The 121,070-nt window shown below is 45.4% G+C and overlaps 4 protein-coding genes across 5 annotated transcripts; all 4 read right to left on the reverse strand.

The window, feature by feature from the left end:
* Positions 1 to 27,201: 27,201 nt before the first annotated feature.
* LOC100923802 (galectin-1) lies at positions 27,202 to 31,901 on the reverse strand. The gene is made up of 4 exons (XM_003772612.3): positions 31,774 to 31,901; positions 29,981 to 30,060; positions 27,918 to 28,089; positions 27,202 to 27,431 (listed from the first exon to the last, which is right to left on the reverse strand). Exons 1-4 carry the CDS (start codon positions 31,780 to 31,782, stop codon positions 27,285 to 27,287), a joined length of 408 nt encoding a protein of 135 aa, XP_003772660.1. The 5' UTR covers positions 31,783 to 31,901; the 3' UTR covers positions 27,202 to 27,284.
* Positions 31,902 to 40,060: 8,159 nt separating this feature from the next.
* Positions 40,061 to 52,091, reverse strand: PDXP (pyridoxal phosphatase). The gene is made up of 2 exons (XM_031940881.1): positions 51,465 to 52,091; positions 40,061 to 42,211 (listed from the first exon to the last, which is right to left on the reverse strand). Exons 1-2 carry the CDS (start codon positions 52,015 to 52,017, stop codon positions 41,895 to 41,897), a joined length of 870 nt encoding a protein of 289 aa, XP_031796741.1. The 5' UTR covers positions 52,018 to 52,091; the 3' UTR covers positions 40,061 to 41,894.
* Positions 52,092 to 54,119: 2,028 nt separating this feature from the next.
* SH3BP1 (SH3 domain binding protein 1) lies at positions 54,120 to 74,329 on the reverse strand. 2 transcript variants are annotated; one of them, XM_031940879.1, is made up of 18 exons: positions 74,056 to 74,329; positions 71,186 to 71,228; positions 70,641 to 70,745; positions 68,323 to 68,399; positions 67,976 to 68,087; positions 66,082 to 66,158; positions 64,211 to 64,346; positions 62,930 to 62,998; positions 62,463 to 62,568; positions 61,400 to 61,545; positions 60,266 to 60,377; positions 59,545 to 59,626; positions 59,202 to 59,282; positions 58,915 to 59,031; positions 58,394 to 58,491; positions 57,285 to 57,417; positions 55,812 to 55,909; positions 54,120 to 55,135 (listed from the first exon to the last, which is right to left on the reverse strand). In XM_031940879.1, exons 1-18 carry the CDS (start codon positions 74,115 to 74,117, stop codon positions 54,639 to 54,641), a joined length of 2,151 nt encoding a protein of 716 aa, XP_031796739.1. In that variant the 5' UTR covers positions 74,118 to 74,329; the 3' UTR covers positions 54,120 to 54,638. The 2 variants fall into 2 exon arrangements, with proteins under 2 accessions (XP_031796739.1, XP_031796740.1); XM_031940880.1 differs by having other exon boundaries at positions 62,478 to 62,568; positions 74,056 to 74,328.
* A 13,142-nt stretch (positions 74,330 to 87,471) lies between these two features.
* GGA1 (golgi associated, gamma adaptin ear containing, ARF binding protein 1) lies at positions 87,472 to 98,282 on the reverse strand. Its single transcript, XM_031941183.1, has 18 exons — positions 98,162 to 98,282; positions 97,514 to 97,790; positions 95,873 to 95,957; positions 95,680 to 95,755; positions 95,214 to 95,312; positions 94,682 to 94,805; positions 94,484 to 94,584; positions 94,126 to 94,206; positions 93,657 to 93,794; positions 93,488 to 93,569; positions 92,874 to 92,981; positions 92,484 to 92,633; positions 90,421 to 90,485; positions 90,057 to 90,217; positions 89,621 to 89,790; positions 89,132 to 89,301; positions 88,798 to 88,908; positions 87,472 to 88,611 (listed from the first exon to the last, which is right to left on the reverse strand). Exons 2-18 carry the CDS (start codon positions 97,542 to 97,544, stop codon positions 88,501 to 88,503), a joined length of 1,863 nt encoding a protein of 620 aa, XP_031797043.1. The 5' UTR covers positions 97,545 to 97,790; positions 98,162 to 98,282; the 3' UTR covers positions 87,472 to 88,500.
* Positions 98,283 to 121,070: the final 22,788 nt, after the last annotated feature.

Here is a 121,070-nt window from a genome sequence, read left to right on the forward strand (position 1 = left end):
GATGAAAAAGACTAGATGGGTATGTTGGATTTGGGCACCTGACTCTCACCTGCAAATACAGAGAGGCTGACCGACAGGAAAGGCTTTAACCTGAATCCTGCTCAGTCCTAGAGGCTGACCTAGGAGGAATTTGGGAAAACTGCAGAGAACTGTCCAATCAATCCAATGGTGGGAGCTGTCCAAAAATGGAACCAACTGATCCCTTAGGAAGTGAATTTCTCATTCTTGGAGGTCGTCAAAGGGAGTCTAGATGACCATCTGGGAAAAAGTTTAAGAGAAGGATTTTATTAAATAGACATAAGGTTCCTTCCAAGTGGAGATTTGAGGATTCTATCAGGAGATAGAAAACGACACCCAATCTGTGATGACAGTGTATATATATGGAACTTCTACCCTTCCCCCCCATACTGTCTACTTAGTATTACAGCAGAAGATAAATGCCTCAATTATAACTGATTTGTGCTACAGTGTTTCTTTCTTTTTTTTTTTTTTTTTTTTTTTTTTTTTGCTGAGGCAATTGGGGTTAAGTGACTTGCCCGGGGTCACACAGCTAGGAAGTGTTAAGTATCTGAGGCCAGATTTGAACTTAGATCCTCCTGACTTCAAGGCTGGTGCTCTATCCACTGCACCAATTAGCTGCCCCCATGCCATAGATCCTCTAGGCACTATGGTGAAGCTATTCTGAGAAAACTGTCATTTTTTAAGTAGTAGAAAGAAATAGTACATTTCAGTTCAAGTTCAGTGAAAATAAAGTAAAAAAAATTCCTTTTTTCCTCTCCAAATTCACAAATCCTCTGGAATCTATGCATGGACCCCAGAGACATCTATGAATGCCAGCATTAGAACGCTTCTCTTAGAGCATTACCTCAAGTGCTGAGAAGTTAGGGAAGATGGGAGGTGGAATTTGAAATCAGATCTTTTTATCTTTGAGGGAATGGATCTAGATCTACTTTGATGCCCTACTTTTAATTCTCTTGGGATCTCAATTTACAGATGAGGAAACTGAAGGTCAGAGAATGGAAGTGACTTGCAATGGCAGGTCCTGACCTTCAGGTTCCCCTCAAGAGAGAAATAAGAGCTAATGGTAAAACAGGAGGCAAGAGGGGGAAAATAAGATACCTTCTTTTCCCTCAGTGTCTAAAGGGAGAGCACGTCACAGACTTTTCTGGGGCCCCTAATCTCCAGAATGATCGGATCAGTTCACAACTCCATTAGCAATGTATTAGTGTCCCAGTTTTTCCACATCCCCTCCAACATTCGTCATTATCTCTACCTATCATTTTAGCCAATCTGAGAGGTGTAAGGCAACCCATTCTCTGGCTGTACTTGGAAGTTCACTGGGGACCCTGCCTCTCCCTCCCTCTATATCCCAACAGATCCTTCCCCTGATGATGAGACACAATGAAAACAGAAGTATAAGGCGATTCCATTAAACCAGAGCCGGTAGAGGGTGCCAGAGTGCCACATTACCCTGGATTTGGAGTCAGGATAAAGTTTTTAACTTCTACCTATCTCAGTTTCCTCCATCTATATAATGGGTTTAATAATATCCCAGAGTTGTTGTGAGGATAAATTAGGTAATATTTGTAAAGTATTATGCAAACCTTGTTGAGTTATAGATCAATATTATTATTGGTTCTTACAACAACCATATAAAGGAGGCTTGGTTAAGATGTCTATTTAAAAATAAGTAAAGGGATTCACCTAAGCTGCCCCCCAACCCCCTCCAAATACCTTTAAATAATAACTCTAAACAAAGTAGTACATGCCCATCTCCCAGGTGAAGGACCAGCCTATTAAAGAGGGCTCCGGCAAGAATCTTCTTTGCAGTGACAAAGATTGTCATAGGATAACTTACTTCCTTTACCTTTATAAAAATGGATAGTGGAGAAATCCATGACCTCATGAGAGATAATATCGTCCTGCCATATAACCTGGAAATTTTCAGCAAGCTTTTGTATGAGCATTGAACCCCCTGCTTTGTAAATCAGTTGGAGTAGAATCAACATCAGGAATTTTGGCACTCAAGAAGAATCCTTTTTTTATAAAACTATTTATTTTCAAAACATGCACGGATAATTTGACAACACTGACTCTTGCACAGCCTTGCGTTTCAGATTTTCTTCTCCTTTCACCCACCCCCTCTCCTAGATGGCAAGCAATTCAATATATGTTAAACATGTTAAAATACATGTTAAATCCAATATATGTTAACATAGTTATACCATCCTTTTGCTGTACAAGAGAAATCAGATCAAAAAAAGAAAGTAAATGAGAAAGAAAACAAAATGCAAGTGAACAACAATAAAAAGAGTGAGAATATTACGTTGTGATCCACATTCAGTTCCCACACTCCTCTCTGTGTGTAGATGGCTCTCTTCATCACAAGATCATTGGAACTGGCATCATTCATCTCATTGTTGGAGATCAGATTTGGTCATTGTATAGTCGTCTTGTTGCCGTGTATAATGAAACTGTATAATGTGACTGATGATGAGGATCTTTAGATCTTTATAAAATTTTTCTTTAGAAAGTTTAGAGTTTGGCACTGATAATGATGGTGTGCTAACTTTCCTGCAAGTGGCAATCCCATTATCATGAGTCTGTCATTCACTCATTTTGGTAGGTATAGAAGCTTATTGACCAGATTCGTTTGTATTACAAAACCTATACCAACTTCATTGTGCTCTACTTCACTGCTGAACCTCCAGGAGAAAAAATGGGTATCCATCACTTATTTCAGTAAGCTGGATTTAATTTTCTAGCTTTGTTTCACTCAGGGGCTATTTTGATATGAAACTTTTAGAGTTCTATCCGAACAAGAACTTTGTTTTTCAAGTCTACCAGAATTTTTATTCATCAAAAGTGTAGACACATTTCATGTACCAATAATGAGTGGAATCATCTTTGTAAAATATATATATATATATGTGTGTGTGTGTGTGTGTGTGTGTGTGTATGTATATATATATATATATATATATATATATATATATATATATATGTATTTGTATTTTGACCACAGGCTATGATCCCAGCCTGTGAAGTTAGGTAAAGCAGACAATTTTAATATCAACTTTTCAAAACCCTTCCTCATATCATCTTAAAAAGTCTGTTCAGACATCCAGAGGGCTGTCAAATGACTGCTGCTTTGACTCAGAGAAATGACCACAAGGTCTGGGCCAACTGTATGCAGAATTGCAACTACAGTTCCCATGTGTATTCACTCCTGCTGCTTATCACTTGTTGGTTCAAAGGTTTGAGATAGGTAAAAATGATAAAATGGTACAAGTGATGTCTTTTGAATAATACACAAGTTGAATTTGAGTAAGGCGATGTTGTGGCAAGTCATCAGCTTCAATTTCTCTTCCAGAATCACTGGAATTCAATTGCAAGACAAAAATCAAGAAGACTGGCAACGGCTTCAGCAGAGAACTTGAGTACATTTCATGTCTGACCAAACTCTAAGTGCCCAAGCTATCTTTGTGACCATTAGATCAAATTGTTCAGATCTATACCCATTCCACCAGGGAAATTCTTCCCAGGCTTATGATAGACACCTCTTCTAACTTACCAACACGGTTGATACCTGGCAGTTGGGGTCAATCTTGATTAGACTGTCTGTTAAAACTGTTTACTGGAATTTGGACACTGGGTATTCTACAGCTTTTTGAAGCTGAAGATGAAGGTTGGTGGCAGCTGGACACCAAAGGTGGATGTGCAACCCTCACTCCAGAGGTGCCAGGCCTCCCTGAACATCCTACATAGTCTGCAAAGGTGAATGAACAGTCATCACACTAGAGGGACAAGTATTCCCTGATCACCTACATACTCCCTATGGTCACAGCATTTTAAGTGTCTAAGGCAGGATCTGAGCCTAAAGGTTCTCTCCTTTAGGGTACAAAGTGCTTAGCAGATGACACAAACACTGTAACCAAATACTTAACCCAAATTTTATAATAAGGTACTATAAACACAGAAAAGAAAAAGAAAAAAATCAAACTTCTTAACTGGTACAAATAGAAGGCCACAATATTCAGTCAATTTCTTCATATTACTGAACTTCTAACCCACTGGATGTGGAACAGATAACTGTGTTAGCAGGCAGATGATAAATCCAAATATTAATTTACTTAGTTTGAGGGGATAAAGAATCAGATTGTTAACAATTAGATCTTACATACTTCTATCATTCTGATGTCTTCAACTTGCTCTGATTCTAGAAATTTGCTAAAGAAGAAAAGGCAGGGACAAGATTATAAAAGCAAAATGGTCCATCAGACCTTGACCTAAGGCCACAAAAAGACTCAACATGTATGGTAAGATAAGGTATCCTTAATTGATTGACATCAGGTAAGAATCATAATTTGTCAAGCAAGCATACAGTAACGATCGTACCTCATACCCAGCTTCAAGAATAACCAGGTGGAAAACTGCTGATCAGTGAGGGGAATTTGAGTCAAAATAATTCTATCTTTGGCTATACCCAAGTCATCTTCTTGGTTTTTCCCAGATACAGACCTCCTCCACCCATAATATCTACTTTCAATAAGCTTATGGTATTTCTCTTGAATGGAGGATAATTAACTTAGTGGTCTATCAGAAAACTATATCTAAAAAAACTTTAAAACAATATTAATTACAGAACCAGGAGCTTTTATCTCAAATGGGAATTTTCACTACATATAGTTTAATGCTAGATAGTTATTTTTAATAAGCAAGAAAAGTTTATCAAAGAATTGGACACTAAGGAAATGGTCATCAACTGGGAAATGGCTAAACAAGCTGTAGACCCCCACCATTAAGGATGTTCAAGCAATAGGCTTATGATAGATATTATAAAGAACATTGTTGCCCTAGGAGGGATCTCTGCAGGCAGTAAAGGGCAGAGCCAGGATTTGAATTCAGCTCTTCTGACTTTGTAGAGGGCCAGTATCTCAACAGAAAGGATAATAATATCACCAATGTGACATAGTTTCAAATAAAGAACAGAATAAATGGAGCTATTTATAATTCCAAGCTCACTTGGGATATATCTGAATTATCTGCCTTGGCAGAAAACATGGCAAAAAGTACTTTTCCTGGAATTGATGCTGATAGCAGGGCAAACCAAATATTTGAGTGGTTAAAAAAGATAAATCCTGTAAATAATCTGACTTCTATGCTTTTGCATTTTGTTCCTCTTGCATGTGTTGTTATTCTTATACTCATTGGCTTAGCCCCTTGTGCTTTCTGGTATGTCTTTTAAAAAAGGGGGGGAGATGTAGAGGGCCAGTAAGTCCATGCCCATATTGGTTCACTATCTCTTGAGATGTAGAAATCAGTAATTTCATGCCCATGTTGGATCACCATCTCTTCTAACAATCTTTTAAAGACATACTTGGGGTAAATGTAGGAGAATGCATGTCACAGGAACAAGGCATTTCAACTACACTATTTACCCCTTAACAATGAAGTAAGGACAAACTTAAAGTAAATACACATTAGTATGGCAATTTCTGCTATTTACTACTGTTTCAACAAGTACTTTAATAATGATAAAACATCACAACTCTATAATTCTGTTGATGTTGATGAGCATCACAACTAAGCTATTTACACTTCTGTTTTGATGAGTATCTTGGTATTGATAGTTAAGATAGATACTGAAATGTCAAAGTATGGAATATGCATTAACCCTGGAGGAATATGATGTCAACTAAAGGTAGCAAGTAATGTTGTAACACTAGCCTAAAAGGTCTATAAACACTGGTGCTCAGATTAATAAGTGAAGACTGCCTGGCCTCGGTATTTCACTGAAGCTGGACTCCAACATGATTTCAATCATAAGAGTTCTCCTTGCTCTTTCTATATCGCTTTCATCATAACAACCTTAATATGGTAGATGGACAGAAAGTACCATTATATCATTTATTCAGATGAGGAAATTGAACATCTGAAAAGTGGATTGAATTGCCTTGGCCATGCAGCTACATCGTTGGGAAGTGGGATTGATAAACCACTTTTTCTGATTCATAGCGAACAGGCTGCTGGGCTTGGAGTCAGATGGGTCTGGGTTAAAATCCCATTTCAGGCACTTGCTAAGTGGATAAATCACTTCCTTCCTGGAAGTGCAGTTTCCTCAGTGATCAAATGAGGGACATAGAATGGACTTTGGAAGTTCACTTCCATCTTAATTATAGAGTCTGGTGTTTGAAGGGATCAAAGTGTATAAAGGTTATGGCGCTGAGAGTTTAGGGCGGTGAAATACAAATGTATAGGACACACTGGGAGTTTATTGTACTTCAGAAGAGGAGCTCAGAGGCCATTGAGTCCAATTTCCTCATATTACAGAAGAAGAAAGTAAGACAGGGGATTGACTTGGGTTCATAGGAATACTGGAGTAGAGAGCCAGAAGCTCATGGGAGGCTAACCTCTTCATTTTACCCCTGAGGAAATAGGTGCAGGGACTTCTCCAAGATCATCTATGCAGTGAATGTCAGAGGCCAAAATCAAGCCAATAATTCTGACTCTAAAGCCAGGGAGTATCTTCCCACTCTGCTCCCATCTTGTCTGCAGATCTCTTTAAACTTCCTGAGACTGGTCCTCAAGGAGAAAGAAGACTTCTCTTGATTGTACTCAGCAACTTTCCAACAGGTGGGATTGCCCATTGGTCTGGGCCCCTCCCTTCCTTAATATACAGAGATTTCTCTGTAAGTAGTACTCTGGGAAATCCATTCCCCATTGGTAATCAGAGATTGTACAATTCTCCTCAGTGCTTGTCATCTTTTTTATGTTATAGTTTGGGCATCTGACAGTATGGGCAAGTTAAGGGACTCCTTCTCACAATAATGTGATGGTGTTGATGCTGTTTTTCATTTTCTGAACATTTCCTTTTAAATTTCCTTTTAAAATTCATTTTTAAAAAATGTGAGCTCCAAATTCTCTCTCTCCCTGTTATGCTTCCCCTATCCGTTTAAAAGGCAAGTAACATGATATATAGTAGAATAATGTTTTCAATGTATAAAAAATACAGAGTAATATTAGCCAAACTGGAAGTTAGTGACAGTAAAAATAGCATTTTTCCCATCTGAAGATTACCTAGGGATCCCAAGTGGAGAAGGCCCATTCAAGAAAATCACCAAAGGGTCATTGAGATGAATGACTTGTCCAGGCTCACTCAGCCATCCTCTCAATTCCAAACTCAGCCCTGTATCCCCCAGACTGGAGTACTACAAACAAAGTTAGCTGTTATCATGTGTGGCATTTTTATTAGTAATAAGGGAGCATCAAGGGTTCAGAAGGCTTTTCTGAAGCTGGATTAATTGGAGGGCTCAAATCAAAGTCAATGTTTTTGACACTGAAATCATTAGCAACTGACATGAAGTTTATGTTTTCTAACTCAAGACGATTGGGGAAAACAATCTCAGAGCCATCAGGAAGCTTCACTTTAAACTCCTTTGCTTCAAAAATTATAAAGACCTGAATGGAGGGAGGGCAGAAGATGATCATAGAACCCTGGGCTTGCAGGCAAGAAGGTTTGGATTCAAATGCCACCTCAAGACACTCACTACAGCACACTGTGTGACCTTGGTCAGATCACTGGACTCCATTCTGACCCTCAGTTTCCTCTCCAGCTCCAATTCTATGGTCCTGCTATGTTCCTGGTATACCCCAGAGTCTTTTCTTCATTCCATTGACACCACTGCCCTTCACAACTGCCTTCCATTCTCCCCAAACTCTCCTCAGTTCAAGGGATGCTGGGATTCTTGCCACTGACCTTTGCAAACCCACTGACCCCTTTTCTCCTCCAGCACTTCACCTTTGCCCTATCAGAGATTGCTTCCAAGTCTCTTCCATCAAATGGTTGAGAACATCTCTTGGGTCATTCCTAAACATTCTTGGGTCCTTCTGACATTCCATGCTCTAAATCTAAGGGCTTACCTCTACCGTTGTCCCTGCCTTGTAAGGGAACTTAGACTCCCTTTGTTCTTCTTCCCATTGGCCATTCTGCTTCGCATTTAAGACAATGGTATTGTTGTCAGTAAGATAGGTGAACCGTGGATTGAAGTGTAGGCCGATGTTATCTTCATCCTGGCCCAGGTTAATTTGAAATCTGGGAAAGTGGAACACATAGCTATCATTAGCATGGAACCTCTAAACCTTGGAAATCCTCATCTAGAATATTCCTAGGCTAGAAGAACCCCAAAGGGACTCTCACCTCAAGTCCTGACCTGAAGCACTAAGGATGCTCTTCTCCTGTATCCCTCCTCCCCCCATCCTGACTAAGTGATTATGGTACATGGTACTCTGGCTAGAGACAGGTAGCTCTCTCCCTATCTAAACTGTCCATTCCATCTACTGGGAAGCTCTTGTTGGCAAGTTTTTTCTGGTGCTGAGTCCTAGCTCTGCCATCTAATGCTAAGGGAAAACCAGCTTGGTGGGACCAATTAATGGTCAAGTGCAAGCAGGTGTGAAAGAATTCACCTCTCACCCATCATTAAATTTTGTCTCATCCTTCCCATCTTTCACTTACTGCTGGGGATTAGGTAGTATATCTCCCGTTACTTTTACACCCAATCCAGGTCGGAGCTTCATATTCGTAACAATGAGGTTCTGAAAAGACCAAATACAATAAAGTTACATCTGGCTGAGGGAAGAGAGGATCCAGAGGTTCTAGATGGGGAGGAGTCACCCCCCAGAAAGATTCTAGGAAAGCAGACTCTCCCCAGAGTAGTTACCAAATTTGTTTTTTTGGTTTGTTTTTGCAGGTAACTGATGTTAAGTGACTTGCCCAGGCTCATACCCCTAGGAAGTTTTAAGTATGCAGCCTAAATTTGAATTCAGGTCCTCCTGACTTTTGGACGAGGGCATTATCCACTGAGCCATCTAGCTACCTCTCCAGACTAGTTAGTGCTGAAGTGAGAATTAGTCAAAGCTCTGGGACCCTCTTCATATCTCTAAACCTCATTTTCCCCCTCTGTTAAATGAGGACATAACCTAGTTGATTGATCCAGTCCATTCCTCATTTCATATATTAGGAAACTGAGGCTCAAAGAAGCCAGAAATAACTTCTCTCAGGGCACACAAGTAACAGAATAAGAACTGGAATGTACTTAACTAGAATACACATTTTGTCTAGATTCCAGGTCCATGCTCTATCTTACTAGGTGCCCTGGTACCATTTCTGGCTGGCATCATATATATCCTAGCACTTGGGTGAGGATGAAGGAGGAAAGATAGACTGTGGTTCTACCCAACGGCAAGATAGACTATAGCTCAATGGAGAAATTCTCTGGCAGCTAGGTTGGCCTTCCCTTCCCTTCTCCATAGGCCCAGCCATTGTCCAGCCCCCTCCTCATTTTTCTAGGGCTACCCTCATCCCAATAAGAAGGGAAGGAAATGCTCCCTGGAAAAATTTTCAAGAAGAGCTTTCCCCATTCTCCAAATCTAAGTCTTGGTCCCAAGAGCAAGAACCAGTTTGGCCCAGGATAATGAGAATTAGCAAGGAAGGAGGGAGAGCAGAAAGACAGAGCAATCAAAGGCGATTTTTGCCAGAAACATTAAGGTGAAGGAACTTAGTTCTCCTGATCCCCATCCTTTTGGGAGATGGGTAAGGAAACTCATGCAGTCCAGATGTGGGTTTCTTCCTGTTCTAAATCCATAGAAAAGTAATAGGGTCTGTGTGAGAAAAGGTGGATAATCTTATGGTTTCCTAGAGAAGAGGCAAGAAGTGTATTTGTGACGTAATAAGTCTTATTTTTAAAGAGGGGGAGTTAGAATTTGGAGCGACCTGAGGAATTCCTTCCCACCCTTTTTGCCTTCTTCAATTCCCTCGTTTTCCAATGAATTCTGTTCAGCCTGGACTTTTTCTGTATCATCAGGCTGGAATGGAGTTAGCTCTGTAAGACAATCACTCATTTCAGAAAGTCGGATCCTAAGGGAAAAAACTCATCTCTGCAGACATCGAATTTTCCCCCTCCTTTTCAACTCAAAAAATGGAAATTCCCCATCCCCTACCTCCCCTCATGCAGATGTAGCCCCCCCTTATTGCCAAGGGACACACTAAATCTCACCCATGTCAACTCCCACTTCCCCCACCTCCCCTCTCCTCGGGATCTCTCCGGACTTACCTGCTTGTCCAGACCGTGGAGCAGTAGCCAGGGAGAGCGGATGGCTTCAAAATAAAGGTGTGTGAGGGGGTGTAAAAGGAGGGGTAGCCTTTGCAAGGGCTGGGAAGATCAGGGTGAGGCAACAGAGAAGGAGAAGAGATAGATGCCCTAGCTCTAAAAGAAAGGAAATGAAGAACATCTCCTCCATCTCCAGAGCAGACCTCTCGCCATTATCCGGGATCCTTTCCAAGCATCAGTACCAGAGGATTCCTCACGCCTGGCCCCTAAGTCTATACCGTGGGCAAGGACACCCGCAGCCCGGACCCTAGCACACTCACCTGGGGCATTATGGAAGATGAGAAATGCTCCTGCGAGTCTCCTGGCTGCGCTGGGTCTCGGTAGGATAACGTTCAAATCCAAGCCTGAGAAGGTAACTCACGGAGGTGAATAGATGGTGTGGCTCCGGGCTTTCGCCGAGTACTGAGCACCTCCACTGTTTCACTTTTCGCCCAACCCAGTACAAAAAGGGAGGGGACGTACCTGAGGGGCGGGGCCGACGGAACTTTTGAAGTCTTTTTAAGAGGCTCAGCCAGTGAAGGAGGAGATTACTCTTTGGTCACACCTTCTCCATATTAAGCTGTGTCCTCTAATCTTTCCCCCTCAACCCCAACAGAACCCTAAACCTGTTCTTTAGGGGATGCAGTTGGAATGACTGGTAGATGGGGGAAGGCAAGGGAAATTTACTTTTAGAATGAACAAGAAACTGACATTGCCAGGAAGGGGTTAGGGACCGTACTCTGGCCGTCCCTTGATTTGAGTGAGAATCATTCCCCTGGACTTCAAAGAGTCCATCTGAAGGAGAAATTCTAATCAGAGGATGGCAGAGCATAGAAAGCCCTAAGCAACCTTCTGGTTTCTTATGGAAACCAAGCAGAACTGAGTCAGGAGCCTCTGACCCCATGTACAGTGTTTTTTTTCCACTAGGTTCAAGGATGGGCCCCAGGAAGTCTGTGACACAGCTTCTCCTTAGACACCCCATACCCTTCCACTGCCAATGACATCCCTCTCATTAAAAACAGAGGTGCAAAGGAAAAAAAAAGAAAGAAAGCAGAGGTACATTTTTATTAGTGATAAGAGAGCACCAAGGGTTCAGAAGCTGCTTCTGAAGCTGGATTGATTGGAGGGCTCAAATCAAAGTCAATCTTTTTGACATCGAAATCATCAGAAATTGACATGAAGTTTATGTTTTCTAATTCAAGGCGATTGGGGAAAACAATCTCAGAGCCATCAGGAAGCTTCACTTTAAACTCCTTTGCTTCAAAAATTATAAAGACCTGAATGGAGGGAGGGTAGAAGATGATCACAGAACCCTGGGCTTGGAGGCAGGAAGGTTTGGATTCAAATTCCACCTCAAGACACTCACTACAGCACACTGTGTGACCTTGGTCAGATCATTGGACTCCATTCTGACCCTCAGTTTCCCCTCCAGCTCCAATTCTACGGTTCTGTTATGTCCCTGGTATATGTGAGAGTCTTCTCTCATTCCATTGACACCACTGCCCTTCACAACTGCCTTCCATTCTCCCCAAACTCTCCTCAGTTCAAGGGATGCTGGAATTCTTGCCACTGACCTTTGCAAACCCACTGACCCCTTTCTCCTCCAGCACTTCATCTTTCCCCCATCAGAGTTTGCTTCCAAGTCTCTTCCATCAAATGTAAGGGATGGTTTAGAATATCTCTTGGGTCATTCCTAAACATTCTTGGGTCCTTCTGACATTCCATGCTCTAAATCTAAGGGCTTACCTCTACCGTTGTCCCTGGCATGTAGGGGAACCTAGAATCTCTCTATTCTTCTCCCCATTTGCCATTCTTCCTCGTATTTAAGACGATGGTATTTTTGTCAGTAAGATAGTTGAAACGTGGGTTGAAGTGTAGGCCGATGTTATCTTCATCCGGGCCCAGGTTAATTCGAAATCTAGGAATGGAGAACACATCACTATTGTTGACATAGGCCCTCTAAGCCTTGGAAATCCCCACCCAGAATATTCCTGAGCTAGAAAAACCCTCAAAGGACTCTCATCTTATTCTGACCTGAAGCACCAAGGATGCTCTTCTGTTGTATCCCTTCTCTCCACCCCCCACCCCCATCCTGACTAATAAATGTACCATAGGTAGGTACTGCATGGAATGGAGAGATAAGGTGAAGAACTTACAGGAATGTGTGAATTCTTTTTCCATATTTTATTTTCATTATTTCTGTGTCTCCCTATAATCTGCATAAATACAATATGTGCAGGCCTATATTTACTTAACCCAAGTCGGTGACATTTATCAGTGTTTGACATTTATCAATATTTAGTCTATTAGCTTGACCACTGTCGGTTCAATTATCTAAAGCCTGAAGGCCTAAGCCAGAAATCTTCCATTCCAATCTCTCCAGATAGCAACAACCAATTAGATGAGCCCTTCCCTCAATGCTCTCTTACTTGTGATGTAATCTCTTGTAACAAAATCTATAAAAGCTGTGTATCTTTACTAATTCTTTAGCCCTCCTAGCGTGAGCTTATCTCATGGTGGGACTGCTCATTCTCATGACAATTTAATAAACAATCTCTCTGCTTTCTACTTTGAGTGATCTCTGAGTAGTCATTCTGGATAGTGGTCTTGCACATCCCACACAGTACTCTGGCTAGAGACAGGTAGTTCTCTCCCTATCTAAACTGTCTATTCCAGCTACTGAGAAGCTCCTGTTGACAAGTTTTTCCTGGTGCTGAGTCCTAGCTCTCCCATCTAATGCTAAGGGAAAACCAGCTTGGTGGGACTAATTAATGGTCAAGTGCAAGCAGGTGTGAAAGAATTCACTTCTCACCCATTATTAAATTTTGTCTCATCCTTCCCATCTTTCACTTACCGCTGGGGATTAGGTAGTATATCTCCCTTTACTTTTACACCCATTCCAGGTTGGAAGTTCATATTCATAACATTAATGTTCTGAAGAGACCAAATACAACAAAGTTAGGTCTGGCTGAGAACTGAGGGGATTCAGACTGCCAGGTAAGGAGGGACCACCCAGCAGAAAGGTTCTAGGAAAACAGACTCTCCCCAGACTAGTTAGCAAGTTTTTTGTTTCTTGTTTGTTTGTTTTTGCAGGCAAATGGTGTTAAGTGACTTAACCCAGGCTCATACAGCTAGGAAGTTTTAAATGGGTGAGGCTGAATTTGAACTCAGGTCCTCCTGACTTTTGAGCATGAGCATCTAGTCCCCCAAAAAAACCAGTTAGTGCTAAAATGGGGAGTCAGTCCCAGCTCTATGGCTTTGAGGAAGCCTCTTCATATCTCTAAATCTCATTTGCTCCCTTTGTTAAATGAGGACATAACCTAGGTGATTAATCCAGTCCATTGCTCATTTTATACATTAGGAAACTGAGGCTCAAAGAAACAAGAAGTAATCATTCCCAGAACATACAAGGGAGCAACAAAATCAGAACATGGAATGCATGTAACTGGAATACACGTTTTGTCTAGGTTCCAGGTCCATGCTTTGTCTCACTGGCTGCCTCAGTACCATCTCTGGCTGGCATCATATATTTCCTAGCCACTTGGGTGAGGATGAAGGAGGAAAGACAGACTGTGGTTCTACCCAAGGGTAAGATAGACCCTAGCTCAATGGGGAAACTCCCTGGCAGCTAGTTTGACCTTCCCTTGTTTTCCCCATAAGCCCAGCCATTGTCCAGTCTCCCTCTTCATCCCAATAAGCAAGGAAGGAAATGCTCCCCAGGAAAATTTTCAGGAAGAGCTTCCCCTGTTCTCCAGATCCAAGTCTTGGTCTCAAGGGCAAGAACTAGTTATACCCCAGAGAACTGGAGTTGGCAAGGAAGAACTGGAGTTCAGAAATAATGGAAAATCAAGGGTGGTCTTGGCAGAAACATTAAGATGAAGGAAATTCGCTTCTCCTGCCCCATCCTTCTGGGAGATGGGTAAGGAAACTCAGAAAGCCCAGATGTGAGGTCCCTTTCTGTTCTAAATCAATAGAAACATAAAAGGGACTGAGTGGGAAGAGGTGAATAGTTTTATGAACTGATTTCCTAGAGAACAGGCAAGAAATGTATTTGTGATGTAATAAGTCTTATTTTTAAAGAGGGGGGGGCTAGAATTTGAAGCGACCTGAGGAATTCCTCCCCACCCTTTTTGCCTTCTTCAGCTCCCTCGTTTTCCAATGAATTCTGTTCAGCCTGGACTTTATCTATATCATCAGGCTGGAATGGAGTTAGCTCTGTAAGAGAATCACTCATTTCAGAAAGTCGGATCCTAAGGGAAAAGACTCATCTCTGCAGACCTCGAAATGTTCCCTTCCTTTTCCACTCAAAAAAGGGAAATTCCCCATACCCTACCCCGCCTCCGCTATGAAGAAATAGCTCCTTATTGTCAAGGGACACCCTAACTCTCACCCATGCCAAGTTCAACTTCCCCCAAATCCCCTCCCCACAGGATCTCTCCAGACTTACCTTCTTGTCAAGACCTTGGACCAGTAGCCACGGATAGTGGACAGTTTCAAGATGGAGATGGAGGTGGTAACAGGAGGGGTAGACCTTGCAAGGGCTGGGGAGATCAGGGTGAGGCAATAGAGAAGGAGAAGAGATAGGTGCCCTAGCTCTAAAAGAAAGGAAATGAAGAACATCTCCATCTCCAGAGCAGACCTCTCGCCATTATCCAGGATTCTTTCCAAGCATCAATACCAGAGGATTCCTCACGCCTGGCCCCTAAGTCTATACCGTGGGCAAGGACACCCGCAGCCTGGACCCTAGCACACTCACTTGGGGCATTATGGAAGATGAGAAATGCTCCTGCGATTCTCCTGGCTGCGCTGGGTCTCGGTAGGATAACGTTCAAATCCAAGCCTGAGAAGGTAACTCACGGAGGTATCGGACCCTTCGAATGGATGGTGTGGCTCCAGGCTTCCGCCGAGTACTGAGCAACTTCCCAGCCCTCCACTGTTGCACTTTTCGCCCAACCCAGTACAAAAAGGAGGGGACGTATCTGAGGGGCGGGGCCGACGGAACTTTTGAGAAGTCTTTTTAGGAGGATCAGCCAATGAAGGAGGAGATATCTCTGATCGCATCTCCTTCATATCAAGCTATGTTCTTCTCTAAACTTTTCCCTTCAACCCCGACAGAATACTAAATCTTTTCTTTAGAGGATGACGTTGGAGCGAAGAGAGTTGGTAGAGAAATGGGGAAGGCAATGTAAGCCTACTATTAGAAGGAACAAGAATCTGACATTGGCAGGAAAGGGCTAGGGATCATATCCTGGAAGGAAAGCAATCTCTTGATCTGGATGAAAATCACTCCCCTGGACTACAAAGAGTCAATTTGAAGGGGAAATCCTAACCAGAGCATGGCATAGCATGGAGAGACCTAAGCAATCATCTGGTTTCTTTATGGAAACTGTGGCTCTAGGTTCACTTGGCCTGTGCAGAAAGGGGCCAGAAACAAGAAATAGAGGAAGAAAAGGGATTCTATTGGAACAAGAAGAAAATGAAGTTAAAATGGTGGTAAATTACATCTCAAGAAGAGGCAAAAAAGACTTATTACAAATGAGGGAAAGAAGGAAGGGGGAAGGGGCATTGTGTGAATCTTACTCTCATCAGATTTGGCTCAAAGAGGGAATATCAGACATATTTAGCTTCACAGAAAAACTTCTCACCCCATATGGAAATAGAAAGGGAAAGGGGAAAAGAAAGGGGGAAGTTAATAGAATGGAGAAGAGAAATAGAAGGGGAAAGGTATTAGAAAGGGAAAGGGGCTATAAAAGGGGAGGGCTGTTTGAGGGAGGTGGTAGAAGCAAAATCTAGGGAGGAGGGAAAGAAGAAAGAAAAGAGAAAAATGTAACTTGGGGAAAACAAGATGGCAAGAAATAGTCATTTTAACTGTGAATGTGAATGGGATGAACTCTCCCATAAAATGCAAGTGGATAGCAGACTGAATTAAAAGCCAGAATCTTACAGTAAGTTATTTACAAGAAACACGTTTAAAGCAGAGTGATGCATTCAGAGTAAAGTTAAAAGGCTGGAGCAGAATCTATTATGCTTTAACTGAAGTAAAAAAAAAATCAGGAGTAGTGATCCTGATCTCATATCAAGCAAAAGAAAAAATAGACCTAATTAAAAGAGATAAGGAAGGAAACTACATCTTGCTCATAGTTAATGAAGTAAATCAATCCAAAACACATATGCACCAAATGGTATAGCGTCCAAATCCCTAGAGGAGAAATTGAGAGCTGCAAGAATTAGACAGCAAAACTATGGGGGATCTCAACCTTGTTCTATCAGAACTAGGTAAATTAAAACACAAAATAAAACTCAAAATCAAATGCATAAATATCTGGCTTTCCCCATCCTCCCTCCTCTTCCCCCCTTGCTTTTTGTCCATCTCTTGAGGGGGACCTGAAGACCAGGACCTACAGCTGCAAGACACTTTTGTCCTCAGATCCTCATCTGGGACTGAGCAGGACTAGACTAAATCCTCTCCTGTTGGACAGTTCTTCTGTAATTGCAGGTAAGGCTCAGGTACCCAACATCCGGACTCTTCCTTCTCCTACCATTTTTGTGAAGGGTAAGAGAATCACTCCACAAACCTTCGAGAGTTTAGAGAAACAAAAACCATGATGACCAGGTAGAGAGAGCTGTAATCAGTGAATGGGGCAGAATAAACACAATTCCTCTCTCCCGAATCTCCTCATTAATCCCAGGTACCTCATATCCACAGCCTGATTCCAATCTCTTCATCTTCCCCTCAGTCCTGGCACTCACTTTCCCCCTGGACTGCCAGTTGTGTGACTCATGACCCATTTATACTCCACTATGAATATCAGTTCCCCTCACTATAAAACATCAAATCCCTTCCTGGTTGTTATGAGTGATTGATTAAATGACTGAGGACATAAATGCTCAGTTTTCCAAGCTTATCAAAATATTAAGCCATGCCTGGCAATGCTTCAACAAAACAGTCTTAGCAGGCCCCTTCCTCATCATGGACTGCACCCCAAATACAGGCAAAGAGAAATTCTTATATGTGAAAAGAAATTTATCAAATGAGGTCAGTTAGTTAAAAGGAAACAATATAAACTTAGGCAATCTGAGTTCTAATTGGAGGAAATATTAGGAACCTTCCAGTTTGAGAGGGAGAAAGGTGCAATTTCCTGAATTCAGAAAGACAGATATTCCCACCCCCTCCCCTCCACAAGTATTTTTATCCCTTTAAAAGAATGTAGAAACATCAGATTGATCAGTACAGGACCACTTTCCAGATAAGATATATAGATTGCATGAGGGATGTAATTGTGAGAAGAAAACTTACATCAATCTTGATTGATGTGGTCAGTTTCCAGGTCAGCATAACTTAGGTCCTTAGGTAAGGGTCTAAAAGCAGCAGGGAGAGGTGGTCCAGCTTGTCAACCATCCCCTTGTCCCCTGTCCCCTGGCTTCTGTCTCAACTTTACTCATTTTCTACTGGATCCTTTTCTCTTTCTGTACCATAAGACTGGGGTGGAGTTGACTGTGTAAGCCCCTCATTCATTCCAAAAAGTCTGATCCTCTGACAGAAGATTCACTTCTGTCTCCATTCTCCTTGCATTCCATTTTGTCTCTTTCCCTCCCTTCTTAATACAAGGAAAGGATTTCTCCATATCTTACTTCCCCACCCCCACACAAATGGAGCTCCTCACAACCAGGACATACCCTAACCTTAATCCATTCCACAGATCTGGTACATTGGTCCTCTCTTTAGACTTACCAGTTTGTCAAAGACAACTTGCAAAGGGGAGGACATGGAAGGGAAAGCCCTTGAAGGGCTGGGGAGGTCATGGTTGGGATTAGAGAAGGAGAGGAGAAAGCTGGCATAGACTGTAGGAATGGGGTAGGGAGATTTAGAGTATCCCCCTCTCCTCTGGAACACATCTTCTCCAGTCTATGGGATCGCTTCCAAGCCTCAGCCCCAGAGGATGCCCCATTTATGGATGCTCAATCTATTTCCAAGACAAGGACCTCCTGGCACACTCATTTGGGCCATGACAGAGGATGAGAAATGCTCCTATGATTCTCCTGGCTGCTCTGGGACCCTGAAGAATACTGTGTAACTCCAACCCCCAGATGATAACTTAGGGAGGTGTCGGACCTTTCAAATAGCTGGCAGGTCTTGGTGTTTTCTTGGAAGGTCAGCGAAAACATGCAGACATAGCCGTTTGATCACATCCTCTCCACAACTGTTCTTTTCTAGCCTTTCTCCCTACAACCAAATTCCCAACTGTTCTCTGGAGGATGGGTTTGGGGCAAATGATAGAGAGACTTGGGGAGTCAATGAAAAACTTTTTTTAGAATGAACAGGAATCTGATCTTCTTGGAAAGGGATGTGAGAGTGAGTCTCCTGGCCTCCAAAGAATCCATTTGAAGGGGGAAATCCTAATCAGAGGATAGCTTAGAGTGGAGGGACTAAGCAACTATTTGATTTCTTAACAAATGGGGAAACCGAGGCCACGTAGTCCCTTGGGCAGTGAGGAGCTGAACAATGGCTCTGATCCAAAGTCCAGTGCTCTTTCCACTATATCCCAGGAGGCTTTGTTGTTCTGGCTTGCTGTCTGTCAGAAAGCATTCTGCCTTATCTGTATCAGGAGGCTGCAGGGGGCAGGCTAAAGTTTCTGAGAAAATGATGTCTTAACTTCTGACCTTTTATCTCTTCTTTCATTGGATCTCACTGTCATGGAATGTTTCTGTGGTTGTCTAAGGGGAGGATGTGTCATATGAAGAACCTACTCTGTATCTCATTCTCTGGCAGCACCAGTGTGCTCACTCCTTCCCTGTCACTCAGTTCCTTTTATTGATGTTGTTGTTGTTTTTTGCTAAGGCCATTAAGGTTAAGTGACTTTCCCAGGGTCACACAGCTAGGAAGAGTTAAGTGTCTGAGGCTGAACTTGAAATGAGGTCTTCCTGACTTCAGGGCTGGGGCTCTATCCACTGTGCCATATAGCTGCCTCCATCACTCAGTTCCTTGAGCTGAAATGGCAGGACTTTCTGTCTCCCTCCAGCCTCATAATGCAAACTGGGCAAAGAGTACAGATCAGAAAATCAGCCTTGGGAATCTTTCTCTCCTTCTAAGTAAGGGCATGGGGGACCTCCACAGGATTCAGTAAGGCTGAAGATACCCACAAACAGGAGATGATGGAGGTGAACAACTTGACTTGGAAGGTCCTTTCTCATCTCAATTTTCTAATCCTGTGCCTTCTTCTCAGGTCCCAGCCAGATCCAATTCTATGATCCTATGTGGGACAGAATCTCCTGGAGTCTTATTGACTGGCAGAATGGACGTTGTTGGGAACATGCTAGTAGAAGAAGAAGATTCCCACTTTCCCATTATGTTATTTATAGCAAGTGATAATATAATGGAAAGTTGGCTCTTGATAAGAGATTGCTGTGACACGTGGGAGAGTTGGCTGTTTTGACCTGTGTGCTGCTGGGAGCGCCCTCTGCCTGCTGATCAGGGTTTTGTTTTGTTTTGTTTCCTTTCTTTTTCTATTTCTTTTTTTCTTTGTGTTTCTCTAACCTCTCCCAAATTTATGGAGTGTTCTTCTTATTCTTGAAATAGATCATAGGAGAAGGAATAGATGGGTGTGTTAGGCTTGGGCATCTGAGTCTCGCCTGCAAACACAGAGAAGATTTAGCCCAATCCTGCTCAGCTCCAGAGGCAGAATTAGCAGGAATTTGGGAAAGGTGCAGAGGGAACTGTCCATTCAATTTAACGGTGGGAGCTGTCCAAAAGTGGAACCAACTGATCCCTTAGGAAGTGAATTTCCCATTCTTGGTAGCTTAGATGCCCACTTTGGGAGAAAGTTCAGATGAAGATTTTATTTAAATAAATGTATGAGGTCCCTTTCAAGTGGAGATTTGAGTATTCTGTCAGGGGATAGGGACAGGGACAATCTGTAATATATACATAGAGGATTTCTACCCACCCCCATATTAAATCTACCTAGTATTAGAGTAGAGGTTTTTGAACTAATTTGTGTGGGAGATCCCTAAGCACTCTGGTGAAGCTCTTCTTTTTTTTTTTTAAATGTGGTTCTTTTTCAAGTAGAAAAAAATAGTACATTTAATGTCATTTCTATTTTTCCTCTCCAAATTCATATATCCCTTTGAATCTATCCATGAACCCTAGGGGGAATCTGTGAACCCCTATCTTAAAGAATTATCTCAATCACTGAGAAATTAGGGGATTTAGGAGGTAAGATGTGAAGTTAGGTTTTCTTGACATTCAGGGAGTGGATCTTTATCCACTATATTGCCCTGTTTTTAATTCTCTTAGAATCCCAATTTACAGATCGGAACCACGGACTAGAGAATGGAAGTAGACTTGCAGCTGTAGCTCCTGACCTTCAGGTCCTCCTCCAGAAAGGAACAAGAGCTAAAGGTGAAAAAGGAAACAAAATGGTGATCCTCTCTGACTGTACCTGGAGTCCCCATTAGGGTCACTGCCACTCTCTCCCTTTACATCTTGTCAGGTCCTTCCCCTTATGACAAGAAAGCAAAAGTACAAGCTTATTCCATTAAATCACAGCCACTAGGGGGTGCCACAGTGCACATTACCATGGATTTGGAATCAGGAAAAGTCCAAGATGCTTTTCTAGCTTTCTGACCTTGGACAAGATTTTTAAGTTCTGTCTGCCTCAGTTTCCTGAGACATTTATATAATATGTTTGACAATGGTCTAGAATTGTGAAGATCAAAGGAGATCATCTTTGGAAAGTACTTAGCAAACTTTACAGAGTTAAATACTAATATTATTTTGATCCTCACAACTACATAAAGGAAGCTTGAATAGCATGCCCACTTAAATAATTGGGAAGGGACTCACCTGAGCTCTCCCTGAAACCCTTCCTAATATTTTAAAATAATGACCCTAAAAGAATCTTAGAGAAGTAGAATCCACAAAAAAAAAAAAAGTCAGAATGAAACAATTTTCTAGCCAAAGAAAATTTAGCAGAATGGCAGGAAAGGTTTATTGCAATCCAGCACAGACCGTACCAGCCTGTATGTAGCTTTAGCAAACCAAGGGCAGGCCTTGGGAGCCACTAAATCAGCAGAGGCTGCTTCCAGAGCTCTCAGTCCACAGACAATAGGTGGGGGCAAATAGCTGGACAGGAGATTACAGGGGTCTCTTTGCTAGCTCCAAGGCAGGACCTTTAACTAGATACAGGTTGCATTCCTTGATGGCACGCCCAAGGAGATGAAAAGCACTAGCACACCAGAGCTTCCAGTCATAGCAAAGCAGAGCCATTCTTCATAGTTCTGGGGCCAAAAAAAAGTGCTTGTGTCACAAACCAGAGCACAGGGTAATACAGTAATTAACATTTCTCCTTAGATAACATCACATAGAAAGAACCAAAAACTTTCAGCTCCTTTCTGAAAACAGCTACACAAAATCCCTAAAGCTTAGGACAGTTCTCCCTCTATCCTGAGAGCAGAGTCTATTTCAAAACTAAGAGTTAAAATCACTTGTCATAGATTAGGAAAATGAGTAAATAAGAGAAAAAAATTCTTATCATAGAAAGTTATTATGGAAACATATCAAAACACACGTTTTGAAGAAGAATAGCAAAGTCAAAACTCTTTCATCTAAAGCCTCCAAAAAAAATATGAATTGGTCCAAAGTCATGGAAGAGCTCAAGAAGAATTTTGAAAATCAAGCCATAGAGTTAGAGGAAAAGCTGGGAAGAGAAATGAGAGTGATGAGAGAAAATTATGAAAAATAAGTTCAACCACTTGATAAAGGAGATATACAAAAAATACTAAAGAAAATAGCATCTTAAAAAACAGACTAGGAAAATTGGTAAAGGAGGTACAAAAATTCAATGACGAGATTGGTCAAATGGAAGGAGAGTCAAAATTTCATTGAAGACAAGATTTCTTAAAAAGTAAAATTGGTCAAATAGAAAAGGAGGTATAAAAGCTCATTGAAGAAAGTTACTCCTTAAAAATTAGAATTGACCAAAAAGAAGGCAATGATATTATGACAAATCAAGAAACAATTAAAAAACCCAGAAGAAGGAAAAAAGAAGACAATGTGAAATATCTCATTGGAAAAACAACTGACTTGGAAAAAAGATCCAGGAAAGATAATTTAGAAATTATTGGACTACCTGAAAGTCATGATCAAAAAGAGCCTAAACATCATCTTTCAGGAAATTATCAAGGAAAACTGCCCTGATATTTCAGAACTAGAAGACAAAATAGAAATTCAAAGAATCCACCAATCATCTCCTGAGATTTCAAAATGAGAACTCCCAGGAATACTATAAAGAAAGTTGAGAAATCACAGGTCAAAGATTAAATATTGCAACCAGCTAGAAAGAAGCAATTCAAGTATAGTGGGGCCACAGTCAGGTAACAACCTCTGCATTGAAGGATCAGAGAGTTATAATGGGTCAATGTTGAAAAATTGTGTGTGCATATGTTTTAAAAATAAAAAGCTTTAAAAAAGAAAGAACGGTCTAAAAGTTAAAAAAGAATGGTTTGTGTTTGTACCATATTAATAACTCAGTGGTTGTTTTTATTTTTCAAGTTTATAGCTTTGGGCAAAGACGGGACAGTCCTCTTCCATGTCATTTTTGTCTGTGTTCTGTGTTTGTATCTTTGTGCAGAATGTCTTTGTCATGTTTGTTCTGTGAATTACATTTTGGTACCTGGAAAGCTTTCTGAACATCCTTGACTCCCACCTTAAAAGGGGAAAAAGTTTTTCCTGTGGACTCCAGCTCTGGAGTTAAATTTAACTGCTAAAATAACATCTTAGCAGATTCTCGAGGTTGAGAGAAGTGATTAAGAAATTTGGAAATCAGTCATCCTAGAGAGAAAAAAAACAAAACCATCAACACCAACAACAACTAGGTAAATAGCAACTTTTTGCTCACCTTTCTTTGACTTCTATCTTATCTGGAATCTCCTTCTGCTCCATTGGCAAAGCACTGAAGAAAGTACTAAGGGACCCTCTCCACGATCCTGATCACTCAGCATGCTCCACTCCCCGGAGTCCTGAGAGGATATCAATTGTAAGGATTGCTAACTAGCCCAAATCCCTCTATTTGCTAACCCCTCTCATCTCAGATAAGATTAAGAAAAGATGTTGGGACAGCTAGGTGGCTCAGTGGATAGAGCACACCAGCCCTGAAGTCAGGAGGACCCAAGTTCAAATGTGACCTCAGACATTTAACACTTCCTAGCTGTGTGACCCTGGGCAAGTCAACCCCAATTGCCTCAGCCCCCCAAAGTAAAATAAAATGAATAAAATTCCTGGCTGAAGAATGGTAGTGAAACTCAAATTCTGCCCCCCTGTAGAAATGGAGTAAGCAGTAACAGCCATGGGCACCTTGTCCAAACACCTCCCCAACCCAGCTTGGAGAGTGGGGATGGAGTAGGGGTCAGGCCCCCATGGTCAGCATTCCCTAAGCCCAGGCACCTGAAATTACCATCAAAGGGAGATTGTGGCACATTACCCCAGTCTTCAGCAGATTCTGTCCAACAACTGCCTGGGAAAAGCCCAAGTGCTTCTGTCAGCAACCAGCATGGCGTGTCAGGTGAGAAAGCCTGTGCTTTTGGTAAGCCCACCATTCTCTATATCAGTTACAGAAATGTATTAGCTATGTAATTTGTGGCAATTATTTTTATCTCTACCCAGTTTTGTAAAGAGAAATAATGACTGTTTTTGTGAAGATCACATGATTTTTTTTACAAAAGTGCTTAGCATAAACAAATGCTCAATGAATATTAAGTGCTTTATTAGATACGATTGTTTTCTATTTGATAACTTTATATGATTTTTACATGTGAGCAATATACAATGCCAATGTTGAGATAAATGATTTGTGTGTGTGTAAACTAAATTAAGCAAATTCAACTAAATTAAGGCCTCCTCAGGACTAGGAGAATAGTACATAGATGATCCTGGGAGAGTCTCTTTCTCTTTCTTCCCTCTTCCCTCATTCCCCGACTGCAGCAGGGATGTATGGACGAAGGAGTGAGAAGAAGAGAAAGATAATATACATAGTTCAGTGAAATTTGTCATTTGAGATATGATAGGAAAAGCAATTTTATTTATTCTTTTTTTTTTTCTTTTTTGCTGAGGCAATTGGGGTTAAGTGACTTGCCCAGAGTCACATAGCTAGGAAGCATTAAGTGTATGAGACTAGATTTGAACTCAGGTCCTCCTGACTGCAGGGGTGATGCTCCATCCACTGCACCATCTAGCTGCCCCGAAAAAGGGGCACTCTTTTTTAAAGGAACTCTAATCAAAGCTCACTAAAGGGATATATAAATTGTAATCTATTTGAATTGACTGTGTTAACAGAAGATTTAAGAGTTTGAGAACTTTAGAAAAACAGAAAAGCAGTTTACTGCTACTTTTAAAACTCTGGCAACAGACTTACCTAGAGTCAGACTTCTGGGGGTCCTCTGAGTAAAAAACAGGCACCTTAACCCTTTCCTGGCTCACAAAAGAGAAATGGTTTGTGTGAATTGAAAAATGACCAAATGGAAATTCACTTTGGAACATTTAATTGGAATTTTTAAGTTCAGTCAATTTTAAAATCTGTTCTATCTCAGTTTTTAAAATTGTCTTGTTTTCTCCCTAAAACAAAAGGAAAAAATATTTAAGGGAATAGAAATCCTCCCTGAGAACTTCCAGAGCTCAACAGCTTGGGGACAGAAAAACAAGAAAAATCTAAAATTATTAACTAAGTTATTGGGAGTTACTGTCATCGCGTTAAACCTAAAATTGGTCATAACCGTCTGTGGGACGTACGGGAAGACTGGATCTGCCTCAAAATAAGGAAGTTGTTCAAAATCAAAGCTGCCTGGTGATGCCTTCGAGATGCCCATCATTAATGATGCTTAAGCAATGGTTTGTCACAGGTATTATAGAGAATATTGCTGCCCAGTGTTACTACTGGGATTATATCCCAAAGAGATTATAAAGAAGGGAAAGGGACCTGTATGTGCACGAATGTTTGTGGCAGCCCTTTTTGTAGTGGCTAAAAACTGGAAACTGAATGGATGTCCATCAGTTGGAGAATGGCTGAATAAATTGTGGTATATGAATATTATGGAATATTACTGTTCTGTAAGAAATGACCAACAGGATGATTTCAGAAAGGCCTGGAGAGACTTACACGAACTGATGCTGAGTGAAATGAGCAGGACCAGGAGATCATTATATACTTCAACAACAATACTATATGATGACCAGTTCTGATGGACCTGGCCATCCTCAGCAACGAGATCAACCAAATCATTTCCAATGGAGCAGTAATGAACTGAACCAGCTATGCCCAGAGAAAGAACTCTGGGTGATGACTAAAAACCATTACATTGAATTCCCAACCTATATTTATGCCCACCTGCATTTTTGATTTCCTTCACAAGCTAATTGTACAATATTTCAGAGTCTGATTCTTTTTGTACAGCAAAATAACGTTTTGGTCAGGTATACTTATTGTGTATCTAATTTATATTTTAATATATTTAACATCTACTGGTCATCCTGCCATCTAGGGGAGGGGGTGGGGGGGTAAGAGGTGAAAAATTGGAACAAGAGGTTTGGCAATTGTTAATGCTGTAAAGTTACCCATGCATATATCCTGTAAATAAAAGGCTATTAAATAAAAAAAAACAAGAGAGAATATTGCTGCCCTGGGAAGGATCTTTACAGGCGGTAAAGGGCAAAGCTAGGATTTCAATCCAGTTCTCCTGACAATTATAAGAACTCCCCTTGCTCTTTTTAATCACCTTCATCATAATAACCTTGATTCAATAAATAGCCAGGAAGTACCGTTATACTCTTTGTGAGGAGGAAATTGAAGGCCAGAAAGGTTGAGTGAAGGGTCTATGGCCACCCAGCTACAATGTTTGGGAAGGGGGATCCACAGCCAGTTTTTCTGATTCACAGTAGATAGGCTGCAGAGCTTGGAGTCAGGAAGGTCTGGATTAAAATTCCATTTCAGGCATTTGCTAGGTAGGTGTTCCTTCCTTGGAACTGGACAATCAGCTCCATTTTGGTCCTAAATCGGGGATCTGGTGCTTTAAAGAGTCAAAGCATGTAAAAGGTCTGGGGCTCAGAGTTCAGTGTGTTGACACATGAATGTATGAGGGATTCAAGGAATTTATTGGACTTCAGGAGAGGAGAGCTGAGATCAGAGGCTCAGAGAAGGCCTTCCAGTCCAACTTCCTCATTTTACAGAGGAGGAAACTGAGGCTAGGGAATGACTTGGCCCAAAGAGTATACCAAGCTCTTATTTTACCCCTGAGAAAATTGAGGCCCAAGGGCTTCTTCAAAATCATCTAGAGAGTGAGGGTTAGAGGTCAAATTCAAATCCAATCCCTATGATTCCAGAACCAGGGAATATCTTCCCACTCTCCTCCCATCTGACCTGCAGACCTCTCTGAGCTTCCTTGGCTGGGACAAGGGGCTTCACTGGTTTAGATTCAGCAGCTTTCCAGCTGGTGGGCTTGCTCAATGGTTGTGGTCTGGTCCCTTCTCTCCCCTAATACACAGAAGTTCTCCTGCAGTTACTACTCTGAGAAATCCCTTCCCTGTTGCTAATCAGGGATTATGGAGGCTCCTAAATGCTTGTCACTTTTGTTGGAGGTATAGTCTGGGTACTTGATGGTCTGAGCAAACCCAGGGACTTCGTTTCACAATAATACAATAGTGTTTATGTTATTTTTTTTCATTTTGTGAAGGTTTTTTAAAATTTATTTTTAACATTCATTTTTTAAAATTGAGTTCCAAATTCTCTTACCTTATCCATTTAAAAGGGAAATAATGTGATAACAATTTGAATATTTTAAATATATTTTAAATGCATAATAATATTAGGAAAACCAAAAGTTAGTAATAACAAAGATTTTTTCCCCATCTAAAAATTACCCATGGACCCCAGGTGAAGAACCCCGCCCTAGAGATTCACCAAATGCCATCATAGTGAAAGGACATTTCCAGGATCACTCAGCCACCCTTCCCAACTCCAAACCGGGCCCTCTACTCCCCCAGACCAGAATAACAGACAATGTCAACTGTTATCATCATCAGCACTTTTATTGGTATTAGAGAGCCCCAAGAGTCAAGAATGGGGTCTGAAGCTGACTTGATTGGAGGATTCATTCGAAGGTCACTGATTTGAGCTTGAAGTCACCACTGACTTGCAAAAAGTTGATTGTTTCTAAGTTCAGCCGATTGGGGAAACTGATCTGAGAGCCATCAGGCATCTTCACAGTAAAGTGAGTCGTTTCAAAAAGCATGCAAACCTAAATGGGGAGAAGGCAGAAGAAATTGAACACAGAACCCTGAGTTCGGGTTCAAATTCCACTTCAAGATATTTACTACATGATACTCTGATTCTGGACAATTCATTTTTTTAAATTCTGTGCCTCAGTTTCCCCTTCTTTAAAATGAGAGTATCAGAATAGATTGCCCTGGAAGTTCCTTCCAGTTTTAAATCAAGGATCCTCATTTGGACCTTGAAACACCCTGGAGACTTCTGTAACCCTGTCGGGACCATAAGCCCTCACAACACTCTTCCTTTCCTCTCACCCTTCCCTCCCCAATTTAAGGGATGCTGGGTTTCTTGTCACTGACTTGTGAAGACCCATTGGCTCCTTTCTCTCCTCTAGCATTTCATCTTTTCCTCATCAGAGTTTGTTTTCAAGATTCTTCTAACACAAGGGGTTGATGACATCATCTCTTGGAGCCTTTCCAGGTGGAACATTCCCTGCTCTGATTCTGGGTCTTACCTCCGCCGTGGTTCCCGGCAGAAAGGGGAAGTTACTCTCCCTTTGTTCTGCGCCCCATGAGCCTTCCTGCCTGGAGTTGCAGACAACAGTGTTGGTATCATCACAGGCGTTGAAGCGTGGATTGAAGTGCAAGGCAAGGTTAAGTTCATCCTTGCCCAGGTTCAACCTAAAGCTGGGAATCAAGAACACATTGCCATCAGGAGCATCAGGACCAAGGGCCTTGGAAACCCCCATTCGGAGAATCCTTGAGCTAGAAGAACTCCAAAGGGACTTTCGGGCAACCTGAACCCAAAGGACCACAGCTGTTCTTCTGCAGGACCCCTTCCTGTCCAACAAGTCACCATTGCATACATTATACTAGCTCTAGAGATAGGAAGCTCACTGCCTATTTATTCCAACTACTAGGAAGTTTCGGTTAGAAAGATTTTCCTGATTCTGAGACATAGCCCCCGTCACCTGGAGCTGAGGTAAAAACAGTTTGTTGTTTCTAAACAAGGGTCAAGCGTATGCGCTGTGTAAGGGATGTCGTTTTCACCTCTGGTTGAATCAGGTATGAGCATTAACGTCTTGAAAATTGGCAGAGGCTACAAATCGGGATTTGAATTTATTGTTTTGTTCATTGATTGGATTTAAGAAAGTGATGGAGAAAAATGGTAAGAATGAACATTAAATGTAAAAGATTGTCTTGGGGAGGTGGTGGGGAGGAAGGTGAAAAAACTGGAACTCACAATCTTATAAAAATGAATGTCGAAAACGATCTTTGTATATTATTGGAAAAAATAAAATACTATTAAAATACCTAAGAATCTAAAAATAATGTAAACCTCTCTCACAAGCTTCTTACTAAACATTTACCAGCACATCCCTGGGGAAGTCTCAAAAGTCCCTCCTCAAACAGAGCAAGGCAGTCCTCTATTTAATGTTTGTCCGATTGTATTGTGCGTGTGTTGAGGGTAGTTAGAAGAGAAGCCTTCTCCGGATAGAACAGCTTTCCTTCTTTTTAGTGAAGCTTGAGCTCTGAGCCCCTCTTCTTCCAAGAAGCCTCCCTTGATTACTCAGCTCCCGGTAACCTTTCTCTCCTCCAAACTCCTACAGTATTCAATATAAGCTGCTGTCATAGCATCTCATCTGATGTCTGCTGAGGTTATGTGGCAGCAGAGTGGGCTGGGAGCCAGTGAAAATGAGTGGTTTAGAGGACAAATCGGCTATGCTACTGACTCATTCTCGTGTCACCTTGAATAAGTCACTTCTCCCTGAGGCTCAGTTTGCTTTCATTCCTCCCCCCCCCCCAAAAAAAAAGGTTGTATGAGATATCTTTCAAGGCCCCTCCAAGCTCAGATATTCTGTGATATATGATCACTCCAAGATCACTCATAAGGAAAAGATTTTGCAAACCTTAAAAAAAACCCTGCTAAATGAATTATTAATGATTATTCTTACAGATCTCTCTCAGTACCCCAATTAAATTGTCCATTTCTATAGGGTGAGCATCTTGCCTTATTTATCTCAAAATCCTTCACAATTCATAAAAGGAACAAGCAGGTCCCTGGGTAATATCACTCATGTCCCTGGATAATATTGCCCATGTCCCTAGGTTCGAGTCAGCTTTTCAGAAGCTCTTGCTAAGCAGTAGACTTCTCCCCTTCAAAAGAAGAAAGCTTATGGGGGGTTCTTAGCCAGAAGCAGGAACCCTCTTGATCCCTAGATGGTGCAACTCCAAATACCTTTCAAATCATCTTTGTAATTCACAGCATTATATTGCTTAACTTCTCAATGGCTGGGGAGAGGGACTGGAAAGAGGGAACCCGGGGGCCCTGCAAGGATTTGGCAGGAAGTGATTTATTCTAGAAGATGCTGCTTTCTATATTACCCCACCCTTTCCTACGGCAGCCCTCAAAGTCCCACCCAAGCACAAGTCCACTGCAGCTCCTAGACTGGCCAAACCACACCTCCTGCCTACCTAGCTCCTGCAGAGGGGGAGGAGGGTGATGGAACTAGACAGAGTTCAGGGACCCACGTTAGGACTTCATTACCTAGTCTCAGCCCTCCCATCTGCCACTTACCACTTGGCATCAGGCGGTATATCTCCCACTATTTTTACACAAGATCCAGGTTGGAGTTCCAAGTTACTGGCAACCATTCCCTGAAGAGACCAAGCACAGCAAGGTTAGGGCTGGCTGGGGCTGAGGGGACGAAGAGCTTCCAGTCAAGGTGGGACCACCCTTCAGGAAGGTTCTCGAAAACCATTGTCTCCCCAGGCTAGTTACTGCTGAAATGAGAGTCATCCCAGTTCTGAAACCTAGGGGAGGCCCTTTCATGTCTCTGGGCCTCAGTTTCTCCATCTGTTAAATGAAGAAGTAGCCTAGATGATTGATGCAGTCCATTCCTCATTTTATACATCAAGAACTGAGAATTAAAGAAGCAAGAAATGACCTTTTCCAATTCACTGGGAGCTTTGAGTAACAGAATCAGAACTGGAATCCATATTTTCCCAATTTTCCTATCCCAGTACCATCTTAGGTTGACATTAAATGTATCCTGACACTTGGGCAAGGGTGAAGAGGGAAGGGAGGACTGTCTTTTCCCCCACATCCAAACCCTCCCAAAATTTGTCCCACGGGGGATGGAGGTGGAGTAGTGTGGTGGGGAGATTGAGAGGAATAGAAAAATAGCTTCAGAATGAAGTGATATTGAGGAGAGGGGCTGGCGACCAGCTGCAGGGAAGGCCATATTTTGGTCTGGATGAGTCATCCCCATGGTTTCCAAAGAGTCCATCTGAAGGGGGAAATTCCTAGGGCAGGAAATAGACTCCACCGAAATGGGATGGCTACGTTAACCTTCCCTCGCCTTCCCCATATTCCCATTGTCCAGCCCTCAGTCTTCATTGTCATTCATTACTGCCCTCATCTCACTAAGCAGAGAAGGATATCCTCCCCAGCAAAGTTTTCAGGAAGTTTCCCCCATCCTCCAGAACCAAGTCTTGGTCCCAATCTACACCATGAATCAGTCCCATCAAGGAGAAGGTATTAAGTAAAGGAAGGGGAAATTCATCAAGAAAGAGGTGACCTTGGCAGAAAAAGGTAAAGGAACCCAGCTTCTCACCCCACCCCTTTAGAGAAGGGAAGCAGGGAAGGGATGTGTGGTCTCTTCCTGCTCCGAATGAATGGAGAAGCAATTTGGGGGCTCTCCTGCTCTGGTTTCCCAGATGAGAGGGAAGAAGTTTATCTGGGAACGCTAATTCGGTCTCATTTTTAAGAAAGTGGAAGGATTTGGGGAATCACTTGTCCCTTGCCCCACCCCTTTTGCCATCTGCTTTTCCAGAGGCTCTTCCTTAGCCCGGACCCTTTCGGAACCATCAGGCAGTTAGGGCCAACTCTGGAAGATGGTCATTCATTCCAGAAAGCCTGATTCTCTGGCAAAGGTTCGTCCCTGTCCCTTCGCCCCCTTCCACACCCCTTTCCCTTCAGTCTGCAGCCAAGAAAGGAGTTCCCCCCTCCCCACGCCCACACATGCAGATGTAGCTCCTCACAGCCAGGGGCCACTCTAACTCTAACCCACGCTGTCCCGCTCCCCCCATGCTCCCCTCTCTCCAGGATCTCTCTCGACTTGGCAGCTTGTCAAAGTTCTTGGGACCAGCAGCCAGGGAAAGCCGACAGCTGCAAGGGGGAGGGGAGGAAGGGGCAGCTCTCACAGCGGCTGGAGGGGTCAGGGTGGGAGGGCCCCAAACTGGCCAAAATCCCCTCCGAATATGACCTCCTCCAGCCTCCCCGCTTCTTTCCAAGCCCGGAGATCAGAGGACGCCCCGACTCCGGGACCCCTAACTATTCCCTGGGCAAGGCGCCCCTGACACACTCACATTGGCCATGACGGAAGATCAGAAACGCTGCGGCGTGACTCCGGGCTGCGATGGGATCCCCAGGGATAACGTCCGACTCCACGGATGAGAATGCAGGGCGTTGTCCGACCCTTTATACAGCAGGTCCTCAACTCCAGGGCTGGGCTGAGTTATCCTCCCTCCCCACCCAGCCCCGCCCCCTCGGACTTTCCCCCAATCCAGGGCCACAAAGCGGGAGGGGGCGTATCGCGGTTGTGGGACCAGAGGGCGGAGGGGCAGCCAATCAAAGTAATTCCATTTAGGACCACGCCCCCTCGACATCAAGCCACGCCCTTTCTAGCCTTTTCCCCCACATCCCAACCCAAAAAAACTGTCCTGTGGGGGCTGGGAGTGGAGTAGTGTGGTGGGGAGATTGAGAGAGGAATGGAAAAAATAGCTTCAGAAAGAACTGGAATCTGATATTGAGGAGAAGGGGCTGGAGGCCAGCTGGAGGGAAGGCCATTCTCTGGGCTGCATGAGAGTCATCCCCTTGGTTTCCAAAGAGAATTCTTAGCAGAGGATGAAATGGAATGGAGGGACTTAAGAAATCATCTAACCCCCAAGGGAAACTGAGGCCCCAGGGTCACTTGGGCAATGGGGAGCTGAGCTGGGACTTGCACCCGTCTCCGATGGCTCTCTGATACCAAGTGCTCTTTCCACTATATCACTCGGATAAATGACCATATTTATAAATAGGGAAACTCAGGCGCGGGGATGAGAGTACCTAATCCATTGGGGTCACGGATTCCCGAGTTTGTGGTGAATCACTGAAGAGTGAGGTGAGTAGGAAGAGGGAACAGAATGAGCTTGGTCTCCATTTGAGATGCGGGATCATGGAGTCTCTCCCACTGTCTTTGGACATCTCCCGTGGGGTCTGTGGGTATCTCCCTTACAAATCCCCAGGAGGTCCTCCAGGCCCCACCCTATCTGAGGATTGTCCTCCCTCCCCCACAACAAATGACTTCAGTCAGCAACCTCTGCTTTTAATTATAACCAGAGGAAGACTGGCAAGATGCCTGAGGCTGAGCCTGTGGTTTTCTGGCCGGCTGTCAGAAAGCTTTCTGCTCTGTCTGTATCACGAGGCTGGAGGGAGGCAGGCTGAGGCTCCTCAGAAATACCCGCCTTCCCAGCTCAAAGAAGGGCGTGGCAGGAACCCCAGTGGGGCCCTTGGGTGCTGCCAGAGAGTGGGACCCAGGCTGGGGACCTCAGTAGCCGGTGATAGTCTCCCTTTACACGAGTGAAAAAAGGGGGGGGGTCTTATTTTCCTAGTCTTCTCTCATTTCCTCCCTTGCCTCTGTGAGGGGGCCCTACAGCTTTGAGTCACTTCCATTCTCTGATCCTCAATTTCCTCAGCAGTAAATTGGGTCCTAGTAGAATTAGAAGCAAGGTATCTTCCTGGGTAGAGATCCACTCCGTCAAAGTCAAGATCTGGGTTCAAATGCAAATTCCCAAGTCTCCTCACTTCTTAGTGCTTGAGCTACCCTAACTCTAAATGCGTGCTCTCTAAAAAGGGGTTCTTTCAGCAGCTAGATGGTGCGGTAGATAGAGCCCCAGCCCTGAAGTCAGGAGGAACTGTGTTCAGATATGATCTCAGACACTTAACACTTCCTAGCTGTGTGACCCTGGGCGAATCACTTAACCCCCATTGCCTCAGAAAAAAGAAGAAAGAAAAGGGTTCTTTATTTGAGGTTTGCAGGCCAATGGATAGATTTCAAGTGATTTGTGAAATTTTAAAGGAAAAAATAAATTCCCTCTTTATTTTCACTGAGCTCTAACTGAAATGCATTGTTTCCTTCTCCTTTTTAAAATGGGGGGGGGGAGGGAGGAAGGGAGGGAGAGAGAGAAAGAGAGAGGAAAAGAGAGAGAGAGAGGGAAAGAGAGAGAGAGAAAGAGACAGACAAGAGAGAGAGACAGACAGACAGACAGAGAGACAGAGAGACAGAGACAGAGACAGAGAGAGAGAGAGAGACAGAGAGACAGAGAGACAGAGAGAGACAGAGACAGAGAGAGAGAGAAAGAGAGAGAGAGAGAGAGAGAGAGAGAGAGAGAGAGAGAGAGAGAGAGAGAGAGAGAGAGAGAGAGAGAGAGAGAGAGAGAGAGAGAGAGAGAGAGAGAGTTTTCTCTCAGACTTCCTGTGGGATCCAATGAAACAAACCAGTGTAAGGATCTTTGCTCTAGTTTCAGAAAAGGTGCCGGATTGTATTTGAAGGAGAAAGTTTGCTCACCTGGGAATTCCCTATACATACAGTGTCATCATAAATGGTGGTTTTGTTCTTATCCCCCAACAGAATCCTCAAATTTCCACTTGGAAGGGACCTCAACCATATATCTGAGTTAAATCTTCCTCTGAGACTTTCTCCCAAAGTGGATCATCTAGGCTTCCTTTGAAGACCTCCTACACGGGAACCTCACTTCCCATGGCACCAACTGTTTCCACTTTTGGACAGCTCCCATTATTGGATCTGAGTGGACAGGTCCTCTGCACCTTTCTCAGATTCCCCCTAGTTCAGCCTCTGGGGCTACATCCTCTCCTGTGGGATGGCCCCTCTGTATTTGCAAGCCCAACACCCCTGACTATTCCTTCTCCCACCATCTATCTTCCAATCAAGAGAAGCACTCCATAAACTCTGGAGAGGTTGGAGAAACAAAACCCATGATTACCAGGGAGAGGGAGCTTCCAGCAGTGAGTGGGAAAAAATAGACAAAGCTCCCCTCCTCCCAAGCCTCCCCCCAACCCCAAATGACTCACATTTTGAACATGATTCCAGCTCCTTCATCTCCCATAGTTCTGGCAAAGTTGAGTTCCCTTTTAGGGCCCCCTACTCCCCTGCCCCCAGGGATGCTGGAAGAAGATGAAAGAAGGAGGGAGCAGAGCTGGGCTCCAGCTGCAGACCCCTCAAGCTGTGGATGTGGCCTCCCTTCCCCCATCCAAAGACCACGTTGCCATAGGGGAGAATTAGGAGCAGAGTGGAAAGTTTCATTTTTTCCCCCTTACTCGGGACTCAGGAAATCCTAATTGTAGGGAAGAGAGGGTGAGGCCATATGTGGCACAGCTGGTGCCCAGCCCAGACTCTTTCCAGCTAGAGGGGCTGGGGATGAATTGCTAACTTTGAACACACACACATTTTCAAGAGCTAACTTTTCACTATAACATCATGTGTTAAACATGAATATTTTACATAATGGGAAACTGAGCTGTAGGAAAACTTCTCGCCCTCCTAGCTAGAATCTGATTGAGACAGTGTCTGTACTGGTCAATAACTCTGCTCCTAAAGTCCTTTGTTTGTTTGTTTCCCCCGCCTATAAGAGGCTAGAAAATTCTGTCCTACATAGGATCGTAGAATTTAGTTCTGGTTGGGACCATAAATTGGGGTCTGGAAAGGATCTTCCTGGTTGAGTGGGTCCATCTCCATCATCTCCTGGCAGGGCACTGCCAGCAGTCTGAGCCACAGATCACCTTCAAGTTCTTTGTAGATCTAAATCACAGTGGTTTCTAATTCATTCTGAATGGAGGAGAATATTCCTTCTCTTGACTCCAAGAGGCTTTTCATTCAAATAATTTAACCCATTCTCGACTTAACAACAACAAAGAATATATGTTGCCACATAAGCCCTTTGTTGGTTTTTTATTTGTGTCTCTCATACCTAGCACAACAGAGTAGAAGCTTAGGAGATTAATTGATTAAGTTCTGGGCCAGGTAGATCCTCAACCTTGACCTTAGTCCCATCTTCCAGTCTTCTCCAGATAGGCTTTTCACCAGTTAGAGGAGAATGTGGCTTTGGGAGTCCCAAGCCTTGGATTCTAACTCTTCCTGAATTATTATTTCCATTTTATAGAGAAAAATACTGAGGCGACATTCCTGTATCACACAACTAGTGGGGGCAAGTCTAAAATTTTAACCCAGTGTCTCCTACCTTCTCCTTCCTCATAGGTAGGACAGGGGAGCCATCTGGGAGGTCACCTATCCTCCTCTGGTTGATCCCCCTTCCCAGTATGAGGTCTTCGACTGGGCAACCACAGTAGGTCTGGAGGGTCACCTAGCCTCCTCTGGTTGAACCCCCTTCTCAATATGGAGTCTCTGACTAGTCCTAGTCATCCTTTCCATCCAACAAACGACTATAATCTACCTCCAGGACACCTTTCAGAAGTTCTGTTGTCCTACCTAGAGACCTACCTTCCTAGTCCTAATCATCCTTCGCCTCTAACATATGACCATAATTTCTCTCTGAAGAAGGCATGGGTCTACTACACACCTGTCAGATTGGCTAGAATGACAGGGAAAGATAACACGGAATGTTGGAGGGGATATGGGAAATCAGGGACATTGATGCATTGTTGGTGGAGTTGTGAACACATCCAGCCATTCTGGAGAGCAATTTGGAACTATGCCCCAAAAGTTATCAAACTGTGCATACCCTTTGATCCAGCAGTGTTACTACTGAGCTTATACCCCAAAGAGATACTAAAGAAGGGAAAGGGACCTGTATGTGCCAAAATGTCTGTGGCAGCCCTGTTTGTAGTGGCTAGAAGCTGGAAAATGAATGGATGCCTATCAATCGGAGAATGGTTGGGCAAATTGTGGTATATGAATGTTATGGAATATTATTGTTCTGTAAGAAATGACCAGCAGGATGAATACAGAGAGGACTGGAGAGACTTATATGAACTGATGCTGAGTGAAATGAGCAGAACCAGGAGATCATTATATACCTCAACAACGATACTGTATGAGGATATATTCTGATGGAAGTGGATTTCTTTGACAAAGAGAAAATCTAACTCGGTTTCAATTGATCCATGATGGACAGAAGCAGCTACACCCAGAGAAAGAACACTGGGAAATGAATGTAAACTGTTTACATTTTTGTTTTTCCTCCTGGGTTATTTATACCTTCTGAATCCAATTGTGCAGTTCTGCACACATATATTGTATCTAAGATATACTGTAACCTCTTTTACATGTATAGGACTGCTTACCATCTGGGGGAGGGGGTGGAGGGAGGGAGGGAGGGGAAAAATCGGAACAGAAGTGAGTGCAAGGGATAATGTAAAAATTATCCTGGCATGGGTTCTGGCAATAAAAAGTTATTTAAAAAAATAAATTAATTTTAAAAAAAGAAAAAAAAATAAACAATTGTATTGTAAGAATGATCTAATGTGAAATACTTAACTACTCTGTTCAAAACAGTGATCCAAGACTATTCCAAAAGACCCATGATGAAAAATACTATTCAAGCTCAGAGAGAGAACTAGTAAACTCTAATTGAAGACTGAAACTATATTTCTTAATTTTTAAATTTTAATTGTATTATTTTGTGTTTTGTTTTATAGCATAGCAAATGTAGTAGTATGTTTTGTACGATTCCACATGTATAATTGTTATTGCATTACTTTCCTTTTAGAGGAAGGGAAATGTGGGGAGTGGGAGGGAGAGAATTTGGAACTCAGAATTTAAAAAAAATTGTTAATTTTTTGAATGTAATTGGAAAATATATAATAAAATAAAAATAATTTTAAATGAAAAAAAAAGAAGGCATGGGTCTGTCTAGCTTACCCAGGATAACCTCTGGTGTCCCTCTCAGATCTAATCTACCTCCAGGACACTTTCAGAAGCTCTGGTGTCCCTGCCCAGAGACCCACCTTCACTTTGGGTTCTATCTCTCTCTGCTTCTCTCAAATCTCTCCCTCTCCTTGACTCCAATCTTTCTATTTTTCACCTCTCTTTCAGTCTCTAATTTTCCCCATCTCCCTGTGTCCCTGCTTTTGTCTCTTTAGAATACATTGTCCAGAGAACTCCCTTATTGCTCACTTTCCCTGTCCCTCATCTCTTTCCTTCCCCTGCTTTACATTTTTTTTTCATCTCTTTCTTTATATTTCATCTCTTCCTATTCATCTTTCTCATCTGGAGGACATTTCTCCACTCACTGGAAGAGTTTTCACTTGGTATTTAAGATTCTGGGATTCTCTTTCTCCCTACCTCTTCTATTATTCATCTCTTCCATTCTCTCATCTCTCCCTTCATCTTTCCTTTTCCATTATTCATTTCTTCCATTTTCTTTCATTTCTCCCTGGTTCTCCTTCGGTCACATCTTCTCTCACCTCTCCCTTCATCTTTCTCCCTTTCTATTCTTGTTTTTCATCTGGAGGACATTTGTTCATTGGGTAGAAAAGGCTGAACTAGATATTTACAATTCTGTGATTCTTCTTCTATCTCTTTTCTCTCCTCCATTATTTATCTTCTCATTCTCTCCTATCTCCTTTCATCTTTCCTTTTCCATTATTTATTCCTTTCACTCCCACTCATCTGACCCTTCATCTTTCATCACTCCCTTTCCTTTCTTGTCTCTCACCGACTTTCTGTTTCTCCTTTCCTTACCTGTTCCAGTCTCTCTCATCTCTTTCTGGCTCATTCTTCTACCCATTTTGTCGTCTCTCTCTTTGACTTTTTTTTATCCTCCCCCTATCACAGGAAGACCACATAGTATAGTGGAAAGAATGTTGTCTCTGGAGTCGGGAGACCTGAGTGAAAAACTTGACTCTGATGGTGTATTGATATAACTTTAGAAAATTTGCTCCTCGGTTTCCACATTTCTAAAACACAGGAGTGGTTTTTTTGAGTTCTAGAATTACAAACCTGCAATCTCTATTAATCATCCTGCTTTTTGCCTCTGCCTGTCTCATCTTTCCTGTGTTCTTCTCTCACTAAAAAGAGGGTTCTTCAGGAGTGGGGGTGGAGGGTGGTTGGGCCAGATGACCTTTGAAGAGTCTGAGCTTTTGTGCCTCTCTAGGGCCATCATGGGATTGAGGTTACGTGCACTCCAGAATTCCTCCACCCCCGTACTTGCTAGGTTTTGGCTGCCGCTCCTTGTGGGTTGAGCTCATATTCTTCCAAATGAAATTCCAGTTGCTCCCAGCCTCCACCAACCCCCTCTCTCCACCAACCCCCTCTCTCCAACACACACACCTAATATGTTACAGTTCCAGCTCCATCCTTGGGTACCAATACTACCCTGTTTGATGGTCAAAGATCTTCTCAAGGAAAGATGAAAGGAGATATGAGAGAATGATCTGAGTTCATCTATTCCTTCCCCACTTTTCCAGGGGCCTTCAAATGCCACTGGGTCTTCCCTTTTGGGGACAGAGAGGCAGAAGAGAATAATTATAATGAGATTTTTAGAACAAGAAACCTAAAAGAAGCTCCAAAAACATTGGTCTTGAGGTCCCAGAATTATAGGATCTTTCCATCTTTTTGAGGGAACTCAGGTTAGAAACTCAGACCATCTCATTCAATCTGTATTTGAGCAGGGGTCCCCTCTGTAACACCCCTTATAGAGAAAACAATCAGTCTCTCCTCAGATTGATACAGTGATATATAGTTTTTACATTTGGAATCCTTTGGTTTTTAGGAAGTCACTCCTCACTTCTCTGAAAATAGTTTAAAGTACAGTAGAAAACTTGGTGGGGATCTCAGTTCCAATCCTGGTTCTGGGCCAAGAGTCTGGGCTCCTGGAGGATTTAAGACTAGCAGATCTCTGGAACCATCCCTGGGCAGCAGTGGGCTAAGCCAATCAGGAGTCTGAGCTAAGAAAACACCAAGATGATGATTCCCAGTGGTGGGAGCCCAAAGCCAACAGGTTTCCTAAGAAATAGAGTAGGTCAGAGATTCCATGCTGATCAGACAGGGACCAGATCCATGAACAACACCTGCATTTTCAGCCTGCTTGAAATACGGTGACCCAGTTTTAAAACAAAGCAAAATAAAATAACAAATCCTGGCTCCCCGATTTAATTCTTCTGTAATCTTTGACAAATCGCTCAATTTTTCAACTGTAAAATAGTGAGATTGAGTTAAATAATTCTAGATCAAAGACTACGTTTGAAGCAATGGCTCTCCAATCCCACCCTCTGCCCCAAATGCTGTTCGTCCTGACCCTGAGAGCCAAGAACAAAGCAAACTTTCGGGTACTACAGAAACATGAGACTATTATTACTTTTTCTGTCCCAGGTCCAAGTACCAGATTAAAAAGCTCCTTCCATTCCATTCCTTGGAGGAACTAATCCAAAAACTTTCAGTTTCCCAGTCTACTTGGACAGCTGCTGGAGCACTAGATTTGGAAGAAGTCATTAGGTCAAATCCTGCCCTGATCACTTCAACCTTCTACTGGACTTTGGGTCTTACTCTTTATCTGTAAAATGAGGGGGTTGGACAGGGTCAGTGGTTCTCAAAATGTGGTCTAGAGAATCTTGGGAGTCTCTGAAACCCTAGGGTCACAAATTCAAAATTGTCTTTTATTTCTAATAAGGGAAATATAAATCACATTAACACAAAACCCTCAGACAGATCTGCAGTAAGTTTTAGCATAAAGATACTGAGAATAAAAGTTTGAGAACCACCGTACTAAGTGACTTGTATGGTTTCTTCTGGCTATAAATTTAACCCCATCTTCTCCAGGAAACTTCCTGGACCACTGGGATTCCTTCCACCTCAGGGTGGCAGTAACTACGAAGACCATGCATTTGGCCAATCTCTGGGAGGAGGACAAAAGGCCTTGTGCTCTGAGGATCTCTTCCTACAGGTCATTCCCCTAGCCATCTTTCACAAGACCAGCATCCTTCTGGCTCCTCTCCAATCCTTGCTCCTAAGCTCTTTCTCCAGGAAGTTCTCGTGGCGACTTCCATGTTTATTCAGTACCCATTAGATACAGTGTTGGGAGAGAGTCTGGGAGAGTTTGTGCCCTAGACACAAACACTAAGAATCCATACATAGGATCTCTATAGGACTTGGGATCTTGGGTGAGGGAGCAAGGATTCACTTTCCTTATGTCTAAGTAGACTAAGGGGCTCATGTGAGAGATTCTATTACAGATTGACTTTCCAACATTTAAGGGGAATGGAGTGACAGGTGTAGACCAGACACTGGACAGCCAAGAATAGGCAGGACAGCCCTGAGGAAGGCCTCTGTCCTCATGATTACTACACCCCAGAGACAGATACACAGGAATTCCAGGGCTAAATTTATTCGGTTTCAAGTTCCTGGGGGGAAGAGGGAAAAGGGGAGCTGGGTACATTTAGAGATGTCACGGTAACCCCTCCTGGTGCATCTGAAAATCTTCATAAATTGATAAATAAATAAATACCGGGGCAGGAGGGCAAGCACATCAACAATCTCAGGGAAAGGAATTTAGGGTCCCACCATGTCCGTCACAGCCTATGGGGAACAGGGTCCTCTTTTGACTTAAAATCAGGGCAGGAGCCACATGGCCCCTCAAGTTGGCACTCAAGGTACCCCCTCCCCTTGGTCCACTAGAACCTGAAATTTCAATGGATTCCAGCCCTGATTGGTCCTTTAGGAGACAGGTCTTAATGACCCATATTGGTTGATATGCCAGAACTTTAAACCAGACTGGCTGGCTCAGTTGGATCCAGGGCTCCAAGCTCAACCCATCAGAAAGCTGTGTGTGTGTGTGTGTGTGTGTGTGTGTGTGTGTGTGTGCACGTGCGCACACATGGGAGAGGGGAAGCCCCCAATTCAGGCAGAACAAAGGTTTGGGAATTACTGGCACAGTGTTTCAAGAAAGAACATGTTGGGATCACAGATTCAGAGCTGGAAGGGACCTCAGAGGCCAGTTAATCCAAAACCTCATTTTTACAAAGAAGGAAACTGAGGCACCCCTTGTTCCCAGAGTTGTGGGTCTAAAAGAGAGAAAGGGGGAGAAAGAGACATTAAGGCAGCATCAACCAAGTCGGAGCTGAGAGAAGGGAGCTGACAGGAGCTGGGATGCTGCCATTAGGAAAATTAAGAAAAAAGTTCCCAGTAAAGGGAAGCAGGAGATCATGGAGGGAGAGGACACCTAGGCCATCCTAAAGGGAGAAATCACTAGGTTCCTTGGGGGTCTGGGAGGCAGAAACTGATCCAAAGAGATGGAGAATGCGTGTGTGTGTCTCCTCTCAGGGCTGGGGGAAGGAAGCGTCCAAACTGATCAGGACCGGGGGACTGGGGAAGGAGTCCTCTCGTACCCATGGTGTCAGAGAACAGGGGACAGGACACAGGAATAAGGTGACAGCCGGGCCCCTTGGCGGCCCTGCCTCCAGTCAGGCTGCCTCAGTCCGCTAGTCCTGCTATCAAGTCTGCGATACTGTCCACGTAGTAGTGAGGCACCAGGTCAAGCTGGCCTGCAGCCAAATAGGCCTGGGCCTGATCCAGGCGGGACACGCCGGTGAGGGTGAGCACGGTGGTCAGGCCGCAACGGTGACCAAAAAGGATGTCCGTCTCCAGGCGGTCGCCCACCATCAGGGTGCGAGCCGGGTCCACACCAAAGTGCTCCGTGATGCACTCGAACATGTAGGTGCTGGGCTTGCCCACCACCACTGCCCGCCGCCCCGAAGCTGTCTCGACAGCCGCCGTCAGGCTCCCGGTCCCTGTGGCGGGGAGGGAAAAGAGGGGTTGCTGAGCCAGGAGGAGGGAAGCCTGAACCCCCCCCCACCCATAGCTCTGATTCCTTCTCATGACAATCTCAGATTTATCATCCTGGCCCGAGCCGCTCTTGAAGAAGCCCTGGATTCCAACCGCACTGCAGATACAGACTGGTCGTGCAAGCTGAAAGTTCTGGGTTCTAGGAGGTGTGAACCTGCATTGGCAGAGAGAGCTCTCCCATTGGGGAACTCCCAGGTCCAATCCCTGTGGCTAATACTCCTGAGAGGCAGTGTGGTGCAGCGGATAGCCATCTGGGGCTCCCGTCCTCCCTCTGGTCATGGCACAGGGATGCTAAGTCACTGACCCATCAGCACCCCGGTGACTCTTGGTAAAAGGAGGAAAGGTGCGTTTTTACAAAATTGTAATTAGCACTTTGTGCACACCCTATGTCCCCTAGACCATGATCTCCGGGAGTTTCTCTCCTAGTTGGACCCCTGAGCAACCTTCATGGCCTCTTGGCAGTTGCTGACCCACATTGGTAGAGGAAGGGGTTTTCTCATTCTGGAATTGCCCCCATCAAAATCCCACCGGCAGCTACTTTTGATTCTCTCCCAGTGCCAGGCTCTGCTCAGGCAAAGGGAGTCTGTGTTCTCCCAATCATAACTGAAAGCCATTTGACCCAAAAAACCAGGCTCAGAGAGGGAATGAGACTGCCCTCAGGCACATAGCCAATCCCCAGCCCTGACTCTCCTAGAATCTGGGTCTAACCTTTGGACATCCAGGCATCCAATGCTCTTGCCACCCAAGATCAGAGGCTCCGTCTCCTGCCTCTCTCCAGTATTGGACCTGGCCCAGATTAAGTGATCCCCAGTAGACTGACCACTCCCCTCCTGCTGTGGAGAGGCTTGATGTGGTGAGTCTAGCTAACAAGGGCCAGAGATCATTAATGGCCAAGTCCAGATCTGCTTCCCTTTGCCCTGCCCAGTTCCCAGAGAGGGGCCCAAGGGAGTGTTAAAACGAGGCTCTATTAGAAGAAAGGCTTTTTAGGATTTTCCATAGATGAGAGTGCTCCTTTCTCCCTAGCAGGGATATACCATCAGGTCAGACTTAATCGCAGCTGCTTTCCTCCTCATTTGTTATAAGGAACGGCTTTGGGCGGAGAGGGGTTTATATTTGGAAACTGTGATGCAGAAACAGCAAAAGACTTAAGAGAAGTGAAACTCCAATTCTGTAGGCAGGACTAATTTCAGCTAAAAGGTGTATAGTGCGGGGTAAGGACAGAGGGGTGGGAGTATCCAGGAAGGATGATAAAAGTACAGCACTTATCTGCGAGGCCTTAGGTTGTTACTTTCTGGGCCTCAGTTTCCCCCTCTGTAAAATGAGGGAGTTGGATTTGATGGGCCGAGGTCCCTTTCAGTTCTAGATTTAGGATGCTCTGTTCTGATCACCCTCGGGGTCCCCATAAGGCTTCTCTTACTTGCGTTAACATGTGGTCACATAAGGAAGAGCACTAGCAACTTCCTCAGTTACAGTCTTATGTATTTCTGTTACTAGGAGACCAGGGCAAAAAGTATACAATTAGGTTTCAGTCTGAGGCTCAGTTTCCTCAATTGTCAAATGGAAGAGAGTAACTCTGATCCTGGCTCCTCTTTGGTGAGACTGAGAAACTCCTATGTGTAAGAAAGGGGAGCCCAGCACCCAGAGGATGTTTAAACCAATGCTTGAAGTGTGAATCTGCTACCTCTTCCCCCTCTTTCACGGCAGGACCTAAAAAAGGGCCTAGATGTACAAAATGAGTAATTCATCAGTTGCTTTCCTCAAGCTGCGGAGGAGACAAACTCTACTCTGTAAATAATCGGCCCTGTCCGACATCTCTTTTCTATTATGATCTCCACGGGGGAGCATAAAGGCCCAGAGGGCAGCACATGGTCCGTAGCTTGGAACAGTTTCATGGCCAATTGGGTGCCTCATTCATTCATTCATTTTTTAAAAATGTATTTATTTCATTAAATATTTCCCAATTACTTGTAAAAAAAAAAAAAAAAGTCGCATCTTTTGTGAAATTCTGAACTCCTAATTCTCTCCCTCTCACTTTGACTCTTTAAGATGGATCATATTAACATGGATCAGAAAAGTCTGCAGCTTCCCTCGATTCACAGAACCATCACAAACCTTAGATCAAATCCAACCCCCTCATTCCGCAGATGAAAGGGGCAGAGTTAGGAGGAATGAAGAAGTCAGTGATCTAGAAATGGGAAAGAGCCTTAGGTCCAGGAAACAAAGAGCATGGATGGAGACCAAAAGCTCTGAAACCTAAAGCAGTGTGGTCCCACGAAACCCTTTAAGTTGGGAAATTGGGATCTTTCCTATAAGAGTTAATGCTTATTTTGTCTTTATTGGCAAGATCCATTGCTTCTTCTATTAGTCAAAGTCTCTAATGTTATAATAGTGAAAGTCAGCACCGCCTTCTCCTCTGGGGAATCCCAAGTCTTTCCAAAACTGTAGGACACAGGGCAAAGGAGAGCAAACATCAGCACCAGGTTCTAAACCATCCCCTTCATTCCTGCCTCTCTTGGTTGCAGTATTCTTTCATTCAATCATTCATAAAGTATTTATTAGCACTTGTGAATGGACTAGGTGGCAGAGAGATGGTGCAGGAAGACGAGTTCAAATCCAGCTACACACATTAGCAGCTGTGTGAGCCTGGGCAAGTCACTTTACTCTGCTTGCCTCAGTCCCTCATCTGTAAAATGGGCTGCAAGGAAATGGCAAACAAATCTAGTATCTTTGCTGGGAAGCCCCAAATGGGGTCACGAATAATCAGATGTGACTAAACAATAAAGATGGACCAGGCGCTGTTCTGGGTAGCGGGGGATACGGACAAAAAGTAGAGCTCTTGATCTCAAGAAACGGATGTTCTCCTGAAAGAAAACAACATGTGTGTGTGACATATCATGTGATATGATGTGAGGGGAAGCATCAGCAAGTTCAAGAAAGGCCTCCTAGAATGATACTCAAGCGGTACATGGGGAAGAACCTATTCAAAGCCATGGACATGGAAAATGAAATGAGACAAATTAAAAACAGCAATTAGGGAGAATGGAGAGGACTATCACTTCTGGACCTCAAACTGTATTAGGAAAGAGCAGGCACAAAACCAACTGGTATTGATAAATAAATAGAAAAATGGAGGAAAAAATGGAAGAATGGAAAAGACCAGATGAGGAAGATTTAGAACAATGGAATTTAATAAAGTGGGATTTGATAAAGTGAAAAACAGAAATTACTTAGGAAAGAACTCCTTAATGGATAAAAACTGCTAGGAAAACTAGAAAGAAGTATAGCAGAAATTAGGGTTAGACCAACACCTTACCCCACACTCCATGATATGTTGTAAATGGATAGAGGGCTGTATACAATAAAAGAATTGTCCAACAGATGTTGGATGTTACGTACAACAAATCTCTTTTACAAATGAGGAAAATATATGAAACTGCCATGAAACGAATATTAAACTATAAAAACTAAGGGCAACATCATATATTTTCATAATTAGAGATTAGTAGAAGATATATTCTTTTTTTTTTTTTCCTGAGGCAATTGGGGTCAAGTGATTTGCCCAGAGTCAGTCACACAGCTAGGAAGTGTTAAGGGTCTGAGGGCAGATTTGAACTCAGGTCCCCCTGACTTCAGGGATGGTGCTCTATCCACTGCACCACCTAGCTCCGCCAGAAGATATATTCTTAACCAAATGAGACCGACAATACAAAAGACAGAAAACTTTGATTACATGAAAGTGAAAAGTCACTGTACAGACAAAATGAAGGCATCTAGGACAAGAAAGGAAGTAGTGAAAGGGAAACGATCTTTGTGTTAAAATTTCCAGATAATAGCTTCATATCTAAGTCATCTAAGAGATATTAAAAAACCAAAAGCTATTCAATAAATTCTCAAAGGAATAGCTTTCAAAAGACTTGAAAACTATTAATAACCATAATAAAGAATATGTTAATAGTTTCTCACTAATAAAAAATGCAAATCAAAATATCTTAAGGCTTCTTCCACTCATCCAACAGACTGGCAATGATGACAACAAAAGACATTAAATGTTGGAGAGGCTGTGGGAAGAGAAGCACATTAATATAGAGCTGGTGAAGCTGTTCACTTTAAAAAACTTTTGGAATTAAGCAAATAAGGTGACTAAAAGGTCCATACTCTTTAACCCACAGATTAATCTACCAGGTTTACACCAATGCATTTCATTGGTAAGAAAATTTCTATGTACATCAAAATATTTATAACAGTACTTTTGTGTTTCCAGTTTCAAGAACTGGAAACAAAGTGGAAGATCATTAACTGGGGAATGGTAAACACATGGGTAAATAAATGTAATGGAGTATTATTGTGCTGTAGAATACAGTGAATAAGATGAATACAGAAAAGCCTGGGAAGATTTACATGACCTGATGCTGAATGATCAAATACTAATAATAACAATATAAATGGAACCAGCCACCACCACAAAATAATCCAAAGTGAATGTGTCACAATTATAAATAAATTATGACTCCAAAGAAGCAGAAGACACTTCTCTCAACTTCTTTGCAGAAGTGGGAGGTCCATGACTGTGAAACATTGCCTCCATTTTCAGAATTCTTAAATGTAATGAACTGTTTTTTGTTTTTTCATCTTATTTTGTCTCTTTAAAAAAAATATTCTATGGCAGGACTTCCTGGGAGAAAGAGAAATACTGAAAGAAATTTTGTTTTAAAAAATCTAAAATTTATTGGTGGATGCGTGCGTGTGTGTGTGTATAGTCTGGTTGTTGGCCTGAAAGCAAACTGCATTAAGGAAAGTTGAGCAGAAAAAGCTGGAGCCAGATGGTGAAGAATTTTCTTTAGGTATCAAGCAGGGGAGTTTAAATTTACTCCTAGAAATAATAGGAAATAATGGAGTTTATTAAGCAAGGGAAAGATCGATTTGGGAGTCATCAGCTTCGAGATAATGGTACCCATGAGCCCTTTCTGATTTTGTTTCCAGAAAAAGTCCTCCCATCCCCACTGAACTCCTCCATGGTAAGTCAACTCCCTTTCTTTAGAATTTCCCCATGACACCTTCCTGGATGCTCTGAATGGGAAGCAAGCCCCTCTCCTCAAAATTTTCAAATTTCGTATTATGTATGAATATGTAAAGTTGTTTCTAATCAAACATTTAATTGAGAAGTTTTTATCAAAAGGAAGCTATCATTTGCACTCTCTCTGTTGCTGTTTACTTGTATTTTTTTCTTCCCAGGTTATTTTTACCTTCTTTCTAAATCCGATTTTTTTGTGTGTGCAACAAGGTAACTGTATCAATATGTATACATATATTGTATTTAACATATACTTTAACATGTTTAACATGTATGGGACTGCCTGCCATCTAGTGGAGGGGGTGGAGGAAAGGAGGGAAAAAGTTGGGACAGAAGTTTTTGCAAGAGTCAATGTTAAAAAATTACCCATGCATATGTTTTGTCAATAAAAAGCTGTAATAATAATTTAAAAAAAAAAAAAAGGAAGCTATGGAACAATAGCCAAGAATTTGGCCCAGAAAGAGATGGGAAAAAATCCCCTTCTGTCTTTTCTTTCAAGAGGTAGAAGACTATGGGGATTGAGCTCTGAATATACTGTCAAATTCATGTGTGAGTTAGTACTACCTGTTATTCTTTGTTACAAAGATCAGTTTACTGGATGTAGAGTGAAGAATATAATCCTGAAATGAAGGTGATATAACGAGACACACATAAAAATAAAATTTCTTTTCCAGGATCTTTACAGACTGTGAAGACAGATCCTTTATCTCCTTTATCCAGCCCAATCCACTCAGGGTCATTTTCCTTCTAACCCTGACATCCCCCAGGTTCATTCAACACTCAACTCCCACGCAGCTCCCAAAGTAAGGATCTTTGGATCCTGCAGCTGCTCCAGAAAATACTATATACTGAGTTTCAGGCTGTTTCCCTTCAACCAAAATGTAAGCTTCCAGGGGGCAGGAACTGCTTTGTTTTTGTCTTGGGCCAGGACCCCAGATCACTGTCTAAATATTTGTTGAATGAAGCATCCACTGATTATTTCTTCCCACTCAGCCACTGACCCCCAGCAATTCCTTATTGCTCCAATTTCTCCCCACCTCTTGGACATTTCTCATCCTGTTTCTTGCTTAGCTTCATGTTTCTAAGATGATTCTGAGATATGGGTAGAGGCAGGGGAGCCAGAAGCTTCCTCCATTAAAGGACCAACAGTTGAATGGCCTGGGTGAATTGAATTTGTGTGGGTTTTTGTGGTTTTTTGCGGGGGGGGATCCCCGGTCTCTGCTATAAAACTAGATGCTTCCCAACTTGTTCTCTGTTGGCTCTCTCTTGCCCTCCCCCAACCATATGTGCAGGAATACTTTCCCATTCAGAGGGTTTCAGAGGGTTACGGAGGGAATCAGCTCAACTGGTGACCCCTGGCCCCCCTCCAGAGGCAGGCCACCCCACTCTGGGATGGCTTGACTTGTTGGGAATTTTTTCTTGCCCAAATCTGCCCGTTTCCACAGCTCTCCATGGCTCTGTTTGACCTCAGAGGGCAAGACCACAAGGGCCTACGAGTGTTTCAAATTCTTGAAGATAGACATCATGGGCTCTTTACCCTAAATCTCTTCTCCAGGCTAACCGTCCTTATTTCCCCTAACCCATCATTTCCAAGCCTTTTGTCACCCTGGCATTAAGCCTGTCTCTCCATTCAAAATGCACCAGGAAACTGAATTGGACAGCTCAGAAGTTACCTCATCCAACCCAGAGGCGGACAGAAACTGGGTGGAGGCAGGGGAGCCAGAAGCCTTCCTCCATTAAAGGACCAACAGTTGAATGGTCTGGGTGACCAAACCTCTGTAAAAGAAGGAGAGCTAGGGAGGAGGTAAATCTCCCGTCGGAGGCAATTAGATTGGAGTGGGAATTTCTTTTCCAATATAGATTGGCTTAGAAGTCCCTTGCAGATTCTGAGTTCTTATCTTCTGTCTTCTCAGAGCAGAGTCTGATAGAGACTTTCCTCTTTTCCTCATTCCCTCCTATGGCTAATATTCCAAGTTCCTATATTGGGTACTTCTTGGGAAGCCATCAAAATGGAAACTTCTCATCCTGGAAGCCACCAATGTCCCATTTCCACTCAAAATTCTCTCTGAATACCTCTCCTAGAACCTAGCTAGGATGATTCTAGAATCTAATAGATTCCTTAGAAGCTAATTCTTTTCCTGAGCTAGAATCAGAGATGCTAATGAGAGTCCAGGGAAACCTGAGCTCTAGCTTTGTTCTGACATTAACCATGTGACTTCTTAACCTCAGTTTCCCCAACTGTTAAAAAAAGGGGTAGGGGGTGGGGGGTAAAGATCATTCCTGATCATTTCAGAAAACTATGTGTTCATGCAAAAAACATCAGTGCCTGTCATGACACCATCTTATGCCAGGCACTATGATGGTAAATTAGTAACACAAAGCTACTATGTGTCTCTGGCCTAAAATGATCCTGTCAAAGCAGAGTATGGGGGCAGTTCCCTGGTATCAGAGGCAGAAGCTCTTACACGGTGACCCCGGGGCAAGTGGTTTACCTGCTCTGTACCCAACACCTCATCGGCAAAAATGGGACTGATAATTGCAATCCTCTAGAATCACAGGGTCATCCTGGAGAAGTGTTTTATAAACCTTAATATGGTAAAGAAACAGAGCTTTTGATCAAGGTCTAAGCCTTTCTGCTCATTTCTCTCAGGGGCTGGTAGTCATTCCCACCTCCCCGGCTTGGGGCCAACCTCACTTTAGGTTCTCTTAGCTCCCCGACTCGATGGGTCTTGCAAAGTTATACAGTGGATGCTGCCCTTCACCCCATCCTGGACCCGTGAAACCTAGGCAGTCATTCATCACTGAGAAGCTTGGGTTTTCTACTCCACACCCCTGACTTCATGCAAAGTTTCACCAGCCTTTGGCCACAGGTGCCTGCAGTGGGCCCAGCTCTGTTCTACCTCCCCGAAAGCCTTCAGAAATGATCAGAGGTAAGAGTTTTGCATCGCCCTCATCACATTGTCCTAATCCTCCCTGATCAAGGTTGCCCTCTATCCATGAGGTCCTGAAACAGAAACTGAACCTTGGCCCCATGATTGCAAGGTGCTACCCACACCCTCCTCCCCCTTCTAGCTGATATGCGCCTCCCTACAACTTTTTCTCCAGCAAATCTAGAGGATATGTCAAAATGGCCCCTGAGGCACAGTAGTCTATAAGCAAGTAACCCTGATACTAGATTCTCTCCTCCCCATCCTAGATTCCCTTCACCCTGGATTGGACGGTGCTCCAGCCAAGATTGTCTCCATCCCCTTATCCTCCCCAGAGATGCTGTGCTAGGGTTTCTGCCCCTCTCCTTCCCCCCCCATCCTGCTCCACCCCCAGGTCCAGCCTCTTCTCCCCTCTGCCAGAGAGTTTGCAATGGGAAGATAGACCATACTTGGGGGCTGACTCAGCAGATTCTGGAGTTCCACCTACTCCAGGCTGGACTCCGACCTTTGCTCTGTACTGCTCCCCCTGCTCCCCATCTGAAGTTCATTTTCCCCTCCCCCCAGGGATCATAAGCCAGAAAGATACCATCCCATCAGGGCTGATGGCCAACCCTGAGCACAAATGTTACGTTAGCACTCCCTTCCAGGGTCTCTGATTTCTTTCCATCCTAGATCCATCCTCCCTTCATTTTAGGAATTCTGTCCCTTTCTTTCCCCTCCAGAGTTTCCTCCTCCAAGGGTCCCGGGGTCTCTCCTTCCCCTTTTCCTCACAGGCTGAGAGCCCAGACCTTAGTCTGGCACCACTCCCCGCCCCCTGGCCTCCTCTAGATCCAATCTAGAGCCATCCTTTCCTTTCCTCTTGCCCTGGATCCTGCAGCTGGGGAGATCCCCCTCCCCCACTGTAAACAATCCCGGGGCTGAGCCCTGAACCTAGCCTCCCGGCCTCCTCTAGATCCAGTCTCTCTCCTCTGGCCCAGTGTCTTGCCGTTGGGGGGACAGCCCCCCGCCCCATAACTGTGCAGAATCCTGGCTACCTCCCTCCCGGGCTGAGCGGCGAACACGGCCCGGCGCCAGTCCCCAGCTCCGAGCTCTCTCTCGGACCTGGTGCGCCGCCCCTCCCCTCTCTGCTGGTGTTCCCGGGGCTGGGGTCGCGGGCTCGGTCCATCCCCCCGGCCGCGCCCCGCGCCCCTCTCCCCTCACCCGGGGTGGTGCGGCCGTCGCTGAGCGGGTGCCACGGGTCCACGTCGGTGGCCACCAGCAGGCAGTCGGGGTCGCGCAGGTGGGCGCAGGCCTCGCTCAGCTTGGCGAAGGAGAAGTGCTCGTCGTAGCCCACGAGGACGGCGCGCACGGGCCCCGGCTCCTCGCCGGCCAGGCGCAGCCCCGCGGCCCGCAGCTCGCCGCGCAGCCCGTCGCCCCCCAGGACGAAGACGGCGCCCGGCGGGCAGGGCCGCGGCAGGCGCTGGCTCAGCAGGCGCGCCGCGCACAGCGCCGAGCTGAAGAGCTGCTCGGCCGCCACGCCGCGGAAGCCGAGGCGCGCGAAGCGGGCCGCCAGCTCCGCCACCGAGCGCCGGCTGTTGTTGCTCACGAAGAGCGCCGCCTTGCCGCCGCGGCCCAGCCGCTCCAGCAGCTCCGGCGCGCCCGGCACGGCGCGCTCCCCGTTCCACAGCACCCCGTCGCAGTCGAACAGCACGCCCTGGGTGCGCGCCAGCAGCTCCCGGAGGGCGCCTCCGTCCAGCCGCTCGCAGGCCGCCATGCAGCCAGCCACCCGGCCCGGCCCGGCCCGGCCCGGCCCAGCCCAGCCAAGCCCAGGCCAGCCACGGGGCTTTCTCCCGCGGGAATGACGTCGTCGCCTCCGCCTCCCCGCCGCCCCGCCCAGCGCCCCGGAGCCAATGGGCACAAAGCATCGCTGCGGGGCGGGGTCCGGAGCGAGGATGGTGGCCAATGGGAGGAACGGCCAGGAAATTTACAACGGGCTCAAAATAGTGGGCCAATGGGGGAAGAGCTTCGCCTCCACCGCCCTCTCCCAGACGTCCTAGCCTCCACTTGAGTAGCTGCAGAGGCCTTAAGCGGCCTAAGGGGAAAGAAAAGAACCAATCGACCCAGGGGACTGAAAGAGCTAACCAATGGGCGAATAGTATTTCCCTAGAGGGCTCCAGAACGGCTACAATCTGGCCTCGATGAAGAAAGAGACCAATGGGCAGTGAGTGTCAGAAAGGGGCGGGGACACGGCTCGAAGTGACAGCCAAAGGGCGAACAAAGATGCGAGCTAGGAGAGGAAAGGTGGGTGGAGCCATAATCCTTACAATGGAAAAACGGGCCAACCGGCTGAAAGATGCACTTTCCCGAAGCCTACATCCTGAGGGGAGGCGGGACCGAAGCCAAAACTGATGGTAAAACGGACCAATGGACAGACCCGAGACCAGACTCTTCGGGAACGACAGCGTTCTTTAGCTTAGTTGTGGTCGCCCCTGGACGCTCCCTCTGGAAGCGAGCGCCGCGGTTTGGGAGAACTCAGGGCCACGGCGTGAGCCGAAATCCAAGGATGGCGGCGATGGGGGGGAAAAAAAAATAAATTGGGGGCGAGGCCAATTTGGATATTTACCAAAAACTCGGACCAATCCGTGACTAGCGAAGGAGAAATCAGAATTGAGGAAGGGGAGGCTCGAGATGGCAGGACTGGGACGGAGAGGTTGGAGGTGATGGCCCGGGTTTGGAACTTTAAGAGGTGAGGAGGAGGACGAACGATGGAGCCGACTAACCCCGGCGACTCGTGGGCTAGTCCTTAAGGCTGGACCTGAGTTGGGATTGACGTTAAACTTCCCCTATCAAAGGCCGGATTGGAAGGAGAAACTGTCCAATAAGAACCAGAAAGCCATCATACCCGAGAGCCGCGGATGCGGCGGCCAATGAGGAGCGAGCAGGAGGTAGTTGCTAGGCGAGGCTCTGATTTTCCCGGGAAAATGCCTTTGGGTGGGCAGCGCTGAGTGGCCGCCTCGGGAGGGGTTGGGGAAAGGAGGAGGCGCGTTCCTTCCTGCCCACGTGGCTCCTGGGACCGCCACGGGACCGGGCTCTCCTGGAAGAGGGACCCTAGAAAGTTTGTCGGATTCAGAGCCCATCATCAGTGGGAATCCGGAACTTCCCCGGCGGGGAGATGAAGGGGAAGGGAATGATGCGGCGTCTACAATGTGGCAGGCGCTGCCCGAAACCGTGAATGAAAAAGTAGTAAGTCAGGTAACATGCACATATATGCATATCACCCCCATCCTATATATTTAATGTATATACACATTACATAATATATATTATGTATACAGAGATTGTATTTGGATACATTATACATATTTGTATGTGTATACTTTGTATATCTATATAATATACATTGTATATACACATACCAAGAAAGGTAACAATTGTGTCTATAGAGAATAACGCTTACGTAATCTGCATCTTATTCTCCCTCCCTCCCCCTCCCACCCTCTTCTCCCCTCCCTCTTCCTCCCTCTCTGTTCCCTTCTCTCCCCTCTCCCTTCTCCCTCTCTCAAGACATGAGTTCAACTATGACCTCTGACACTAGTGATGGAGTAAAATTGCTTAACTGCTGCTGCCTCGGCCTCTTCAATATAACAGCATCTACCTCCCAGAGTCCTCCCGAGGATCAAATGAGATTATATTTGTAAAGTCCTTGGCCAGTTACTATGTTACTATGAGACAGTGAGTGAGTGAGCTCCCCGTCACCAGAAGTGTTCACACAGTCTGTGTAACGCGTAACTCTCAGCCAGGGATGCCGTGGAGCCGAAGGAATCCAGAGCAAACAAACCGGGACCTGACCCTCAGAGACAGAAGCTGCTGCCACTCTGGTTCTCAATAATCGCCTTTATTTGGAAGACAGGAGGGGCAGTGGACTGCACACTAAGTATGCTCCAGTTCAATCCAAAATAACTTACAAACCATAGCAAGACAAAAACAAAATCAAAAAACGTTTCTGGGAAAGGAAAAGAGTTGCTCTCCCAGTAAAGTCAAAGTAAGGGCCCTCCCCGTTACTCTTTTCTTTCCCTCCCTGACTGGACCCTGCCAGGCAACGGGGAGAGAGGCTCTGGACGCCCAGAACCAGGGGCGTCACGAGGGAGGACAAAGGCCAGGGCTCCTCCTCAGCTCCCAAGGCATGGGACCAGCCCAGCTGGGGCTAAGGGCCAGAGGCACTTGTGGCTGGGAGATTTCCATCCTCTTGGGCAGTTGAGGGCTGAGTCACCGGAGCTCCCAGATAGGATGGGGCCAGAGGGAAAAGGGACCCCAGAAAAATAGAAGAGGCAAGGGAATAGGGGAGAGGAGGAGCAGTGCACTGTGGTGGACGGAGGCGGTCGGGCCACCCCTGGCTCAGTCGGTGTCTGAGGCGAGAGTCCTAGGCCGAGGCTGGGGAGGAGTGGTGACCCCTCCTGGGGAGGCGCAGCTGTCCCCCTCAGGGCCTCTGGCCTCCCCAGGGACCTCAGTCTCAGTGCTGGGGGTGAGGAGGGGGCTGGGAGAAGCAGGAGAGGGTCGACTCAGCCGTCGAACAGGCTGGGGAGGTTGAGGAGGCAGTGGGGGCGGCACAGAGGGGGCCTTAATATTGCTGCCCACCTGACGTCGGGGGAGTGCCCTGGGAGTAGCCGGACTCCCTGGAGTAGAGGACTGAGGCTGTGACTGAGACTGGGACTGGGGCTGGGGCTGGGGCTGGGGCTGGGGCTGGGGCTGGGGCTGGGGCTGGGGCTGGGGCTGGGGCTGGGGCTGGGGCTGTGTTGGGGGAGAAGCTGTAGCGGAAACGATTGGGGGTGAAGTTCGAGAACTCAGGATCTGGGGTGGCGGCACCATGGGCCGGGCAGGGGCTGGGCGTTTGGCTGTAGAGAAAGTCAGAGGGAAAGAAATTTAGCTTGGAGATCCAAAGATGCCCATCCTGATCTCTGACCTTGGTCTTGCCATCACTCGAGATCTGGCTCCTATTCTGTTCTACTCTGGCCTCCCTGCCCCTGGCCCAGCACCAGTGGCCCCTCCAGCCTTGGACGATGGATGCAGGGGCAAGCGTCCACAATCCTGGCTCTGGTCCTGGCTCTGACAAAAGTCCAGCGTGACTTCGAGCACATCGTTTTCCATGGGCTTCTGGATGGTCATGTGGACTAGAAGCGCTTTAAGGGTTCCCCCTATTCTGCATGCTACGGCATGAGATATTTTACAGCCCCAAAGCTCCCTGATACAAAGGCCCTCCCCCAGCCTGACATCCTCTATTCCAATCAAGAAACATTGATTAAGAACCGACTGAATGCCACAGAAGTGCAACTGCCTTTAGGACCTCAGAACAGAGGCTCCTTGACAGCCAATCAGCCCAGACGTGCCATTATTCTTAAGAGTACTTGCTTCTCCCTCATTTTATATGCTCGTGTCGCTTGTCTCCATCTAGACTCAGCTTTAGCAGTCCCAACCCCATCTCTGACCAAGATCTCAGCTTCTAAAACTTTTAGTTCTCAGGGACATATTTCCCATGGTACCTCCCCAGTGTTTGGCCATAGGGACACTCACTCTTTCGGACCGTATCCTCAGCTGATGCAGGTGCTTCTGTGAGATTCTTGCTGACCTTTGGGGAGCCAGGCCTTGGGGGAGGTTCCAACTCTACCTTACTGAAGGATAAAGAGAGAGATGAGAACACAGGTCTCGGGCAAAGACAAGGACCCTAACGGCAGGTTTCCAAGAGTCTCCTGAATACCAAGAAACTCCCGGCTCTCAAGTTGAAGTCTTTCTCAGCAAGCAGTTGTGTGAAGGACTGCATTACTGCTTGGGTTGGGAGAAGAACCTTTGCCCAGCAACTAACAGGAGACCAGGAGGCCATTTGGTAACCCCAGTCAGAGTACTAAAAGCCAAGCAAGAAAGCCTGCTTAGGCTGAGTGGAACAGAGACAGTTGGAGGTACATCAATGTGGACAAGGTCCAGCTTGATTTAATAATCACAACTGAACAGAGTAGTGAGCTCCCCATCATTCTAAATGCTCAAACAGCTACATAGAAAATGATTGAGGAGATCACTATTCTCCATGGGAGGCTGTGGTGTCAAAATTAATAGGAATATAGGGTCATACATAAAACTGGAAGGGACCTCCGAGTATTTCAGTCTTCTCATTTTACAGATGAGGAAACTGAGGTTTCTAGAACTTAACCGAGACAGGACATCTCAATAGCTCTGGATTCATTAAATCAAAACAAGTTTTAAATGCCTGGGCTACTTATCCTGGATATTCCTGCCCAATTCCTCAAACCGTGGGGGCCTAAAGTTGGAGAGCAAGGGAATATGCAATTTTGGGGGTCCCCAAGTGGGACTGGAATCGGATTGAAAAGATTGAACTTAAATGGTCTCTGGAGTCCACTTCCAACCCCCAAATCCTCTGATTCTGTCGTTATGTCAGGATCTGTGACCTCCCAGACCCCGAGTCTCAACTGTTCTCCAACTAACTTTTAGGTAATATAAATTTCCCAGCAGCCTTGAAACAATTCAGAACAATGGGACGATAACATCTATCTACCACTGAGGCAGCTACAGTATGTAGTCTTCTAGCTTCAAAGTCAAGAAAACCTCTGGATTTAAATCCAGATTCAGACACTAGCTGTGTGAATTTGGGCGAGTCATTTCACTTCTGTTTCCTTAATTGTAGGACAGGGACAAAAACAGTATCTTTCAGGGTCATTCTGAGAATTAAATGAGATACTTGTAGAGCACTTAGCGTAGTACCTGGCATGTTGGCGGAGCTAGATAAATGCTAACTGTCACCATTATAATTATTATTATTATTATAAATACCGCCACCAATAAGAGAGGCTGGAGATGTTTGGAGACATCCCCAACGGCATAAAACAAAGGAAACCCACAAGGTCGTCTCTCCTACCTCCCTCCGTTCCCCAATAGATTCCCTTAGACTCGGAAGAGATAGAAGTTGCCTTTTGGTCCAAGCTGTCAAAGACCCAAGCTGGCCCCAAGGCCATTTTGAAGTCCAAATGTTCTTACCTTTCCTTAGCTACTGGAGAGGGCGAGGGAGTAGCTGAGAATTCTTCCGACTTGGGGCTGTCCTGTTCCTGGGGATGGGATTGATACAGGATAGCGGGGGAAGTAAACAAGCCTGAGACATTGAAATTGATATCTGCAAAAAGAAGAGGGGGGGATCAAAAGCCTTCCCAAGAGAGAGCCAATTGAACAGAATTCAACAAACACCTTTTTCTTCCCAACTTACTGTTTAACCCAGCTGCATTTGCTTTGTCAGTGCCAAAGTCTCCCAATTTCATGGGACTGAAATGACCGATTTTGTCTTTTGTGATCACTTCTCTCTCCTCTTTAAGAAGTCACTCCTTAAGTGAATCGAAACAGATAAAGCCCTGACACTGAAGTCAGGAGGATCTGATCGCAAACCCGGATGCAGACACTCAATGCTTTCTAGCCCCCAAACGCCTCAGCCAAAAATAAGAATTTATTTATTTATTTATTTTTGCTGAGGCAATTGGGATTAAGTGACTTGCCCAGAGTCAAACAGCTAGGAAGTGTTAAGTGAATGAGGCCACATTTGAACTCAGGTTCTCCCGACTTCAAGCTTGGTGCTCTATCCACTGGTCCACCCAGCTGCCCCAAGAATTCATTTCTTATGCATGTCTTTTTTACGTGACTTAAGTATTCACTCCTTAAGCATGTCTTTTTGCCTGACTCCATTCTCTTGCTTTAAAAATATGACAACTTTTATTACTAATTTCTATTTGAACCCAATTTTGAGGTTTGTCGTCAAAGGGATGGGTCTAAAGCTAATTTCTGCCAAATCGTTTTAGTCTTCCGATTCTTCAGAATCTCTCTACTATCAGGGACAGGTTCCACATCTGGAAGGCTAAGGAAGGAGCAAAGGTCCAGTAGAAACAAAAGGGGGAGCAGAGTAGTGTTTCCCCCACACACACCCCAGGAAATGGGTCATGTAAGGGCTGAAGGGCTGGTTCTTAGCACCACCCCTTCTCTACTTCCACCAAGGATATTCCTATTTCCCCAACTTTTCTGTTGAGTGAGCACACAAGCCCTGTGAGTGTACGAGCACACACACACACACACACACACACACACACACACACACACACACTCACCTCCTGGAAAGAGGACGTCTGAATTCTGGATCAGTGCCTCCACCACACCTACCACCTGGATAGAGGACACAGAAGCTGCATCCAGCTGAGCCTGGTCTCTGACAGTCAGAGGAGAGAGGAGGTTAGCATTAGCCAGGAAAGGCTCAGGGCGATGATGGCACCTGAGCACAGATACACTCTGAAGTGGCAGAGGGTGGGACTTCAAGTCTTTTCTTTAATCAAATATCTCTATTTCTAGCCTCCACTAAAGTCTTCCTCCCTCTGATACTATCCCATGATCTGTGTAACCCTGGGCAAGTCACTTAACCCCAATTGCTTCAGTCAAAAAAAAAAAAAAAAAAAAAAAGAAAGAAAAAGAAAGGCTCTATGTAGCAGGTACTGCCAAACTCAAGAACCTGACATCTCCTGTTCTAATGTCCCTCCCAGTTCTGACATTCTACATCCCAATATTCTTTGCTAAGGTCCCTCCCTGGTCAGGTTCTCCCTTCTAGGTCAAAGGTTCCTATGTTCTCAGCTCCTACCCATCTTTTATGGATGGCCATAACAGATTTGGCCCTAGGACGATGGCGATGTTGCTCGGAGTCATCTTGTTCACCTCCTGCTCCTTGGCCAGCCTGGCTAGAAACTTGATCAAGTACCTGGGTGGGAGAGAAGAGTAGGGGAAGGGAATCAGGAGTGGGTCACTCCTTCTCCTGACTCAAGCCCTTCTTCCTTATTTGAATGAGCTTTCCCTGAGCCCTGGTCTCCTCCTGCCCGCCCAGCCCAGCCCCTACTCAGCCTAATCACCGCATTACATTGTGGGACCCACCTCAGGTTGCAGAGATTTTCCTGGGGCAGTTTCCCACATACTTCTCGGAGGCCCTCAAGCCGGGCCACTGGATCCTTCAGACTGGCAATAGAGAAAGAAAGATCACACATTTAAAAAAAGACGGTGGGATTCTGGGTAGGGGCAAGCCACAGTGAAGGGAAGGCCTCCAACTTCCTCATTCGTTTTTATAAACTTATAGATTTGGAACTAGAATGCACTTCGATGCCATTGAGGTTAGTTCCTCTTTGCTGAGGCTCCCCAGCTAGGAAGCATCTGAGGGGAGACTGGAACGCCGACCTTCCTTCCCTAACTTTGTCTGGATTGCTTTTTTCCCCTCACTCACTTGGCAGCTCTCATCCAATCCTCATAGAGTTCAAATGTCATGATAGGTTCGGGAAGCTCACGGAGGTAAGACTTGAGGGCCCCTGAAGAGAGAAGGAAGGCAGAGAGGCAATGTCACTGCTGTGCCCAGAATCCTCAGCCCGGGATCTCCGGCTCAGGCCCACCCCTCCTCAAGCCTGCTCTACGGCAGCTTCTCACTGGCTCAAAAGCAGGGGAAATGTTTCATCCGAAGGATTGGAACTAACTGGTGGGATTAGCGACTGGAAAGTTAAATGTTTTCCAGGCCAGAGAACTCCCGAAATCAATACCAAAATTACTGAAGTGTTGTCTTTCCTCCACTGAAGGGATGCCCCAAATATAACATACACATCCTGTTGCATCTGCTTATTTTGTTGGTTAGTTTTTGCTAAACATTACTTCCTTCCCTCCTCCCCACACCCACTCTGCCTTTCTTTTTAATTTTTATAATAAGGGATGGTTTATAAGATGAGGGGAGGGAGGGGTAGCCTAGCTTAGGAAATGAAAGGGATGTAAAAGCTAAGAGGTAAAAAGAAAGAAGGGAGCAAGGGAGAGGGAAGGAGGGAAGGGAGGGGAGGGGAAAGGAAAGGAGAGAGCAGGGAAAGGGAAAGGAAGGAGAGGGCAGGAGAGGGGAAAGGAAAGGAGAAGGGAGAGCAGGGAAGCTAGGGTGATCTAATAGCCAGCCCAGCCTGGGGCTCTGGTACCAGCCACAGCGTGAGGGTCCGAGCAGAATTCTTCCAAGCTGCTGGGGTTGAGGGCCATGGCCTGCTTCAGTCTCTTGAGCACCGAGGCCCCTGCTGCCAGGCGGAAGAGGCCCTAGGGAAATGAAAAAGCATGGTTTCAAAGGGCTTCCCACTGAAGCAAAGAGGCAAAGGGGAAGGGAGCTAAAGGGCTGATAGAATCCCAAGGAGATCTGAGGAAGAGGAGAATAGATGGATGCTGGAAAGAAGCGAATCCAGTCGAGGAGCGAGACTGGCTGCCAAGGGGAATGGGGAGAAACAAAACACCCTCCCCAATCCTCCATGAAAGGCAGCTTCTCCCTGCACCCTCAAGCCTCTAAGGTTGGCAACATGTCTTCTATCTCTCCATATAAGATTGCACACTTAGAAAAAGATCTCACATGCTCACTCACACTAAGGTAGGAATGATTGATAATAGCTTAGCTTTTCTAAAACATTTGTATTAGCAAGAACTATGTTTTTAACCCGAGGATCTATATGATAAGATTCCCAACAATTGTGACCAGCCAGAAGGTGACTCATTTCAGTAGCAGGAAGGTACCAGAAGAGCCAGCTTTTAGTGACTATTCTGTCACTAATCTGCTGTGTGACCTTGGTCAGATCATCTGACCTTTCAGTAGAATAAGCCCCACTCTATTCTCTCAAAGAGTTACTGAGAGATGCATGTGAAAGCCCTTCATAAACACATCAGCTGGGTTTGATCTCATTCCTGCTGCTTGATCACAATCTGCAGCTTTGGGTAAGCCCCTTCCCTTCTCTGGGTCTCAGTTTCCCCATCTGTAAAATGACAGGGCTGGGTGGATCAATCTCTGTCTCTCTCTTTTTTTTGCCTGAGACAATTGGAGTTAAGTTTGCCCAGGATCACACAGCTTAGTGTTAAGTGTCTGAGAACAGATTTGAACTTGGGTCCTCCTGACTTCAGGACTGGTGCTCTATCCACTGTACCACCTTGCTGCCCCGGATCAATCTCTAAGAACTAATCCTTCTGCGATTCTCCATTGCCACTTGGGATAAGTGTCCTTACTTTGCCACCTAAAAGGTTTTCCCAGCCCCTCCCAGGTGTGAGGTGGTCTCTGTGGGTGCCCTTCTCCCATCTACCTCCTCCTTCATGCCTTCAGACAAAAGCATCAAGATGCAGGCCTCCAGGGGCAAGGCAATGTCCCGGCCCGTCTCCTGCAGATGGGTCCTCAGGGCCACCCCGTACACTTTGGTGGAGGGGCCATCTGACACCCGGGTGCTGCTCTCTGTAGGAGGAAGATGAGACAGGATGAAGGAAGGAGGTACCTCATCTTCCCCTCCTCTGAAAGAATAGCCTTAGAGGCAAGACATAAGACTGAACAACCACTGGGGAGCCCAACCCTTCCTTCCCTTAGTCAAGGGCCCATGTAAAGTTTCTGGAAATTTGAAAGCAACTGGGAGGGAGGAGAGGGTGTGCAGAATGGATGGCAAATTCAGGAAAAGAGGGCGTCCCAATAATTTCAAGTTTTAAGTAGACTTAAAATGAGAATATGATTTTTGTTTTTTTTCAGCATTTGTTATAAATCTGATGTCACTTGGTTGATTCAGAAACAAAATATATAATTCCTCCTCCAGTGTCTGTAGCATTTTCTTTACCATATTCTATGTATATGTTCTGTGTTGCCTTTCATTTATCCAGTAAATAACAGCTACCTGAGGGCAGAAACTGCTCTCATTTTATCTCCATCTTTCCAGAACCATGGACAGAGCTTGGTGTGCAAAGTGCTCAAGGGCAATTCAACAATCTGTTTGCATCCAATGAGAATTTATTAAGGGACTCTTTGGTGCCAGACAGCTTGCTGAGTGACAAAAGGCATGTTCTATGAGCTATTTGGAGCAGATATTACGATGATAGTTTTTTATAGCTCATCTGATGTCAAATTTGTTTGCTACGTTCATTAATTTTACTCAACTTCCCCTCCCTGCTGGATTTTATTCCTGGGTATAAAGGCTCTCAAGAAGCAGCATTTGAGGCCGGCTCGTGGGTCTCCAGTACCATTCCTGTCCTACTGTGCTATGAGTAAACTTAGATTAAGGATGGAAAGTGTCTTGGTTGAGTCACATATGCCTTAAAGGGAAGAAGTCAGAGTCGTGAACTCCCTATTATCTCCAGTACCTTGGACAGGGTCAGGAAGGGACTGACCTCTACCAGCAATACCTGTGTGGCCATGGCTCTCCTTCAGCTCAGCCAAGGCCGAGTCCAGTGAACTTAAGGATTTACGGTGGTAACTAGCCTGCAGCTCCAGAAGCTGTGTAAGAGAAGCAAGGTAAGGGTCTTGAGAGGAAGGCTATGAGGTGAATCTTAGAGGCCCAGGAGTTGGGGATTTCCCTGTCAGAGCTCCTCTCCCACCTCCTCTAACCCAATCCTGGGAGGTCCCAGAGTGGGAGGCCTCCAACAATGCAGAAAGAAGGTCATTGACCCCTGATGGGAAGATGGGAACTTTGTAGACTCTTTTCTCCTCCAACTGGGAGGCCTCTGGGTACCCTCTATGTCTTCCCTTCTCCAGGGCTCCTCTGCTAGGAAGCAGCTGCCTTTCCCACCTTACTCCCCCCATGACTCTCTCCACCATTCTGATAACACCCCCTGGGGCGGGGATGGGGGACTCTTACCGTGATGAAGTAATTTGCGTAGCTGTCTTCCTTTGTAGCAAAGTGGTACAGATCTGACAGATACTCATCCTAAGAGAGATGCAGCAGGGTTCCAAACAGCTCTAGGGTCAGTCCCTCTCTTCCTTCCCCTCCCCCAATCCCATCTTCCTGAACCTGCCCCTTGTTTGAGAGCCAAGATGGCCCCCATGATGACTACCCCAATTCAACAGAAGACTATAAGCTCTTTGAAAACAGTAACTACTTTGTTCTGATTTCTCTGTTCCCAAGATTTGGCACAAGACCCGGCATACAGTAGGCACTAAATAAATACAGGTTAAATTGAACTAACTCCCAGGATCATCACTTCCTTGCCATTCAACTTTGGACAAATCACTTTATGTCCATTCCAGTGTCTTGTATATAATAATACGCAAGTTTAATAAATGCTTAAGATGAGTTGAAAGACGTATCATTTTATCATTGTGGGTACTTTGAGAGGCATCAAGGTCTACTGAATAGTACACTGCACTTGAAGTTGGGAAGACCAGAGTCTTAAACTTAAGGCATTTAACGGTGTGACCCTGGCTACTTCTCCATGATTCGGGAAGCTCTTCAAGGATAGGAGCTATCTTTTGCCTGACTGAAAGTGATATAATCTTTCCAGACTTCAGTTTCCTCCTCTGTAAAATGGGAACAAGAATAGCACCTACTTCCCAAGATTATTGGGAGGATCAAACAGGAGAATGGAAAGAAAAAAATTAGCAAACCTTAAAGCCAATGTAAATATCAATTAGGTTTAATGGTTAAGAAAGGCTGTTCTGAAGAGAGACAACCAGGATTCAAATTATTCCTCTCATGGTTACTCCCTTGAGGGTAATGGTACATAGTAGAAAGGAGTTAGGATTTGGAGGCAAAGGGACTGGATTCAAATCCTGCCTCTGTCACTTGTTACCCATGAGACCACATCCCTTCGCAAGTCTCAGTTTCTTCACTTGTAAAATGGGAAGGTTGAATTAGATTAAATTTCTAAAGTTCCTTTTAGCTCTAGATTAAGAGTTCTTATTCAGAGACTCTAAACTTGTTTTAGTTTTTTAAAAATATTTTTATAATTGTATTTTAAAATGAGTTTCCTATGTATTCCTAGGTATCTTATACTATGCTTCATTTGGCTTCTAGTAAACGAAAAAAAAAAAAAAAGAGTTCTCTTGATTTTACATAGGAGGAAACAGGCTCAGAGATGGGTAGGACTAACTTCCTCTTAGATCTCTCCAACAAGAGTAATGGAACCTCCAAAGTCCTCACCTTGGACTGCTCTACCTTCTTCTTCAGTTCTTCTTCTTCTTCCTTCAAGGTCTCCAGCTTATTGGTTATGGGGTTGTGACCCCCAGGACCCCCGACACCGGGCCCGAGGCTTGAATTTTTGGCCATCTGACTGAGCCTGGAGAAGGGATCCAAGAGGAAAAAGACACAATGACCAATGTCCACCCCTCCTGCACCCTTCCTCAAGTCATCTGGGTTTCTGACAGCTTACAAGGAATCCTGGGTCCCAATGAGAATGAAGCCACTAGATATTGACTTAGCTAGGAAAGGGATGTGTGCATGGGTGCCCCATTGCGCTCTCTACACAGCCTCCTTAGAATCTTCCCCTTGGGGGACATAGGGCCAGATGCCCCCTTGTGAGCTCTGAGCACAGCCTAGTTAGAGCCTTCTCCCTAAGGGATACTTAGGGTCAGATGCCCTCATAGCCTCCAGGAAGCAAAATGGGGACCCAGAAGGTCTGGCTGACCAATCGACAAGCTCATCCTAGGCACCCAAACACAAATCCTGCAGGGATATAAGGTACAAGCATGAGAATATATGCTTGTTGTTACACACACGCAGGCAACTTTAATAGCATCCTCTCAGAGATTCTATATTTCAGGTGTAGTATGTCTGGAGAAGAAATCTCCCAGACTTCCTAGCTGTATGTACGACTGAGCGATTAATCAGCCTCTCTGAACCTCTTTCTTTAGATCAGGGGTCCTCAAACTATGGCCCATGGCCAAGATGCAGCAGCTGAGGACGTTTATCCCCTAGGGCTATGAAGTTTCTTTATTTAAAGGCCCACAAAACAAAGTTTTTGTTTTTACTATAGTCTGGCCCTCCAACAGTCTGAGGGACAGTGAACTGGCCCCCTATTTAAAAAGTTTGAGGACCCCTGCTTTAGACTATCCCCCCCATGCCTACCCAAGGCAGCAGCCAGACCTGCAAGGCTACACAAATGTCGGCCGCCGAGACAGACATCAGGAAGCTTAAAAAGCAATGTTCTGACTCCCCAGGAACGAGGGGTGAGCTGCCACGGTTATATCCACCTCCCAGGAGAATTGTGAAGCCTCCCCAAAGTGCCAGCTCAGTCTCCAAAGGCAACAGAGACGGGGGGGGCTGTCATAAATTTCATTATAACCATCATTTTTTTCAAGAGGAAAAAACAGACTTAGAGACTGGAAGTGATTTGCCGCAGAGCTTTTGCTAAGATGGTACTATGTATGGCTCAGTCATGTTCGTGTCACGGTGTGTACATGCTTCCACGTGGCATACAGAAACAGGTGTGTGCATGTGTTCACCTGGTGAGCACACCCATGCATATACTAGTCCACACAACTGTTGCACATGCTCTCGATTCTACAGTACATATGTAGTTGCATGTATAATCAATAACATGAGATGTTCTCACATGCACATATTTGCACAAAACTGACAAGTCTCTGTATGATTATATAACATACAAGTGCACACTCAGGAGTACAGCATGCTTGTACATCCATGTGCTCATGATTACACCTGCATTCACACACACATAAGCACACGTGTGCACAGAAGGATGTACACATACTTTTAAAATGCCTTGCCCTTTGTCTGGAAAGGTGGTCTACTGTCTTTTAGGACAATAGGAAGGACTTATCAGCAGAACAGACCCTTGTTGGAGGGTGGTCTCCCCTAGATCCCCTCCAGTCAGAGAAAGGAGGGTTGAGATGCCCAGGGTAGTATCAAGGATATGGCCTGTGGCTTGGAAATAGAACAGAATGAGCGGGGAAAGGGGTCCCCTGCTCTGATCCCAGAACCCACCAGATACAGAGTCCGACACGAGTCACCTAATTTATGGGTCCAAACCCAAGTCAACTCCACCCACTCACCTGCTTTTCAGGGCATTCCAGTCTAATACCAATTTCTGAAGATTTTTTTTGTGCTTGAGAATGGATGGAAGCTCCTCCTGGTGGATCAGATAAAAGGCATAGACTGTCAGGGTAAGGAAAGGGATTTTCGGTTGATTTTCACAGAAAACATCAGAGAACATCAGAGAAGGAAGTTATGGAATTGAGATTTGAATATGGGCTGACTCCTTGCTCCCGAGGTAGACAAAAGTAAATGACAACATTTAGCATATACTATAACATATTTAACATGTATAAGACTATCTGCCATCTAGGGGAAGAGGTAGAAGGAGGGAAGGGAAAAGTTGGAATAGAAGTGAGTGCAAGGGATAATGTTGTAAAAAAAAAAAATGCATGTGTTCTGTCAATAAAAAGTATAATAATAAAAAAAAAAGTAAATGACAACTTCACTAAAATTGATCCTATCTCAATTTGTTTATTTGCCGATTCTTTGGGGTTTTCCCCATTAGGTAAATCATCCACTTATCAGTAAACAAATAACTTTCTCTTCTTTACCAATGCTTTGTTTTTAAATCACTTTGACATCTGAATGTAAAAGATATGAAACCATCTCATCCTTCCATTACCCAGAGATTCTTTTTAACAAAGAGTTTTTTTAAAAAAGACAGAAATAATTGAACAAAACCAACTAATATGTCAACTAAATCAGACAGTATAGGAATAGTCCAGGCCCACAGTCCCTGACCTTGCAAAGAAGGGACCCATTATAATTGCACAATTCAGTTTGGGTCCCTTTTCTTCTTTCGTTTTACAGCATTTTGATCATCATACATATTGTTTTCATGAGTTTGCATCAGTTCATATAAATCAGGCTGAGGTTTTTATGCCCATCAATTCCTATGGCATGGCAGCATTTCATTAAAATCAAGTGTCACTGTTTTAGTCATATTTCAATATAAGTTAGGGAAGAAAAATCTCCTCAGATTCTAGTTCCTTGTTACTATAAAAAGTACAGTTATAAATATTTTAATATAGATGAAGCCTTACAATTTTTGACTTCTTGGAGGCTATAGTCTGGAAGTGTAACTTCTGAGTAAAAGTAAAAGCACTAACATTTATATAGAGCTTTAGGGTTTGCAAAGAACATTACAAATATTCTCAACCACCTGGGAAGTGCTATTATCACATCCATATTGCAAATGAAGAAATATTATGCAGACAGATGTTGAGCAACTCATCCAGGATCACACAGCTAGTAAAGTTCAAGTGTCTGAGCCCAGATGTGAAGTCAGGTCCTCTTGACTCCAGGGGCCAGTGTTCTATCCACAGAGCCACCTGGCTGCCCCTATGATGTTGTACTTGGTAGACATGTTGGATAATTTTTACCAAAACTAAATTTTTCCAATCTTTCTTCTTTGTTAACTGGCTCACATATTTAGAGCTGGAGGAATTTAAGAAGTCATCCCATCCCATCAGTTGACAAAGGAGGAAAAATGAAATGATGTTAAAGTTGGATCTCTGAGATAATGAAGATTTAGTGGAAAAGTATGTGATGAAAAAACCAAAGGTATTAATAACATTTTAAAAGAATTAAATGACAATTATAACATTAATGACATTAATTTACATTAATTAATATCATTAATTCAGGGGTTGCACTTAGCAATGAATTCATCACCTGGGGACCAGAATTCTGGGGAAAGCCTTCTAATAATTGACTAGGCAGGTCTTCAGAAAGGCTTCTCAAAGCCTTTCCAGCTTGATCAGATCTAGTAGCAGAGCCTTTTATAGCCAGGATCATTTCTAGGTTACCATGAAGCATGGGAGTATGACTTTGGTGGGTCTTATCGCCATAATACATGTAAAATCTTTAGCAAAACTGACAGTGTGTCTTGGTCAAGATGACAATGATTACCTCACTCAGCCTATTGAGGGGCTGAAGGACATCTCTCTCCAGGGCCATCTCAAACTCCGCCAAGACGCGAGCTAGCTGACTCTGGATGGAACAGCTCATCTCTAAAGCCTTCCTATGGGGACCAAGTGATCACATTCAGATCAAGACCCCTTCCTTCCTTTTGGGCATCCCCCCAACCCCAGTTCTCCATCCCATTGTGGGGGGGAGGGAGAAGGAAACAAACCAACCCCAGCCCTGCTCTTCTTCTCCACTAGAAGAGAATCCTCTCATCTTGGCCCATTCTCTGCCCGTCTGGAGGAGAGTAACTCTTGGGATTCCATAAATTAATCCCTCCCCAGTTCACTTACCCCATGCTAGACTCCGCATCCAACTCTTTGATACTCTCAGCCATCGTGTGGGATAGGGCCATGAGTGGCAATTTTTTCTGCAGAGCCAAAAAGGAGAGGCGAGGGGCTGAGGGGTCTCATCCACCAAAGACCACGTCCAGAGCTGGCCTAGGCTCTCCAAAGGATCCCAGACTTAGAGATCCATAGCTGGGAGGGATTCCAGAGGCCAACCCGACCAATCCCCTCACTTTACAGGTGGAGACCCGACTTGTTCAACGTCGCAGGGATGTTAAATGTAAGAGCAGGAATCTGCACCCAGGTTCTCCTGAGACAGTGTTCTTTCTACTGCTCCTAGCCCCCGGGGATGTCTCACACAAAATGAAGAATGGGATATATGTGAAAAAAAAAAAAGCCCAGAAACATATGTGCTAGAAATACATCTGTTCAACATTGAATAATGCATTTTTATTTTTCCAGTGCTTCTTACTTTCCAAAACAAGTCTGCATTCTCAGAGCCTTCACAATACCCTCTGAGGGAGGAGGAAAGGAACAGGAGGATAAAGTCAGAGATGAGATAGTATCTGAGGAAAAGTAAAGCGTCAGAGTGGGGGGGAAAGCGAGATGGGACAGCTCTTTTCAAGTAGCTGAGGGCTGTCATGGGGAAAAAGGCTTATCCTTGTCTGCTTGGCCCCTAAAGGCAGAAGCAGGATTGAGGGGGCAGGCCAATGGGGACTTGTGGCCGAGAGACTCAGATTTGGACTCCATATAAGGGAAAAAATTCCTAGGAATTAATCAAAGTGGAGTTGGCTGCCTCCAGGGGCAGGGAGTTAGTTCTCCATCCCTGGAGGTCTCCAGGAAGAGGCTGACTATCCCACTGGCTGGGGATTTGGGGATTGTGGCCATTATTACATTATCATAATCCTCATTTTACAGGCGAAAAACCTAGGATCAAGGAGCCCAAGTAGGTAGAGGTGAGACTGATACCCAAGTGTTTCGATTTCTCATGCAAGGCTTTTTCTATCAGGTCAGCCCACGGGAAAGGTGGAGGGAGGCTTGCAGGGCATGTTGGGAAGGAAACATGCTGGGATAGCAGGATCTGGGTGAGGTGGGACAGGGAATTAACAGCCATTTTTTTTGTTTGTTTGTTTGTTTTTGAGGCACTTAACTAGAATTAAGTGATTTTATCAGGGTCACACAGTTAAGTGTGAGATCCAATTTGAACTCAGGCCTTCCTAACTCCAGGAAAGGTGCTCAATCCACTGTACCACCTGGCTGCTCCTGTTTTTTATTTAGTCTAACCAACAACAGTCATCTCCAAAACATTTTGTAACATTTTGTAAACATTTTGAGGCTGGGTTGAGTTAGGTTTTTTTTTTTTTTTGTTATTGTTTTTACTTATTTTTTTGTTTGTTTATTTTTGCTTTACTTATCTCCCAGTACCTAGTAGGTGTTTGATAAATGCTTGTTAACATGGCACTCCAAGCCACTATCTACATACTAATACCCAATAATACATATTACTCTCCCACTCAAGAGAAAGCTTGCAGTAGCTCCCTTTTGCCTTAAACACAGACTCCTCCTTTGGGCCTTTCAAGCCATCCAGTCTGCCTTTAGTCTACCTTTCAGACTGAACACTAAAGTACTCCCTCCCTCCTTACACATGCTACTTTCCAGCCAGACTGGCTTTCCTTCTGACTCTCAGATTGCATCTCTCCCTACTATGCACAGGCTGGTCAGACATCCGAAGTACCCTCTCTTATCTCTACCTCTAAGAATCCCCCAAAGGGAGCCTTTTCTGATACCCTCACTTCTCAGCCTGGTACAGTAGGAAGGATCTCAGGATCACATATCCTGGAGCTAGAAAGGATCTCAGTCCAACCCCCTCATTCTACAGATAAGAAAACAAGCCCCTGGGCCTAGAAGCTTGCTTTGTTTGTCTTTGTAACCCCAACATTCTGTCTGTATGGTGCCCGGCACTTAGTAAGTGCTTGCTGAATATCACAGAACCCAATTTGGGTATTTGGAGTATGGTGGAACAGGGGAAAGAGAGTTCTTTTGCTGGAAGCAAAGAATGGGAGGAAGGTCCCAAAGAAAAGATCATAGGATCAAGTCTGAGGAACTTCTGACATTTCCTTTTTCTGTGACCTCAAAAGCAAGTCATCAGTTCCTTAAATCTCAGTTTCCTCATCTGTAAAATGAGGAGATTGGATTCCAAGGCCTCTTGTGGCTTGGGCTCTACCATCCCCTGACGTTAATTCCCATCGTTCTCCCCCTCTGGAGCCAGCTCTCTCCCCTACCCACCCACCCCAAACCAAGAAAGGGGTTCCATGCCTACTCACCACACGCTTCTCCATGTCTGCCCCACTCTGGCCCTGTAAGCAGGCCTGCAGCCTCTTGTGGACATTATGAGCAGCCCGCTTGGCTGGGTCTAGCCTCTGTTCTACCTGAAGGTGGCAGAAAGAGGCCGAGAAGGAGAAGTGCTCACAGAATGGGGCCTGTGTGTGTTCTCCCCTTACAGTTCTAGTTAGAGTGTAAACTTCTTGAGGGCAGGGGTATTTTCTATCTCTTTTTATATCTCCCAAATTTAACATAGCACCTGGCATACAGTAGGTGCTTAATAAATGTTTATCCATCCATTGACTGGTTTCCCTTTTCCTCCCCCTCCCCTGGTAATCTCCTGCCACATACCCAATACTTGGTCCTCCTTTAAGGACACTTCCCTTCCATTTACTCCCTATTTTCCCCAGGGTGACATCTTCCTTCGAAGGGAAATCCAGTCCAGGAGGTTCTGGTGACTCATAGCACCCACTTGGCCACCTCCCTTCTCCTTCCAACTCCTGTACGGGCCTGCCTCTCGCCACTTTGCTGGAGCCCACGTCCTTACCTGGAGCAGGTCCTCGCTCAGAAATTCAGCAGTCTCTTGGACACTGTGGGGGACAGAGACTGGTTGAGGTTGGAGGCCTCTCTACTCAACCTACTTTCTCGTGCTTCCCCAGAACTCCCTGATGGACATTGTGACATAAGGCACTCGGAATAAGGAAAATCTAGATTAAAGTCATAGGTCATGATATCTCTGATCCGGGTCAAGCCTCTGACTGTATCTGTGCCTCAGTTCCTGTACCTGAGCAATCAAGGTAGCTGTTCTCCGACACCCATCCAAGTTCTAAAATCAATGATCCCGCAACCAGTTGCCAAGTCTGGACTTGGGGGGGACCCTTCGGGGTGACTGACTCGGAGCTGAAGGGAGATTGGGCAGAGGTGGAGAGGACAGGAGCCCCAGCTGATGTGGCCTCCCAGGAAGGATCCCTGCCCGTCCACATCCAGCTATTCATTCCTCTCACCCATTTTACCCACACCCCTCCAGCCAGAGCACATTCCAAAGCAACTGGGAATCCAAAGTCAGCCGCTTCCTTCTCCACCCAGAGCTGCACCTGAGAGCATGGGGCAGGGCAGCAGGAAGAGCTCTCCAGGGGCCCAGACCAACCTGTGAGGGCTGCCATGATAGGGAACAACTGGAATAAAGTCCCGAGTAAAATAAAGAGGGAGATATGAGGGGGAGGGAGTTATCAGGGGGAAGGGGAGAGGGAGTCATCGGGGGAGGGGGAGACATCAGGGGAGAAGGAGAGAGGGAAACATCAGAGGGAGGGGGAGAGGGAAATATTAGAGGGAAAGAGGGAAATATCAGAGAGAGGGGAAGAGGGAACTATCAGAGGGAGGGGGAGGGAGAGGGGGAGACATCTAGGGAGAAAGATTCAAGGGGTTTCAGTTTGGGGATATAAGAAAAACAGGAAAAGCACGAGAACTGATTTGATTTGTCATCAGAGAAGCCGATTCTGAATGTTGCCCCTGTGCTCTTGGCCAACATGCCTATAGTCTCAATTGTCTGATCTGTAAAATGGCTTCTGAAGTGCCTTCTAGCTCCTATATCTATGCTCCTATAGTCATAAATCATTTCATTTTTTTTAAGCTCTCAGCATCTTGGGTAAAATGAGCGGATTGGCCTAGATGGTCCCTGAAGTCTCTTTCAGTTCTAAAGTTATGATCCTAAATTACTTCCCCTCTGTCTCAATTTCTTTCTTTGGGGGAAAAAAAGGGGAGGGAAGGGGGAAAAGCTTCGATAGCCTCTAAGGTCCCTGTCAGCTTGAAATCCAGATCTCTCCCCTCATCCCTGCTGCTCCAGCACAGCCCATAATGCAGACTGAAGTCAGAACTGTAGAGTTCCAGAACATCATCGAGTCCAACCCTCTTAACTGAAGGATGAGGAAATTGTGATCCAGAGAGGTGACTTGTCCAATGGCTCACGGGTAGTAAGTAACCGAGACGGGATTAGAAACCAGGTATTCTGGTTCCCAGTCATTTCCTCCCAAATGTGAGAGGGAAATTCTAGGTTCCATGAGGAGATGGAGATGGGGAGGAAGGGGGGGGGGGGGCTGTGTCAAGGAGGAGATGGCAAGGGAGTCAGGGCAAGACCATCTGGTTTTGGTTTTTGAAAAGCAGATGTTTAAAAACTTAGGCCTTGGGAATGGGGCCGGATTTTTACCTGACCCTGGGAAAAGCAAAGAATTCCGAGTTTTAAAATCCTGAGAGGGGTGGGGGTGGGGAGGAGACAGGAAAAGCAGACAGATGGGAAAAGCAGCACATGGATGGCTTTTTAGCCCTCCTAAGAAGTCCCCCAGGAGTCATGCTCTCCAGGGAGCCTTCTCTTCTCCCTCCCTCCCTCCCTACCCTCCCTGAGGTCTCAGTCTTATCTCCTTCCTCCTCTCCAGGAAAAATCCTGAAATTTAAATTCTTTACATGGGCCAAACAGGATAATGGAAGCTGGAGGGGTAGGGGGATGGGGGGTGGGGAAGGAAGAAAATTAGCCCCAGAATCCCAGGCAGAGCCAGAAGCTAGCCAGTCTGGTCTCTGACCTTCCCCTCCAAAACTTAACTACAGAAACCTGGAGGGGGGAGGGGAAGGGGAGGTCTCTTCAGGGAACAGTTCCTAATTTCCTCCTCTGTAAATGAGGGACTTAAACCAGGTGATCTAGCTCTAAAAAGTAACTTCCTCCGTTCTAAGAACCCTGCAACTTCTGAAATCCACTGTTCTAAGGGACCTCTCAGTTTTGACATCTCTTTGCTAAGGGTCCTCCCCGCTCTGACCTGCCAACTTCTAAGGCTCCCAATTCTGAAGTTCCTTTTTCTAAGACCCTTCCCAGCTCTCCCAAACCACGCTGGGAGGCCCTGGGCTGCTCCACACTCAACGTTCTGGTTTCTTTGTAGTTCTAAGATTTTAGGAGCCAAGGCCCCTCCTAACTCTGACCTCCAAAGTTCTAAAGTCCCTCCTAGTTAAGGCACTCGCTTCCCAGTCCCCTCCATCCAACTTCAAGGCCCCTCCTCCATGGGTGGAGATTCCCCCTCTTCCCAAGCAGACCAGATCCCCTTCCCTAACATCTTGGGGGGATGGGCCGGGGACTCCAACCCCTTCCTTCGCTTGGAAGGGTTGGGGAGGGGGAGGTCTAGGGCCTCACCTCACGAGAATTCCCTTCCCAGGAGGCCCTCTTTTGGGTGGGGGGAAGGGGCGAAAGAGAAAGCAAACTTAAGGGAAGAGCTTCCAAGCCAAGTTTGGGGCTTGGGGGTGGTGCTGGCTGGAACTGAAGCCCCGGAGTTCTCGGTCCCGATGCCGAAGCCCACCCCCATCCCAAGACACGCAGAGGCGCGCGCGCGCGTAGCCCCCCATCGCCCCCCATCGCCCCCCGGCCCCAGCTGCACTCACCGTGCCGAGCCCCCGGTCTGGGACAGCTGCAGCCGCATCCGATTAAGCTGCCTCTTCATCATCTTGGGGGGCTGGCGGGGGCAACTTGCGGGCGGGCTACAGAGAGCGGGCTGCCCCCCGGGCTGCTCATGGGACTCGGGGAATGGCACACAACGCTCTGCCCGGGCGGACCGAGGTAGAGACTGACGGACGGACTGTCGGAGGCAGTTTCTCTCTTCTTCCTGGCAGAGCCTCTCTCCTCTCCTCCTCCTTTTTCTCCTCCTCCTCCCCCTCCTCCTCTTTCCCCTCCCCCTCTCCTTTTCCCCCTCCCTCCGGCCCTGCCTCTCCTCTCTCTCTCTCTCCCCTCCCCTCCTCCGCTAACTCTGTTTCCTCCGTCTGTCCTCCGTTCGTCTGTGCGTCCGTCCGCCTCACTGAGTGTCCTCCCGTCTGTCAGTGCTCCCGCCTGGCGGTCCTCCCTCGCCCCGCCTCCTGCCCGAGCCTCGGAGTGCCCCTAGCTGTTCCTGTCCCCACCTGTGGCCGACTTAGAGAACTCCTGAGCTCCGCCCGAAAGGGGGAAACGGAGGGACAAGCCCGCGCGGGGCCCGGGCCTGCTTGTGACCCGGGCACAGAGCTCCCTCACCCTCAACCACTCGCTCCGCTGAGGGCCTGTTGGGGCGTCTCCTGAGACCCGAAACCGTCCTGAGCCTCGCGGAGGGACTCGCACCTGGAGGCCGTGGCTTTGAATTCGGCTCCACCGAGGCAGCTCTGCTGTGCGGCCCCGCTCTGGGTCTCAGTTTCCTCATCTGTAAAAACCACAGGGCCGTATAAACTGTCTCTCAAAACTCAGTCAAAGACCAGAACTCCTGCGTTCGGGGGGAGATCTAGCTGGTCTGTGCCCTGCTATTCTCTCCCCACACACACACAATCCTAGCCCCTCAGGCAGTAGGTTTCCGAGGTCTCGCCTCCACCTCTCCCTCCTGTTTTCCCAATTTCTCGGTGGTTTTTTCAGTATTTCCTATTCCTTATCCCCCTCCAGTTAGATTAGAAGCGCTCTGGGAGGGCAGCATAAGAACGTGAGGGAATCTGTGGCTTGGAGCCGAGGATGGCCATGGGGATCCCATCCCCTCTCCTTTGCAGATTCCCATTCCTGGCATTGACTTAGTGCTGTTAACGGGACACCTTGGACCCAAACAGGCCCACGTAGGAAGAGGAGGGTCCCAGGATTCATCTCCCTGAGAGCCAGTACAAGAGATGGAATTCCCAGATGCCCTCCTACATTTCTCAGCCTCTCCAGCCTCCCCCTTCTGGCCTCGACTAGCTGGGCTCCATTCAAACAATGCGCCCTCGACTGGAATCAGAGGTGCCGGGCTCTAATCCCACTTCGGCCACTTGTTGCTTCCGAATCTCTAAAAGAAGGGGGGAAGGTTCCTTCCAGTTCTAGATCTAGGCTCCTATGACTCTCTGAGCCTCGGTTTGTTCATCTGTAAAATGGGGAGAATTACATATGGACTGTCTCCCCTCCTCAGGAGAATGTTGCAGAGGGATTTTAAGTGACTAGCAAAAAACTGGAAGCTCTTGTGAGTTTAGTGTTGAGTATCTTAAAAGGGGGAGAAAGATTCTTACAGGCGATTCTGCCAGCCTTTTTCTTCTCTGGGCTTCAGGTTCATTATCTGTCAAATGGGCATACAGTGGACCTCACAGACATGCAGAGATACTGAGCTTTTTGAAGAGCTAGACTTTCCCTTCCTCAAGATATTTCACATCTCACACAGCCACAGCCACCCACTTCTCCCATCTCCGGCCCAGGCTGTTGGGGCTGCAAGGGGAGCAACAGCAGTAGGAGTTTGCACCAAGTACCAGGAAGAGGAAGTGGGCCTCAGTGCAATATGCTACTGACCCCAGGGGACTTCCCACCAGGGTGTCTGGGGAGGGAAGTGGGAACTAGATTCCCTCCCCCTCCCCCAAACCCCTCTAGATTCTACCTTTAGTTCATTGAGCTCTGGCCAGTGCTCCTTCCCTTTAAAGCCCCCTTTATTTGGAAGAGGATTAGTAACATCACTAGTCATCTGGTCTAACTCCCTCATTTTAAAGATGAAAGAGATTCACATTAGTGCAAACTGCAAGAGACCAACTTGAGGCTCCTAACTCCAGACTCTATCACAGCCCACCCCAATGTGAGTCGCTCAGCAGAGCCAGAGGTTCCTAAGGTCTCACCAGTGATGGAACGAGCCTGATGTTCCTGTGCTGATTCTTCCTTCTGTCGTTCTTTTCTTCCCTTTCCCCCCTTTCTCCTCAGTTCCCAGACCTGAGGAAGAATCATAGGGTCCTATATTTAGAGCTGGGAGACCTCACAGAGGGAGACAAAATAGTGGAAAGGGTGTTCTGGACTTGGGGTCAGAAAGTCAAGTTCCTGCTCTTACCGCTGGAAATGTTTGATTTCTCTAGGCCTCTAGATGCCCTCTGAAGTCCTTTCTAGCTTCTCATCATATGAGTCTAAGATAGCAAGTCAGCTTCACTTCTATGTGCCTCAGTTTCCCCATCTGTAAATTAGAGGGTTGGAACAGATGCCCTCTGAGTTCCTTTCTACCTTCTCATCCTACGATTATCTGATAGTCACTTTCACCTGTACCTCAGTTTCCCCACCTGTAAAATGAGAGAGTTGGAAAAGATGCTCTCTGAGTTCCTTTCTGCCTTCTCATCCTATGATTCTATGATAGTAAATCACCTTTACTTCTATGGATCTCAGTTTCCCTGCTTGTAAAATGAGAAGATTGGAATAGAAGCCCTTGAGTTCCTTTCTACTTTCTCATCCTATGATAGCAAGTCACCTTCACTTCTATGGGCCTCAGTTTCCCCACCTGTAAAATGAGAGGGTTGGAATAGATGGCCTTGGGGATCCTTTCGATGAACTACAATTATTTAGTTCAACTTCTTTATGTTTAGATGAAGGATCTGAAGCCAGAGTCAGTCACCCAGTAAATAATAAGAACGGAGAACTGAACTGTGGTTCCTCCAATCCCAGATCTCTTCCCAGTGGAAGTCTAGGATCCCCAGTGGGGAGGCCTCAGATGCTGATTACAGAGCACTCACAGACCAACTACTTCCTGACAGCCTCAAGGATCTCCAAAGGGTGTGAAAACAGAGAGAGGGGCCAAGGGAACTCCTGGCGAAGCATCAAAAGCTCTGGCTCAGGACGGGAGAGCAGCCTGGGAGGCTGAGTGGATTTCCCATCCCCCACTGAAAAATGGAGGGTGGAAGCCAAGAATAGAGGAGGACTTTCTGAAAGGAAGGGAGGGCGGGTCCTCGATAACTTCCCCAGGAGGTTGAAATCACCTCACTAGGGCTTTAGCTCTAACTGTTATAAACCCATGCTTCCGGGCACAGGATCCCAGCGAGTGTCTGGCATTCGGAGCTGACCTGAGTTTGAATCTCAAGATCTGGGGAATCTAAGACGAAAGAGGTGGATCCTTTCTGGTCTCTGGGCAGGGACTGGATGGGTAAAGAAGTTCTTCACCTCTATTTGGTGGCCTGGACCCTTTGAGCTGCCTGTCAGCCTAGGGAGCTCATCCAAAATCATGATTTTAAATGCAGAAAATCAAATGCACTGGATTTCCAAGGAAAGCAGCTCTATTGAGATAGTTGTCTTTTTTTTTTTTTTTAAAGTTCACTCACTCCAGGTTAAGAGGTGTAGATTAGATAAACTTTGTGGTGACTTCCAGCTCAAAGACTCCAGTATTTCTAATTATGTGGGTATGGAAGGGTTTTATTATCACAGCCCTCAGTGATTTTGTAACTGGCTTCTGTGGGCACAAAATTCCTCCCTCTGTGGCCAGGGACATGGATTTAGAACTGGGAGGCTCCTTTAAGATACAATCAGTTGGGGAATCTGAGACCCAGATAGAGGAAAAATGAAGATGAAACAGATACGGAACAAGAACCTAAGACTCAGTCCTTGGCCCACAGACATGTTCCATTATCTACTGCTAGTTAGTTGCCTTTCCGAGAGAATGAAAGCTCTTTGGGTAGTTCTTGTATTCCCTAGCACATAGAAGGCACATAATAGCCTCTATGAACCCAAGATCATCTTCACACCATGATATGGCTTCCTGGAAGAAATCCCACAATAATCAGAGCTTAAGAGTGACTTCAGGTACTCTATATTCTGCAATGAAATCCATATCCAGTATAGAATGGCTTCTTAGACTGGAGAGTGGGGGATCTAGAATTCCTGAGTTCTAACCCTGCTCTTTAATGTTCCAAATAATGTCATGTGACCCAGGGGAAGCAGCACATTCAGGTAGAATATAAGCTCTTGGACGACGTTCCTTTTCGCATCTCCTGTGCCCGATTCATGCTTGTTGAAATAATGAATGAAGGATGATTCAGAGAATTGAAGCCCTCTGGACTTGGAATTAAGACAATCTGGGCTCCCAGCCCTGTTACTTATGAGTTTATGGATGTAATAGTGAGCACAATTATAAAAGCTCACATTTCTATAGATTTTAAAGATTTATAAGGTCCGTTCCTCAGGAGTATCACTGCCTCCGTCTTCCAGACGAGAAAACAGAAACTAAGAAAGATTATAGTATACTTAAGGCCTCCCAGTTCATCAATGACAGAATCAAGACTCCAATTTTCCTTCTTCCACTATCTTAACCTTTTTTGAGCCTCAATTTCTTCATCTGTAAAGTGAAGGCAACATCACAAGACCCTTCCAGATAGAAATAGCCTTACCCTAGGTCACAGGGGCTTAGATGTACACCAGAAGACACCTCATTGGACGCTTAATGCAACCTTTTCTCTTTACAGAAGAGGAAACTGAGTCTCAGAGAGAAAAGGCCTTGCCCAGAGAATAAGTAATCAGGCCAAAATTTAGCCCTAGGCAAGTTGACAACAAATCCCAGCAATCTTTCTATACTGCCTCATCACAAACCCTGTGCTCAGTTTCCACTTTTAGAAAATAAGGAAAGCCATTTTCAAGATTTCTATCTGAAAACTGATGGCTGTGCTCCAGGGGGCAAACCAATTCCTCCCTCCTCTACAAAGCCTTTATGGGCTGACTGCTCCAGCCCAGACCGATTGGTTCCCCCCTGACCTTCTAATATATATATAATTAAAGCTTTTTTATTTTCAAAACATAAGGATAATTTTCCAACACTGATTTTTGCAAAATCTTGTGTTCCAAATTTCTTCTCCTTCCCTCTACCCCCTTCCCTAAATGGCAAGTAATCTAATATATGTTAAACACGGTAAACATATATGTTAAATTCAATATATGCATACATAATTATACAATTATGCTGCACAAGAAAAACCAGATCAAAAAGGGGGGGGGGGGAATGAGAAAACAAAATCCAAGCAAACAATCAAAAAAAGGGAAAATGCTATGTCATGCTCCACACTCAGTTTCTAAATTATTGATAAGGCTGGACCTCATGGGGTATCCCATTATTCTCTTTGCTGACCACTGTTTTCCATGGTTTTCTTCCTCACTCTCCATTAGACTGGCATCCCACCGAGGACAGCACAGGGCATTGCTTCAGAGGTGAAGAAGGGCAAGGCAGTGGCAGGCAGATGATTTGGCGTCTGGCTCTCCTTCTTAACTACCTTTTCAATCTTAGCCATGTTCTTCCTCTTTTCTGAACCTCAGTTTCCCCAAATGTAAAATTATATAATTGGGCTCCATCTCTTAGAGAGAAGGGGTACCCTCCAGAAACTAAATTCTATGGTCCTAAAGTCATCCTCTATCTTGCCCTGCCCCCACCCCCCAGACAGGACCAACAATAAACCTCTAAATTCTAAATATAGATTGACTTTCACAAGTCTTATGAGTGGGGAAGAGAAAGATTTTTTAAAAATCAGTTTGTGACTCTCACCTCCCACTTTGGGGAGCACTTCAAGGTAGCACTTGTGTGGGAATGGGAGTGGGAGGTGGCAGTGGGCAATGATGATTACGCCAAGAGCTCGCCTCCCTCTCAAGGTCTGAGGGACCACGTGGATTTAAGCTGCCTCTGCCTCTGCTCCAAAGCTTCTACCTCTACCAGCTCCTTCATGGGATTGATAGAGAGGAATATCTTTGTCAGTATTCTGTGCTGTAACTATTACACTCGGGTAGGAGGATTGATTGAGATCCAAAGTGCCTGAAAGTTGAGAAAAAACGTGATATCCTAATTGGGGCCACTCTGGCCCCCAACTTGACTTCTCAGTCTCTGGGATGTGAAGTTCTAGCTTTGGTTCAAGCAGACGCATTCAGTGCTTTCCCTTTTTTCCCTCCCCTCAGTCCAATCTTAGAAGATCAGAGGAAGAAAGAAAGGTTACATGGACACTAGACTTGAGTTCAAATTTTGCTCTTCTAGGTGATCCCTTTTCAGTGTCCAAATCTGTATAATATTGAGACAATGCTGCCCTTATAGTCACTCATCTCTACTCAGCCATTGAAATGTGGTCTGACATGTCCCGTCTCTTGGGGTGTTGAACTTTGAAGGGATCCAGGGGCTGCAAGAGGGGGAGGTTTAGAAGGGAGGGCATTCCAGACCTCAGGAACAGCTTGTGAAAAGGTGTGAAGAAGGAGCGTGCAAGCTTTGAAAGAAATGAAGGTGGAACAGGGACATTTACCAGGATTGGGGGCCCAGTCTGTGGAAAATCTCCAAGATGGAACATTGGGTGTGAGGAGAGGGGCTGTGCTAGAACATGGAGTAGACCCTTAATAAATGCTTGGTGATTGATTAAGGGAATAGCAATTAGGCCTTTTAGGTGATGGCAGGGTTTAAGAGTGGGAGAACTCATTGCTGTGAGTCATGGGACAAATTAGTTTATTTTCTTGGACTCGGTGTCTCCATCTGTCAAATGATGAATTCAGCCTAACAGGGACTTCCCTCCTCCCAAAGGAGATTAGCCAACAGGGGGTGAGTTTTCCGGGGGACATCATCCTCTTGAGTTCTGATGGTTCCCAACCCTGGGTCTCTAGAAGAGCGGGGGTGGTACTGGGCCGGAAGTGTTTTGTAAACTATGAAACCTCAGAAAAATGTGAGCTGGGGTTATTATTAGCCCCGATGACAAGGACCTGGGTGTGCTCCCCGACCTGGGCAAGTTAGATCATTCAATGTCAGCCTCTGGATGGGGGTGACTCAGCTTCTAATCACGGGCATCTCGGAAACACCTCTTGCTTGATTCTTGTCTTTAAGACTCCCTAAGCACTCCAGAGGCATGAGCTGGCAACAGTAACCCAGTGGTATGTGCAAGTGAGGAAACTGAGGCTCTGGTGTGTTTTTATGGCACAAACAGCTGTGGGTTGGGCCAGGGCCTAAGGTATTACAATCTCTGGGGAAGGATTGCACAGGCAGACTTTGCTGTACACAATAAACACATCCCTGGAAAGCTGAACATGAAGACATCAGAAGCCTCTCAATGAGGGCCTTTCCTAAAGGGGAGAATCTCCTTCTGTAAAGAGAATGTCCATTCCCTATCTGAACCCTCTGTGTGGCCAGTGTTTCTCAAAAGGAAATATCACACCCCGAGGCATGGCCAGGCCCTTGTCCCATGTTCTTCTTCCCTTATGTGTCTAATTTTTCCTCCTTTTTTAATTCTAAAAAAGTTTTAGTGGTGCCAATTTGTTTTGAAAGAAGAGCCAAGAAATGTTACTTCCGTCCCTTCTTTGCAAAGGTGGAGACCTAGGGATGTGGAACGTCGTATACCTTGTCAGATTCATGATAAGTTTTGTCAAATGGCTCCTTTAGCTCTTCTTTTTTAGTGTTAGTTACAAAACCTGGTAAAGGGAAGGGGAGGGATACATTCAGAAATCGAGGTGTTGTAAAAACAAAACTATATAAATTAAAATGTATCAAAAGGTTATATATATATATATATATATATATATATATATATATATATATATATATAAAAAATGATGTCTTTTGGTTGTATATCACATTCATTTCCTGATATATCCCTCGACCTTCTCTCCCTCCCCTGACCAGGATCTTTCTTTGGTATAAAAGAAAAAAACAAGTTAGAACCAATCAACATAACCACAGCAGGCAAAGTTTCATACCCATAGCCTCCTACAAAAGTACTTCCCTTATATGTCTGGGTTCTATTAGGAAGAGGGTCCTAGTCCTTCAGCTTAGTTTCCCTCTGGCTTTTTTTTTTTCTTTGCAAATTTCAACAGGATAGGCTCAAGGTGTAGAATGAGACATGTTTCCAGACACAGCCAATGGGAGGATTTGTTTCCTTTGGCTGGACAGATCTGTTACAAAGGCTTTTGCTTTTCTTTTCTTTTTTCAAAGATGAGAGAAGATGAGAGGGAGGAAGGAATAGTGAGAAAGTTGAAAAAAAATGAGTAATCGAAGCATCGTTTTTTAATGTGCAGAACACAAAACAAATAGGATAGCTTTGAAAGTGACATGTTGAATCTCTTATGTAATTAAAATGAAAAACGAGGAGAATGTAAGAAATGTTTGAAGCTTTACTTTTAGCCCTTCCCCTCCTCCTTTCGACATTGTATATGAAAATGCTGTTTATTTTTCATTTAATTATAGGAAAAAAAAACACTCCCTTTTCTCCTTTCATTCTCTCTTCTTTAGCTACCTCATTTTCCATTTTCTCAGCTGTCTCTCTCATTGCCTCATAACACCTGTGAGGCCTGAGGCCACAGACTTCCCTCCCCCAGCCTCAGATTTCTCAAAAGAGCAATACCTGTGCAAATGCTTCCTAACTGTGGGCATGGCAGCTATTGGCAATTAACCGTGATAATAACTGACAACACAGGGATGAATTAAATTTAAAATTATTTGAGGCTAAGGACATGTGAAGGCAAATCTGTGGCTCCTATATTCTGTCAGAGCTGGAGGACCTTTAGAACAGGGGCTGACAAGGCCTGAGGATAAGGGATGTCAGGGCCCAGAGGAGTCTTAGAAAAGGGGCTGTCAAAACTAGAGGTATGTTCAGTATGAGTCATTAGAGAGCATGTACTTCAATTGCCAAATTTTTTTTTGAGGAAACAGATCCAAGGAAGGAACAGCAAGTGACAGACAGAATTGGTACGTGGTCCTGATGCTCCCTGTCTAGGATGCCAGTCTGTCCTCTGGTTCCACTTTCTCTTTCTCCAGTTTTTTCCAGAGGAGAAAAGAGGACCTTGGAGCAGATGGTGTCCATAAGCAGCCAGAGCAGGGATTCTTCTCCTCAACCCATATGGCCTTCACATTTTTAAAAGCACAAAATAACATGTGCAGAATTACAAAGGAAACCAATCATTTTGAAATAGTTATACACACACAGACTGCGTGTGATGTGTGTATAAATATTTATAGTTTAGGCAAAGATCTGAATGGGACTAGGTTTTTCTGGGTAGAGATTGCAGGGGACAGGATGTGGGACAGGTCTTGCTTGTGAGCCTCAGGTGGTTTAGAATGGTGAACATGGGTCTCCAGCTCTGCATTTGGAGGCAATACTTCAGACAGAACTTTGTGCAGCAGTGTGCTCCCCAAAAGAGGCCTCCCAAGTGGTTAGGCCATTCTGACCCCAAGTCCAGTGAATGCAAACCCTGCTTCTGCTCTCCCTTCACTTCCTTCTCCCTATTGGGCTCGAGTCTCCCAAAGGTTACTTTGCCAATATCTCCCTGCCATGATGGATCGCTGAGATCACAGGATTTGACGATCTGTGATACCTTGACCAAATCACTCGAGCTCATTGAGCCTCAGTTTCCCTAACTATAAAATAAAGGTTGGACCAGATTGGCCTCTGCAGGTGTCAACCCTATGATTCTTTGCTTCATAGTTCTGCTTAGGCCTGACTCTGTACTGATAGTGGGGAATCTCAATTTCCCTACTAATTCCTGAGCTTGGAAACACAATGTCCTTAGGGGAAAAAAAAAATCAAGGCAACTTGAATCCTTTGGAATTGTGGTTCTAAGATGAAACAGGTTTCTCAATCTTAAAGGAAGAAATAACAGGTTTATCCAGATCAAAGCATGTTCTTCCTTTTTGGGGGGAATAAAATTAAGAGGGATATCTTTGTGTGTATATAGTCATGCTATACACATCTATAGTAGACTTTGTCTTCTCAATGAGGAAAGAATTATATAGAATTATATATAATATAATCATATATGTGTATATAAACAATTTAAAAGAATTGAAGCCTATAAATTTTTTTTAAAAATGCATTTTCCAAAAAGGAAAGGACCCATGTATGCTGAAATGTTTGTAGTAGCCCTTTCTATAGTGGCAAGGAATTGGAAACTGAGTGGATGCCCATCCGTTGGAGAATGGCCGAAAAAGTTATATATTATGGTACATTATTGTTCTATAAGAAACAATCAGCAAGATGATTTCAGAAAGGCCGAGAGAGATTTGCATGAATTGATGCTGATTGATTGAAGTAAAACCAAGAGAACATTGTACAGTAGCAATAAGATTACACGATGATCAATTCTAATGGACATGGCTTTTTTTTTTTAATTTTAGTAAGTTTATTTTTTAATATACATTGCTTTATGAATCATGTTGGGGGAGAAAAATCAGAGCAAAAGGGAAAAACCATGGAAATGATAAAAAAAAAAACAGAAAAAAAGAAGTGAACATTACATATATTGATTAACATTCACTATCATTAGATCTTTTTCTTGGGATTTAGTGGCTGCTCATCAATTAGGGAATGGCTGAATAAGCTGTGGTATATGAAGGAAATGGAATATTATTGTTCTATAAAAAATGAAGCTGACTTTAGAATGGCCTGGAAAGATTTTCATGAACTGATGAGTGAAACAAGCAGAACCCAGGAATGCATTGTACACAATAACACAAAGAGTGCGCTGATCAATTCTGATGGACGTGGCTCTTTTCAACAATGAGGTGATTCGGGCCAGTTCTAATGGTCTTGTGATAGAGAGCCATCTACACCCAGAGAGAGGACCATGGGTATCGAGTGTGGATCACAACATAGTATTTTTACTTTTTACTTGCTTTTTGTTTTCTCATCTCCCCCCCATCCCCTTTTGATCTGATTTTTCTTGTACATTGTAATTATTGTGGACATATGTGTAGAAGAATTGCACATGCTTAACATATATTGAATTACTTGCTGTCTGAGGGAAAAAAAGATTTGGGACATAAGAGTTTGCAAGAGTAAATCTTAAACTATGCATATTTTTTGGGGGGGAAAACAAAATAAGGTGATTCAGGCCAATTTCAATAGACTTGTGATAGAGCCATCTGCATCCAGAAAGAATAGTATGGGGCCTGAATATGGATCACAACATAGTATTTTCATCTTTTTGATTATTTGCTTTTAATGTTCATTTTTCCCCTTTTTGATCCGATTTTTCCTGGTTCAGCATTTTACTTTTTGTTTGCTTGCTTTTTGTTTTCTCATTTCCCCCCCACCCCTTTGATCATTGTTATACAGTGTGATCATCATGGATGTATGTATAAAAGAATTGTACATGTTTAACATATATTGGATTATTTGCCGTGTAGGGGAGCAAGTTAAGGGAGAAAAAATTTGAAACGTAAGTTTTTTTTACAAGGGTGAATGTTGAAAACTATCCGTTTAATATTTTGAAAATAAGATATATATATATATATATATATTTTTAAATCTACTACCCTAAAAGAATGTATTTTCCAAAAGAATTGAGCTCTGCTTAAGGGCCTCCCTGGAGCTGATGTTTCCTTCTGTCTGTGAATAGAGTTCAGATCTCTTCATGTTTGAGAGATTGCACAAACTTGCCCCTCTAGCATCATTTCCTATTCTCAATATAACCTACACTCCAGCAAAATCGGACGACTGTGTCATTAGGATTGCATTTCCTTACCTCCCTGCTTTTGCTCCAGCTATTTCTGATGGCTGCAGTGTCCTTACAGCCTTTCTTGAATTTCTAGCCTTTCCTTAGTTCCACTCACATTTCACTTTCTCCAGGAAGCCTTCCTCGACTGTTCCAGCTAGTAAAGCCCTTCTTTCTCAGACAAGAGGGTACACATTGCTTCCTCCCTTCTGGGCCTCCCCTGAATTATTTTGTATTGTTATTGTCTTATCCCACTATTAAATTGTCGACTTCCTGAGAGCAGTGACTATAGCTTATTAAACTTTGTCTTTTTCAGTCCTTAGCATGGAACAAATTGGTGGACACTGAAAAATTAATGAATTGAAACGAGTCCCAGTTGTCTTTCTGGGGAGGCGATTGGCTGTGTGGGTGGACTTAACCAATTAAGTCTTTCTAGTAGTTCATGGAGAACATAATACAGAACACAGTGATGAAATACAACTGGGGAATCAGGATTGGACTCTTGAAGGGAGCAAAGGGTTCTAAGCAGAGGTGGGGGGGGACATCATAAATATGGGGAAACAGCCTATAAAAAAGCTTGGAGGTAGGAAGGTATTTGTATACATCAGGGCTTCTTAAACTCTTTCCATTTGTGACCCCTTTTTGCACAAGAAATTTTTACTTGACTCTGATGAATCAGCATATATGACAGGTATACAGATCAAACACTTAACGATAGCAGATTATAATTGTGACCCCCACATTCAGTTACAAGACCCCATATGCGGTCACAAACCAGTTTAGGAAGCTGGGATTTACATGAAATCACCAGGATGGGCGCCACCAGTTCAGCCCAAGAGACAGTTCCCAACCCATGGGAGCTCGGGCAGCTGACGGAGGCGAGCGCGCCCTTCCTACAGCAGTGAGGGCACAAATTCCCAACTCTGTGCTTCTTGGAGGTAGTTTGGAAGCTTGTGGGACTTGGGAGTTGGGAAGGTCCAAGTTCAAATCTGAGCTCAGATATTTCCTGGCTGTGTGACCCTGAGCAAGTCCCTTCACCCTCTTTGCCAGTTTCCTCTTCTGTAAAATGAGTAGGAGAAGGAAATGGCAAACCAAGAAAACCCCAAATAGGGTCAGGGTGAGACAGCTTAACGACAACATGATTTTGTTTGCCGTTTCCCGTGCCACAGCTCAGCACCAGCTGATGGCACTTCCTGCATGTCGCAGCCCACACACAGAGGGAAGCTGTCGGGGAGCCTGCTGGGACATTGCCCTACTCTGGTCAGGTTGCCCCGGGAATACACAGCTCAGTGTTGAGGGGGACCATGCCACTAAAAGTTCTGGAAACCCTCTCGTGCAAGGGAACCTGAAGACACTGGGGACATTCAGGTTGGAGTACTGCCTTTGAGGGCAACCTGTTTCTCCTGTCTTCACTACTTCTGTTCACGGTATCACCTTTCTTATCGGAAGCGTGGGTGACCTCTGGCTTTGGCCTCTTGTTCCTATCACGGCCCAACAGCAGAGGGGGTGGCCCCTTCCCACCCCCTGCAGAGACCACAGCAAAGGCAATGATGGGGAGCCCAGCACCCCTGGCCAGAGGCCCATCTGAGGCTCATCATGGTTGCTTGGGGGTTGGTCCTGGGAAGCACCCCCAGAGAGCTCCCCACCCTTGGCAATTCTAAATGAATCCAGGAAAGAACTCTTTATTATATCCCATAAATACACCACATTCAATGCAGTACAACGTCCCTCTGACCCCAGTGGGCCCCAGCCCTGGGAGGCAATCCTGCAGACCTCTGACAGAAGAGAGACATGAAGAAGCCCAGAAGACCCAAGACCATACATGGGGAAGCCCCCGTCCCACGAGTGGCCATTCTTCCCCCAAAGCATATCCGGGCCCACCACCCCTGCCCTAGCCCATCTGGGGACCTAGGTCCAGACTGCCCCACCCATCGCCCATCTCTTCTCAGCCATGCTGCAGCAAGGGAGACAAATGGGAGGTAGAGGAAGGAGGGAGTTTCAGGGGTTCCCTTCTCTCCATACTCTCTACTCTCTGTGGACAGAGACAGACTCAGATGAAAGGAAAGAAAATCAAACCCCACACCAGAGAAGTGCAAACAGTTGGAGGTGAACACCCCAAATTCAACCCAGTTCCTGTTGGGGTGCTCCCCCCGGCCCTCCAAGGGAGGCTCTGCGCCCGCTAAGGCCACCCTGGGTTATGGCTAGTCCTTCCCATAAGGCATAAGAGAGCAGGGCTCCGGCCCCTTCCCAGGACTGCTACAGTGCTGCTGAGGGCCCCAAAGCTCCCCAAATCCTTCCCAGAGCCCAGAAGGGACCGCCCTGCTACCTTCCCCCATCTCCACGGAATAAGGCAGGATGTCCCTGGCCAAGAGATGAGGCTGCTGTGTTGGGGAAAGGAGTCCTGGCCTCGGTCTCTCCTTCTGGGTTTAGCTTGGTGAGAGAGGGAGAGGAAGGTGGGAAGGGCTAGTCATTGGAGAAACACCAGGGAGAGCCCCAATCCCAGTGTGTATGGCTACAGAGAGGGAAGCTGGCCCTGCTCCTGTCTGCCGGGGCACAGGGTTCCAAGTGGGTCCTAACCAGAAGAGGACAGGAACAGGGCAGGGGGGCCCGGCGGAGGGAAGGGGCTGGGAGTCCTTGCCTGCCTCCCCTGAGCCTCTGGCACCCCAACCTTCCCTGGCCCGCTTCTAGAGACTTCCCCAAGACTCAGGCGGAGGGAACTGGTCCACGTCTCCCATTTCGTTGTAGGTCTGATCCCCCATGGTGAAGGTGAGCTTGTACCGGAGGCGGACTTTCTCCTGGGGGAGCGGAGGGAGAATCAGAGGCCTCAGCACATGGAAGGGGCGGCGGCAGGGAGCGGGGGGTCCTGCGCTGCCCCTCTTCCCTGCCCCATTTTACAGAGGAGGAAAGCGAGGTGCAGAGGGTCAAGCCGAGTGTCCAGGCCACGGACTGGGAATAGGTCTCCTGCCCTTGAGCACCCTTACCTTCTGGGGGTTGGCAAGCAGCAGGACCTGCGTGATGGCCGTGGGGTGGACAATGGGGTTGAAGGCGGGCAGCTCGGTGCCTGAGGGGGGCTGCAGCTTCACTTTCATTACCTGGGGACACAGGACAGGGCAGTGATCCTTCTGGCCCTACCCCCCTGGCCAGAGATCACCAAAGGCCTTCCCCTGACACCTGCAAAGCTTTCTCTTATTATGGGTTTTAAGGGAGGCCTCTGGGCCAACATCCTCAGGGAACACACGTAGAAACTGAGGCCCACCCAAGGCACCCTCCTCCTGTACCCATCCCTGACCATTCCTCCCCCCACCAGGTTGTTACCTTGGGGACAGCAGCCTGAAAGACGATGTTCTGGATCGGCTTCGGGGCAGTGCTCAGCATAGAAACCACCACGACCAGCACGTCAGGCCGGCCGGGGAGAGAGTCCCGAGCGAAGTGGAAGAGGACGCGGAAGCCGTGCTGGTCATAGACAGTCACGGGCAGGACGCTGCCTGCAGCCAGGGCGTGGGGACAGGGGAGAAGAAAGCGGGTGGGCGCTGGGGAGGGCAGCCTCCAGTCCCCAGGGCAGCATCCCAGAGCGGGTGAGGGCCCAGCTTAGTGCTTCACCCTCCTGGGGGGCCAGACTGACCCCAGCTCTGACCCTCTGCAACTGTCTAGACAAACTATGGACTTATGCACCAAGAGCAAGGGTTGGGGTCCCTCCCCCAGTGGACAGGGGCTCTGTTGGCTCCCTTACAGCTGAGGGGGTATTGGACCAGGGTCCTTCAGGATGGGTCAAGCCTGTGGCACCCCAGCCCTGCCCTCACTTACTGGGTCGGATGGACTCCAAGGGCACAGTGACGTTGGCCAGCGAGATCTCCTGTGCTAGCTCTGGGGGCCGGGGGGGGCCGGGGGGCTCACAGGAGCCACTGGGAAGGCGGAGGGCGGCCGGGTTCTGGAGGGTCACGGGGGGGAGCCGAGGGGCAGGCTGCTGCTTCTCCCTTCAGAGAAAGGAGGCAGGGGGTTCTCATCTGCCTCGGGCTGCAGGGAGCCTCATTCCTCTGTATCCCCACACTCCCGATGCCAGACTATGTGTCCGTGGCCCCTTTCCCCGTGTGCACCCCAAGAAGGTGCCCACCTTTTCCATCTCCCCTCTCCCCAGCACACAGCAGGTGCCTCAGTCAGTACTCGGGGATGCCCAATGGTGCCAGACATGGGGCGGGCACCAAGGGCGCTCAGGCCCAGTCCCCTTCCATCCCATCCTCACCACCGCACTTGCTGAGACTCCGGGGGCAGAGACTGCTGCAGCAGCGTCTTTCCCAAGAGGTCCAGGTCATCGAGCCCGCTGGAGGACGATGGCGGCACGGGGGGCAAGGGCTGGCTCTCGGCTTTGGGAGCTGCAGCGGAGAATTCTGAGCTTTCGGATGACTGCTTGGCCAAGGCAGAGCACATGTGGAAGACAGAGAGAGGGGCTGGAGGGCCACTGACTCCCCTGCCCATACCGGGGGAAGGCTGGGCCAGTCGGAAGGATGCTGAGCAGCCCATTCATGGTCAGAGGGGACACGCCACCTCCCTCCTTGGCCTGGGCTTTCCCCGGGTGGCCAGACCCCCGACACTCCTCCCCCTCCTACCTGGAAACTATTCCATCCTCCATTGTCCAGGCTTGGGGCTGAGGTGGGTGTAGGATCATTGAGGCCTGAGGACAAAAGGAAGGCAGGGAGTAAGAAAAGGGTCTGACTAAGGAGGGCTGGTGCTCCAGAATTGGAACTCTGGTGTGCGGGGGAAGCCTGGAGGACTTCTGAGAGGCCATTGGGGTGGAAGGTAGGGCGTCAAATAAGGGCCCCATTTGTTGATTGAGGCCCAGAAGGGGCTTTCAGCAGGGCTCCCCTGGCCCCGTGGAGGGTAAAGGGCAACGAAGGAGGTCTCCCCCAGAAAAGCTGCTCACTGTGGGTGTCCCAGGAGCTGGAGAGCTTCTACCCAGTCATTCCTGATGCCCAGGGCCCTGCTGAGGGCACCGAGTCCTCCCGACTCCCCTCTGAAGCCCCTCCTGGGCTCCCCAAGCCTTGTGTGGCAGCTGCTGCAAACAGCATCCCCCCATGTTAGAGGAGGAAAAAGCCTCATGAAGCACCAAGTGCCTTGCTCTGAGCTGCAGGGCTCACAGACGGGGGGCTGGAAGTGACTCTCTCAGACTGCCCACCAACTTCATGATTCCCAATGTCACTTTATTGGGGTTGCCTTTGTCAGGGCCAGGGGCCTTGCTCTGCTGGGAGCTTGGGGGTGGCTGGCTCACTACTTGTCATAGAGGGATGCTGCAGCCAAGGTCCTTCTCAGCCACGGAGGGCCAGGAGTCATTCCTCATCTGTAGAATTGGCACAGGGATGGCTTCTAGCCCCCCTTGCATCACTACGCTGACATTAAGGCTAACCTGCTACACTCTCATTGCGGTCGGTTGCCACTGCTCTCTGGGCCCAAGGCTCAGCTGGCCTCACAGAGAGGCCTCCAAAGCAGAGTGGCCGGCAGGCACCCACAGCTTCCTCCCTCCCGGCTCAGCTTCTCAGGCCCAGCTGAACCACATCTTCCCCTTCCTTTATTTCTACTCATCGCCAAGTCCGAACGCCGGCAGGAGGAAGGGGAAGCCTGCCGGAGGCTGGGGCCCAGCCCCCTTTGGCCTTGAGGCCCTGCACAGAGCTGCCCCTGGACGACCGCTCCTGCCTGAGGCCAGCCGGCCCAGCTCAGTGCCACGGGCAGCACAGAAAGAGGCTGTGGCCCAGCTCGGACCCAGTTTTAAGGATGTGAATCTCCTCTAATTGAAGGCTGGATTCAGGAAGGGTGGCTCCCCCCATGGGCCTTGGGTTCCTGACCTGTAAATTGCCAAGCTTTCTGCCCAAAGATTCACCACCATGTTTTCTCCCGTCTATTCAGGTTGGGAGGCCCGATCCTGGGGTCTTGCCCACAGGACCAAAGACTCAGCCCTACCCGGGCAGCCTGGACCCAGCTCTGCCCCAGAGCTCCCTTTGGCTGCAGAGGCTTCAGGGAGAGAAACCAGAAGGAAGCAGCTGCCATCTGCCAGAGGCCCTGAAACATAAGCAGAAGCTGCCCAAGGACCCTGGCTCCCACCCCACCTCAAGGGGAGGCCTGGCTCTGCCTGCTCCGGTTCCCAGGGACTGGGAGTGTGGGGGCGACACCTGCCTCGGGGCTCACAGTTCCTGCTGCTTCATGCTCACCAATGGGGGGGGAGAGGGACTCAGCCGGCAGTCCCCCATCCCAGACAGGCAGGGACCAGGGATTCTGAGCCAACAAGTCACCTCTGCCCTCCCTGCTTCTGGCTGCTGTTTGTTGCCTCCAAGCCCATGAAGCCTTTCCTGAGTAGACAGGGGAGCAGTTTGGAGAAAACTGCTTTTGTTTTTGTGGGGTATGTGCCAGGCTAGACTTGGGGGCTCTGGTTGGGGCTACTAAAGTCCCTAGCCCTCCATGGAGGCCTCTTCCCTCAGGCCTCTCCAGCAGGCCCTCCTGGGTCTGACTCCCCCCAGCAACACTTGGAGCTGGGTTATGTTGCTAGAAGGACAAGAGCAAATGGACCCCACTCCCTATCAGGGCCCAGCAGGGCCTCCCCAAGTGTCTGAATCCTGGAGCTTAGCCTCATACCCCTGCCCCTACTAGGAAGCAAGGCCCCCCCCTTCCCCCCACTTCTTACCTAGAGACATGAGTTCATCATCAAGCAGGGAGAGCGAGGTGGGCTGCTCTGGCCTGGCCAAGCCACTGGCCAGGCTGGGGAGGGCCGGGCCAGCTGAGCCTGCTGGAGGCAGGTCCAGGCCAGAGAGGTCTAGGAGAGCAGAGGTGCTACCTGCAGGGAGGAGACAGCAGGGCCCTGAATGGGGAAGTCGTGCATCCTAAGAGACTGTGTGTAAGTGGGAAGAGAACACTGGTCCTTCATCTCCCCCCCATCCCTGGGATCTCCCTGCCACCTGCAAGTTCCGAGCTGCCTCTTCTTCCTTCTCTGTACCTCCCCTCGGATAACCCTAGCTCATCACTGTGCCCTCCCTCTCCCGGGGCTCACCGAGGCCGTCCCCTTTAGTCTGCTCACCTGGAAGACGGCCAGAGGCTGGCTCCCCATTGAGCTCTTCTCCCTTCACTAGCTGCTGATAGAGGTTGATCACCTGGGTGAGGTTGTCATTGGCCTGCAGGATCTCCGCTGGGATTGGTCAGGAGGGAGGGATGAGAGGAGGAAGGTAGTCAGGGTCTCTCCTGGCTACACTCCTCCAGGGTTCAGTGCTAGGCTCTGCACACAGTAGGTGTTTGCCTCCGGCCAGGAGAGCCAGGGCTGCCCCTCTGGAGCTGGAAGGAGGCCCAAGTCTGGGCCTTCCCAACTTGTGAGTTTCTCCTGGGGCTCCAAACATTTCTGATTATCATCCGAGCGTACCCTCCAAGTTATGTATGTTTACTCACTATGCCCCTTGTACTCATAATTATCCACACCATAAAAGGCATATGAAATGTAAATAAAAAAAGGAGTGGCTCAAAACAAAATCCTATTGAACCCTGCAGGGGACGGGGGACCAGTGGGGAGAGGTCTGCCCATAGCCAAATTTTGGAGCCTCCTCTCTTGAGGTGCCATTGGCCCAAAGCAAGGGGCCGGGTCTGTGCTGGCCCCTTGTGGCTGGAGGCCCAGTGAAGGTGGGATGGAGCTGCGGGGCTCACCCAGGGCCTCATCGTTGTCCTCGGTGTCACTGGCCAGCCTGAAGAGCATGGGCCTCATGCGCTCACAGCGCTGGTACAGCTCCTGCAGGGGTGCAGGAAGAGAAAGGGGAGCTGGAGAGGATGTCCCGGTCCCAAGGGGTGCCTGGGGACCCTGGGAGCGGGGCTTCACCTTCATGAGCTCGTCATTGCTGTCTGAGGACTCGCCCTGGCTGTAGTTGGTCACCATCTCCGTCAGCAGCCTCACGTTGTTATTCACCTCTTCTATGGCGCTGACCCGCTTAGAGATCTTCTCCATCCGCTTCTGGTCCTGGGGACAGACCAGGTGAAGGCTGAAGGCTTGTGTGGGCACGCCTGCGTGCCCGGGGGACTCCTGAGCTCCCTTCTCTGCCCCATTAGGGAGGCCCCAGCTCAGGGGCACTCGGTAGGTGGGACAAGCCTGGGTTCAAATCTCATTCGCCTTTCCCGATGGGTCAGCAAGGGCCAAGGTGAGACGGTGTGAGAGCCATCCCCAGAGATGGCGAATAGTGTGCCAAGGAGAGAGTGTGTGTGTGCATTTCCGGGGCCCCTCCCCAGGACTCTGAGGCAGCGAGCCCCTCCGCCCCCACCCCTGTCTGGGGGAACATGCACTGTGTGGTCACCTCCTGGACCATCTCCTTGATAAGCTTGTTGGCGGCTCGCAGGTCCTCCGGGTGGGAGCTCTTGAGCAGCCGGGCCAGCATCTGGGGACACAGCACAAAGGGGGTGTGAGGGGCAGGCCCCCTGAGGCTTGAAACCAAGAGACTCAGCCAAGGGCAAGTGGGGAGGGGCTGCAACACTTCAAAGGGGGAGGACGTTCCTTGGCAAGGCTAGACAATCTGATCTGCCCGGGACACGGGTCAGAGGAAAAGGTGGATGCTGATGGGGCTGGGACCCCTCCCTGGCCACTGGCCGCAGCCTCAGACTCCGACAGGCCCTCACACCCTTCCCAAAGCAGGGAGGGAGCCGCAGCCTCCTCACCTTGGACTTCTCCTCATCTTCAAAGATCCCGTTCTTGGGCCGCGTGGGGGGTGCTAAAAAGGGGCTGTCATCAGGGAGCTTGGGGTCGATCTTCACAATCCCTGTGGGGGGCAGCAGAGAGATGGGGCTGCTGTGACCGGGCCCAGGCCAGAGAGGCCCCCCCCGGCCTGCTCCTAGCCGTCGCCAGCTCCCCCGTACCTTGCTTCTTCAGCATCTGGTAAGCCTCGGCGATCTTGACCTCCTGAGGCAGCCCCAGAGTCCAGCTGTAAAGCAGCTCCAGAATCTTGTCTTTCACCTTGTCGGGGGTGCGGGTGCCCAGGTACTGCCCAGGGAGGAGGAAGAGGAGCCCTGAGTCCTCCAGCTCCGTCCCTGGCCCCCCCATGACCCCAGACCTGGTCTCTGCCCCCACAAGTCTCTCAGGGGCCCTCCGGTCCTCGGCGCGTCCCTCAGGGCCATTCCTTCTCCCAAGACGGAGGAGAAAGAGGAGGGAGCTGGAGGTGCTCAATCATCTCTGCTGATTTGTGGAAGGCGCCGGGGGCCCGGGGGGTGGCACAGAGGGGGATACATGGGATTGGGGCAACAGAGTGACAGACAGGAAGGGAGGGAAGGTGGGGGAAGAGAAACAAGGCCCCGTCTCAGCACTGATCCCGTGTGCCTGCTGGGGCGGCCCTTCCTCCCGGGTCCCCAGGCCCGCCAGGACAGAGGCCCATGCCCGTCTCCTGGAACCCACCTTCGGTGATACCACCTTGATGAGCTCGTTGAGAAAGCGGAACTTGCCGACCTCATCATGGAAGCGCTTGCCACAGTTCTTCATGCACGTCTCCAGGACCTAGGACAGGGCAGGGTCAGAGGAAGCACTCCATCCCCCAGCCCCTTTGGAGCAGCAGTCAGGGGAGGCTCCTCCCGGCGGGCACCTCGGTCCCCTGCTCTCCCCTGTGGCCTCTGCGGACCAAGGGCAGCAAACTTCAGGGCTCAGTCCACAGGAGAGGAGAAAATGGACCTCTCTCCTAGCGTGAGAGGCTGGGGGCTGGGGGCAGGGCAGGGCAGGTGTGTCACTGGCTGGCCGGCAGTGACTGTGATAGAAAAGCTCTTGCCCTGGAGGCCGCCCCCGCCTCTCTGTCCTACCAGGCCCCTGGGCTGCCCCCTTTGCCATCACGCCCGCGGCCAGCTTGGACCCCATCCTCGGCTCTCCTCACCGTCAGGGCCTGGGTCGCTTCCCATTCCTGGGGAGACTGGATCTTGTGCGCCAACAGCCGGGTGGCCAGGGGCGGCCTGCGGGAGAAAGAGGGGAGCTCTGAGGCCGGGGAAGGGGGGGAAGGGGACAAGTTCTTGTGGGGGCAGCATGTCGGGGCTGCTGGGATTCAGGCCCTGCCTCCCCCACTCGCTTACCCCTCCAGCTCCTTGTTGAGCTGCTCGCAGAAGGCGTCGATGCTGTCCCAGTCCAGCTCCTTGTTGAGGGGGTTGGTAGCTCTGTCTGCACCACAGGGAGGAATCAGGGAGCGTGGTCAGGGACCAGGGTTTCCCGGGGCCCCTCACGCAAGGACGGCCCCTGCCGGAGCCCCAGGGTCCTGGGCACGCTCAGCGGGGGGTCTGGGATGGCCCCCGGCCGGAGCCCTGTGACCCTGCGGAAGTCCCCTGACCTCTCCATGCCGCTGGTGGCCCTGCCTGCCTCACTCACGGGGCCGCCATCACTGGGAGTCGGGAGTTTCAGGGATCGCTATCGGGGGCCTGGCCCCCAAGCTGGAGACAAGGGTTATTCCGTTGAGGCGGTCGGCTGTGCGGCGGCCAGCTCGGCCTCTGCGAGAATGAGCGGGAAGGCCCGGAGACGCGGGGGGGCCCGGAAGCCCTTGGCCCCCCGCCTGGCCCGGCCTCAGCTCCCTCCCTCAGCTGCCCGATGCTGACGAGCCCTCAGAGGGTCTGGCTCTAGGAGCTTCTCCCCCCCCCCTTAGGAGCGCAGACGCTGGGTGCGGGGAGGGGCTGAGGTCCATCCCCAGGAGCCGGCCCAGGCCCAGACCCCAGGAGCTCCCTGACCCCGGTTCCAGGAGCTGACAGCCCATTTCCCAAGTGCTGGGGAGGGAGAAGCCCAGACAAAGCCCGCGGAGGGGGGGGGGGCAGGGAGAAGCCCAGAGATGAGTGTCACCTGCTCGGGGACCAAGGGGCAGAAACGGGGACAGCAGCCGGCAGGGAGGCGTGGGGCTGGGCGGGAGGGGCAGAGGCGGGATGGGGGTCACACAAGAGCCCTCCCCCAATGCAGCGCCCCCCGAGGGCGCCTGCCAATCCCAGCCCCGCCTCCCCCCAAGTTCTTCCCCTGAAGAGGCGCTCGGGTCCTCCCCAACCATCCCCCCAGAGCTGGGCTTCCAGGCCCGCCCCCTCACTCCCGGGGCCTCCCCTCGCCAGGGGCGCGGGCTCCCCAGGTCCGCCCCCCCCCCGCAGGGGGAGGGGCGGAGACGAGTGCCGGGGTTCTGGGGGGCCGCGGAGCTTCAGAAACCGGGGGCAGCCCAGGGACCGGCAGGCGCAGCTGGGAGAGCCCCTGGGAAGCGCCCGGAGGGGAGAGCAGGAAGCGGGGAGAGCAGGAAGCGAGGGGACACGGGCTCGGGCGGGGGGAGGGGCGGGGATCGGGGGGGGCGTTTGGGGGTCCCGCAGGTTTGGGGGTTCTGGGGCATTCAGGGCAGCGCATGAGAACAGAACGAGGGAAATTCTGGGGCGCTTCCAGGGGAGGGCGCCCCTTTCTGGGGGAAGACTTGGGGGTCCGAAAGCAGACTGAGGGGGGAGGCTAAGCTTTGGGGGAGATTCGGGGGGCACTTTCTGAAGGCCGCCTGAGGGGGGGGCGGCGCGTTTCTGGGGGCAGCTCGGGCAGGGATCCTCGGACCCGTTTAAGGAGGAGCCTCCTGAGGTGTCGGGAGAGGGTCCGGGGGTCCCGAGAACAACTCGGGGAGTCCCTCTGGGGGACGTGGGGGAGGGGCCCGGCTCCCGGTTCCGCTTCCGGCCCGGCCGCGCGCCCGCCCCCCGGGTGGGGGGGGGGTCACTCACTGATCCTCGACTCCAGGCTCTCCGGCTCCATCTCGGGCTCCGTCCGCCGCGGGACCACGCGCCCGCCCTCTCCGGGCTCTCGCGAGACTGCTCGGCCCCGCCCCCGGCGGATTAGCAGATCATCGAGCACTCAGGCCACCCATGAGAGCGCGCGGCTGCGCGCCTAGAGCGCCTCCCGCACGACCATCGAGACGGACCGGAAGCGGGCCAGAGCGTCAAAGGCCAAACGGCGCCCGCCGCCTCTCAACGGCTTCCCTCTCCTCCCGGAGGCCTGGAGCTGAACGGAAACGGAGGTCCCGGAGGCCGATACAGGCACCATGGACAGCCGCTGTGAAGGACTAGAGCGTCGGGAGAGGACAGTGGCCCTGGGAACCCCAGCGGCAGCTTCCGGAAGCGCAGCCAGCGGCCATGTTTAATCGGGGGCCCATCAGACGCACTTCCGTCCGTGGGTGAGCAGCAACTTCCGGTTGGAGAGCACTAAGGGCCGAGCGCCGGGGCGGGACTTTCTAAAGCGGGCTTCCGTAACTCCTCACTTAGAAAGATCCGGGCCCCGGACTTCTGAAGCCGGAAGGGCCCCTGGAGGCTGATCCAATCCCATCCTTTCTTACAGCTGGGGAAACTGAGGCCGGGGGAGGCTAAATGACTTACCCAGGTCCAGCGCCCATCCCTGCTCTGTGCCAGTCGTACCCAGCGACTTTTCCAACAATAAAACTGGCTTTAGCCCAGTAAGCGAGAAGCCCTTAGCGGTAGCTTCGTTGTGAGGAGGGGATGTCCCCGCCTCCTTCTCTTTACACACTCTGGGGGTGGAGTCAGGAAATCCCGAGTTCCAATTCGGCCTCAGACGCTAATTGTGTGAACAAGTCGCTCCACGGAGGCCTGCCTCAGTTTGCTCATCTGCGAAATGGAGAGAATAATAGCTACACCAAAAGATCAACAGATTAAAAAAAAAAATTTTTTTTTCTAACAGTATTTTATTTTTCCAAATACATGCAAAGGTCGTTTCATCTTTGCAAAACTTTGTGTTTCATTTTTTTCTCCCTTCCTCCCGAAGACGGCAAACGACGTGCGGTTCTAACGTTCTAGTTATTATTAGCTATTATTACTTAGTATTCTAGTTCATGTTCGTCATGCAGCACGAGAAAAAAAAATAAAAAAAAAATAAAAATGAAAAAGTTTTTAAAAATCAGATCAAAAGGGGGAAAAAATATGAGAAAGAAAGAAAAAAACAACAACAGAGCTGAAAATGCTATCCTTTGATTCCCCCTTTCAGTCTCCACGGTTGTATCTCTGGATGAGAAGACAAGATTTGTAGACCTTTGCAAACTTGAAAATGCTATAGAAGTGTCAGTGATGATGATGAAAGAAAAGAAGAAATGGCAGGAAGAATCAATCATCCCTGGTGGCACTGGATCTGGGGCCAGGGTCGGCCTTTCTGGCTCTCCTTCCCCGACCGGGCGGTTGCAGGGTGCCTCCTCCTCTCCTCATCTCCCTTCCAGGTTTTTCTTTGTCTCTCTCCTCTGGCTTGCTCTTGGTCGGGGCATTCTTTTCTCCATTGGCTTCTGCCTGTTGAGGAGAGTAACCCTGCAGGAATTTCCTTCCTGTTTTGTAGGCTTGAGGAGCTGATGCAGGAAAGGCCCAGGAGAGATAGCCAAGCCTCAGGAGTGCAGGGTCCCAGGCAGAAATTTCCCCAGGGCAGAGAAATGAAGCCACGTGGAAGGGAAGAACCTCAAGGGGAGGGGGAGGCAATGCCATGATTCCAGCGATCAGGAGGGATCCATGTGGTTTCACAGAGGAAGAGCTTTCCCAAACTTGGAGCTGCCCAAGAGGAGAACGCCAGCTAAAGTGGACAGTGCCGTAAAATATCCAAGTCTACTGCTTGACACATAGTGCTTAATAAATGCTTGTTAACTGACTGACTGATAGAAGCAACATAGAGAACGGTACTGTCATTGGGACACCCTTCCTCTTTGGCCAAAAGATGCCTACTCAGCCATCATTCCACACCCAGTTTCAGTACCTATGTGCCTCCAAAATGTCCTACGGGCAAGAAGCTTACCTTCTTCTTATGGGGGAAAGTAGCATAAGGCTAGGTGCTATATACATATATATATATATATATATATATATATATATGTTTTCCTTCATTTGATAAGTTTAATACATATACAATTTTCTTTTAAAAAGACAAATTCAAAATCACCTTTTAAAAATGCTCATTCTCTCTTTCTTCCTAAGGAAGTCCTAGCCCTGGCATTAAGGTTTTGTGAAAACAGGGAAGATATTCCGTCCAATTTGGGAGGCACTTGATAGAAGGCTATAAATCTTCATAAGTAAAGGGAAGAAGATGCCAGTTGTTCCAGGTAGATGGGGATAGAAATGAAAACAGAGGACAAAGGGCTGTGCAGGGAAGGAATACAAGACAGGTTTGGAGTGCTAGGAAAACAGGCATTCCCACAGAGTTTACTGTCATCGAGTCTCAGACAAACTGACTGAAGAGTGGCCTTCCCCCATTTGGCCAAGAACCTAGAAGTGGAGCAATAATTCCCTCTTAAAAGAGAAGCGATTTGTGGTTCAAAGAGTTCATGTTTGCACTTGCCCATCTAAGAGGAGGTTGAGAAGGATTGTTCCATGCAAGCAGAGTCCCACTAGTTCTGCAGCTAAAATGTATCCCCCATCTCTCTCTGTCTCGCTCCCCCCTTCTTTCTTCCCTTTTCTCTTGCTTTCTTATCCCCCCATTCTCTCCTTCCTCCCTCCCTTCCTCTTTCCCTCTCTTGCTCTTTCCCTCTCTCCCTCTCTCTGTCTCTGTGTCACACACACACACACACACACACACACACCAGGATCCCAGCTAGGTGGAGGATGTGTTCTAGAGCTCTTAAAGATGCTGAGAGTGCCAATGACTGCTCCAGCACAGTGCCCAAAATCTGCTTTTTTTTCTGTCTGAGCATTAAGAAAATCCCGCTTTGGGTTAAATAGATCAAAGAAGATGCCCGTGGCAATATACCAATGGAAAGGGAAGGGCCATTGTAGTAAAAAGACCTTTTAAAGTATAATTTTAAAGTATCTGTCTGAAACCAAAAGTAAAGCATCCTAGGCAATGGGAATGTACTAGAAGGTAGGTGGCCCAGTAGAAAGACTGCTGAACTGATCGTTGGGAGTCCTGCTTCAGATTCTTAAGAGCTGTCATTTCACATCTTCAGATTCAGTTTCTTCATTTGTAAAACAAGAAAAACAGTAGCACCTATCTCCTAGCTTTGTCTTCAGAGTCAAAGTTAAAATGTATAAAGTGCTTTGTAAACAAAGCTCTCTCTCTCTCTCTCTCTCTCTCTCTAAATGCTATTAGTACAAGTATAAGCTTTCCCAGTAAAGACAGCAGTAAAATAAAGATGTTCTCCTTGCTTTTATTTGATATAGTTGTAGAAATGTTAGCAATAGCAATTAAGAAGAGAAACAAAAAAGCCATAAAGAGAAACAAATAAAAGACAACTGTCCCTTTTACTCATGAGAAGATGGCTTATATAGAAAATCCTAGGGGAACAAAGATAGTGATACAATTAATAGCTTCAACAAAGTTGCAGATTATAAAATAAACACCAGCAACCTTTCTACATAGTAACAAAAATCCAAGAGGCAGAACAGATTAAGTACAAAATGCATAAAATATTTAGGGGGGGGGTGTCTATTAACCAATGTCCATAAAACACTTTCATAAATTCAATTATCAAATGTTTTATAAAGAAACACACACACATATAAACATGTTTAACGTATATTGGATTACTTGCCATCTAGAGAGGGAGTGGGGGAAAGGGAGGGGAAATTGGAATACTAAATTTTGCAAGGGTTAATGTTGAAAAATTATCTATGCATGTTTTAAAAATAAAAAGCTTTAATAAAAAACAAAACAAAATAAAATGTGAATGTTAAAAAAAAGAAATAAATATGTAGCACAAAAAGGTTTTACATGTAACTGGGGAAAATAAAATAATAATAATTTTTAAAAAGAAATAGAAGAATAATTTATGTAGCTGGAGGAATGGTCAGTGTTCCTGGCAGGGTTGTGCCAGTATAATTTTTAAAATGTCCATGCCCAGGTCTGGAATTATAGTCTCATGAAACGCCCAATCCCTTTTTTAAAGTTGACAGTATAAATTCTGAGAGGAACTTTGATGTGTGATGACTAGGCAGGGGACCAGCCTGTTTAATTTCATCCAATTAAGAGTTTTTCTGTTTCTCCATATTAGCCTGAATTTTATGAATTTAGCAGATTCTTTTAAAAAAATTTTCAGTAGTATTTTATTTTTCCAAAAACATGGAAAGATAACTTTCAACATTCATTTTTGTAAGATTTTCCAAAATTTGGTCCCTCTCTCCCTCATCTTTTCCCTCCCCAAGACAGGAAGTAATCTGATATAGGTTAAACATAGGCAATTCTTTTAAACACATTTCCATATTTTTCATGTTGTGCAAGAAAAATCAACCCAAAAGAGGAAAAAAAAAAAAAAAAACATGAGAGAAAACAAACAAACAAAAGGTGAAAATACTATTTTTTCAATCCAAATTTAGTCTCCATAGTAATCTCTCTGGATGCAGATGACATTTTCCATTTCAAGTCTAATGGAATTGCCTTGAATTACCTCATTGTTAAGAAGAGCCAAGTCCATCACAGTTGACCATCACATAATTTTGTTACTGTGTACAGTGTTCTCTTGGTTCTGTAGCAGTGATTCTTTATGGTGTTTTAAATTAAATTGACTATTATGTTTAAACTACTCAAATATTCCAACTTAAACTCTTTAATCTTGACTATAGAATTTTATCTGTCTCTTGAGCTCTGTAACTTGTTAATAGAAATATCTTGGGTCAGAAAGATTTAGTTAACTGGGAAACTTTGTGTTTCTCCCTTTCTGAGCAGAGATGATTAATTTGTTTTCCCCTGAGGCAATTGGGGTTAAGTGACTTACCCAGGGTCACACAGCTAGGATATGTTAAGTGTCTGAGGCTAGATTTGAACTCGGGTTTTCCTGACTTCAGGGCTGCTGCTCTATGCACTGTGACGCCTAGCTGCCCTGAGATGGTTAAATTTAGATCATGTTGACAGAAGCATCAAATGAGCAGAGTACCGAGTTTTTCTTCTACTCCTTAAAAGAAGCCAACTGAACTGACTGGTGCCGGAGCTCATACCTCTACAGCTGGCTAAAATGATGCCCTTGCTTATTGTTATTCATTATTTTTCAGTCATGTCCATATTTGTGATCTCATTTGGGGTTTCCTTGTCAAAGATTGTGGAATGGTTGCCATTTCTTTCTCCAGCTCATTTTTACAGATGAGGAAACTGAGGCAAGAAGCTAAGTGACTTGCCCAAGACCATCAGCTAGTAAGTGTTGGAGGCCACATTTGAACTCTGGTCTTTCTGAGTCCATCTGGCTCTTTATACTATGGCGCCACCTACTTGCCTTGTCAAACATTAACAAAAATGCAGAACAGTTTGATCTCATTTTTTATGTGGCAATGATGATATACTTAGAACCCCCCAGAGAACTATAACAGTTTCAACAAAGTAGCAGGAGACAATAAATCCATGGAAATCATTAGCAGTTCAGAGATGTCCTAAGAATAAGAAGAAATGAAAAAGGCCTATATAAAATACCTATCCAATGTATAAACTATCTTAAGCTCACCTAGCTAGACGTGCAGGATTTGTCTAAAAACAAAGTGTTTTCCCCAGGAATAAAGGATCGCAAGGATTCAGCTTGGGTTCAGTTAATCTCGTGAGAAATAAGACATAAATTGCAGGCTTGTTGCTGAATCATAACCACCAAAAGCTTGTTTCATAAGACCATATTTTTTCCTTCCAATACCGAATTTATTTGGAAGAATAAAAACGTCTAGAATCTTAAGATAAATAAGGGGGACAAGTATTAGTGAAAGGGAGACTGACCTCAAACTATATTCTAAATCGGTAATTTATGTTTTAAAAAATCAGGAAATGATCGGTGGAACAAATGAGATAACTGAATGACAGAAACTAAGGAGTGTCTCAGAGATGTGGAGTGGGATAGGGTGGGGTGAAATGTAATCAGGAAGATTCCTTATTTGACAAGATCTGTTTTGAAAACTGTAAAGCAAATGAGCAGAAATTAGGTTGAGCTCTTATCTTATACTATATACTGCAATAAACTTATTATGGCTGTTATCTGAATAGGAGAGATTTGAATATTCAAAGACTAGTGAGTGTTTTGTTCTATTTATGCACCAGGGGCAAGAATTTTTGGGCAAAAGATAAGAGATGGTTGTGATGGTATTGAATTGGAGGACTTTTGAATGGATAGCTGGGGGGAGGGAGGGAAAGAGGGGAGAGGGAGGGGGACAGAGAGAGACGGGACAGAGACAGAGAGACAGAGAAAGACAGATAGACAGGGAGAGACAGAGACAGAGAGGGAGAGACACAGAGACAGAGAGGGAGACAGACAGAGACAGAGGGAGACAGAGAGGGAGGCGGACACAGACAGGGAGATGGGGACAGACAACACACGTGGAGATAGACAGACAGACACACACATAGAGACACACATACAGAGAGACAGATGACACACAGAGAGAGACAGAGAAAGATAGACACACAGAGAGAGGGACAGACAGACAGACATAGAGAGGGTTAGGGACACAGAGGGACAGACAGACACATACACAGACAGATGACACAGAGAAACAGACAGACACACAGAGAGAGACACACACACATACAGAGAGAGAGCGCGAGAGAGAACCTTTTATGTTTAACACTATGGTGATTAAATAATCACATATGATTAAAAGCACTTTAAAAAGAATTTCAAACAATTAAAACTTATGTGAAAGATTGGGTCAAATCCCAAAGAAGTGCAAATGAATACAACTGAGGTTTCTGCCTCATACCCAACACATCAATATATCATTGGTAGAGCTGCAACCATAGAATCATCCTGGAAAGCAATATGGAATTAGGTGATGAAAGTGACTAGAGTATACTAGAGATCCTTCTTGTGGTGACTGAAAAATCTGTAAAAAAAGGAAAACTGAGCCAAAATTTCCAAGAATTATCTGTTTATTAGTGATGGCTAACAGTTTGCTAATTAAGTAGGTCTAAGATCACCTCAATTGTTAGAAAGAACCTTGACCTAAATTGACAGAACTTTTTTTTTTTGGCTGAGTCAATTGGGATTAAGTGACTTGCCCAGGGTCATGCAGATAGGAAATGTTAATTGTCTGAGGCTAGATTTGAATTCAGGTCCTCCTGACTTCAGGGCTGGTGCTCTATCCACAAGATAATAACTTTATTTAAAAATTTATGCATTTATTTATATATATATAATTTATATGTTAATTTTGTATATAATATAAAAATTATATATATAATTAATTTATATAAAATCATAAATTTATAACATCAGAATGGGGGACAGAAACAAATGAGAAACTGATCCCAAACTGAGGAATATGATATTGGTTCTCAAGGGGATTTTCCATTGTCTTCATGGTTTTTGTGTCAAGAAGAGGGAACTTCTGCAGGATTGGGGAATTTTGACAGATAAGCATCATTCAGGTCTGGAAGTTTTTCTGTTTTAGATGACCTATAGTCAGTGTGACCGATAAGCTACAGCTTTGCTTTTAGTAGAAATGAAAAATTTAGCCTGTAAGCCGAGCTCTGCAGGAGCTTAGCTGTGCCAAAATAGAGAATTACCTGATAGGCCTGTTAATTGTCTTGTCAGCCTTCACAGAATCTCATACACACTGCTGTGATTTATAAGGACTAAACTATATGTGTAATTAAAGAAGTGATTAAAAATAAAGGATTAATTCATAATATTAAATTCATAAAATCATATAGGAACATAATTATACATTGTATTATAATATAATTATATGTCATATATAAATATAATACTATAATAAATAATACCATATAATAAGGTTATAATTAATATTAAATTCATATTAATACAAAATGTATAATCAATATTAATTGATTAATATTACACGTTATTGCTAGGCAAAAACTGAAAAGGCCAAAAATAGAAAGATTCCACAGATGCCAAAATATTCATAACATCACATTCTGTGGTGACAAAGAATGGGAACAAAAGTAGGTACTCGTCCACTGGAAAAGGAGTTAAACAGAATTGTGTGTGGTTCGTAAATGACAAGGCTTAAGATTCTGCTGCAAGAAATGAATATGCAGAATTTCATGAATGGATTTAGCATAAAGAAAATTGGGGCAGCTAGGTGGGGCAGCGGACAGAGAACATCAGCCTGAAGTCAGGAGGATCTGGATTCAAATATAGCCTCAGACACTTAACACTTCCTAGCTGTGGAACTCTGAGCAAGTCACTTAACCCCAATTGCCTCAGCAAAAAAGTAAAAAAGAAAAAAAAAGAATAAAGAAAATAGAATCACAAGCAACATGCCCAATGACCATAGTGTAAATGGAATCACTAAAGATTTGCTTGGAATGAGAGTTAGAAAAGTGGACCTTTCTCTTTCCCTTTATGAGGAGGAGGGGAGTGGGAACCACAGATATTGGGATTTGTTTCTATGGCTAGATGTCATCTATACCTTGCTTTTGCTGAGCTGTTCCCCTTCCTACATAAACACTTTAATTTTAAAAACTTTTGTGAAAATAGGTGTTGACAGCTATGCCCAGAGAAAGAACTCTGGGTGATGACTAAAATCATTACATTGAATTCCCAATCCCTATATTTTTGCCCACCTGCATTTTTGATTTCCTTCACAAGGTAATTGTACAATATTTCAGAGTCTGATTCTTTTTGTACAGCAAAATAACGGTTTGGTCATGTATACTTATTGTGTATCTAATTTATATTTTAATATATTTAACGTCTACTGGTCATCCTGCCATCTGGGGGAGGGGGTGGGGGGTAAGAGGTGAAAAATTGGAACAAGAGGTTTGGCAATTGTTAATGCTGTAAAGTTACCCATGCATATAACCTGTAAATAAAAGGCTATTAAATAAAAAAATTAAAAAAAAAAAAAGAAAGAAAATAGGTGTTGAGGGAGATATTTAGAAATGATGTGATATCAAAACAAAGGCATCAATAAATATAAGGCAAATTTTTCATTTATATAAGTAGGTATGTGGTTTCTATAATGTGCACATAATATAGATTTTTGGGAGATCTGGTCTAGCAAGACAATTCCTGGACTCATATTGTAAGGAGGTCATTGACAGACCTCTCATATGGTGTAAATCACCACCCAGGCATGTCTTCCTGCAGATTCACTAGTGGGGGCTCTACCCAAATAAGTTGTTAGCCTTCTTTGTTTTCCCACAGCATTTCAGGCTACTAATGAGTATTAGGAGCTGTCTCCTGCCAATCCTTTATTCTCAGGTCTTAATAGGCTTTTCTCTCTTACACATTTCTTTAATGATCTTTACTCTGCTTCTCTTTTCTAATCTCTTGTTTGTAATCTGGTACAGTCGGATCACACCTCCCTCCATCACCTGGTGAGACTAATTTTCAGTTCCTCAGAAATTCTAGTGTCTGGTGATTTAAAATCCACCACACATCTCCAGAAGGATTTAGGCGTTTAAAGACACGGGGTTTTATTTCAGGGAGATGCCTAGTGTCAAGCCAAAAAGCATTTACTAAGCACATATTATGTGGTAAATGCTGGGGACACAACGCAGCCTTAAAAGATCTTGACAATATTCCAGTGGTGATTGATTCTCTGCCCAGCTTGTAATCCATTTGCAGTCTCTGCTCAAGCTAAAGATATTTCTGGAGGACCTCTAAAGGTAATTAGCTCAGCCAATTGCCTATCAGAGTCTGGGCAACATTCATCATCTCCTTGTTTTTTCCTTTGGGGATAGAAAAGCCAAACTTTTTAGACCAATATTGGCTGTCTTTTGGAGATTCTGCAGTAATCTGAGAACTGCTGCTTCTAGCACTAGTACTATTTTCTGGGTACTTAAGTGCTTTTAGAGGATGTTCCAATCCATAGAGAACCTTCCCTTGGGCTCCACATTGGATCTTCTCCTATGCGTGGCAGCCATGCATGCATTTACGATGCCTGATGCCATTTGTGCTCAGAGGGCCAAATGAGGCTTTCTCTTTCAGAGAATTTTGAGAGGACAGGAGGAAAAGGAAGACTAGAGCAGCATTTTGGTCAACAAATCAAATGGTATGGGAGAAAAAAGCCAAAATATCCCAATGTGGCATCTGAAAAACAACACCCAAAAAAGTTAAAAATGAAAGACCAATCTGGGGGTCCTTTTCGTGTATGCTGAATCACTCTGGCAGTCTTGGGAAGCATGTGAACAAACATTAGAAGATTAATGAAAATAAAGATGTACTTTTTTCTCCATCCAAGTTCACAAACTCCCAGAAATCAGTTTAAGAATCCCTGAAGTAGACAAAGAATGCCTGATATTCTTCTCAGATGAGCTTTTGGAAGGACGTTTTGTCTCTAAACCGGAATGCAAAGAGACAAAATGATCATTAAAAAAACCCACACAACTCAGTGATCACTTGGTGACTCACTCCAAAAGAGGTGATTTCATGTTTTTATAGATGCAGGAGGACTCCTTGGGAGCCATTTCTACCTTTTGGTTTCCTCTGTGTCCTTCCTTGGAGCCTTCAATTTGGCCCATCCCAGCCAGATTCGCTGTTAAGAACTGGGGATGTTCGAGTGATTCACTTTTGGGGGAAAGATGAAATTCCACATGGGTTGTTCTCTCCCCATTAGAATGCAAATTCCCTGAGAACAGTGTCTGTCTTTTCTATTTGGATCTCTAGCACTCAGCACAATTACTTTGCACAAAGTAAGTCCTTAATAAATGCTTCCTTCCCCTTCCTATTTATTCATGTTCTTCACTTAATTTGTTGTTATTGTTAAGTCTCTTCAGTTGTGGTCAACTCTCTGTGACTCCATTTGGAGTTTTCTCAGCAAAATTACTGAAGTGGTTTGCCATTTCCTTCTTCAGATCACTTTACAACGAAGAACTGAAATAAATAGGAATAAGTGACTTGTCCAGAGTCACACAGCTAGGAAATGTCTAAGGCCAGCTTTGAACTCAAAACCTGGTGCTCTATTCACTGTACCACCTAACTTCCTGCCCCACTACTTTTTCCCTTGTAAAGTTAAAGGTCACTTTTAATGGGGTGATCAGTTCCTCCTATTTGTCCTATGTTGCCTTAAGGTTATGACCATCCCCTCTTAATGGTTGAGATAAAGGTGTTATAGACATTCCTTAATGTCATTAGAATATCAGTAACCTCCATCTGTGAGGCTATCCCCACCTAGGTATCTGCATTATGTCATTGTTAATGTTATTCCATTAAAGGCTTACTGTCCCGAGACTCGGGGCTAGACCATTTGAGATGATAGTCTCGTCTAGCCCTGGGATCCATTGGTCCCAGTATTTCTCTCTATTTAATAAACTATTGAATTGGTCTCTAATCTCTGTCATGCTCAGTTTCTTTTAACATTACACCCTAATCCCTTTTGAAACCAAAGAAAATTTTCCCAACCTTATCAGCTATTTTTCCCCTCCTGCCCTTTCCTTCCCTCCTAACAAATAGACCAACATTGAGGACAAACTTAAGCCTCCCCCTTCTCTCCTCAAAGTGTTGCCTCCATTCTATTTCCCATTGTCCCTTTCTCATCCTGGCTTGAGTCAAGACCCAAGCTTTTCTAGACACTTCCACTAAGGGAACATTATGAATGAATGGGTGAAAAAATCATTTCTTAAGTATTAAAATGTACAAAAGCTCTCTTCTAATATTTTGCTTTGGCTTAAGCTAGGATTCTGTACATGAGCTTGGATAGAAAAAGAGATATCTTTATTTTTCCTAACCTTTAATTCAAAATGTGAATTTCTTTTACTTATGAATATAGGCACAAACATGATTCTGAGAAGGGAGCTGTAGATTTCACAGATTGTCCAAGGCACCCATGACACCCCAAAGATTAAGAACCCCTGGCTTAGTAGGCCCATAGAATTTGTAGAGAGTTCCATAGAATTAGTAGAGTCCCAGGGATGCACAAATGACATTAGCCCCTCCACTGCCCCTTTCTCTTCTTCTACTCTGACAGCAGCCCTCACTCCATGCCCATCTTTCTTTCTGTTCACTACTGATCTAAGTTCCTAACCTGATGCTGCTCCTTATTATCTCTGAACTCTGCATAGGTCATGTAACCTCTGTGCCTTAATTCTTTTTTTTCTGCTCACTGTCAGATGGCTGCTTCCTCTACAGAGGCCCATTTCTTTAAGGAGAAGATAGATACTGAGCCCAGTATGAAGGGCAATGTTATTGAATAGGAAGGAAACTACGTGCAGGATATGCTCAAAGACTATACAGTCTGGGAACGGATGGCTTAAATGTGCATGATATTGGTTGGCCATGTTAATGCCCGATCAGAGAACCAGGAAATAGCATCAGCAATGTCAGGCAATATTGGATTTATACCAAAAATCTCTGGCAGATGGGGCAAAAGGTAGCAGGCATGATGTGAAATACCCTTTCTGCTGATGGCCCTGAGACCACAGCAACTAATAATTTATAAAATACCTTAACAATCTTCCAAAAGAAATTAGAAAATTGGTCAGGAAGCTCATTTCTCTGTTTTCAAGTAGTCTTTATTTTTTAAGAATTGACCCACTTAATAAAATGAACTGATATTTGGTGAAGGACAGAACCTTTGTTCAGCGATATAGATATAGATGTATACACACACCTACATAATACACACATAATATATACATTTATATATCCATGTACTCACATACACATGTATATAATTGTCCAACTCTTCATGGCTCTAGGGACCACAATACACCAATAATGTTCAGGAGTTTTTCTTAAGTAAAGGTCTTCTAGTGGTTTGTTATTTTCTTCTCTATTAGTTTAAGACAAACAAGATTAAGTGACTTACCCAGGATCACATAGCTAGTAAGTGTCTGAGGCTAGATTTTAACTCAGGCCTTCCTGATTCTCCAGGCTCAGTGTCTATTCACTGAGCCACCTAGCTGCTCATATATATATGTGTGTGTGTGTGTAATACATATATACACACATGCTCACATATGTCTGTATATATGTTTGTAATAAAATTATATGCCAAGCCCCAAACTGAACATCTCTTGTCCTTTTCTACTTATACCATCATCTAGTCTCTTGGCATCAAATGTACTTCTCTCCCCATTCTTCAATATCCTTTAACATTTTTTCCTCAACCTTCCAGGGTCTGGGACCCCGAGTTCAAGATACATAGGCGTTGGGGGGAGGGAAAGGAAGATATCCATCTGAGTTTGGGAGGAACCGAAGCTACCCACACTTCCTTCAGGAAACTGCTCTTTGCTCAGCCTGCCCACCCTGTGCTAGGAGGGCCAGCAGAAGGAAGGAAGTTTCTAGACCATCCCAGGCTTCCCTTATCCCTTTGATAAAGAACAGTTACAATGGGCAGATCAATTACATCTGGCAATCAGATGAGATTTGAGTCTGCTGTCCTTGCTCAAAGTAAGGAGCCAAATGCATTGAATATAATCAATAAAGGATCCCGGGGGTAGTGGGGGAAGATGAATTATAGCATTTCTTCCCAGGGTTGTTGTCAGGATCAAATGGGATAATGTTTATAAAGCACTTGGCACAAAGTTTGTGCTTGGTAAATACTGGCTCCTTCCTATCCTTCCTTAGAGAGAGTCGACTATACTCATTGCCTCTAGTTATCCTCTCATTCTCATCCCTTTGCAATTTGGCTTCTGACCTCATCACTCAATTGAAACCTCTCTCTCCAAGACAACCACTTATCTCTCAGTCCCCAATATGAAATCTTGTTCAACACTTTCTTCCTTTTTTTTTTAACATGCTATTCACCTGTAGACAGAGAGGTACAGATTGTAGCATTGAGTTGGACATGGCCAGTGGGGGAGTATTTTGTTTGATTAAACATGTTTATAATGGGGGTTTTGTTTTTCTTTTTTTTCTCTGATAGGGAAGGAGGAAATAAGATCGAGAGAAAATTGATCTTTGTCGAATAAATAACAATAACTTTGAAATTCTCATCTTTCTCAATCTTCTGCAGCATTTAACTGCTCATTTGAGTACTCTTTTCTGCTTCCGATAGCTCTTTTTCAAATGGATTTGTTATTTAAATTTTTTCCTTTATTAAAGCTTTTTATTTTTCAAAACATGCACGGATAATTATTCAGCATTAGTCCTTGCAAAACCTTGTGTTCCTTTTTTCCCCACCCCTTCCCCTAGATGGCAAGTTGTCTCCAATGGATTTGTTGACTCCATTACCCATGTCCAGTTCCCTAAGGGTAGATATATCTTAATGAGCTGTCCTGGACTCTCTCCTCTCATTCTGTTCTCTAAATCAAAGCTTCTTAAACTATGGATTGTAATTCCATTTGGGGTCATTTAATAATATGGGGGTTGCAAAATTATGATTTATTATCAGTAAAATTTGATTTGCATCCCTATTTTATATACCTATTTACCTAGAATCAATCTCAGGGGAAATCTCAGGCAAAAAGCGGTCATGAGTGGGAAAAATTAAAGAAGCCTTAGGTTAGAGAAGAAAAGATTTGGGGTGAGGAAGAGAGGAACATGATTTCTCTGTTCAGGTTTTAGAAAGGAAGAGGACTTGTTCTCTTTATCCCCTAAGGCAAGAATCTGAAGCATTAAGTGGAAATTGCAAAGAGTGCAATTTAGACTTGAAGCCTGAAGAAATCTTGCAATTGGGGCTGTTCCAAAATGGATGGGCTGCCTGCAGGGGGTTTCTCTTCATTGGAGATCTTCAACATGCAATTGGATGACTATTTTTCAAGTATATTATAGTGAAGTTTCCTTTCTTGATGTGATTTAGATTAAACAACTTCTTAGGTACCTTCATTTTCTCAAATCTTATCATATTCTAACGTGACTTTAGCTCTCTGGACCTCAGTTTCCCCATCTGAAATTGTCTTTCCTGTAAGGGAAGGAGAAATTACTGGAGTGTTAGTCCAAATGAACTTGTATGCCAAAATGGAGAAGGAAAACATTTCATGTTCCCTGGAGGTTGGGGTTTTTTGGCAGGGGGATTCGAATTATGAGCAGAAAGGCCCAATTGGATGTATCTAAAGCTGGCAATAAAAAACCCATTAACCTGAGGACTAAGATAGAGGGACCAGGGTAAATGGAGGTGTCATAGGCAGAAAGATTGGAGTTAGAAGGAGAGTGATCAGAGTAAAGAGAAAGTGAAGGCGTGTACCCCTGCAGACAGGGGACTGCCCTACAGATACGGTTGCATTGAGAGGTACAGCCAAACTGATAGAGGTGCATTACAGTCACAGGCCACCAGATGATGCTGCAGCCTTGAGCTATCAACATTGCCCCGTATGAGCGGCCCCAGCCTTGCAAATGTTGCGTAACCGGCTCACCACCTCCTGAGCATGCTCAGACCATAGTCGGCTTCCTTTTTTCGCTTTTCCTAGACTGGGGGGATAAGAGGTACTTTGGAAGGATTCTTGGCTCTGACGTCTGGGCTGGAATCCCACTTCTCTCATTACCGGTATGATCTTGGAAAAGTCACTGACATTCCTGGGACTCAGTTTCCTCTTCTGTAAAATGAGGGTTGGAGGAGGTTGGAGACCTCACTCCCCTGGGAGCCTAATCTCTCTCCTCTGGAGCGAGCCTGGAAGATGGGAGATGACCACTTACTGACACTAATATAGAAAGGAAAGCCTGAGTCTTGAAACCTGCCCTGGCTTGAGAAGGCCATAGTTTCTTCTGTTAGAGTGCATCCCCTTTGAAGGACTTTATGACCAAAGAAGAACTAGAGATCATTACTGATCACAAAATAGAAAATTTCGATTATACCAAACTGAAAAGGTTTTGTACAAACAAAACTAATGCAGACAAGATTAGAAGGGAAGCAATAAACTGGGAAAATATTTTTACAGTCAAAGGTTCTGATAAAGGCCTCATTTCCAAAATATATAGAGAATTAACTCTAATTTATAAAAAATCAAGCCATTCTCCAATTGAAAAATGGTCAAAGGATATGAACAGACAATTCTCAGATGAAGAAATTGAAACTATTTCTAGTCATATGAAAAGATGCTCCAAGTCATTCTTAATCAGAGAAATGCAAATTAAGACAACTCTAAGATACCACTACACACCTGTCAGATTGGCTAAGATGACAGGAAAAATAATGATGATTGTTGAGGGATGTGGGAAAACTGGGACATTGATGCATTGTTGGTGGAGTTGTGAACGAATCCAACCATTCTGGAGAGTAGTTTGGAACTAGGCTTAAAAAGTTATCAAACTGTGCATACCCTTTGATCCAGCAGTGTTACTACTGGGCTTATATCCCAAAGAGATTATAAAGAAGGGAAAGGGACCTGTATGTGCACGAATGTTTGTGGCAGCCCTTTTTGTAGTGGCTAGAAACTGGAAACTGAATGGTTGCCCATCAGTTGGAGAATGGCTGAATAAATTGTGGTATATGAAAATTATGGAATATTACTGTTCTGTAAGAAATGACCAACAGGATGATTTCAGAAAGGCCTGGAGAGACTTACACGAACTGATGCTGAGTGAAATGAGCAGGACCAGGAGATCATTATATACTTCAACAACAATACTATATGATGACCAGTTCTGATGGACCTGGCTACCCTCAGCAATGAGATCAACCAAATCATTTCCAGTGGAGCAGTAATGAACTGAACCAACTACGCCCAGAGAAAGAACTCTGGGAGATGACTAAAACCACTACATAGAATTCCCAATCCCTATATTCATGCCCACCTGCATTTTTGATTTCCTTCACAAGCTAATTGTACAATATTTCAGAGTCTGATTCTTTTTGTACAGCAAAATAACGGTTTGGTCATGTACTTATTATGTATCTAATTTATATTTTAATATATTTAACATCTACTGGTCATCCTGCCATCTGGGGGAAGGGGTGGAGGGTAAGAGGTGAAAAATTGGAACAAGAGGTTTGGGAATTGTTAATACTGTAAAGTTACCCATGCATATAACCTGTAAATAAAAGGCTATTAAATAAAAATAAATAAAATATTATATATTTAAAAAAAAAAAGAGTGCATCCCCTTTTATATTCTGCCCTCAGTTATTAACATTTAGACAAAAAAGTACAGATAGCAGCTTCCCCTCCCTGCCTCATTTCAAGGATTTTTTTTAATTTCAAAGGATTCAGAGCAGTCCCTCTCAGTTCCACACCACTGACTCAGATTCTGGGAGGACTACCCTCCATCCCTAGGAATTAGTGAATTTAATTAGTGATTAATAGCAATTAATAAGTGATATTTCCTTCTTCCCCTCTTCCATTTGTCTCTATCTAACTTTCCTCTTCTGGTTCTCCTAATCTTCCCTCCCCTCCCCCTTTCCCATTCAGCCACAAGTACTATTTCCTGGTGTATTGTGATGGGTATTTTATTTTCCCACAACTGCAGATCTCCTTTGTGGTGGGGAGCCAAGGGGAATAACAGCTCTGTTCCAGATGTTGCCTCAGGAGGAGGCTGTCAGCACTGATTCTGAATTGACCATAAATAACAATCATGGACCGGAATCCCAGGGAGGTCACTTTCTGCTACTGAGCAGAGGCTGTTGTCTCACTTATAAATCAAACTTTCTCTTATCTATTAAAATTGAGAGCAGAGAGCAGAAAATTCTGTCTGCTAAATACAACTGTGTTATTTCAATAGAGTCCCATTAATCCAGACATGCCTGAAAGGGAAGTCAGTAGGTATTATCTGGACTCTTTCCACTTGTCACTCCTTGGTGAAGGGGAGGCTCAATTTCTCAGGTTCTTTGCTCTAGAATGAATCAGTGGATCAATTTTAGGGGTCACTCAAACAATTGCTTCATAGAGTGTCAGACTTGGGGTCAGAAAGATTCGAGTTCAGATGTTGCCCCTGGCACTGACTTTGGACTGAGCAGCCAATCTGAGCCTCAATTGTCCCATTCTTCACTGAGAGTGGGAATTTATAGCAATTATATACAAGGCAACAAGGTGAAGCAGTGGATAGAGCCCTGGGCTTAGAGTTGGGAAAACCTGAGGTCCAGTTTCTGATATTTATTAACTAGGTGATCCTGGGCAAGTTATTTAACTTCCTCTACTTCTTTCTGCTCCTATAAGTTGGGGATAATAAAAGCCCCTTCCTCTCTGGGTTGTTGTGAGAATCAAAGGAGTTAATTAACTCCTACAAAGTTAATGCACAGTTCCTGGCAGATAGTAGGCCAATGTAAATGCTTATTTCCTTCCTTAATAAGCTAGGATATCTATAATGCTTAACTCACAAAGTTGTTTTGAGGATCCAATGAGATAATGTGTAAAGAACTTGACAAACGGCAGCCCTCTTTGTAGTGGCTAGAAACTGGAAACTGAATGGATGTCCATCAGTTGGAGAATGGCTGAATAAATTATATATGAATATTTGGAAAATTGTTCTTAAGAAATGACCAACAGGAAATTTAGAAAGGCCGAGAGACTTACAAAACTGATGCTGAGGAAATGAGAGGACCAGGAATCATTATATACTTAACAAAATAATATGATGAAGTTCTGATGGACCAGGCCATCCTGAACGAGACCAACCAAATCATTTCCAGTGGAGCAGTAATGAACTGAACAGCTACGCCTAGAGAAAGAACCTGGGGATCAAAAACCATTACATTGAATTCTAATCCCTTATTTATGCACACCTGCATTTTGATTTCCTTACAAGCTAATTGTACAATATTTCAGAGTCTGATTCTTTTGTACAGCAAAAAAACGGTTTGGTCATTATATTATTGTGAATCTAATTTATTTTTAATATATTTAAACCACTTCATCCTGCCATCTAGGGGAAGGTGGGGGTGAGGTGAAAATTGAAAAAGAGGTTTAAATTGTTAATGCTTAAAGTTACCAATGCATATATCCAAATAAAAGGCATTAAAAAAAAAAAAAAAAAAGAAAGAACTCTGGGAGATGACTAAAAACCATTACATTGAACTCCAACCCTATATTTAGCCCACCGCATTTTGATTTCTTTCAAATTTAATTTAAAATATTTCAGAGTCTGATTTTTTGTAAGCAAAATAATTTTATGTATTTATTATGTATCTAATTTATATTTTAATATATTTAAATCTACTGGCATCCTGCCATCTGGGGGGGGGGGTAAGATAAAAATTGGAACAAGAGGTTTGGCAATTGTTAATGCTGTAAAGTTACCCATGCATATATCCTGTAAATAAAAGGCTATTAAAAAAAAAAAAAAAGAAAGAACTCTGGGAGATGACTAAAAACCATTACATTGAACCAACCCTATATTTATGCCCACCCATTTTTGATTTCCTTCACAAGTAATTGTACAATATTTCAGAGTCGATTTTTTGTACAGCAAAATAACGGTTTGGTCAAATTTTATTTAATCAATTTTATTTTAATATATTTAAATCTACTGGTCATCCCCATCTGGGGAGGGAGAGGGGGTAAGAGGTAAAAATTGAAAAGATTTAATTGTTAATTTGAAAGTTACCCATGTATATATCCTTAAATAAAAGGCTATTAAATAAAAAACCAAAAAAACCCAAATTCATAAGAATATATATAAAAAAAAAGAACTTGACAAACCTTAAAAAAATCTACATAAATGACAGTTGTCATAATTATATATTTAAATATTATATCATATGGAACATTATTTTTTAAAAACAATGATTTTTCAAAATTTGAAAGATAGCAAATTCCCACCTTTTCAAAAACCTTTGTGTTGCAAAATTTTTCCCTCCTTTCTTTATCCCCCTTCCCTTTACAGTAAGCAATCCAATATATGTTAAATATTAATTTTTCTTATATATTTCCCAATATGCTGCACAAGAAGAACGATCAAGGAAAAACAAAGCAAAAAAAAAACAAACAACAGTTTTTTTTCACAGTTATGATCCATATTCAGTCCCCACAATCCCCTTTCTGGATGTAGATGGCTTTCTCCATCACAAGCCTATTGGGATTGGCTTGAATCAGTTCACTATTGAAAAGAGTGGTCATTCTTCTTCCAGAGTTTAGGCAATAAAGGAGAGGAAACAATTTATTCCAAAAGAAAAAATTTTATAGATATTTGAGACTTGATAGAAGAACAATCTAATGTGAATATGAATGAGTAAACCTTATTCAAAAGAAATGAGATTGAAAAATTGTGTGTGTGAGAGAGAGAGAGAGAGAGAGAGAGAGAGAGAGGAGAAGAGAGAGAGAGAGAGAGAAGAGACAGAGAGAGGGTGGGAGGGGGAAAAATTGTATTTAAAGATGTTAATGAATGAGGAAACTAGGCAGGGAGCAGGAAAACACAGTGCAGAACATTTGAGTGAAGATAATGGAAAAAGAAAAAGTCATTTCATCATTAGAGTAGACAACAGACAACCAGGACAGAAAGCAGCTATAGATGTGGAGTTGGGGGTGGGGATGGGAATAGATCATAAGTCTAACAGAAAGATATGAAGTATAATTGAACAATTTGACCTGTCCAGACCTCTTCTGGAGCTCTCTGTGCCAAGAACAAAGCAGACAATAGTTTCTTGACTTACCTGAATGATAATTTCATCCTTATATATAAGATGAAAGAAAAGGGAAGTAAAAGGACAAATAGAAGACTAGCATGGTCCTATAAATAGTGTTGAACCCAATGTGACAGTAATACAATGTGGAAATAGAAATACTGACTTCTTGGAACTAAGGAGGGATAGTCCCATTGTACTATGCGCTAGTCAGACCTCATGTAGAATAGTATTCTCTTCTGGGAGAACAGTTTAAGAGGGACACTGATAAACTGTAAAGAAAAGAGAAACCAGAATGATGAAGAGGCTGGAGTCTGTGTCATGTTGTTGTTCTTTGTCCTTCTCTCTTGAAGAGGACCATGACATCCTGGAGCTTACACCATGACTTACAAGGATTTAAGTGAGGGAGAACTGTGTATAATCACTAGAGCCATTTGGATCCTGTGATAGGATATAGATTAGATAAAAATATACATTAGAACAGCAGTGGGTTACCATGACATGGGAAGATTAGCTGAAAGACTGTAGAAGAGAAGCCTCAAGGTGACCTGATTTTATGATTCAAGTATCTGAAGAGCTGTCATGTGAATCACTCTTTTTTTCTGCTTGGCTACAAAGGGTAGAATTTGAAGAGGCTAGTTTAAACTAGAGTTGGTACAGTGGTTAAAGCACTGGACACCTAGAGTTAGGAAGAAAATCTGGTCTCACTTACCAGGCGTGACCCAGGCTAATCACTTAACCAGGTTTGTCTCAGTTTCCTCATCTGTAAAATAAGCTGGAACAGAAAATGGCAAACCACTCCAGTATCTCTGCCAAGGAGACCCCAAATGGGATCATGAAGAGTCCAAGAAGAAATGATTGAATGACAACGGGAAAAAAATTTCCATTAGATAGAAGTGTAACAGGTTGCCTCCCTTGGGAAGTCATGAATCCACCAAAGCAGAGATGATGACTTGTATAGTAGTGTAATGCCGAAGAAACTGAGCAAGACAGAGGTTAGAGATCAATTCAATAGTTTATTAAATGGAGAGAGATATTGGGTCCAGATGGATCTTGATCCCAGGGCTGGATGAGACTAGCATCTCATAGAATCCAGCATTGAGCATTAATTAGACAGCAAGACTCTTATAGGATAACAAGAACAGTGACATAATGGGGGAGATACCTAGGTGGGTATAACCTAATGGTCTGGGAGGCCCCTAGGATGACACAATGGAGGGGGGTTACTGATATTCTAATGACATCTAAAATGGATAAGCATTTATCCTGTCAAACATTAAGAAGGAATGTCTATAACCTAAAGATATAAAACCTTCATCTCATCAACCATTTAAGCCTGGGATTTTGGGACAGAGCAACTGAGGTAGAACTTTATCTCATCAAACATTAAGAGGGAAAGGTTATATAACCTGAGGCAAAATAACTAAATAGGACAATTGGAGAAACTGGGTCATGACATTAAAAGGGAACTTTGACACAACAGTAGATCATAGAGGGCATTCCTTTGTGGTCTTGGTTATACTCATTGGCCACTGAGGTACCATCCAACACTCAAAATTCTACAATTCTTTGATTTGTCCACTTTTTCCTGTGCAGATAAGAGCATTGACTTGATTTCTGATTGATGATTTAGCTCAAGGATTTAGGCTGAAAGGGACCGTGAAGATCGTGTCATTTACATTTCAGAAAACTGAGTCAAAGAGGTGAAGGTCCTACAGAGTAAACGGCAGAATCAAAATTCACATCCAGAACCTCAGACTTCAACCTCCATCATGGCCCCTGCCTGTCTCCCATGTACTGTCCTGTCTTCAAATAGTTGGGACTATTTTGAGCACTTTTGGATATCATTTAGGTGATTCTGCTGTGTTTGGGGCTTTCACAAATAAAAAAAAAAAATGAAATTGGCATTGGGAATGAATTTTCCAAGTGTTTTTCCCTGTAAAATTTGATATACTTGTAAATATGTATCCAGCATAGTCCTAGGAAACAAGTGCCTTAATCTCTCCACAGTCAATCCCCTCAAGGCCAGGATGCAGATGAGGACAAAAACACTCCACTGTGATTTCTGAGCCTAAGGACTGGAGGAGCTGGTAGGAGGAGGGGGGCTCCTGGGAGAGGGAGAGCAAGAGAGCAGGAAGGGAGTCAGAGAATGAGCTTACAGAGACCCCGACTGGTGCTGAATCTGCTCTCAGGATCCCTCCCTCCATTCCTCATTTTTACCCCTCACCCTGCAGCTTCCATTCCCACCGTTAATACATCCCTTGCAAGGAATAGGACCTGTGATTCTTTGGAAGATCTTTAGTTGGCAAGGCCCTGTTCTTGGACCCAGTTTCTTCCAATGTATGATGATGGGATAAGATTCTAATTCTATGTATTTTATTTTCTTACTTTTAAAAACCCCATTATAAGAAGCAATCCTTCACCAGGCTGTCCAGCAGGGCTGGAACACAAGAGGAAGACCTGGTTTAGGCGATCTTATTATCTTATTTCTTTTTTCTAATAGCTTCTTATTTTCAAAACATATGCATAGAAAGTTTCAGCATTCATCCTTGCAAAACCTTGTGTTCCAATTTTTTTTTCCTTCCTCCCTTCTCCATCCCCTCCCTTCATCAGCAAGTAATCCAATATATATTAAACACATGCAGTTCTATATATATTTCCACAATTATCGTGCTTCACAAGAAAAAAATCAGATCAAAAAGGGAAAGAATGAGAAAGAAAACAAAATTCAAGCAAAAAACAACAACAAAAAAAGTGAAAATGCTATGTTGTGATCCATACTCAGTCCCCACAGTGCTTTCTCTAGGTGCAGATGGCTCTCTCAATCATAAGACCATTGGAACTGTCCTGAAAGGTGGTCTTATTTTCATGCCAGCATCTCATTGAGGCTATCCAAGTGTCTTATGGGTATCTGCATTATGAATATGGGAAAGAAGGGCCTCCAGCTCTTTCCCTCAAAGAGGATGAGTCAGGAAGATCTAGCTTCACATGTCATC

This window comes from Sarcophilus harrisii, chromosome 5, assembly GCF_902635505.1.
Source record: "Sarcophilus harrisii chromosome 5, mSarHar1.11, whole genome shotgun sequence".
Classification (NCBI taxonomy): domain Eukaryota; kingdom Metazoa; phylum Chordata; class Mammalia; order Dasyuromorphia; family Dasyuridae; genus Sarcophilus; species Sarcophilus harrisii.

Coding starts and splice junctions, on each gene's coding strand:
- PDXP (XM_031940881.1), bottom strand. CDS start 52,017: ATGGCGGCCTGCGAGCGGCTGGACGGAGGCGCCCTCCGGGAGCTGCTG. Junction 42,212..51,464: donor CGACGGCCGCACCACCCCGG/GTGAGGGGAGAG, acceptor TCCCCGCCACAG/GGACCGGGAGCCTGACGGCG.
- SH3BP1 (XM_031940879.1), bottom strand. CDS start 74,117: ATGATGAAGAGGCAGCTTAATCGGATGCGGCTGCAGCTGTCCCAGACC. Junction 66,159..67,975: donor CCCTCAATAGGCTGAGTGAG/GTAATCATTGTC, acceptor CTGATCCACCAG/GAGGAGCTTCCATCCATTCT. Junction 55,136..55,811: donor TGAGGATACGGTCCGAAAGA/GTGAGTGTCCCT, acceptor CTTTCTCTACAG/CCAAACGCCCAGCCCCTGCC.
- LOC100923802 (XM_003772612.3), bottom strand. Junction 28,090..29,980: donor ATACCGCCTGATGCCAAGTG/GTAAGTGGCAGA, acceptor CTTGATTCCCAG/CTTTAGGTTGAACCTGGGCA. Junction 27,432..27,917: donor TGCCGGGAACCACGGCGGAG/GTAAGACCCAGA, acceptor CTCCCCATTTAG/GTTTGCATGCTTTTTGAAAC.
- GGA1 (XM_031941183.1), bottom strand. CDS start 97,544: ATGGAGCCGGAGAGCCTGGAGTCGAGGATCA. Junction 94,806..95,213: donor TCAAGGTGGTATCACCGAAG/GTGGGTTCCAGG, acceptor CTCCCTGGGCAG/TACCTGGGCACCCGCACCCC. Junction 94,585..94,681: donor CCAGATGCTGAAGAAGCAAG/GTACGGGGGAGC, acceptor TGCCCCCCACAG/GGATTGTGAAGATCGACCCC.